Source organism: Lethenteron reissneri, unplaced genomic scaffold (genome assembly GCF_015708825.2).
Source record: "Lethenteron reissneri isolate LAM-NWPU_2019-01 unplaced genomic scaffold, ASM1570882v1 scaffold_122, whole genome shotgun sequence".
In the NCBI taxonomy this organism is placed as follows: Eukaryota; Metazoa; Chordata; class Hyperoartia; order Petromyzontiformes; family Petromyzontidae; genus Lethenteron; species Lethenteron reissneri.
In genome coordinates this window covers 168-144346 of record NW_026890915.1, presented here as the reverse complement: position 1 = coordinate 144346, position 144179 = coordinate 168, and the positions used below count along the sequence as shown (strand labels likewise).

At 46.7% G+C, this 144179-nt stretch overlaps 4 protein-coding genes and 1 pseudogene across 6 annotated transcripts; all 5 read right to left on the bottom strand.

Moving 5' to 3' along the window:
- Positions 1-4427: 4427 nt before the first annotated feature.
- On the bottom strand, positions 4428-24242 carry LOC133361746 (E3 ubiquitin/ISG15 ligase TRIM25-like). Its single transcript, XM_061580743.1, has 6 exons — positions 23666-24242; positions 21606-21701; positions 17764-17997; positions 17441-17463; positions 11789-11892; positions 4428-5353 (listed from the first exon to the last, which is right to left on the bottom strand). The coding sequence occupies exons 1-6, from the start codon at positions 24221-24223 to the stop codon at positions 4794-4796; spliced, it is 1575 nt and encodes a 524-aa protein (XP_061436727.1). The 5' UTR covers positions 24224-24242; the 3' UTR covers positions 4428-4793.
- A 21490-nt stretch (positions 24243-45732) lies between these two features.
- Positions 45733-72987, bottom strand: LOC133361756 (zinc finger protein ZFP2-like). Its single transcript, XM_061580753.1, has 4 exons — positions 72970-72987; positions 72122-72206; positions 60710-61570; positions 45733-47354 (listed from the first exon to the last, which is right to left on the bottom strand). The coding sequence occupies exons 3-4, from the start codon at positions 61540-61542 to the stop codon at positions 46223-46225; spliced, it is 1965 nt and encodes a 654-aa protein (XP_061436737.1). The 5' UTR covers positions 61543-61570; positions 72122-72206; positions 72970-72987; the 3' UTR covers positions 45733-46222.
- Positions 72988-75171: 2184 nt separating this feature from the next.
- Positions 75172-96955, bottom strand: LOC133361755 (zinc finger protein 180-like). 3 transcript variants are annotated; one of them, XM_061580751.1, is made up of 2 exons: positions 87449-88902; positions 75172-75299 (listed from the first exon to the last, which is right to left on the bottom strand). In XM_061580751.1, exon 1 carries the CDS (start codon positions 88823-88825, stop codon positions 87476-87478), a length of 1350 nt encoding a protein of 449 aa, XP_061436735.1. In that variant the 5' UTR covers positions 88826-88902; the 3' UTR covers positions 75172-75299; positions 87449-87475. The 3 variants fall into 3 exon arrangements, with proteins under 3 accessions (XP_061436735.1, XP_061436733.1, XP_061436734.1); XM_061580749.1 differs by lacking the exon at positions 75172-75299 and adding an exon at positions 96938-96955 and having other exon boundaries at positions 86887-88853; XM_061580750.1 differs by lacking the exon at positions 75172-75299 and adding an exon at positions 96117-96195 and having other exon boundaries at positions 86887-88853.
- A 1936-nt stretch (positions 96956-98891) lies between these two features.
- Positions 98892-127211, bottom strand: LOC133361749 (zinc finger protein 585A-like; annotated as a pseudogene).
- Positions 125247-130972, bottom strand: LOC133361748 (zinc finger protein 664-like). Its single transcript, XM_061580748.1, has 2 exons — positions 129700-130972; positions 125247-125354 (listed from the first exon to the last, which is right to left on the bottom strand). The coding sequence occupies exons 1-2, from the start codon at positions 130915-130917 to the stop codon at positions 125247-125249; spliced, it is 1326 nt and encodes a 441-aa protein (XP_061436732.1). The 5' UTR covers positions 130918-130972.
- Positions 130973-144179: the final 13207 nt, after the last annotated feature.

The following is a 144179-nucleotide window of genomic DNA, read 5'->3' as shown; positions in this document are numbered from 1 at the left end:
TGCATTGTCTTTGAATTTGATTGGTCCACACCAGAGACAGCTTTCTTTTGAGCCCCCTCTCAAACGGTGTTAGACCAGAGGATGCCAAAAAGGAATACTTGACCACAAGTTTTGTGGTTAATGCAGACATGATTCCTTGTAAAAGGTTGTTTTGTTGCCAGAAAAAGGGGAAAACCCCTATTCTCATATTTTGGTACTGGCAAAGGAGGTCCCATGACGTGCATTGACAATCGAGTTAACCTATACGGTGTGAGTGGAATAGTGGCCACGGGAGGTAATGACAGGGGAGTCAGCCTGCAGTGTGAGTGGACTAGTGGCCACGGGAGGGAGTGACAGGGGAATCAGCCTGCAGTGTGAGTGGACTAGTGGCCACGGGAGGTAATGACAGAGAAGTCAGCCTGCAGTGTGAGTGGACTAGTGGCCACGGGAGGTAGTGACAGGGGAGTCAGCCTGCAGTGTGAGTGGACTAGTGGCCACGGGAGGTAGTGACAGGGGAGTCAGCCTGCAGTGTGAGTGGACTGGTGGCCACTGGAGGTAATGACAGGGGAGTCAGCCTGCAGTGTGAGTGGACTGGTGGCCACGGGAGGTAGTGACAGGGGAGTCAGCCTGCAGTGTGAGTGGACTAGTGGCCACGGGAGGTGATGACAGGAGAGTTAGCCTGCAGTACGTGTGGACTAGTGGCCACGGGAGGTAATGACAGAGAAGTCAGCCTGCAGTGTGAGTGGACTAGTGGCCACGGGAGGGAGTGACAGGGGAGTCAGCCTGCAGTGTGAGTGGACTAGTGGCCACGGGAGGTAATGACAGAGAAGTCAGCCTGCAGTGTGAGTGGACTAGTGGCCATGGGAGGTAGTGACAGGGGAGTCAGCCTGCAGTGTGAGTGGACTAGTGGCCACGGGAGGTAGTGACAGGGGAGTCAGCCTGCAGTGTGAGTGGACTGGTGGCCACTGGAGGTAATGACAGGGGAGTCAGCCTGCAGTGTGAGTGGACTGGTGGCCACGGGAGGTAGTGACAGGGGAGTCAGCTTGCAGTGCGAGTGGACTAGTGGCCACGGGAGGTAATGACAGGGGAGTCAGCCTGCAGTACGAGTGGACTAGTGGCCACGCGAGGTAATGACAGCGGAGTCAGCCTGCAGTGGGAGTGGACTAGTGGCCACGGGAGGTAATGACAGGGGAGTCAGCCTGCAGTGTGAATGGACTGGTGGCTACGAGAGGTAATGACAGGGGAGTCAGCCTGCAGTACGAGTGGACTAGTGTCCACGGGAGGTAGTGACAAGGGAGTCAGCCTGCAGTACGAGTGGACTAGTGGCCACGGGAGGTAATGACAGGGGAGTCAGCCTGCAGTGCGAGTGGACTAGTGGCCACGGGAGGTAATGACAGGGGAGTCAGCCTGCAGTACGAGTGGACTAGTGGCCACGGGAGGTAGTGACAGGGGAGTCAGCCTGCAGTACGAGTGGACTAGTGGCCACGGGAGGTAATGACAGGGGAGTCAGCCTGCAGTGGGAGTGGACTAGTGGCCACGGGAGGAAATGACAGGGGAGTCAGCCTGCAGTGGGAGTGGACTAGTGGCCACGGGAGGTAATGACAGGGGAGTCAGCCTGCAGTGGGAGTGGACTGGTGGCCACGGGAGGTAGTGACAGGGGAGTCAGCCTGCAGTGCGAGTGGACTAGTGGCCACGGGAGGTAATGACAGGGGAGTCAGCCTGCAGTACGAGTGGACTAGTGGCCACGGGAGGTAATGACAGGGGAGTCAGCCTGCAGTGGGAGTGGACTAGTGGCCACGGGAGGTAATGACAGGGGAGTCAGCCTGCAGTGTGAATGGACTGGTGGCTACGGGAGGTAATGACAGGGAAGTCAGCCTGCAGTACGAGTGGACTAGTGGCCACGGGAGGTAGTGACAAGGGAGTCAGCCTGCAGTACGAGTGGACTAGTGGCCACGGGAGGTAATGACAGGGGAGTCAGCCTGCAGTGCGAGTGGACTAGTGGCCACGGGATGTAATGACAGGGGAGTCAGCCTGCAGTACGATTGGACTAGTGGCCACGGGAGGTAGTGACAGGGGAGTCAGCCTGCAGTACGAGTGGACTAGTGGCCACGGGAGGTAATGACAGGGGAGTCAGCCTGCAGTGGGAGTGGACTAGTGGCCACGGGAGGTAATGACAGGGGAGTCAGCCTGCAGTACGAGTGGACTAGTGGCCACGGGAGGTAATGACAGGGGAGTCAGCCTGCAGTGGGAGTGGACTAGTGGCCACGGGAGGTAATGACAGGGGAGTCAGCCTGCAGTGGGAGTGGACTGGTGGCCACGGGAGGTAATGACAGGGAAGTCAGCCTGCAGTAAAAGTGGGCTAGTGTCCACGGGAGGTAATGACAGGGGAGTCAGTCTGCAGTGTGAGTGGACGAGTGGCCAGGGGAGGTAACGACATGGAGTCAGCCTGCAGTGGGAATGGACTGGTGGCCACGGGAGATAATGACAGGGGAGTCAGCTGTGAGTGTGAAGGGACTGGTGGCCATGGGAGGTAATGAGAGGGGAGTCAGCCTGCAGTACGAGTGGACTAGTGGCCACGGGAGGTAGTGACAAGGGAGTCAGCCTGCAGTACGAGTGGACTAGTGGCCACGTGAGGTAATGACAGGGGAGTCAGCCTGCAGTGCGAGTGGACTAGTGGCCACGGGAGGTAATGACAGGGGAGTCAGCCTGCGGTGCGAGTGGACTGGTGGCCACGAGAGGTAATGACAGGTGAGTCAGCCTGCAGTGCGAGTGGACCAGTGGCCACGGGAGATAATGACAGGGGAATCAGACTGCAGTGCGAGTGGACTAGTGGTGACCACGGGAGGTAATGACAGGGGAGTCAGCCTGCAGTGTGAGTGGACTAGTGGCCACGGGAGGTAATGACAGAGGAGTCAGCCTGCAGTGCGATTGGACTGGTGGCCACGGGAGGTAATGACAGGGGAGTCGGCCTGCAGTGTGAATGGACTGGTGGCCACGGGAGGTAGTGACAGGGGGAGTCAGCCTGCAGTACGAGTGGACTAGTGTCCATGGGAGGTAATGACAGGGTAGTCAGCCTACGGTATGAGTGGACTAGTGGCCACGGGAGGTGATGACAGGAGAGTCAGCCTGCAGTGGGAGTGGACTAGTGGCCACGGGAGGTAGTGACAGAGGAGTCAGCCTGCAGTGGGAATGGACTGGTGGCCACGGGAGGTAATGACAGGGGAGTCAGCCTGCAGTGTGAATGGACTAGTGGCCACGGGAGGTAATGGCAGGGGAGTCAGCCTGCAGTGTGAGTGGACTGGTGGCCACGGGAGGTAATGACAGGGGAGTCAGCCTACAGTGTGAGTGGACTAGTGGCCACGGGAGTTAATGACAGGGGAGTCAGCCTGCAGTGCTAGTGAACTAGTGGCCACGGGAGGTAATGACAGGGGAGTCAGCCTGCAGTGGGAGTGGACTAGTGGCCAGGGGAGGTAATGACAGGAAAGTCAGCCTGCAGTGGGAGTGGACTGGTGGCCACGGGAGGTAATGACAGGGGAGTCAGCCTGCAGTGTGAGTGGACTAGTGGCCAGGGGAAGTAATGACAGGGGAGTCAGCCTGGAGTGTGAGTGGACTAGTGGCCACGAGAGGTAATGGCAGGGGAGTCAGCCTGCAGTGGGAGTGGACTAGTGGCCACGGGAGGTAATGACAGGGGAGTCAGCCTGCAGTGTGAATGGACTGGTGGCCACGAGAGGTAATGGCAGGGGGAGTCAGCCTGCAGTGTGAGTGGACTGGTGGCCACGGGAGGTAATGACAGGGGAGTCAGCCTGCAGTGGGAGTGGACTAGTGGCCACGGGAGGAAATGACAGGGGAGTCAGCCTGCAGTACGAGTGGACTAGTGGCCACGGGAGGTAATGACAGCGGAGTCAGCCTGCAATAGGAGTGGACTAGTGGCTAATGTAAGCATGATTCTTTGCAAAAGGTGTCAGTTTTGTTGCCAGAAAAAAGGGGAAAACCCCTATTAGTATATTTTGGTACTGGCAAAGGAGGTCCCATGATGATCCATTGTTGTTGTTTGTGTTCTATATTTTTATTGTAGAATCGACGATACAAGCGTTACAATGCCACTGTCGTACGCGTACATTTATCTATTTTTAAAATTAACATTATTGTTGTTGTATAAACACATCCCAGTTCACCATCGCCAATCACTGCACCCCTAGACTACAGCCACACTCCTCTGACAAGGTGAATATATCCATCTTTTTGGTTCTTTCGGTAAAGTCACGTAGAAAGGAAATAATAAAACAATAAAAATTCAACATAATAAAATAATTCTCACGACGTTTCGGCCACAACGCAAGGAGCCGTCCTCAGGTGGAGAACAAGTCTGTCGAGAAGACAGCGTCTGAATGAAGACAGTGTCATTCAGACTCTATCTTATCGACAGACCTGTTCTCCACCTGAGGACGGCTGCTTGCGTTGTGGCCGAAACGTCGTGAGAATTATTTTATTATGTTTTATTTTTATTATTTCCCTTCTACGTGATGACTTTACCGAAAGAACCAAGAAGATGAATCCCTATAGTCACGAAAGCTTTACATCGAAAAATTGAATATATCCACTTTGGCTTCACACACAGAGCAGTACTTATTGTATCACCCCCTTAGAAATGTTGCGAGGATTGTTTACGCTTAGCCCCCCGTTGTGATGGAGAGCCACGCAGCCCCTCGCCACCGACGGCCACCAGCCAGTCACTGGCGTGGCAACTGCGCGTGACGGCGATGATGGTGGCGAGCGCCGTGCGTCATGGCGTCTGCCCTCGACGCTGTTCACGTTCACCGCTCTGAGCACTCACCACTCAGATCCACAATCGTCACTGAGTCACCAACTTTACCCCACCCAACCAAAAGCCCAGCATGTAGAGGCCGAGCGAAGCTTTGGTGAAACGAGTGCAACGGCGCCATGGAGTCGGCGCTGTAAAACGACAGCAGCCCCGCGTCCCAGTCCAGATGGACCCCGACTCTCCGCTGAGGCTCCGGCACGGACAGTGACGTCTCTACCCCGCCATGATGCACTGAGAAGCTGTCGCCAAGTTTCTGTAGACACCAGGAGACGTCGCTCACTCCCAGGCAGCACTCAGCAACACTCCCTCTCCGTGGGATCGTCCCGTACGCGACTCCAACCCGACACAACTCCGCGCTCCCCACGTCCACCTCCCAGTAGTGCTGACCCGACGAGAAGCTCTCAGAGCACAGGGCTTGTCCCCACACGTCAAAGCGGTGTGGGTGATGGGGGCGACCCTGGGAGACACCGCTCAGCATCACCGTCCTGAGATCCGAGGAAATCTGGAGGCGGTTGTGGGCTGAGTTTGTGTCCAGAGTCGGTGAGCGTCCATCTGTGGTGAGGACAGCGATGATGCTCGCATAGCAGTCACGGTGACACGTGCACAGTAGCGTGTACACACGCACGCACACGCTGGTGTTGTGTTGTCTAATTCTAGATTTGAAGCTTTCGTGACTGCAAGGATTCATACTCTTAGTTTTTTCGGTAAAGTCACGTAGGTAAAAAATGAAATAAAAATTAATAAAAATAAAATAATAAAAATCACGTCGTTTCGGAGGCAACACAAGTTTCCTTCATCAGGTGGGACCGTCACAGCCAGATTTGCTGCATCAAGTGATGCAGAAAATCTGGCTTTGACGGTCCCACCTGATGACGGAGAGTTGTGTTGTCTGTTGTGTTGTTGTGGTCATGGGATACATTAGCACTTGTATCACAAATGCATACAGTACTGGTTTTCGTTAGTATTATTGTACACATGCTAACATTCATCAGTATCTTTGGACACATACTAACATTCGTTAGTATCTTTGGACACATACTAATATTCGTTAGTATTTGTGTACACATGCTAATATTCGTGAGTATTTGTGTACACATTCGTTAATATTTGTGTATATATGCTAATATTCGTTAGTATTAGTGTAGGCATGCATGTATTCTTAAGTATTTGTGTACACCTACTAATATTCTTTAGTATCTGTCTACACTTACTAATATTCGTTAGTATCCGTCTACACATACTAATATTCATTAGTGTTTGTGTACACTTACTAATATTCGTTAGTATCTGTCTACACATACTAATATTCGTTAGTATCTGTCTACACATACTAATATTCGTTAGTATATGTCTACACATACTAATATTCGTTAGTATATGTCTACACATACTAATATTCGTTAGTATCTGTCTACACATACTAATATTCATTAGTGTTTGTGTACACTTACTAATATTCGTTAGTATATGTCTACACATACTAATATTCAATAGTGTTTGTGTACACATACTAATATTCGTTAGTATCTGTCTACACATACTAATATTCGTTAGTATCTGTCTACACATACTAATATTCGTTAATATATGTCTACACATACTAATATTCGTTAGTATATGTCTACACATACTAATATTCGTTAGTATATGTGTACACATACTAATATTCGTTAGTATATGTGTACACATACTAATATTCGTTAGTATATGTCTACACATACTAATATTCATTAGTATCTGTCTACACATAATAATTTTCGTTAGTATATGTCTACACATACTAATATTCGTTAGTATATGTGTACACATACTAATATTCATTAGTATCTGTCTACACTTACTAATATTCGTTAGTATCTGTCTACACTTACTAATATTCGTTAGTATCTGTCTACCCATACTAATATTCGTTAGTATCTGTCTACACATACTAATATTCGTTAGTATATGTGTACACATACTAATATTCGTTAGTATCTGTCTACACATACTAATATTCGTTAGTATCTGTCTACACTTACTAATATTCGTTAGTATCTGTCTACACTTACTAATATTCGTTAGTATCTGTCTACCCATACTAATATTCGTTAGTATCTGTCTACACATACTAATATTCGTTAGTATATGTGTACACATACTAATATTCGTTAGTATCTGTCTACACATACTAATATTCGTTAGTATCTGTCTACACATACTAATATTCGTTAGTATATGTCTACACATACTAATATTCGTTAGTATCTGTCTACCCATACTAATATTCGTTAGTATCTGTCTACACATACTAATATTCGTTAGTATCTGTCTACACATACTAATATTCGTTAGTATCTGTCTACACTTACTAATATTCGTTAGTATATGTGTACACATACTAATATTTTAGTGTTTGTGTACACCTAATATTCGTTAGTATATGTCTACACATACTAATATTCATTAGTATTTGTGTAGACTTACTAATATTCGTTAGTATATGTCTACACATACTAATATTCATTAGTGTTTGTGTACACACACTAATACTCATTCGTGAATAATAATTCATTAAATTTCGATTTAAAGCTTTCGTGACTGCAGGGATTCATCTTCTTGGTTATTTCGGTAAAGTCACGTAGAAGGGAAATAATAAAATAATAAAAATAAAACATAAAATACAATTCTCACGACGTTTCGGCCACAACGCAAGCAGCCGTCCTCAGGTGAAGAACAGGTCTGTCGGAAAGACAGCGTCTGAATGAAACGCCACCAGGCTTGGCAGCGTATATTTGTCAAGGCGCCCTTCCTCCTCTAACCCAGCTTAAATATATGCTGCCAAGCTTGGTGGTGTTCATTCAGACGCTGTCCTTCCGACAGACCTGTTCTTCACCTGAGGACGGCTGCTTGCGTTGTGGCCGAAACGTCGTGAGAATTAATTTATTATGTTTTATTTTTATTATTTTATTATTTCCCTTCTACGTGACTTTACCGAAAGAACCAAGAAGAACAATTCATTACTATACTCTTTGGTTCTTTCGGTAAAATCACGTAGGCAAAAATAAAAAAAAATCACGACGTTTCGATCGCAACACAAGCAATCGTCCTCAGGTGAAAAAAAATAACACGGCAGTAGAACTGCTGAACCAGGGAAAAATATAGCGGGAGAGATGCTGCAACAAGAGGTTATGTAGGTTTGAGGTGTGTGCAACCCAATGGTAAGTAGGCAGGGCTCGAGATGAAAAGGAGTCCCGTCACCGCACGCACGCACAGCGGCTGCGTTAATGGGAGACATTAGTAATGGGAGACATGATACAGCAAATGTGGCTGTGACGGTCCCACCTGATGACGGAGACTTGTGTTGCCTCCGAAACGTCGTGATTTTATTATTTTATTTTTATTAATTTTCATTTCAATTTTTTTACCTACGTGACTTTACCGCAAAAAACTAAGAGTATTGACATTAGTACGTCAATGTAAGCGAGTTTAATGGGAAGATGGCGTCTCTGCGTCAGAGGACCGGGCACAGCGCCACCTCGTGGGCAACACAAGCGGCGGCGTTGGCTGCTGCACGGTGAGGCCATCGTGTCAACGCAAGAGAACCACCGTTGTAGATTTGAAGCTTTCGTGACTGCAAGGATTCATACTCTTAGTTCTTTCGGTAAAGTCACCGTGTAGGTAAAAAATGAAATTAAAATTAAGAAAAAAATATTATTTAATTAAAAATAATAAAAGTATTATTTTATTTGTATTAATTTTAATTTAATTTTATTTTATTTTTATTAATTTTTATTTTACTTTTTTACCTACGTGACTTTACCGAAAGAACTAAGAGTATGAGAACCACCGTAACGGTGGCCGTGCCAGTGAGACATACCGTACAACAGAGGTCGCAACCGGGTACCCGATACCCGTACCCTACCCGATACCTGGCTACCCGTACCCGGCCGGGTACAGGTACGGGTAGCCGTTTGCGACCCTGGTGCGGCCGGGTACGGGTACGGGTAGGCCGTGAGTCACTGGTGAGTCACCGTATGTCACTCATTTCGGGTAGGGAACGGCTACCCGTACCCGGCCCGGTACGGGTACGGGTACCCATTTGCGATCCTGGTGCGGCCGGGTACGGGTACGGGTAAGGAATCAAAACCCGTTTGCGACCTCTGCCGTACAGACTATTAAACAGCGAGAGCCACCGTTGCTACATCGAGGCAAAGGACCAAGGAGTACGGATTCCTGCGGTCACGAAAGCCTCAAATAAAAATGTATATACTAATGCATGAATAAAAAGTCATTTATACTTATTGCACTACACTAACATGACCATGGGTGTGTGTACAGTGGCAGTGAACAGTGGTGATGATGCCAGCACCACCATATTGACGCCACTCTCACAACGTCTCTCGACAAACACGACGCCTGTACCACAGCCACCGCAGCCTCGCACACTCTCACATCCACGCACAGACATTGTGTGTCACAGCCTCGCACACTCTCACATCCACACACAGACATTGTGTGTCACAGCCTCGCACACTCTCACACTCACACACACACATTGTGTGTCACAGCCTCGCACACTCTCACACCCACACACATTGTGTGTCACAGTCTCGCACACTCTCACACACACACACATTGTGTGTCACAGTCTCGCACACTCTCACACACACACACATTGTGTGTCACAGTCTCGCACACTCTCACACACACACACATTGTGTGTCACAGTCTCGCACACTCTCACATCCACACACACACACATTGTGTGTCACAGTCTCGCACACTCTCACACTCACACACACACATTGTGTGTCACAGTCTCGCACACTCTCACACCCACACACACACATTGTGTGTCACAGTCTCGCACACTCTCACATCCACACACACACATTGTGTGTCACAGTCTCGCACACTCTCACATCCACACACACACATTGTGTGTCACAGTCTCGCACACTCTCACATCCACACACACACATTGTGTGTCACAGTCTCGCACACTCTCACATCCACACACACATTGTGTGTCACAGTCTCGCACACTCTCACATCCACTCACACACATTGTGTGTCACAGTCTCGCACAGTCTCACATCCACACACACACACATTGTGTGTCACAGTCTCGCACACTCTCACATCCACACACACACATTGTGTGTCACAGTCTCACACACTCTCACACCCACACACACACACATTGTGTGTCACAGTCTCACACTCTCACACCCACACACACACACATTGTGTGTCACAGTCTCACACACTCTCACACCCACACACACACACATTGTGTGTCACAGTCTCACACTCTCACACCCACACACACACACATTGTGTGTCACAGTCTCACACTCTCACACCCACACACACACAGACATTGTGTGTCACAGTCTCGCACACTCTCACATCCACACACACACATTGTGTGTCACAGTCTCGCACACTCTCACATCCACACACACACATTGTGTGTCACTCCGCTGCTGGATGAGCGCATCCCCGCGCCGTGCGCGTCCTGGGGGGGGTTATTTGACCATACTTCACCGCTTTCGTCGGTGCGCGTTGGTGGGGATCGTGAACATAGAAGCGTAGAGGTGCAGTACAACAATGGTTCACGCTGCACTGCCCTCTGCTGGCGTGATGTATATACATTTGGCACTAGGGAGACAAAGGTGGCCGGGCGTGGTGCTGGCCACCCACCCCCTCGTGTGCCGTGCGGCCTTCATAGGTGCTCGCTAACAGCACGTGCCCCAGTAGCCAGCAGTAGGGTTTAGTAGAATATTGAAGCTCTTCTTGGTTCTTTCGGTAAAGTCACGTAGAATGGAAATAATAAAATAATAAAAATAAAACATAATAAAATAATTCTCACGACGTTTCGGCCACAACGCAAGCAGCCGTCCTCAGGTGAAGAACAGGTCTGTCGAGAAGCTTAAATATACGCTCCAAGCCTGGTGGTGTTTCATTCAGACGCTGTCTTCTCGACAGACCTGTTCTTCACCTGAGGACGGCTGCTTGCGTTGTGGCCGAAACGTCGTGAGAATTATTTGATTATGTTTTATTTTTATTATTTTATTGTTTCCCTTCTACGTGATGACTTTACCGAAAGAACCAAGAAGATGAATCCCTGCAGTCACGAAAGTTTTAAATCGAAATATTGAAGCTGTTAAACTAATTTCGTTTCACCAGGTCGAGCCCACTGATCCATGTCGCTCTCTTTCAGAGTCTGTGTCTCCCTCTCTCTCTCTGGTTCCTCGCGTTTTTACATCCGCAAAAATCAATTTGCATTAAGAGACTAGGCTCTAAGGAAAGCTGTCTCGGGTGTGCACCAATCAACTTCAAGGACAGTGCATACATTATCAGAGTTGTGTTTTTTGTTTGCATTACGACTGCAGGTATTGTGGTCTATGCAAACATGACTCCTTGTAAAAAAAAGGTGTCAGTTTTGTTGCCAGATAGAAGGGTAAAAAACCAATTATCATATTTTTTCTTCTGGCAAATGAGGTACCAATGGTGTAAATGCTTACCCCGAGCTCTCATACTCTGATGGTGCATTGTCTTTGAGTTGTGCGCCTTTTGGCGTCATCTGGTCCAACACCATGTGAGACTAGGCTCTAAGGAAAGCTGTCTCTGGTGTGGACCAATCAATTTCAAGGACAGTGCACATACATTATCAGAGTTATGTTTTTGTTTGCATTATGACTGCAGGTATTGTGGTCTATGCAAACATGACTCCTTGTAAAAAAAGGTGTCAGTTTTGTTGCCAGATAAAAGGGTAAAAAAACAATTATCAGGATTTGGTTGCTGTTATAAATATCCACGTGATAGTCCACGTCGTTGATCGATCATTTGTGATAATCGGGTCGCTTGTTAAAAACAGCGACATGGTTCAGTGGGTTCCTCAGCTGATAAAATTAACTGAAAAGTTGATGAAGATGGGGAGCACAGAAGTGCAGTGCAACACAGCAAAACGCGCGGGTGCAAGACTGAGGAACAACTCACAGACGAGAGGCAGGAGTCTGCACATGGCACTTTCAAGGGAGCGGATCGTGGTGACGTCCAGTGAAGTGGGAGGTGGGGGTGCAGATCCCTTTGGGATGTCTCTTCTAGGACAACCAGCAACAGCATCACACACAGCCTCGTTCAACCACAGCAGCAGAACAAATGAGATCCATCGCACATGCCGTGTCTCATACACAGCCTGCGTCTCACATATAGGACATCTCTCACAGACAACCCGTGTGTCTAACACACACACACAGCCCGTGTGTCTAACACACACACAGCTCATGTGTCTACCACACACACAGCTCATGTGTCTAACACACACACACAGCCTGTGTCTAAAACACACACACACACAGCTCATGTGTCTACCACACACACAGCTCATGTGTCTAACACACACACACAGCCTGTGTCTAAAACACACACACACACAGCTCATGTGTCTACCACACACACAGCTCATGTGTCTAACACACACACACACAGCCTGTGTCTAACACACACACACACACAGCCTGTGTCTAACACACACACACACACAGCCTGTGTCTAACACACACACAGTCTGTGTCTAACACACACACACACAGCTCATGTGTCTACCATACACACAGCCTGTGTCTAACACACACACACACACACAGTCTGTGTCTAACACACACACACAGCTCATGTGTCTAACACACACACACACAGCCTGCGTCTAACACACACACAGCCTGTGTCTAACACACACACACACAGCCTGTGTCTAACACACACACACAGCCTGTGTCTAACACACACACACAGCCTGTGTCTAACACAAACACACACAGTCTGTGTCTAACACACACACACACAGCCTGTGTCTAACACACACACACAGCCTGTGTCTAACACACACACACACAGCCTGTGTCTAACACACACACACACAGTCTGTGTCTAACACACACACACACAGTCTGTGTCTAACACACAAACACACAGCCTGTGTCTAACACACACACACACAGCCTGTGTCTAACACACACACACACACAGTCTGTGTCTAACACACAAACACACAGCTCGTGTCTAACACACACACACACAGCCTGTGTCTAACACACACACACACACGGCATGTGTCTAACACACACACACACGGCCTGTGTCTAACACACACACACACAGCCTGTGTCTAACACACACACACAGCCTGTGTCTAACACACACACACACAGCCTGTGTCTAACACACACACACACACAGCCTGTGTCTAACACACACACACAGCTCGTGTCTAACACACACACACACAGCCTGTGTCTAACACACACACAGCTCGTGTGTCTAACATACACACACAGCCCGTGTGTCTAACACACACACAGCTCATGTGTCTAACACACACACACACCGCCTGTGTCTAACACACACACACACAGCCTGTGTCTAGCACACACACACAGCCTGTGTCTAACACACACACACACAGCCTGTGTCTAACACACACACACACAGCCTGTGTCTAACACACACACACACAGCCTGTGTCTAACACACACACACAGCCTGTGTCTAACACACACACACACGGCCTGTGTCTAACACACACACACACAGCCTGTGTCTACACACACACACACACAGCCTGTGTCTAACACACACTGACACAGCCTGTGTCTAACACACACACACAGCTCGTGTTTCTAACACAGACACACAGCTCATGTGTCTAACACACACACACAGCCTGTGTCTAACACACACACACAGCTCATGTGTCTAACACACACACACAGCCTGTGTCTAACACACACACACACAGCCTGTGTCTAGCACACACACACAGCCTGTGTCTAACACACACACACAGCCTGTGTCTAACACACACACACACAGCCTGTGTCTAACACACACACAGCCTGTGTCTAACACACACACACAGTCTGTGTCTAACACACACACACAGCCTGTGTCTAACACACACACACACAGCCTGTGTCTAACACACACACACACAGCCTGTGTCTAACACACACACACACAGCCTGTGTCTAACACACACACACACAGCTCCTGTGTCTAACACACACACACACACAGCTCATGTGTCTAACACACACACACACACACAGCCTGTGTCTAACACACACACACAGCTCATGTGTCTAACACACACACACAGCCTGTGTCTAACACACACACACACACAGCTCATGTGTCTAACACACACACACAGTCTGTGTCTAACACACACACACAGCTCATGTGTCTAACATACACACACAGCCTGTGTCTAACACACATACACAGCCTCTGTCTAACACACACACAGCCCGTGTCTAACACACACACACAGACTGTGTCTAACACACACACACACAGCCTGTGTCTAACACACACACACACACAGCATGTGTCTAACACACACAGCCTGTGTCTAACACACACACAGCTCATGTGTCTAACACACACACACACACAGCCTGTGTCTAACACACACACAGCTCGTGTGTCTAACATACACACACAGCTCGTGTGTCTAACACACACACAGCTCATGTGTCTGACACACACACACACAGCCTGTGTCTAACACACACACACAGCTCATGTGTCTAACACACACACAGCTAATGTGTCTAACACACACAGCCTGTATCTAACACACACACAGCCTGTGTCTAACACACACACACAGCCTGTGTCTAACACACACACGCACAGCTCATGTGTCTAACACACACACACACACCCTGTGTCTAACACACACACACACAGCCTGTGTCTAACACACACACACACAGCCTGTGTCTAACACACACACACACAGCTCCTGTGTCTAACACACACACACACAGCTCATGTGTCTAACACACACACACACACAGCCTGTGTCTAACACACACACACAGCATGTGTCTAACACACACACACAGCCTGTGTCTAACACACACACACACAGCCTGTGTCTAACACACACACAGCTCGTGTGTCTAACACACACACACACAGCTCATGTGTCTAACACACACACACACATCCTGTGTCTAACACACACACACACAGCCTGTGTCTAACACACACACACAGCCTGTGTCTAACACACACACACACAGCCTGTGTCTAACACACACACACGGCCTGTGTCTAACACACACACACACAGCCTGTGTCTAACACACACACACAGCCTGTGTCTAACACACACACACACAGCCTGTGTCTAAAACACACACACACACAGCCTGTGTCTAACACACACACACACAGCTCCTGTGTCTAACACACACACACACAGATCATGTGTCTAACACACACACACACACACAGCCTGTGTCTAACACACACACACAGCTCATGTGTCTAACACACACACACAGCCTGTGTCTAACACACACACACACACAGCTCATATGTCTAACACACACACACAGTCTGTGTCTAACACACACACACAGCTCATGTGTCTAACACACACACACAGCCTGTGTCTAACACACATACACAGCCTCTGTCTAACACACACACAGCCCGTGTCTAACACACACACACAGCCTGTGTCTAACACACACACACACAGCCTGTGTCTAACACACACACACACAGCATGTGTCTAACACACACAGCCTGTGTCTAACACACACACAGCTCATGTGTCTAACACACACACACACACAGCCTGTGTCTAACACACACACAGCTCGTGTGTCTAACATACACACAGCTCGTGTGTCTAACATACACACACAGCTCGTGTGTCTAACACACACACAGCTCATGTGTCTAACACACACACACACAGCCTGTGTCTAACACACACACACACAGCCTGTGTCTAACACACACACAGCCTGTGTCTAACACACACAGCCTGTATCTAACACACACACAGCCTGTGTCTAACACACACACACACACAGCCTGTGTCTAACACACACACACACAGCTCATGTGTCTAACACACACACACACAGCCTGTGTCTAACACACACACACACAGCCTGTGTCTAACACACACACACACAGCCTGTGTCTAACACACACACACAGCTCCTGTGTCTAACACACACACACACACAGCTCATGTGTCTAACATACACACACACACATCCCCATGTGTCTAACACACACACAGCTCATGTGTCTAACACACACAGCCTGTATCTAACACACACACACACAGCCTGTGTCTAACACACACACACAGCCTGTGTCTAACACACACACACACAGCCTGTGTCTAACACACACACACACAGCCTGTGTCTAACACAGACACACACAGCTCCTGTGTCTAACACACACACACACAGCTCATGTGTCTAACACACACACACACAGCCTGTGTCTAACACACACACAGCTCATGTGTCTAACACACACACACAGCCTGTGTCTAACACACACACACAGCCTGTGTCTAACACACACACACAGCTCATGTGTCTAACACACACACACAGCCTGTGTCTAACACGCATACACAGCCTCTGTCTAACACACACAGCCCGTGTCTAACACACACACACAGCCTGTGTCTAACACACACACACAGCCTGTGTCTAACACACACACACAGCATGTGTCTAACACACACAGCCTGTGTCTAACACACACACAGCTCATGTGTCTAACACACACACACACACAGCCTGTGTCTAACACACACACACAGCTTATGTGTCTAACATACACACACACAGCTCATGTGTCTAACACACACACACACAGCCTGTGTCTAACACACACACACACAGCCTGTGTCTAATACACACACAGCTCATGTGTCTAACACACACACACACAGCCTGTGTCTAACACACACACAGCTCATGTGTCTAACACACACACACAACCGTGTGTCTAACACACACACATACAGCCTCTGTCTAACACACACACATCCCCATGTGTCTAACACACACACACACACAGCCTGTGTCTAACACACACACAGTCTGTGTCTAACACACACACACACAGCTCATGTGTCTAACACACACACAGCCTGTGTCTAACACACACACACACAGCTCATGTGTCTAACACACACACACACACAGCCTGTGTCTAACACACACACAGTCTGTGTCTAACACCACACACACACAGCTCATGTGTCTAACACACACACAGCCTGTGTCTAACACACACACACAGCTCATGTGTCTAACACACACACACACAGCCTGTGTCTAACACACACACACAGCTCATGTGTCTAACACACACACACACAGCCTGTGTCCTAACACACACACACAGCTCATGTGTCTAACACACACCACAGCCTGTGTCTAACACACACACACGCAGCCTGTGTCTAACACACACAGCCTGTGTCTAATACACACACAGCTCATGTGTCTAACACACACACACAGCCTGTGTCTAACACACACACACAGCTCATGTGTCTAACACACACACAGCTCATGTGTCTAACACACACACACAGCCTGTGTCTAACACACACACACACAGCCTGTGTCTAACACGCACACACACAGCTCATGTGTCTAACACACTCACACAGCCTGTGTCTAACACACACACACACAGCCTGTGTCTAACACACACACACAGCCTGTGTCTAACACACACACACAGCCTCTGTCTAACACACACAGCCCCGTGCTGAGTGTTCAGCCGTGACACGTTAAGGCTCTGTACCTGCGCGTCTCCTCCAGGTGCCCCTGTGGAATAGAGAGAGAGAAACAGAGAGATCATGAATGACGTCTCTACCTTTCGATTTAAAGCTTTCGTGACTGCAGGAATTCATCTTCTTGGTTCTTTCGGTAAAGTCACGTAAACGTCGTGAGAATTATTTTATTATGTTTTATTTATATTATTTTATTACTTCCCTTCTACGTGATGACTTTACCGAAAGAACCAAGAAGATGACGTCTCTACCCTTGCACCACGTGTCCCCCTGCCACTGCCCGCTCCGTTGATCTTGACACACAAAACGGCGTCTCCACAGAGCCTCTCCCCACCTGCAGGAAGGCGAGCGAGTCCCTCTCGTGTCGCAGGGCGCTCAGGCGGGCGGCCGCCGCTTGGAGCTCCCCGATCTCTCGCTTGTGATGAGCGATGTCCTCGTCTATCCGGGACAGTAGCTCGCGCTCCTTCACGGCCACGCGGCGTAGAGCCTCCCTCTCGTCCTCGTCCAGAGCCCTCCTGAGGCGGGCGAACTTGCGCACGATGCGACCCCTGATCACGGCCAACGATTCCTGCGGGGGCCACGGTTGGCTCCCTGAGCCGTGAGCCACTCGGTGTGTGTGTGCGAGCGGGTGGCTAAGAGATGTTGACTCCCTCGCCTGGTATACAGCAGGTCAGGGTTCGATCCTGACCCCCGACGCCTGCTCCATCTATGGGGTTCTTGCGTTTGCTCTGTGGTTGTGTGGATATTTCTCTGCGTCCCCTCGTTTTTTTAAATCCTTTATATTAAGTTCGCTTGCGTGCTTGCTTGCTTGCTTACGACCGTGCAAATCTTTCGGTCGTTTTTTTAACCCACTTCCCGTGATCCAATCGAGCTGACATTTTGCACACAGACTCGTTGTGCGTGACAATTAATGTTCGTGAAATTTTTTTTCCAAAATTTTACACTTTTTAGGGAAAACAAATTAAATATTTAATTACCAATTGTTTAATACTGCAGACAATCATCTGACCCATAGGTGGCAGCCATCTCAAGCCAGAGGACGAGAGGACTCTAGCCGCCATGCATATAAAGGATTTAGAGTGAAAATCTTTGTTTTTACGGGTTAATTTTTTTCACTCTATATTGATCAATTTCAACATTACATAATCAACGTTGTTTAGGGTTTAGATCGCGTGATTTATAAATGTGTCGTAACCCTCCACCACCCGACACGGCCAATCAGTAAAAAAGTGTCACGTTGACAAAAGACAACTAGTTCACTACTTTAGCCCCATACCGGTGTGTTGAAGCATGAAACCACAACATTTACTATTTATAAGACCGGGAGCCAGAGCAGAGCCTCGCCATTCTGGCGAATTGCCCGATGATGCTGGATGCAATTACCAGCGAAACGTCGTACTACTCAAACATTGTAACTGTTGTGGTTTCACGCTTCAACACACCGGTATGGGGCTAAAGCAGTGAACTACAGTATTTGTCTTTTGTCAACGTGACACTTTTTTACTGATTGGCCGTGTCGGGTGGTGGAGGGTTACGACACATTTATAAATAACGCGATCTAAACCCAAAAAACGTTGATTATGAATAATATTGGTCGCGAAAGCCTTACACGTGTTCAACATTACAATCATACATTTTGTTGAGCTATCATTATGTAATAGCCGGGTCGCATCTGATAAAATAACTACATCGCTCAATGGAACCGTTCCTGGTCAAATAAAACATAGTTTAGATTTGAAGTTTTCGTGACTGGGTGTCTATGTGTCTCTCTCGGGGTCTCTGTATCTTATGAGTCTCTATGGGTTTCTTGGTATCTCGATGTCGCAAACGGGTACCCGTACCTGGACCAGATGACGCGAAAAGGCGCACAACTCAAAGACAATTCACCATCAGAGTATGAGAGCTCGGGTAAAGCATTTACACCATTGAAAAAAAGGTGTCAGTTTTGTTGCCAGATAAAAGGGTAAAAAACCAATTATCATATTTTTTACTGGCAAATGAGGTTCCATACTCTGATGGTGCAATGTCTTTGAGTTGTGCGCCTTTTGGCGTCATCTGGTCCAACACCAATGGAGACTAGGCTCTAAGGAAAGCTGTCTCGGGTGTGGACCAATCAACTTCAAGGATAGTGCATATCATTATCATCATCAGAGTTGTTTCTTTTTGTTTGCATTTTAACTGCTTGTGTTGTGGTTATTGCAAACATGATGCCTTGTATAAAGGTGTCAGTTTTGTACCAGTTGAAAGGGTAAAAATCTACTACTATATTTTGCCACTGGTAAAGGAGATGTCTCATAGTGTAACAAGTATAACCCGTAAAAACAAAGTTTTTCACTATAAATCCTTTATATGCGTGGCGGCTAGAGTCCTCTCGTCCTCTGGCTTGAGATGGCTGCCACCTATGGGTCAGATGATTGTCTGCCAGTATTAAGCAATTGGTAATTAAATATTTAATTTGTTTTCCCTAAACAGTGTACAATTTTGGAAAAAAAATTCACGAAAATTAATTGTCACGCACAACGAGTCTGTGTGGAAAATGTCAGCTCGATTGGATCACGAGAAGTGGGTTAAAAAACGATGGAAAGATTTGCACGGTCGTAAGCAAGCAAGCAAGCACGCAAGCACGCAAGCAAGCAAGCAAGCGAACTTAATATAAAGGATTTAAAAATAGTTGTAGTTTAAATCATCTCCGGTGACGCGATGATGCGGTGTTCGTGCCTCTGCGTCCGTGCCGGTGCGCGACCTCCCGTTCAGCGCAACAGCTGCACCACAGATCCACCCCGACAATCCGTGGCACTCTATACATTTGTTTTACAGGTAGGAACAATGTACCACACTGCCCACCAGGGATTATTTGTCTGTCTGACTGTCTGTCGTGCATAAATAAATATATAATATAAACAGCTCTTTGATTGGTGGAGACCTACTGCCGGGTACGGAGAGGGGAGGGGCCTAAGGGAGGAGGGTCATTGATTGGTGGAGACCTACTTCCGGGTAAGGAGAGGGGAGGGGCATAAGTGAAGGGGGGAGTCAGGAGAGGGGCCTAAGGGAGGGGGGCCAGGGGAGGAGCCTAAGGATATGGGGGGGGTGGTCAGGGGAGGGGCCTAAGGGGGGAGGGGCCTAAGTGAAGGGGGGTCAGGGGAGGGGCCTAAGGGGGGAGGGGCCTAAGGGAGGGGGGGTAAGGGGAGGGGCCTAAGGGAGGGGGGGGGTCGGGGGAGGGGCCTAAGGAAGGAGGAGGGGCCGATAGTGAAGGGGGCTGGCTGCCTGACTACCTCAAGTCACGTGATCTTGTTATACAGCTAGAGGAACAACAGGTTCCACACTTGCCCACCAGGGATTATTTGTCTGTCTGTGGTGCACGAATGCGCTGTCCAACCAAGCTCCTACCTGCCCACTCCGAGGGAACGTGTTTGTTTTGCTACAGGAGTGGAAGACGCAATGCCAAGTGAGCCGACCTCGTGGCAGACTCGCCAATGCGGTTATCGTAAACGTGCAATCCCCCTTGTAGTGAATGTTGAGTTCCAAAGTTAATGATATAGTTAAGAGGCATCAAAGTTTCGATTTAAAGCTTTCGTGACTGCAGGGATTCATCTTCTTGGTTCTTTCGGTAAAGTCACGTAGAAGGAAAGTAATAAAATAATAAAAATAAAACATAATAAAATACAATTCTCACGACGTTTCGGCCACAACGCAAGCAGCCGTCCTCAGGACAATTATTTTATTATGTTTTATTTTTATTATTTCATTACTTCCCTTCTACGTGACTTTACCAAAAGAACCAAGAATAGGCATCAAATGATAATTGTTTTTTACCCTTCTATCTGGCAACAAAACTGACACCTTTTTTACAAGGAGTCATGTTTGCATAGACCACAATACCTGCAGTCGTAATGCAAACAAAAAACACAACTCTGATAATGTATGCACTGTCCTTGAAGTTGATTGGTCCACACCCGAGACAGCTTTCCTTAGAGCCTAGTCTCACATGGTGTTGGACCAGATGACGCCAAAAGGCGCACAACTCAAAGACAATGCACCATCAGAGTATGAGAGGCATCAAAGTTATGAAGCTGCAGCTGCTTGCGCAAAAGTTTGCTTGAATAACATTTTGACCTTCGCGACTTCCGTGCCGGGTGGAGGTCACGGGGGCCAAAGAGCGAGACCCGGACACGGTACCTGCGCTCCCTTGCGAGTGGCCTCCATCCGCTTCACGGACTCCTCCGCCATCGTCCTCTTCTCCTCCACCGCTCGCGTCTCCTCCCCGACGCGCGTCTGCAGTGAGAGACGAGACGTCACCAGGGGGAGACTCCAGCCCCCTGAGACACACCTCACACCGCCATTCCCTCCACAACGACCCCTCCACATTTCCCATAAATATGCTAAATTCCTCTTGATATGCAAATTATTTTGTCAAGGCGCTCTTCCTCCTTCTAACCCAGCAGCTTAAATATACGCTGCCAAGCCTGGTGGTGTTTCATTCAGACGCTGTCTTTCCGACAGACCTGTTCTTCTGAACACCACCAAGCTTGGCAGCGTATATTTAAGTATTTATTTAAGTATATACGCTGCCAAGCTTGGTGGTGTTTCATTCAGACGCTGTCTTTCCGACAGACCTGGTCTTCTGAACACCACCAAGCTTGGCAGCGTATATTTAAGTATTTATTTAAGTATATACGCTGCCAAGCTTGGTGGTGTTTCATTCAGACGCTGTCTTTCCGACAGACCTGGTCTTCTGAACACCACCAAGCTTGGCAGCGTATATTTAAGTATTTATTTAAGTATATACGCTGCCAAGCTTGGTGGTGTTTCATTCAGACGCTGTCTTTCCGACAGACCTGGTCTTCATCTGAGGACGGCTGTTTGCGTTGTGGCCGAAACGTCGTGAGAATTGTATTTTATTATGTTTAATTTTTATTATTTTATTATTTCCCTTCTACGTGATGACTTTACCGAAAGAACCAAGAAGAGAGATCTCTTCTTGATTCTTTCGGTATGTAAATGCTTTTGTCAAGGCGCTCTTCCTCCTCCAACCCAGCTTAAATATACGCTGCCAAGCCTGGGGTGTATCATTCAGACGCTGTCTTCCCGACAGCCCTGTTCTTCACCTGAGGACGGCTGCTTGCGTTGTGGCCGAAACGTCGTGAGAATTATCTTATTATGTTTTATTTTTATTATTTTATTATTTCCCTTCTACGTGATGACTTTACCGAAAGAACCAAGAAGATGGACCCCTCCACAGTGAAGGCCCTCATCGCCATTCTGCCTCTGTGCGGCGACTGAAGCGGTGGGCACGGGGAGGGGGCAAGCTGATGCCTCGTTGTAGCAGCAGCCAGTGGGAGCCGTGCTGGCTTGGTGTCCCTACCGTCTCGGACACACGGGCCCACGTGACCACAGCTGTGTCTAATACTAATATCATGGGACCTCCTTTGCCAGTACCAAAATATACTAATAGGGGGTTTCCCCTTTTTTCTGGCAACAAAACTGACACCTTTTGCAAGGAATCATGTTTACATTAACCACAATACTCTGATCATTTATGCATTGTCTTTGAAACTGATTGGTCCACACCAGAGACGGCTTTCTTTGGAGCCTAGTCTCATATGGTGTTCGACCAGATGACCACAGCTGTCTCGTTTAGAAGATACATCTACGAGAATTGTTTCTCGGCTGGCTGTGATATCAGTCTCAAATATCTGCCCACTTAATTACTTTATACAGCAATTGTCTATCTATCTATATAAAAGTAAAAAATTGTGGGTTTGTGTGTGGGTTCGTGTGTGGTCGCGCGCTTGGCACTCCAACGGTGGGGTTAACATACTCTGTTTTTTTCGGTAAAGTCACGTAGGTAAAAAAATTAAATGAAAACAACTAAATTAAATCACGACGTTTCGGAGGCAAAACAAGCTTCCGTCTTCAGGTGGAACCGTTACAGCCAAAGTTTGGCTGTAACGGTTCCACCTGAAGACGGAATGTTTAACGTAAAAAAAAATAGCCAGGCACCACATCGTAAGCCCTGCGGTCAGCAAGCGCTATTCCTTTTTCGGGTACTTCCTGCTAGTGTTTAATGAAACCCTAGGATTCAATATATTTTGAGGCCCTTTCCTGAAATGCAAAGGCAGAGTGAGATTCAAAATGGAGAGCATGAACACACGATAGTTTTTTGTTGTCATCAGATGTGCAGCTGAGTGAGAGAATTGGTGAGATCGTGTTACGGTTTCTCGCTCTGAGGGCCTCACCTTCCGTGTCTCGTGCTCGTCCTGCAGCGTCAGCACCTCGTGCCCCGTGTGTTCACCTGCGATAGTGCAAGCTGAGCAGAGCAGGCCGCTGTCTACTGTGCAGTAGAACTCCAGCTCCCTGCTGTGATTAGGGCATCTTCTCTTGTCCAAAATCGCATTGGGCTCCACCACGGCGTGGCCTCTCAACCTGGGATTCTCCAAGTGAGGCTTCAAGTGCGTCGCACAGAAGGACATCTCGCATTTCAGGCAGGTCTTCACTGCAGGAGTGTGGCCATCACTGCAGTTGTCACACACGACGGCCGTGGCCATCCCGTCTCCAACTCTGAGCTGCTCGGCCAGGTTGGCGAGGGCCACGTTCCTCCTCAGCTGGGGTCGCACAGGGAAGATCGCTCGGCACTGCGGGCAGCTGAAGCTACTCGCCGTCTCCCAGGCGGCCTCCAGGCACCGCAGGCAGAACGAGTGTCCGCAGCTCAGCGTGGAGGGGCAGACGAACGTGCCCAGGCAGATGGAGCAGCGCAGTTCACTGTCCACACTCTCACTGGGAGTTGCGCTCGCCATGACTCAAGGGCTCTGCTGGGATCGCTCGCTACGTGGCTCAGAGAGACGCTGGACCAGGAGCTCTCTCTCTCTTATATCGACGGCGAAGAAGGAAGTAAAAGACTGTAAATATTTTCATTGTCGTCACTGACATCACGAGACACAATGCCCGGAATGTGAACCCGTGCCCTCGGTGCACAAACATCAGCCTCAAGGTGAACTAGGCAAAACAATTAAAATTCATAAAAGTTAAATAAAAATTTAATTAAAATTCATAAAAGTAACAGCACGATAACTTGATACAGCTATCGTGTTGTGACAGTTCCACATGAAGACGGAAGCTTGTGTTGCCTCCGAAACGTCGTGATTTTTATTTTATTTTTATTTTACTTTTATACATTTTAATTTTTTTACCTACATGGTGACTTTACCGAAAAAACCTAAGAATATGAATCCTTGCAGTCACGAAAGCTTAAAATCTAGAGTGAACTAGGCTAATTATAGATGTGAAGCTTTCGTGACTGCAAGGATTCATACTCTTCGATTTTTCGGTAAAGTCACGTAGCAAATCTGGCTGTGACGGTCCCACCTCATGACGGAGACTTGTGTTGCCTCCGAAACGTCGTGATTTTTATTATTTTAAAAAATTTAATTAAAATTCATAAAAGTAACAGCACGATAACTTGATACAGCTATCGTGCTGTGACAGTTCCACCTGAAGACGGAAGCTTGTGTTGCCTCCGAAACGTCGTGATTTTTATTTTATTTTTATTTTACTTTTATACATTTTAATTTTTTTACCTACGTGACTTTACCGAAAAAACTAAGAGTATGAACTAGGCTACTCTACACACCCTGACATGAACAAAATGCATCAAAGTAATCTAATATTTTAACAAATATATTCTTTTTATAAAATGAGTGTTAATATAAATCGGTGAGGCTCAGCTGCGGTGGCTCGTTCATGAGATGAGTATCGAGAGATAAACTCGTCCTTGCAGAGCTCAGCGCACCAGTTGGTGTCTATGCTAAGACAGGGCAATCGATTGGGTGCCACCGACCGTGGCTATGAGATGTTATCTCTCTCGACTTACGGCTGCTTTGCATTTAAAATGTTCGTCTTTCTCTCCCCTTGGGTCGTGGGAATTTGTATCTGGGTCCTCCAGTTTACCCTCCACATTTAGAATCAACATCGCGCATTTAGAGTATTTGGCTGCAATCAATTTCCACACGAGCCATTTTATTGCGCTCTCATTTGCAATGGGCTGGTTGCTTCTGACAAAGAGCCACATAGCACAGTGAGCCTTTACCTGGTAACATTCTAAAGAGTTTGTGTCGTTGTAGATATCTCATGTAATTCCATCTCAGTGTAGTTAACCCAACGTGACAAGTTGCTTGAATGTCATTGTGGCATCTGATAAATAATGTCAGTAGCCTTCCGTGACCCATCCTGGAATCTTGAGCCTCTTGCCAGCAGTTTGAATCAATCAGCAACTCCACCTCCCTCCACCACCCACTGATGGCGATGTCACCGTCTCTCATTCTCACCTTGTCCGATCCCAGCCGGACCCCACTGCTTATTTCACGTTAAATTTCGATTTAAAGCTTCTTTCGTGACTGCAGGGATTCATCTTCTTGGTTCTTTCGGTAAAGTCACGTAGAAGGGAAGTAATAAAATAATAAAAATAAAACACATTGTTGTTTCATATTCGCATGTACGGCTGTTGTCTACGCGAGCCTCCATGCAATGCACAGGCATCTTTGGCAGCTAAACCAAGCCTGATGGCTGCTACTCAATGTTTTTCAGAAGAACCAGAAAGTTAACTTCCCCGAGTAGAGCACATTAAGCTAAACAGTTATTTTTCAAGGGGGTTTCGGCCGGCAGACATCATCAACGCATTCCACAATTACATACATACAAAGATCCCCCGTATATAACAGACTGTTGGGAGCTGTTGGCGAGCACCTATTAAGGCCGGTACGCCAAACGAGGGGGTGCGTGGCCAGCACCACGCCCGGCCGCCTTTGTCTCTCTATTGGCAATGCTTTTACGCACCACACCTGGTAACCATTTGAGGCTGAGTCGACCTAGGGAAGGCCCAGGACCAGTTCAGATAATCGTCACTGGTGTTGGCCGTGAGCGGGAATCGAACCCGTGTCACCGGGTTCATAGCGCAGCGCGCTAACCGCTACACTACCGCTCCCCACACCACAATTACACACCCAGTCACACACACACTCACTCGCCCAAGCACTCACCCACGAATGCACCCACTCACTTTATCCACCCCACCACTCACCGACTCTCGCACACACTTCAGAATCAGAAGAATCAGAAGTTTACTTCCCTGACGAGAGCCCACTGCGCTACGAGCCGGCCGGCAGATGTGGCCAAGTTGTGTCGTCGGTGGCTTGGCCCTCCCCGACTCTCTGCCCACCACGAGAGACCCGGGCAACCAAAATAACAAGAAGATGCATTTTTTTCTTTATCGAATTCGATAAAAAACTCAACATTTAAAGAGTTGCCACAATGAATTTAAATATGAGAGGTGTGTATATATTCTTGTTTTTATTTTAATATTTTTTATTTTTATTATTATTTCCCTTCTACGTGACTTTACCGAAAGAACCAAGAAGATGAATCCATGCAGTCACGAAAGCTTTACATAGAAAAGTAGGATAAAGTTCGATTGGCCCACGTTTTGGATCATCGAGGTGGCCGTGTGGCAGTGCTTGCCACTTCGTTTCTGCGGTTCCACGACTGCGGGTGCAGTCACCGCCACTGCTCTGTCTACTGCACAGTAGACGTTCACCATCCTCGGACGAGTGTCACTTTACAAATTCCAAAAATGACACCGCGAATTTATACTATTTTTTATTTACTAAGTAAGGTCTGCAGACAAATTCCATCTCAGATGCCACGATGACATTAAAGCAAGTTGGTGCATTGGGGGAATTACCCGGACCTGAGATATCTACAACGACATAAACTCTTTTGAATGTTACCAGGTAAGGCTCACTGTGCTATGTGGCTCTTTTCAGAAGCAACCTGGTTACCACCATGGCGAGATGTTATCTCAATTGTGCAGCTGCAATCATCGCCTGCTGCTGTCAGACTCCTGCACCAGTTTAAGCTTGCAGATTAGACTCATTCTGGTCTCTACAGTTCTCGACAGGTTCAACTTTGAATGCCTATTCATGTACCCAACTATTGGCGATCAGAAATAAATCAAGGGGGTTACCGAGGCAGAGTTGATGAGGGGGGTTCTAACAATATATTAGGCAGGTGACAGGTGAGGTTGCCTGAATAGTTCCAGATATTGTGGGTATTAGAGGCTACGAGAGTCGCCACCAACCTAGACTGACGTAGACACCCACACGTGCAGAGACCCATAGAACAGAACGAGTCTCCAAGATCCACTCAGAGGAACCCGTAGACTTGTAGAGACCCTTTAAACTGGTACAAACTGACACCTTTATACAAGGCATCATGTTTGCAATAACCGCAACACAAGCAGTCAAAATATATCATTATCATCATCAGAGTTGTTTCTTTTTGTTTGTATTTTGACTGCTTGTGTTGCGGTTATTGCAAACATGATGCCTTGTATAAAGGTGTCAGTTTGTACCAGTTTAAAGGGTAAAAACCTATTACTATATTTTGCCACTGGTAAAGGAGGTCTCAGTGTAAATACTTACCCCGAGCTCTCAATACTCTGATAGTGCGCTGTCTTTGAGTTGTCCGCCTTTTGGCGTCATCTGGTCCAACACCAATGGAGACTAGGCTCTAAGGAAAGCTGTCTCGGGTGAGGACCAATCAACTTCAAGGACAGTGCATATCATTACCATCATCAGAGTTGTTTATTTTTGTTTGCATTTTGACTGCTTGTGTTGCGGTCATTGCAAACATGATGCCTTGTATAAAGGTGTCAGTTTGTACCAGTTTAAAGGGTAAAAACCTACCACTATATTTTGCCACTGGTAAAGGAGGTCTCATAGTGATTGTAGAGACCCATTAACGAACACTGCAATGGAGCAGCAGCGCATGCTGGGAGCAATGAGTTATTGGAGTGGAATGAACAGGCTCAGGGCAAGGGTGGTTGGCTTCACTCGGACAGTTCGCTGTGTTGCTCAGAGAGACGCTTGACCATGACCTTTCTCTTATAGCGACGGTAAAGAAGGAAGTGAAAATACTTTTAAAAAATGCATTGTCGTTATTGACATTATGAGACACTGCCTGGAATGTGAACCTGCATCATATGTGCACAAACACAATGCACACGGCTACTGTACACACATGTTGGGATTTTACTTTAATTAACATAATATATCAAAGGAACCTACACTTTAAAAAAACGACGTGAAAAGAAAAAAAACACTTAAAGAAATGCGTTTTTTTTATCCTTTATATTAAGTTCACTTGCTTGCTTGCTTGCGTGCTTGCTCGATTGGATCACGGGAAGTGGGTTAAAAAACGACCGAAAGATTTGCACGGTCGTAAGCAAGCAAGCAAGTGAACTTAATATAAAGGATTTTTTAAAAATTAAAATTAATAAAAGTAAAATAAAATAAAAAAAATCACGACGTTTCGGAGGCAACACAAGCTTCCGTCTTCAAATCTACAATGTTTAAGAGTACTCGGCGACAATACATTTCCACGTGATAAGCCACTTCATTGTGCTACAATTTATGCCAGGTTGCTTCTGAAAAAGAACTACATAGCTGAGTGGGTTTTACCTGGTCAAATAAAAGTAGTTGGTGTAGTTGTAGATATCTCATGATGTTCTGTAACTCCATCTCAGTGTAATTACCCCCAACCTGACGGGTTACTTAAATGTCATTGTGGCATCCGATATGGAATTTGCCTCTAGACTCCTGTGACCCATCCTGGAATTTCGATTTAAAGCTTTCGTGACTGCAGGGAATCATCTTCTTGGTTCTTTCGGTAAAGTCATCACGTAGAAGGGAAATAATAAAATAATAAAATAAAACATTATAAAATACAATTCTCACGACGTTTTGGCCACAACGCAAGCAGCCGTCCTCAGGTGAAGAACAGGTCTGTCGGAAAGACAGCGTCTGAATGAGCCTTTTCCTTGCAGCGTGAATCTCTCACCAACTCTACCTGCCTCCGTCACCCACTGCTGGGGATGTCACCGTCTCTCAACTTTACCGAGACTGGCGATCCCCGTGCCACTCAATCACAGCACCCCCCACCCACTGCTTATTTCACCTGCGTTGTTGTTTCACATTCATACGCACGCGCGGTTATTGAACGCGCATGACGTCACCACGCCGCTCGGTGACGTCACCACGCCGCTCGGCGACGTCACAACGCCGCTCGGCGACGTCACCACGCCGCTCGGCGACGTCACCACGCCGCTCGGCGACGTCACCACGCCGCTCGGCGACGTCACCACGCCGCTTGGTGACGTCACCATTGCTATCTATTTCCCCCACTCACATTAACCCATTTGTGCTGTCGTTGTCACGCCATTAATGAGTGAATGGAGCAGGGGCGGTTTCTTCATTAGGGCGATTGGGCGACGCACCACCAATCTCAGCCGTCACTGTGCCTCTGGATATAGTCCAATCAGCGTCATGTCACGTTCTGTGGAGTACCGCCTCGTTTTGGGCGATTTCACTCTGGCTGAGAATCGCCCAGAGTGTTCAGAATCAGAATCAGAAACGGTTTTAATCGCCATGTAAGTTTGCACAAACAAGGAATTCACTATGGCGGGACGGTGCATACATTGAACAAGTAGGAATCTTAACTTATATAAAAGTTATACACTCTAACTATACTAACGTTACAAAGTATAAGTAATACCAAAGGGCTAAAATCTTTAAAATTATGAATAAGTAGACCTTATAAAATGCGAATGTAAAATGTTAATTAGCCGTATTAAACAATCTTAAAATACAAAAATACAAATAAGATTACACGTAAGTATGGAAAGGTGTAATTATGTAGATAAAATGTTATAGTAAGTGTAACAGTCATTTTAAGTGTAAAAGTCATTTTAAGCCCTTGGCCTTGTTGAGGAGGCCAACAGCAGATGGGAAAAAACTGTTTTTATGACGTGAGGTTTTGGTCTTGATGGACCCGCAGCCTTCTGCCGGAGGGGAGTAGCTGGAACAGAGAGTATCCAGGGTACGAGGAATCGTCCGCAATCTTCCTCGCTCGCTTCAGGGTCCTCAAAGTGTGCAGGTCCTCAAGGGTTGGTAGATTACAGCCAATCACCTTCTCAGCAGTGCGGATGATACGCTGCAGTCTGCTCTTGTCCTTGGCAGTTGCAGCAGCGTACCAGACGGTGATGGAGGAGGTGAGGATGGACTGATTGATAGCTGTATAGAAGCACACCATCATTGTCTTTGGCAGATTAAATTTCTTCAGCTGCCGTAGGAAGTACATTCTCTGTTGAGCTCTCTTGATAAGGGAGCTGATGTTCAGTTCCCACTTGAGGTCCTGGGAAAGAATAGTGCCCAGGAAGCGGAAGGACTCAACATTGGTGACTGGGGAGTCGCACAGGGTGATGGGGGTGAGTGGGGCTGTATTCTTCCTAAAGTCCACAACCATCTCCACGGTCTTAAGAGCATTAAGCTCCAGGTTGTTTTGGCTACACCAGGTCACCAGGTTGTCAGCTTCCCTCCTATAGTCAGACTCATCCCCATCAGAGATGAGCCCAATGAGGGTGGTGTCGTCCGCAAACTTCAAGAGTTTGACGGACGGGTGACTGGAGGTGCAGCTGTTGGTGTACAGGGTGAACAGCAGAGGGGAAAGGACGCAGCCCTGAGGAGATCCGGTGCTGATTGACCTGGCGGCAGAAACTTGTGATCCCAGTTTGACACACTGCTTCCTGTCAGACAGGAAGTCTGTGATCCATCTGCAGGTGGAGTCTGGCACGTTCAGCAGGGAGAGCTTGTCCTGAAGCAGGCTAGGAATGATGGTGTTAAAAGCCGAGCTAAAGTCCACAAACAGGATCCTGGCGTAGGATGCTGTGGAGTCCAGATGCTGTAGGGTGAAGTGGAGGGCCATGTTAACTGCGTCATCCACAGACCTGTTGGCTCTGTAGGCAAACTGAAGGGGGTCCAGTAGAGGGTCTGTGATGGCTTTGAGGTGTGCCAGGACCAGGCGCTCAAAATACTTTATTACCACGGAGGTAAGGGCGATGGGTCTGTAATCATTTAATCCTGTTGGCCTTGGCTTTTTGGGCACTGGAATGATGATGGAGGACTTGAGACAGGCTGGTACATGACATGTCTCCATGGAGGTGGTAAAGATGTTGGTGAACACTGGAGACAGCTGGTCCGCGCAGTGCCTGAGGGTGGCTGGAGAGACAGAGTCCAGCCCAGCTGCTTTGTGTGGGTTCTGCCTCTTGAAAAGTTTTTTAACTTCTCCCTCCTGAATGGAGATAGTTGTCCCTGTAGTGTGGGGTGGGATAGGGGCCTCTTGGGTGGGAAGGGGTAGTTCAGGACAGTCCAATTGTCTTTCAAATCTGCAGTAGAACTCGTTCAGGTCGTTGGCTAGGCGGGAGTCGTTAGTGGTGTGGGGGGCTCTGGGCTTGTAGTTGGTGATCTGCCTGAGCCCTCTCCAGACAGAAGCAGAGTCGTTAGCAGAGAACTGGTGTTTTAGTCTCTCTGAGTACAGTCGTTTAGCCTCTCTCACCGACTTGCTAAACCTGTTCTTCAACTCCTTGAATCTGTCTCTATCCCCACTTCTAAACGCTTCCTCCTTCTCCAACCTCAACCTTCTGAGCTTTGCTGAGAACCAGGGCTTGTTGTTGTTGAAGTTCACCCTGGTGCGTGTTGGAATGCAGCAGTCCTCACAGAAGCTGATGTACGACGTCACAGCCTCTGTGAGTTCATCCAGACTATTGGTAGCAGTCGTGAACATATCCCAGTCAGTACAGTCCAAGCACGCCCGCAATTCCTCTATAGCCTCACTTGTCCACTGTTTAAATGTCCTCACAGCAGGTTTACAGAGCTTTAGTTTCTGCCTGTATGCAGGAATTAGGTGGACCATGACATGGTCAGAGTGTCCCAGTGCTGCTCTGGGGACGGCGTGGTAGGCTCTACTGACTGTAGTGTAACAGTGATCCAGAGTGTTCCCTTCTCTGGTAGGGCATTTAATGAATTGTCTGTATTTGGGGAGTTCGTGGCTGAGATTACCTTTGTTAAAGTCGCCAAGTACAATAACCAGCGAATCTGGATTTGCTCGCTCCACACTTAGAATCTGGTCAGCGAGCATGCGTTGGGCCTCTTTAACCTGAGGTCCCGGCGGCAAATATACTCCGACCAAAATGAACGACGCGAACTCGCGAGGCGAGTAGAATGGTTTACAGTTTATAAAAAATGATTCAAAGAACGGAGAACAATGTTGCAGAATCACTGTGACATCTACACACCAGCCACTATTAATGTAAAAACATATACCACCGCCTTTCGTCTTGTCGGAGAGTGCTATGTCCCGATCCGATCTTACGAGTTGGAAGCCTGCCAGTTGTAACGCAGTGTCTGGGATCAAATCACACAGCCATGTCTCTGTGAAGCATAAAATAGAAGATAAAATAAAGTCTCTGTTTTTCACCATCAGTAGCTGAAGTTCGTCCATTTTGTTACATAGTGAACGTACATTGGAGAGGAAAAAGCTCGGAAGCACTGTTCGGATTCCCATAGACTTACATTCAAAGATGTTTTTTTTCGAACGGCGGGCGCTCCAATGCATTCTCTACGGCTTCCGGGAGGGCTCGCACTAACGTGCTGACGTCATCACACGTCAGCACGTTTCAGTCAACAATATAATTTGTGGCCACCTAGTGGAATCTTTAATAAAAGAAACTGAGTGGATTGTAATAATAGTGAGTATAGAAACAAACAAGATGTATTGTAAGAGTCACTTTATTTTTCATTAATATTAAAGAAGTGAAGTTGCCTTTACATGCTTAAGCTGTTAATTTATCCATTGCATGGGTGGACCTTATCCTTATCAATCATCCAGACATTTGCCCCCCCCCCCCCTGAGAGATTTTGCAGGAGCCGCCACTGGAATAGAGTCTTGGGTCTCTTCGTCGAGCAGTGCGGCCGCTCTGTGCTAGATAACGACCCACGGAAGTGGACTTCACAGAGGCACCTCTGAGACACCTTCAACAAAGTGGAGACCTCTGGTCGACCGGCACAGTAGACGCAGAGTTTTGCCATCCACTCTCCATGTGAGAAGAATGTTCGTTGCACAAAAGCCAACTGGTGTTGGGTTTTTTAAAAATCCTTTATATTAAGTTCGCTTGCGTGCTTAGGACCGTGCAAATCTTTTGATCGTGTTTTAACCCACTTCCCGTGATCCAATCGAACTGACATTTTCCACACAGACTCCTTGTGCGTGACAATTAATGTTCGTGAAAACATTTTTTCCAAAATTTTACACTTTTTAGAACAAAAAATGTATATTTAATTACCAATTGCTTAATGCTGCAATGCAAACATCTGACCCATAGGTGGCAGCCATCTCAAGCCAGAGAACGAGAGGACTCTAGCCGCCACGCATATAAAGGATTTATAGTGAAAAACTTTGTTTTTACGGGTTATACTTGTTTTTACTTCAATGAAATGGAATTTAGTCAAGTTAAGTGCCGACATTCAATGTGACGGGTATTTTTGTGCAGTCATTGGTGACTGTGCTGTAGATTTAGCTTCAGATTTACAAACTATTGTTATATTAGAGTATGAAATGGCATCGCGAACACTAAACTCACACAGATGGTAAATATTATTTAACAAAAAAAATAGTTTAATCACGTAAATAAGTATTAAAGTATCTTCTTGGTTCTTTCGGTAAAGTCACGTAGAAGGGAAGTAATAAAATAATAAAAATAAAACATAATAAAATAAAATAATTCTCACGACGTTTCGGCTACAACGCAAACAGCCGTCTTCAGGTGAAGAATGAGACAAGTACTCACGAGTGCATTCTACTGCTCCTACAAGGCGACGGTGGGAGACGAGGCTGGAGGAGCTGACCACTGCCTCCCGGTCCCGGCTCTCAGCGATGCCCTCAGTCAACATTTCTGTGGTGAGGATTCTTTTACTGGTAGGAACCTCCTGGTTACACCAGCCCACAGGGGATTATTGTGTCCGTCCGTCCGTCGTGCGTCCAAAAATGGGAGGGGTGGGGCTGGGTGGAGAGGGGAGGGTGGGGAGGGGCTAGGTGGGCAGGGTGGGGCTGGGTGGAGCGGGGAGGGTGGGGCTGGGTGGGGAGGGGAGGGTGGGGCTGGGTGGGGAGGGGAGGGAGGGGCTGGGTGGGGAGGGGAGGGAGGGGCTGGGTGGGGAGGGGAGGGAGGAGGTGGGTGGGGAGGGGAGGGTGGGGAGGGGCTGGGTGGGGAGGGGCTGGGTGGGAAGGGTGGGAAGGGACTGGGTGGGGAGAGTGGGGCTGGGTGGGGCTGGGTGGGAGGGGTGGGGCTGGATGGGGAGAGGCTGGGTGGGGGTGGAAGGGGTGGGGCTGGGTGGGGAGGGGCTGGGTGGGGAGGGGCTGGTCACCCCGTGGTGCCCTTATAAAACTCAACGTTTCACCTACTCACGCCGGCTTGTGCCCGCCCTCGCAGTCGGCCATATTTGCGGAATACACCACGCCGCCGTTGACCCTGGCCATTGACCGAGCAACCCAACGTTCCTACCAGCCCCATCCGCAGGACAATGTGTTAGGTGGAGCCTGAGAATCGATCATGGTCTTGTGACTACTCACCTGGCTAAACGCACCCTGATAACATTAAGAGAAAAACATATAAATGATCGATTAAAAAATGGGGTTTGATGTAACAAGGTAATTGTACATTTCTGTGTTTAATTTGCTTTTTTATTTACCTTTAAAAAAATCTTGGCCATGTCTCGCACCCTCAGGGGATGCGCGCACCGGAGGTTAAGAACCACTGTAATAACGGGTCGTAGTGACTGCTTTTCTATAATTCTAGATTTGAAGCTTTCGTGACTGCAAGGACTCATATTCTTAGGTTTTTTCGGTAAAGTCACGTAGGTAAAAAAATTAAAATTAATAAAAGTCAAATAAAATAAAAATCACGACGTTTCGATTGCAACACAAGCAATCATCATCAGGTATAAATGAAATAGCAACAAAAAATTCCAACCAGAAAAACTATAGACAGACATATAAGCAGACAGACATCACCAAGATACACAGAGAGAGAGAGTAACACAGGTACAGAGAGGGAGATCGTCTCTGTTGAGTGGCCTTAAATAGGCAGAGGGGGCGGGGGCAGAGAGATGGAGGGGGTTAGATAAAAAATTTACATGTCAATGAATGCGGAAAACGCGTATTTTACTTTTATAAATTTTAATTTTTTTACCTACGTGACTTTACCGAAAAAACCTAAGAATATGCTTTTCTATATTGTTACTTTTATTCTTCAGAGTCTGGTGCCGTCTGCGTCGCGATGATATCACTGGTCAACAAAAAAAACCTTTTTTTCTGGCCTGGACTTTTGCAGCTGTTCTAGACTAATTTCAGGGTGCTAATTCCAAATCTGATCTCAGATTTGCTCTATCACATCTCATTTTTATGCTATCGGCATACCCCATTTTCATTGATTTTACCTGAAATTAACTCTGTCACTTATGATTGCAAGTTGTTGCGAGTCAGTGACTGCTTTAGTGTTAAAATATGGTGCTGTATTTTTAGGATAGTGTGTTTATAATATAATTTTATGTAGATATCCACATTTATTTGATATTTTTCTTCTGCAGTTTTTATTGAAAATGCAATGTTTGATATCTCAAAAGCCTGATGTGATAGAAAAAAAACTGATGCCAGATTTGGAATCAGCACCCCAAACTTACCTTAAAACCGTTTGAATACCTTAAGCCAGAAAAAGTGTGTTGACCAGTGTATTTGACGCCTTAGCTCTTAATGAGGCGGCCAATAGGAGATGAGTAGGCCGTGAACGGCACGAGGTCAGAATCGTGAGAGCCTCTCCATGGGAGCTCGGTTTCCGCAGACAAAGACTCCCCACTTTGACCGAGAAACTCCGGCAGCCTGAGCAGTCGGACGTCATCTACCGTGGGGCTAGACCGCTGATAATGAAGTGACATTCCGGGAGGCCAATGAAGGGATGAGAGTGGCTAACAGTGCCCATGATCTTTTTGGTGATTTCGGTGAAGTCACGTAGAAGGGAAGTAATAAAATAATAATAAGTATAACCCGTAAAAACAAAGTTTGTCACTATAAATCCTTTATATGCGTGGCGGCTCGAGTCCTCTCGTCCTCTGGCTTGAGATGGCTGCCACCTATGGGTCAGATGATTGCATTACACCATTAAGCAATTGGTAATTAAATATAATATTTTTGTCCTAAAAAGTGTAAAATTTTGGAAAAAAAATTTCACGAACATTAATTGTCACGCACAACGAGTCTGTGTGGAAAATGTCAGCTCGATTGGATCACGGGAAGTGGGTTAAAAAACGACCGAAAGATTTGCACGGTCCTAAGCAAGCAAGCGAACTTAATATAAAGGATTTAAAAATAAAACATAATATAATAATTCTCACGACGTTTCGGCCACAACGCAAGCAGCCGTCCTCAGGTCATTCTTCACCTGAGGACGGCTGCTTGCGTTGTGGCCGAAACGTCGTGAGAATTATTTTATTATGTTTTATTTTTATTATTTTATTACTTCCCTTCTACGTGACGACTTTACCGAAAGAACCAAGAAGATGAATCCCTGCAGTCACGAAAGCTTTACATCGAAATTTAAGTGTCCATGGTGAAGATATGTCAAGGCGAATCTGGTGATGTGATTTAAATATCTGGCCACGTGAAACATTATTGATGAGTTGATCATTAAATGGGCCTCGACCCTACTTCACCAATCCGGATAGTATTTTTATGCTCATATTGTATTCATCTTCTTGGTTCTTTCAGTAAAGTCACGTAGAAGGGAAGTAATAAAATAATAAAAATAAAACATAATAAAATAATTCTCACGACGTTTCGGCCACAATGCAAACAGCCGTCCTCAGGTGAAAACCAGGTCTGTCGAGGCGACAGCGTCTGAATGAAACAGCACCATGCTTGGAGCTTATATTTAAGCTGGGTTGGAAGGGGGGGGAAAGGGCGCCTTATTATGTTTTATTTTATTACTTCCCTTCTACGTGACTTTACCGAAAGAACCAAGAAGACGAATCCCTGCAGTCACGAAAGCTTTAAATCGAAACATCGTATTCATCGCGAGAAATCAATTTTCGTTCATTTTAACGTTCAAGTGGTCACATCCGCTCGCTATCCAAGTGCATTGTCTTCGGTTTGGCTGCGCGTTGAAGAACACACTACTGACATCTTAAGGAGTCACAGTAGAAGTAACTTTTGTATTTCGTATTGAACGCCTGTAAATGGCCACTTTAGCACCTGGAGAATGCTTGAGAGACGTGACGGTCAACACGCAGCCCAACCCAGACAGCCACACGTGGAGTATTTGATGGGGCTTAGTGCACCTCATTCACACAGACGATAACAACAAGTATAACCCGTAAAAACAAAGTTTTTCACTATAAATCCTTTATATGCGTGGCGGCTAGAGTCCTCTCGTCCTCTGGCTTCAGACGGCTGCCACCTATGGGTCAGATGATTGCATGGCACCATTAAGCAATTGGTAATTAAATATAATATTTTTGTCCTAAAAAGTGTAAAATTTTGGAAAAAAAATTTCACGAACATTAATTGTCACGCACAACGAGTCTGTGTGCAAAATGTCAGCTCGATTGGATCACGGGAAGTGGGTTAAAAAACGACCGAAAGATTTGCACGGTCGTAAGCAAGCAAGCACGCAAGCAAGCGAACTTAATATAAAAGATTTTAAAAAACATCTGGAAATTCATGGACATCTGAAAAATGTCAGGCAGACTTCAAGGAATATCAACAAAGATGCATGGTTACTATGCATGCTGAACTTACTATATCTGTGTTTTCAGGCAGTCTAGATTACTTTTGAGACGATAGACCGTACCCTTATTTTGTCCCCAAAAAGCCTGAAACATGTCACGTGAATAGTTTGCTTTTGTTTAAAGTGCACAATGGAATGATAACTCGTACTTCAACTATTCGCATTGTCGCTGTTCAAGAGATGAGGCGCTCATGTTTGGAATGCTGCTGAGCGTTGAGCCAGTCTTTGCCCAATCATTCCACTTCTAGTCTACTGCGTGAAAAATGACTGTTACACTTACTATAACATTTTATCTACATAATTACACCTTTCCATACTTACAACGTGTAATCTTATTTGTATTTTAGTATTTTAAGATTGTTTAATACGGCTAATTAACATTTTACATTTCGCATCTTATAAGGTCTACTTATTCATAATTTTATAGATTTTAGACCTTAAGTATTACTTAAACTTTGTGACGTTAGTATAGTTAGAGTGTATACCTTTTATATAAGTTTTTAAGATTCCTACTTGTTAAATGTATGCACCGTCCAGCCATAGTGAATTCCTTGTCTGTGCAAACTTACATGGCGATTAAAACCGTTTCTGATTTAAAAATAAAATAAAAATCACGACGTTTCGGAGGCAACACAAGTCTCCGTCATCAGGTGGGACCGTCACAGCCGAATTAGCTGCATCAAGTGAAGCAATGATTCAAGATGTAATCCCTTATAAGCAAGTTGAAGAGAGGTGGAGAGGGGGGGGTTGGAGAGCTTATCAGACTGTGGTAGCCAATGAATGGAAACGTATCGGGGGGGAGGAGGAGCGGTGATCAAAGACTGCACGCAGTGCTCAACACAATGAGTGGAAACGTGTCGGGACGGAGGGTGAGCGGCGATCAAAGACTGACCCACCTGATGACGAAGACTTGTGTTGCCTCCGAAACGTCGTGATTTTTATTTTTATTTTATTTTTATTTTGATGTTTTACTTACGTGACTTAACCGAAAAAACCTAAGAATATGAATCTTTGCAGTCACGAAAGCTTCAAATCTATAATTAATTTCGTTTCTGATTTCTGGGGTTAGTCTCAACGCAAAACAAACTTCTTATTTAACTTGTATATTTAGATGTTTCATTTAGTGGCGCTGCGTTGGCAGTTATCCAGAAGCAAAGATAACAAACTCGCAACACATTCGTCAACTATTGCCAGATAATAGAAAACGCGTAACTGGTGATGTTTCAGGCAATGGCGCTTCTTGACAGCATATACATGATGGGTATGATAAAAATGGCAATTGCTATAAACGTCGCGTATTTTGTGTATAGACGCATTTCTTTATATGGCAGTGTTATTGATGTGTTGAGATGTTTTAAAAAACGATAAAGATTTTAATTCGTAAAGCACCGCGCATTGGCAGTAGAACACGCGCACAGACTGAAGAGGCTTCACCACCATCTTGTGGAAGCCTTTTGAGAGGGGGGGGTGGAGGTTGCTGGATCACGAATATTTGTGAAACTCAAAAATAGCGGAGGGTGCAAAGTAGCCAGATGTCGTGATTTTTATTTTATTTTACTTTTATTAATTTTGATTTTTTTTTTTACCTACGTGACTTTACCGAAAAACCTAAGAATATGAATCCTTGCAGTCACGAAAGCTTCAAATCTAGAATTAGTCAGATGTTGTACATGAAGCGGGTTCATTAAACCTTTTGTGTGGCCCTCTATGTGCCTTGCTTCTGTCAATCAGTTATTTTTCGGTTGTTACAGTCAAGGTAAAAACGTATTTGATCCCCTGCTGATTTTGTACAAAATGCCTCCTGAGATGTGTGCAAACCTGGTGGCAAACTACAAGAAACGTCTGACCTCTGTGATTGCCAACAAGGGTTTTGCCACCAAGTACTAAGTCATGTTTTGCAGAGGGGTCAAATACTTATTTCCCTCATTAAAATGCAAATCAATTTATAACATTTTTGACATGGGTTTTTCTGGATTTTGTTGTTGTTATTCTGTCTTTCACTGTTCAAATAAACCTACCATAAAAACTATAGACTGATCATTTCTTTGTCAGTGGGCAAACGTACAAAATCAGCAGGGGATCAAATACTGTTTTCCCTCACTGTAGGTTGGACACCGTTGTAAATTGAAGACGGAAGAGCACAACAATCCAATGTTTTACTGCAATTTGTACCTCTGTCTAAAGATCCCACGTCTACCACCAACCCGTACTGGCTGGCGTGAAGTATTGGCAAACCCCCAGGATCCGCACGGCCTGTGGATATTATAAATTATTCTGAATTACTGCGTGCGTTGTAATGGGTGGCTCGTAGATTAATAGCTCCGTCCATAGCAGAAATATCCAACTTTACCCATCTCTCTCAACAACTTACCCCTTTTTACTCCACCAGCGAAAGCCTTCATTGTTTATCATTCATACACTTACTCTTTGGTTCTTTCGGTTAAGTCACGTAGGTGTAATGAGTGGTCTCCGACACGGTAAGTAACTGTGAGTTTACACCATTGGAACCAATCAACTTCAAGGACAGTGCACATTATCAGAGTTGTGTTTTTCGTTTGCATTATGACTGCAGGTATTGTGGTCAATGCAAACATGTCTCCTTGTAAAAAGGTGTCAGTTTTGTTGCCAGATAGAAGGGTGAAAAAAACAATTATAACTGTGAGTTCATTCAATAAAAGCTCGGTACAGCCACGTGTCTCCGTCTCTTCCTCTTTGCGGCTGTCCACTCGTGTGGCTACGCTGCCCCGTGCCACGTGGCGCCCACCCGCTCTCCAACGCACTGCTGGCTGACGGTGCACTAGGGAGCGGCTGATGGTGCTGGAAGACAAGCCGCCACGTGGTGGATGGAGATGGCGGGGCAGCAGTGGCATGGCTCCTCTTCAATTCTTCAGCACCAACCCTTTGCGTTGCTCGGGGTCCCGCTTATATCCCCCTATCCGGGACTAAGCCCTGCCTTTGGCCACACCCCTCCTGGAATCTTCCCGAACATTCCAGAGGCTTCCCTGGTGGAACCGCCTCTCACCTTTCACCTAGATGTAAACCCCACTATGGATAAGCATGGACTGTAGAATTAATATATATGCCCCCTGATAATCCAGGCAATGGTGCTCTCATTACATCACCCCCCTTGTGTAAAAAAATTTAGCCGTCCTGGCTAAGGAAGGGCAACACAACAGAGCGCCATCAGCCCCGTGGCCCAAACAAAACTGGAAAGAGAAATATAACGGAATGTTGGACCCCCCCCCCCCAACACAACACACCACAGCGGACAGAACACGCAACCCGAATCCAAGAACGGCTTTAAAAAATCGCGACTATTTAGAGCGTGTCCGCATAGCCGGTCCATCCGCCAATGGCGAAACAGGAACATCGGCTGGTGGAGGTAGTGGCCCAACAATGGGTGGTCCGGCCGGATCCCCCGCAGATGGGCACGGGGAATTGGCGATGTCCTCTGGACCCGCCGTCACCTTCAGGGGCGCTGTGGATGGCAAAGGAACAGGCTGCGGAAGATCACCCCTAACAGAGGTGACAGGTCTGTTGGCCACGTCAGGCACCGGGATTCCGGGATTTGGAGATGACGATGGCGGCACAGGAGCAACAAACGGTTTCAACCGCGATGGGTGGACAAACCAGCGCTGGCGACCGTGACGAACACGAACACACTGAGGCCGCAAAACCTCCACAATCGTCACAGGGCCCTGCCATGGCTTGTGAAGTTTAGCAGAGGTGCCCATAGGCACCTGTGGGCAATGAAGCCACGCTTCATCTCCAACCTACCATGGCATGTCCATTTCGACCGCCGTGCGCAACGCTCATTCCGAGCTTGAGTCTTGGAGGCATTCACCCTGGCAGCCTCATGCGCCTCCAAGACCCGCCGAAGGGATTGTTGAATGTAATTGGGAAGAGTCGATTTAAGAGGTCCAACTGGGGAGCCCAATTGGACATCCACCAGCGGCGTGCTTTCCCTTCCATACACAAGGAAAAATGGGGAATATCCCGTAGAAGCGTGAGGCGCCATCCAGTAGGCACAGAGGACGCTGGGTATCTGGATATCCCAGTCGGCCTGTCGCTCATCGACTGTCTGGCACAACATAGCGGACAAGGTACGATTTAACCGCTCCACCATACCATCAGTCTGAGGGTGGTAGGGGGACGTAAAAATCTTCCTGGTCCCCAAAGCAGCACACACCTCCCACAACAGTTTAGATGAAAAATTTCTACCCTGATCGGTGAGCAACTTTTCTGGCGCCCCCTTATCCATGATATAGCCGTTCACAAAGGCATCAACAATGGATACAGCAGATTGATAGGGCCAGGGCCACGCCACAGGCCAACGGGAGAAATATTGAACCCCGACGAGGAGATATTTATTGCCACAAGGCGTGACAGGGAACGGTCCTAACACATCCAACGCGACCAATTCATTGACACGCGTGACGGAAATTGATTGCAAGGGTGGAACATAACGCTGCCAGGGTGACTTGTGTTGTGCACACTCGGTGCACGACCGAAGCGCCCTAGTGACATCGGATGTCATGCCTGGCAAATAATAATAAGCAAAGATTTCTGAACGCCGAGATGGAAAAGTTGTTCACAATGCAAGGTGCGGATCAGCCCCCGCGGATTGTATGGTCAGAATATCCATTCATCCTGAGGGCTTGGTGTACGTGCTCCCGCTCACTTGTTAGGTGGTGCTGGTCGGAGATGCAACGGGCCCTATGGTGTAGTGTTTTGATGAGGGAATTCTTCTGGGCTGGATGGTGGTGGGAGTCAGGCTTTAGATAGGTGTAACGGGTTCCGGAGACACTTGTAGAGGTAACTTCTTTATTATAATACAACACTCCAACAGTACTCCAACAGTCCAACTCACTACACTCCAACAGTCCTGATACTCTGTTACAGCCTAGGTACACAGCCTAGGTACACAGCCTAGATCAGGGGTCCTCAAACTACGGCCCGCAGGCCACATGCGGCCCGCCGAGGACATTTATCCGGCCCATGGTCACTAATTGGGCTGCAGCTTGTGAGCACTAATTAGGCTGCGCTGGTGAGCACTAATTGGGCTGCGGTGGTGGGCACTGATTGGGCTGCGGTGGCGAGCACTGATTTGGCTGCGCTGGTGAGCACTGATTGAGCTGCGACGGTGGGCACTCATTGGGCTGCGCTGGTGAATGGTTCAATGGGCTAATTGACTGGACTTGCCCCCCAGGCCTAAGGCTGCCAGCCCTCCCCTGGCTGTGTTTGACTGGCTCTCCCTCCCTCAGCTCCCTCACTTGCCCCTCGGCTCCACTCCCAGGGTCTTCAGATGGCTGGTCGTAGGTCTTGGGTCTTGAGTTACAACTGGGCCCTGATCGTCCAGGGAGCTCTCCTTTTATGCCTGGTCCAACGAGGGGTGGAGCCGTGTGCGCCACCAGACATTCCACAGAGCACACACAGCCCCCCCCCCCCCCCCCCCCCCCCCGTTGGCGGCGCCAAGAGGCTTAAGCGTCTGGACCCGCCTGAGAACCCAACGCCTGGTGCCAAGAGGCTTAAGCGCCTGGCCCACCCAGGTCCCAGAGCCCCCAGCAGCCCCTCCCTTCTTATGTCACTACACATGTAAGCAATGTGGGATATCGATGTACACAGATATGAACAAGAGCAGCAGACGAGACGTATTTCATACTCATTGGTTCTTTCGGTAAAGTCACGTAGGTAGAAAAAATAAAATAAATCGCGACGTTTCGATCACAACATGCGGTCGTCCTCAGGCGAAAACATCTAGACATTTTCGCGGCAGAAGTCACGTGAGCTACGGCACGTGACATATATAAGGTGCCCCCCCCCCCCCCCCCACTGTGACTTGCCCCGCTCAGCTGAGCATTGTTTTAATGCGGTGGGCTCACGCGAAATTGATTTCTGTAAGACAAAGGTACTTTGAAACCCACTGGCTATACTCTTATATAAGTACACAACTTCATCTACCTATGACGAATGCTGCACTTTCCGTCGTTTTCATGCAGGGGGCGCTGCAAACATACGCACCCCCTGTATGAACGACGGAGGCGCCGGGACAGACGTTCGATCATGTTGGAATCGATCTACGGACGGCGGTCTTCTCGCACAGCCAACTCTGTGCCGCCTTATTTCGATCCCGCAATCCCGAAAAGGTTAAACTCCGCATGGAACCAAATCCCCGGCAAGGCCATCTACTTAACGACGAAAGGAAATTTACATGAAATGTCGTTTTCAATTAAGTCTACCAGATGTAAAATGATATAAGCTTTTAATGAAGAAATACAATTATCTAATTCAAAACATAATACAATTCAACATTGTTTCATTTTCAAACTTTAAAACGGACCATCACAGGAGCTTGCGTGGATGCGGCGTTCGTGCGCAGCTTTTTTTCATGACTTTCCTGGCCCAAGGCCGTAAATGGTTCTGAGGGGCTTGCTTCAACCCATGGTTGTGAACATTCAGACGTTAATCAGCAAGGATAATTTCTAGTCCTAGTTCGACAAAATCTACGTCAACACGTAATACAAAATTATAATTCGTGTTGTAGAGAATGTACCTCCTATTCGTGTAACTTTTGAGTGGTATGCCTTGTAACTGATGAATGATCCAAATGCGCTCCCTATTTCAAAGACAATGAGTTGCTCCAAAGGGAGATGCTTCCTGAAAACACAAAAGTACCCTTTGACCTGTATCACAAAAACAACGGGTCTCACCAGAGTGATCTGTCCAGGTTACTTCCAAAACACACACTTTGTCCTAACATCACTTAATCAATGTTTAACCCTTATAGACAAAATGTTACATGTACACACACAATCATACAAGTATTAATTCTAAATTATTGAGTCATTTTAACAAAATTTAATTACTGCACCTAATTATGCTGCATCAGGTTACATCGTATTAACAATAAGTTATTTAAAAAAATACGCATCGTCTGCTTAAGTGTATGTACATCTTCTTGGTTCTTTCGGTAAAGTCACGTAGAAGGGAAAATAATAAAAATAAAACATAATAAAATAATTCTCACAAAGTTTCGGCTACAACGCAAGCAGCCGTCCTCAGGTGAAGAATGAAACACCACCAAGCTTGGAGCGAATATTTAAGCTGGGTTGGCGGGGGAAGAAGAGCGCCTTGACAAAATAATTTGCATATCAAGAGGAATTTAGCTAATTTATGGGAAATGCGTAGGAGGTGGGCGGGGGGTTTCAAAGTCATTATGCCCGTGCATTATGCAGGATTAGCAGCATCAAAGGGAGGGGACAGGGGGTAGAATTAACAAAGGGAAGGAATGTTAAATTCCTCTTGATATGCAAATTCATTTGTCAAGGCGCTCTTCTTCCCCCTCCAACCCAGCTTAAATATACGCTCCAAGCTTGGTGGTGTTTCATTCTTCACCTGAGGACGGCTGCTTGCATTGTAGCCGAAACGTCGTGAGAATTATCTTATTATGTTGTATCTTTATTATTTTATTATTTCCCTTCTACGTGACTTTACCGAAAGAACCAAGAAGATGAATCCCTGCAGTCACGAAAGCTTTAAATCGAAGTGAATGTACAACATAGTAGTGTAATTCAAAACGAGTAGGCCATTGCATTCTGACGTCTGGGTCAAAATTGATCAAATTCTAAAACATTACCGACAAACTCCACAACTAAGATGCCACATCAACCACCGCCCCCTACTGACAGGCTCTTGTCCACATGCAGGCCGGTGCAGGGCCACCTCCTTGTGCCACACAGGGGTAGCTGCTACTTGGGGATGCTCTTCGAGTGTTTGAGACAAGATACGATACAAAACTCCAAGTTGCTGAGGCAATTAAGCAAGCACCATGTAAATGCAATTATGATTACATATCGAATGCTTGGGAGCTTATTTGCTCTCACTCCTGGTTAGAGATCTACGCAACCCACAGGTCCACAAAGACTGGCCGCTCTTGCCCTGCAGGTTGAACCTAGGAATTGAGCGTTCAACTTCACATTCTTGTCATTAAAGGCCTGTGACAAAGGTGCGTCTATTGGAGCGACATAATCTCAAGCTACACATCTACCGGGTCTCCATTTGACTTTGTATTGTTTCAGAGGAAGTCCACCCACACCTCAACTTCCACAAACTGCTGGGAGTTGCCTCGCTCTGCCTCACAGTCAGAATTCTCCTCCTGCTTCACGTTGCCTCTATCGATGTGAAGGTCTGATTTTGGAGTTGAATCTTCATCTTCACATTTTACCTTCACTTCTTCGCTCTTGACCATCACTTCTTCACATTTCACCTTCACCTCTTCATATTTCACCTTGATACCTTTAAAAGTGTCTAAGCTGGGATTTTCTTCCGGTTCTTGTTTAATGAGGGATGGGCTCATTGCGGCACTTTGACTTTCACAAGCCGATTTCAGACTCCACTCCTTCTGGATCTTCTGATGCTTGTGTGTTCTCTGGTGTGCATGAAGATTTGATGAAAGTGCAAATGTCTTCCCGCAAGGAGTGCACCTGAAGGGTTTCTCTCCCGTGTGTGTTCTTTGGTGTGCTACAAGAGGAGATGAAAGTGCAAACGCCCTCCCACAAACACTGCACTTGAAGGGTTTCTCTCCTGTGTGTGTTCTCTGGTGGTCTACAAGAGTAGATGAGCGTGCAAACCCCTTCCCACACACACTGCACTTGAAGGGTTTCTTTGCCGTGTGTATTATCTGGTGTTGTGCAAGAGTAGATGACTGTGCAAACGCCTTCCCACACACACTGCACTTGAGAGGTTTCTCTCCTGTGTGTGTTCTCTGGTGTTCTACAAGAGTAGTTGACTGTGCAAACGCCTTCCCACACACACTGCATTTGAAGGGTGTCTCTCCTGTGTGCGTTCTCTGGTGTGCTACAAGAGAAAATGAATGTGCAAATGCCTTCCCACACACACTGCACTTGAAGGGTTTCTCTCCCGTGTGTGTTCTCTGGTGTATTGCAAGAGTAGATGACTGTGCAAACGCCTTCCCACACACACTGCACTTGAAGGGTTTCTCTCCCGTGTGTGTTCTCTGGTGTATTACAAGACAAGATGAACGTGCAAATGCCTTCCCACACACACTGCATTTGAAGGGTTTCTCTCCCGTGTGTATTCTCTGGTGTATTACAAGACAAGATGAACGTGCAAATGCCTTCCCACACACACTGCACTTGAAGGGTTTCTCTCCTGTGCGAGTTCTCTGGTGCCGTGTCAAATTTCCAGTACGATCCATGCTGTAAGCACCGAGCCGCGCAGAGTGCCTTTGCTCCATTAGACTAATTCTGCAGAGGAAGTGACAGCTGCAGACAGAAAAAATATCAACACCATCTACACGTCAGTATCGATACACAGAGGAATGCATATTTACACAGACAAACGTCTATACCTATTCATATATTCATGATATAGTGAAAAAGTGTCCCAAATTCATCACACAGGCTGTTATGGCACACAATGCCTAGAAGCCCTCGTATCTTCAAAATGAATGTTAACCCAATACCCCGAGCACACAAAACAGCTGTCTGGCTACAAAAGTAATATTTATGAAAGCTAAATTCAGCTGACAAAGCAAAGGCTGTTGAAAATAATATTTTTTGTTTTGATTTAAAGCTTTCGTGACTGCAGGGATTCATATTCTTGGTTCTTTCGGTAAAGTCACGTAGAAGGGAAACAATAAAATAATAAAAAATATAAAACAATAAAATTCTCACGATGTTTCAACTGCAACACAAGCAATCTTTATCAGGTGTGGAAAAAAACACACCTGATGATGATTGCTTGTTTTGAAGTCGAAACGTCGCGCTTGCGGGGAATTTGGCTCTCGGACGGTGGCCTTCACGTAGAAAAAAATTTACCGAGCGACACGCCCTAAGCCCCGCGGTGGAAATAGGCTATTCCGTTTTCCCATCCGTAAACGTTAAAGTAGTTTCATTAACACATTTGTGCCGTTTCTATTATTCATTATTTACTTATTGCACGACATCGACCGTACCAACTGACGCCAATTGCGTGGGGGGGCGGACCCTACCAAGTGCTGCGCATTCGCTCCAGCTCACGGGGGACATTTCCTTTTACGCGTTTTACAGGCAATACATACACACATAACGCTGCGGATATTTATTCACAGTGTCATGTCCTCTTGCCCCCCCCCCCCCAACACGATGCGTCCAGTTTATACTGCAGACTCCGTAGATCATATTTCAGTGCTTGCATACCATTATTCTTGCACGCCCGGGGGATGCTGGGGGGAGGGGTAGTGGCCCAGCCCCTAGCCTGGCAATGTGCCAACTCTGCTGCCTCGCCAATGTAGGCCAGGACGGGGGCTACGCATGGCACAAGGCCTCAACATGGCTATGGTAAGTACAAAGTCCATTGCTTCTTACGCTAACAACTCAAGTCCATTGTTTACTATTGTTAAACACATTAGTTGACAAACATTACTATAATAATGTTTGTGTGCAGATAAGAACTCACGTTGATTGCTTATTATTATTTAAACAATACGTTGCCAGATATTGTGTGCAGATAACAACTCAGGTTCATTGTTTACCATTATGAAACAAGTTGACATGTTACAATAATTATGTTTGTGTACACAAAACTCTTTTTGGATTTTTAGGTTGCTCATTTTTCCCTTTTTTGCTGTCTTTTATGACGCTGCCACGGTTCACTGCCAGTCTGTGATTTGATTATTTCTTCAATAAATTTATATTGTTTCCATCGCTCACGTCACGCTATTTCCTCATACGTAGTACTGCCATACTGATAGCTGTGCCATCATCGGGGATTGCTGTGCCCGTCGATGTGTGTGTCTTTGAGTCCATATGTGTGTGCGTGTAGAGCCATGCGTCTTTAACCCCATGTGTGTGTCTGTCATTTTATAACGGACAACGCCCCATGTGTGTGTATGTCAAAGTGGTTATGTGTGTGTGTCAGTCCAAGTATGCGTGTCAGTCCATTTGTGTGCGTATCAGTCGCTGTGTGTGTGTGTAAGTCCATGTGTGTGCGTCTTAGTCCATATGTGTGTGTGTAAGTACATGTGTGTTTACGTCAATGTGTGTGTGAGTCCACGTATTGTTGTGTGAGTCGGTGTGTGTGTGAGTCGCTGTATGTGTGTACATCCATATATGTGTGTGTATCTTAAGTGCATGTCTATGTGTGTGTGAGTCCATATGTGTGTGTCTGTAAGTCGATGTGTTTGTGAGTCGATATGTGTGTGTCTCAGTCCATGTGCGTGTTAGTCAGTGTAACTCCATTTCTTTGCGTGTCTGTAGGTCCATGTGTGCATCTTAGTCCATGCGTGTGCTTTATTGACCTGCTCAAGGCCTATGATACCATCAGTAGGCCTGGCCTCTGGGTTGCTCTTTGTGCTTTCCGAGTCCCTGACCCACTAATCACCATCCTTAAGGACCTTCATGATGGCGAGCCGCCCCGCGTCTAAATACGTGGCCGTCAGTCAGAGCCATTCCCTTTCCACCTTGGGGTGCAACAGGGATGTCCTCTGGCTCCCACATTATTTTACATATATTTGGACCACGTAGTTCGTCAAGCCTTCAATGCCTGTACCTGAAGAATTCTCATCTGCTACAGAAACAATGGGAGGCTGATCGATGCCCGGGTGCGGTCAAGGGATGGCACTCTATTGTTCAACCGCGTTCTGTATGCCGATGATCTGCTAATTGCAACTCACTCGGAGGAGGAGTTCGAGGTGCTGCTGCTGAACCTGGAGCTTGCCACCAAGAGGTGGGGGCCTTACCATCAGCCCCACCAAAACTAAGCACCTGCCTGGCTATTTTGTACCATTGGACACTCCACCCCCACAACTCCTAATTGGTGATGGGGCAGTTGTGGAGACAGTGGACAATTTCCCATACCTTGCCAGTGTGCTAATGACCGGCTCCGGTTTAACAGCAAAGGTCTCACTCCGAATCAGTCGAGCTGCATTATCTTTTCATTGGCTGCGTAACACTGTGTGGAAGCTACCTGGTCTATCACTCCGTACGAAGGTCAGGTCTTCTCGGCCACGGTCATTCCTTCCCTTCTCGATGCTTGCGAAACTTGGACCCCCTAATGGAACATCTTCGCCGATTATAAACATTTAGGATGGCCTGCCTACGATCCATCCTGGGTTTAACCAGGCTGCATTGTGTGAGGAGCTCACAAATCCTTGAAAGATGTGGACAAAGTCCCATCGGTGACCTCCAGCAGGCAAGGCTGCGTTGCCCGAGTCATGTAGCCCGCATGGCCAGCCACCGCATGCCTAAACAGCTTTTGTTCGACCGGATCGAGGGGGCTAAACGGGCGCGGCACGGGCTGGAGAAGACATGGAGTGATCTGGTACAGGATGACTTGGAGCTGAGTCCACTTGCGGATGACTGGTACCAACGGTGTCAAGAGCGGCCTCTGGAGCAGGCTCCTGAAGGACGCTACTGGGCAGTTGGAATTAGTCACCCTCCAACAACAATGGAAGGCGGAGGAGTGACGCTCACAACAACGAGCGGAGCGCCGGGTGGCTAAAGCACAGAAAGTTGCCACAGTAGGGGCCACAGGTGGTGCATCAGCCAGTCGTCTCAGTCAGTCGATCTGTGCCATCTGGGTTTGCCCCCTGACCTCCTGCCAGCGGGCGTTCGACACTTCATGTGGCCTCAAGGTGCATATAGCCTGGCACAAGCATTGTCGTGACGTCACCGCCACTTAGTGGTGAATGGCAGTTTTTGTTCAGTCTATGTATGTATGTGTGAGTCGATTTGTGCGTGTAACTCTGTGTGTGTGAGTCGATTTGCGTGTGTAACTACATGTGTCTGCCTTTTTCGCCCGGGCAACGCCGGGTACTAACCGCTAGTACAATGATAATACTATGTAACACAATTTTTGTTCCTGCGTACAAAGTGTTATTTTTTTTATTGCTTATGCCTAAAAAGTATAGAAAATCGCTATTATTCCCCACAAACTTTGCTTTGGTGACCAGGACTTTATGTGAACGAAAAGACACAAATGTATCATTGAAAATAGGTAAATTTCAAAATATCACTGTCCTAGTCACAAAAGCAAAGTTTGTGGGGAATAATAGCATTTCCTGTACTTTTGAGGTATATGCAATTAGGAAATAACACTACCCAGGAAGAAAAATGTTTATTGTTACACAGTGTAATAACTACGCCACCGCTCCCCACATAAATAAACTCTTACAGATGTAGTGACATTGCGGGATGTCACTGTGTAGTGCCGGCTCTAGAGAGGCACGGCGTGCGGTGTAACGACATCGCGGATACCATTATGGTGAGTGTAGTACTAGCCCTAAAGGGGCTCGGTGAGCGCTGATTGATATCGCCGAATGGCACCACGCTTGGCGTGTAGTGCCGGCCCTACAGGATAGGGTGTGGGAGTGCCGGCCGTAGGATAGAGGTTACGAAAGGCCATGGCACTCTGGTTGACCCGAGAGGGCACGTGACAAGCTAAGTCCACAAAGGGGCCCAAAGTGGGGGCTAGGGGTGGTCACGTGGTCGGGGTCCAGATCCTGCTTGAGGATTCTGAAAGGTGGTCGTGGCCAAGGGCGGAGCCAGCCACACCGCAAAAAATATAAGCCGGGTCCCCCAGAGGAACCGGCGTTGATGTTCAACCTGAAGAAACGTTCGTCTACGTTCCACCAAGTCTACAACATGTGGAACTGGACCCGAGCTGTGGTCCCGGTCCGTAGTAGCTCGTTACGTTGTAATTAGTGCAGTTAGCCTGGTGGTCACCACCACAGGTTGTTATTCTGTTAAGGGGCAGTTACCCCGTGTGTTGGTGTTAAATAAATGTGTTGCCTCCAAGTGTACATCTGCGACTCAGTTGAACTCACTACACATACATTTCACATGAATGCCATGTAAGTGTGGATCACTTGTCAGCAGGTCATTGGAATGATCCAGGTGTCAAGGGATGAATGACTGAGATGTTTGACAGATGCACCAGCTGTGCTTCACACTGTCTTGCTGCATTTTAGGCACCCGGCGTTCCACCCATTCATGTGAGCGTTGCTCCTCCGATCTCACTGTTGTTGCAGAGCAAATACCTACAACTGCCCTGCAGCATATATCACGGGCCTCCTCCACAGAGGCTGATCATGACACTCCTGGTACCAGTCATCAGCAGGTGTGATCAACTTCACATCATCCAATCTCTTCTGAAGCCAATGCCATGCCTGTTTAGCTCGTAACACCTGGACTAACAGAAGATGCTTGAGCATGCTGTCTGTTAATGCGGGATTCATGACCCAACCAATGCAGCTTGGCCTCCCAAATAAACTCGCTGATTATGTTCTGTACTGATATTTTAGGGCTCTGTAAGGTTATAATACAATCTTGTTTGGTTCAATAGAGGGGATCATAGGCTGGCCAGTCTTAATTATAAGCCAGAACAGACGGTCCTTTAAATAAGTTAATATTTTGCATCTACAGAGAAAGGAGTAATATCTGTGGCCAGGAAGCCTCACAGCTTTGTTTGTTCGTTTATTTCTAAATCCTCTTGTCTTGGTGAGGGTTGTAGCGGCAGCAGATTTAGTAGGGCAGTCCAGACTTCCCTTTCCCTGGCGACAGACTCTGGATCTTCCTGGGGAATTCCCAGGCGTTCCCAAATCAGCCAAGCGACATATTCCCACCAGCAAGTCCAGGCCCGGGCCCCGGGGACTTCCCTCAGTGGGACGTGCCCGATAGAGTTCCAGGGGCAGTCTATTGGGGGGCCTCGTTACAGATATTGTATATTGATATCACTCGTGGAATGAGGCCTGGTGGCTCGGTGACCCACGTAACCCATTTGGACCCAGCCTGGAATGGCTGCGTGGCACCGTCCTGTGCGCCCACCATCCACAGTACGAAGAGTGAGAGGCGGGTGCGATGCCAGTATGGCAGGGAGAGGGATGGTCTCAGACAGACTAGACCTTGGTGATGGACACTCACAGCTTTGTATGGCGCAAAAGTCCAGGCAGCTTCCACACAGTGTTACACAGTTTAATGAAAGAATGCTGCTAGACAAATTTAAAGTGAGACTTTGGCTGCCAAACCAGAGCTGGTCGTGAATACATTAACCAGGTATGGGAGCTCCTCCATTACTTGCAGAACTGCCTGATAACTCATGGAGAGTTGAGCAGGTACAGTGTTGTATGACATGAAATTCCCAGGCAGGTGATTTATTTTGGTGGAACATACGCAAGGCCACCTTTCATGATGGAATTATCCGGGCACAGAACGAGATTATCTAACCCGATCTCATTGAGTAGCCATTTCCAGATCATCAGCAGATATAACATGGTTGACCAGGGAACGATCCCTTAACTATAACCAGGCATCGATGCGCGTATCATTTTAACTGTAACGAATGCAATTATTTATATGGCTATTGTGAGCTTCTCAAATTACATAATTAATGAAGATGCTATGTAATGCAATGCATGGGGGCAGAGTGAATTTCTGTCACAAGCCAAATTGAACAGCAAATGGCTCCAACTCCTGGTCACGCAGCTTTAGACGGGCTTGCCCAAAATCATAAAAATCGTCAATGAATGTGAGCAGAGGCAGAGACATAAAAAACAAAGAACAACCCAAAGCCCCAAGCCTCGATATGGTACGATAGACCTTAATTACATAAAAAAGCAGAGACATTACTCTTAATGTTTGATTACTGAGACCTGAGCTAAGCCGGGTAACTTAGTTATTGCTGGATAAATACTATACTTCCGATGAAGTTTGTGTGTGAGTGGGGAGCAGTAGTGCAACGGTTAGCGTGCTGTGCTATGAACCCAGCGAGCCGATTTATATTCCCACAGAGCCAAGCCACAACATTTGGCTGTCGTCTGATGAAGCTGGTTGGAATTACTGTCAAAACGTTGTACTTAGATTGTAAATGTTGTGGCTTGGCTCTCCAACACACCGATGAGATGTACTAGTACACTACACTACACACTAGTGCTGTACTAGTGACGCATTGGGCACGTTTTGTTTACCTGACAAACCTCTTACTAAATGGCTGTGTCGGGTGGTGGCGGGGTTAACGGCACATTGATTTATTTACGCGATCAATCCCAAACAAACCTGTATTATGGCTGTATATTTGGAGTTTGCGTGTCCCTCTCTCTCCGTGGTCGCGTGGATTCTCCTCTGGATCCTGCGGTTTTCCCTGCACATTTAGAGTCAACATCACCACGCGTTTAGAGTATTTGACCGATAAACATTTCCACAAGTTGATAAGCCCACTGTGTTGTGGGCAGGTCGCTTCTGAAAAAGAGCGGTGTAGCTCAAGTGGGCTATGCCTGGTAAAATAAAAAAAAACGTAGAAATATTTAAAGTAAAAACAAAGTTTCAAAGTAGTGAGCCAGGTGAAGACAAATTAAACTTAAGAAGAGAAAGCAAATGCAATCAGGCGAGGGCAGGAGGCAAGGCCCCGCATGGCTAGGCCCCGCGTTGTAATGTTTCAACCTGGACATCGATTCCATACTCGGTGCTACTCAATTGATATCCCTACGAGGGAGAAGGAGCGAGGCTCTACCTGGGTTAATAACAACAACCACAACAACAACCACCACGATGTAAACTTCTCACCACGGATCTCAGTGAGCGAGCGTGCGCGAAGCAGAAGCTACCTGGTAACTCGTGACGTCATGTGGCAGCAGGAGGTGACATGACGTCACTTGCGGGGTTCACACAATCCCCTCCCCCAACGAGCAGCAGGGCAACTGAATACAGTATATTATAGTAATAGGTTTTTTTACCCTTTTAAACTGGTACAAAACTGACACCTTTATACAAGGCATCATGTTTGCAATAACCACAACACAAGTAGTCAAAAATGCAAACAAAAAAAGCAACTCTGATAATGATAATATGCAGTCCTTGAAGTTGATTGGTCCACACCCGAGACGGCTTTCCCTGATACTGCACTGTTTGAGTAGTACGCCTTCTGGTGTCATCTGGTTCTATGGCTCCCTCTCTTGAACAGAGACCCATTGGGTGCGTGAGCTCAACAATAACGTGAACATTGTGTGTGGACACTGTTTGTTGGCGCAGTCGGGGGCACAGGTGGTGCATTGGCCAGTCATCTAAGTCAGTCGACCCATGACACCTGGATGTGCCCCGTGCACATAGTCTGGCACAAGCGCCGTGGTGACGTCACCGCCACTTAGTGGCGAATGGCGGTTGTTGTTACTGTGTGTATACACTGTGCGTGTACAGACTGTTTGTATACTGTGTGGGTAAAATGTGTGTACGCTGTGTATATGGTGTGTGTAGACCTTGTGGGAACACTGCGTGTGTACAGTGTGTGGGTTGTCTGGATCAGTCGGGCGGCATTATCTTTTCATCGGCTGCGCTATGCTGTGTGGAAGCTACCTGGTCTGTCGCTCCGCATGAAGCTTCGGTTCTTCTCGGCCAGTTTTGCCCTCCCTTCTGTAGGCATGTGAAACGTGGACCCCTCTAAATGGAACATCTGCGCCAGTTAGAAACATTCAGGCTGTCATGCCTATGAAGTACCGGTGAGAACGCTTGACGCCGAGGTTGAGGCACACGTATGTTTATTCACAATATGACAGTGGGCATATACACACTCGAGGGGGTATCGGCCCCCTCACCCGTATAACTCGCAATACACCCCTAGCTAACTCTGTCCTAGCCCCGAATCCTCCACTAATGGGCTAGGGGAGGCTAACTGGCCCGACACTGGTAAGTCGGGCCCGGTACCCGGAGTTCCAGACCAGCTCTTACAAGAGCACCGGCTCTGGCTTTCGGGACCACGCCGCTGGCTCAATCCTGTCCGGCCCTGAAAAGGACATCGAACCAGGGGAGTCCAGGGCTCTATCTAAGACGTCTTCAATCTTCTTCCCTTAGCTTAAACATAACTGCCGAGCCCTTTGAAACATCCCCTTTTATACCCAACCCCTCCCTGAGGGGTGGGGCCCCGGGGGATCATAACGTTCGAACCAGCCCCCCCCAGGGTGTCTGGCTCGGACGTCGTAGAGGGCACCTCCTCGTGCACTTACGTAGCCCCGCCCACTGTTTGTTTTCCATAGGCTGCCATGCATAACGGGCCCTCTCTTTAACACCCCTACATCCCCCCCCCCCCCCCCCCCCCCGCATAGCTTGCAGCCGTCCCGGCTGCCAACATACAAAAATGACAATAAAAGTGCATTTACACCTTGACCGCGCGTGTGCCTCACTATTTTTCTACAATAACAAGAACAGCAACAAGAACACAACAAAAGAGAAAACAACCCGACGCACCCCCCCTTGAATAAATACGAATTCCGTAAAAAAAAAAACCTATATACAATTTGCAGGGAACCCACCATACACACAACACCAGGTGAACCCAACGTATGTACATTTCAATGGGCAGGGAACACACCACCCACACAACACACAATGAACACAACGTATGTACATTTCAATGGGCAGGGAACACACCACCCACACAACACACGATGAACACAACCTATGTACACATCTTCCGGCCTCATAACAGTCTGCGCATTTTTGCGCGCGTCCTTGCAGCGGGCCCCTCACACGGGGTAACCCCGGGTGGCGGACCGTCAGGTGGCAATTGTCCGTCCCGGAGTGAGACCTCATCCGATGCCGCGCGACCGTCGGTATCCCCAGGAGGGGTGGTCGGGCGTGAGCCCGTCAGTCCTGATGCACCTGGAGGTGGCACGGCCGGCAAGGCATTAGGTGAGAACGACGGAGACGGACCCAGTGAGTCGGTCGACCCCCCACACGTTTGGCCACGCATGTGTGAAGTGGGTTTGTGTACTGCAACGAAGGGTTTTAACCTAGAGGGGTGCACGAACCATCGCCGCTTCCCCCATTTAATGCGCACGCACTGTGGTCGCAAAACTTCGACCACCTCCACAGGGCCCCGCCACGGCCGCGCCAGCTTAGGGGAGGTAGCCAGGGGCACTTGGGGACAGTGCAACCATGCCTTGTCCCCCGGCTTCCACTGTATTACGTGCGCCCGACCCAGCCTGAGGCGCTCATTCGCCTTTTGACGGAGGTCCGAGTTTAGCATAGCAGCATCCCGCGCCTCTGTTAATTTGGCCAGATTAAATTTGAGGTGGTCAGCCAATTTAGTTTTCCCTTGCGGGTCGGGGATCTGCAGCTGGGCGCGAACAGGCGGGTCGGGTTCGCGACCGTACATGAGGTAAAAGGGGGAAAATCCCGTAGCTGCATGGGGTGCCATCCGGTATGCCGCCAAGACCCCTTGAATATGCAGGTCCCAGTCAGTCTGCGAGTCCGAGACCTGCTGTGACATCATTGACGTAATGGTGCGATGCAGGCGCTCGACCATTCCGTCAGTTTGCGGGTGATACGGGAAGGTACGAATTTTCTTCGTGCCTAAGAGGTCACAGACTTGTTTGAGTAATTTACCGGAAAAATTTCTGCCCTGGTCGGTCAGCAGCCGCTCCGGAGCACCTTTGTCCAGGACGTATCCCTGAACAAAGGCCTCCACGATGGCTGCTGCCGACTGGTTGGCAAGGGGCCAGGCCATAGGCCAGCGCGTAAAATACTCGACACCTGTCAACAAATACCTATTGCCCCTGGGGGTGGCGGGAAATGGACCCAAAATGTCCAGCGCGACAAGCTCATTTATTCTGGATACTTTGATCGATTGCAAGGGCGGGTTAGACTCCCGCGCCGGCGGTTTCCGTTGCGCACACCGAGGGCATGATCCCAATAGATCCCCAACATCCCTCGTCATACCAGGCCAAAAAAAATCAAGTTGTAGCAGTGCAAGAGTCTTTTGGGTCCCCAGGTGTAATAGGCGCTCATGCGCGGCCCACACCACCTTGCCTCGCAACTCAGAAGGGACCACCAGCCGATGTCGCTGGGATTTGCCGTCCCAATGCATCAGCAGACCTTGCACCATTTCCCATGCATCCGAATCCCCCGTCACCCGACCAGCACCCCCGACGCGACGACGCCACCCGAGGAGGGAGGTATCCTCCATTTGGAGGCGCCCCCATTCAGTGACGGGCAACCCCAACAGGGAATCTCTTCCCTGTTGTTCGATCGAATTAGTAACCAATGGTTCGTCGTCGTCGGTGGCTGCCAAGATCGGAACCGATGCGTCCCCTGAAGGCCTGCAACGTCCCGACCCCAGGAGGCATGCACATTCGGAGGTGGTTGGCATGCGCGACAGAGCGTCCGCATTCGTATGGCGAACGCCCTTACGGTAGGTGGTTTCAAAATCAAAGTCCTGGAGAACCTCCAACCATCGAGACAACTGTCCCGATGGTTGTTGAACTCGCAGGGCATACTGTAGTGCCGCATGATCTGTGCGGACGGTGAAATGCCGACCGTACAGATATGGGCGATACTGTTGGATGAAATAGACAATTGCCAACAGTTCCCTACGGGTGACACAATATCTTTGCTCCGCAGGAGACAACACCCGACTACCGTACGCGACCACCCGTTCCACGCCATCAACCACCTGGGAAAGCACACCCCCAATACCCGTGTTGCTCGCATCGGTGTCGAGCAAAAAGGGCTTAGAAAAATCTGGGTAAATCAAGGGAGGGGCTTTTACCAGGGCGTCCCGAAGGGAGCAGAAAGCAGCCTCCTCCTCTTGACCCCAGTGGAACCGAACCCCTTTAGATGTTAAAGCGTGCAGGGGTTTTGCAATTGTCGCAAAATCAGCGACGAACCGTCGGTAATACGACGCGAACCCAATGAAACTCCTGACCTCTCCCACCGAGGTGGGAGTCGGCCAGGAGCTGACACACTGCGTTTTGGCGGGATCGGTAGCAATACCTGAGCGTCCCACGATGTGCCCCAAATAACGCACCGAATCGCGCAACAAATGGCATTTTTGGGGCTTGAATTTCAAATTAGCAGCCCGCATCTTTAGGAAAACCGCCCGCAACCTCTGGAGATGTTCGTTAAAAGTTTTACTAAAGACGATAACGTCATCCAAATAAATGAGGCACGACTCCCATTGCAATCCAGCCAAAACCAATTCCTTCAAACGCTGGAAAGTTGCCGGCGCTGAGTGTAAGCCCATCGGCAACCGGTTGAATTGGAACAGGCCGTGCGGTGTACGGAAAGCAGTTTTAGGCTTTGAATCATCGTCCAGAGGAAGCTGCCAGAATCCCAAAAGTAAATCCAGTGTGGAAAAGAATCGCGCTCCCGCCAAGGCGTCCAGCGATTCATCCATCCGAGGGAGCGGGTATGCGTCGGCAACCGAAATTTTGTTAAGACGCCGGAAATCAACGCAAAACCGCAACGAACCGTCCTGCTTTTTAACCAGGACGATCGGCGCTCCCCAAGGGCTGGTGGAAGGAGAAATGATGTCGGCGGCCAACATGTCATCAACAGCCGATTTGACATGGTCCTTTTTGGCGGGACTCAACCGAAACGGATTTTGGCGAATTGGCGCGCTGTCACCCGTGTCAATATGGTGACGCAGCAGGTGAGTACAACCCAAATCGTATTTATTCCGACTAAAAACGTCGGAAAATTCCCGCAGTAGTGTTTTAAGTTGTTGACGCTCTGAATCTGACAGGTCCGTCGATCCCGCACAAAGCGCCTCGAGCCACCCTTCATCGCTGTCCGAATGCGGTCGCGGCGCAGGGACAACGCTGACGTGATTTGCGACGGGTTCCTCACATGGCACCGGCGTTGCGTGAGCAAGCACGGTCCCCTGTGGGACCACCACCGTCTGCGAGCCCACATTGAGGACCGCGATGAAGGGTTCACCGTCCCCTCTTACTATGGTCTGGGCCGGAAGTAAATGAGGTCCACTAACCCCGGCCCTAGACGGCCCCAGCAGAACCCCTTGGGCCCCAACACCCTTAGCGAAGGGCCGCCGAAGTTTCAAGGGAATCAACATTTGCGCCCACTCTTCGAGTGTTTGTGATGAGATATGAAACTGAGTTGCTGAGGCAATTAAGCAAGCACCATATCAATGCAAATATAAATATAACAGTGGAATACTTGGAAGTTTATTGGCTCTTGCTCCTGATTATTCATCTACCCAACCCACAGGTAAACAAATACTCGCCGCTCTTACTCTGCAGGTTGAACCCAGGAATTTAGTGTTCAAATTCACGTTCTTTTCATTAAAGGCCTGTGACAAAGGTGCATCTATTGGAGCTTCATTGTCTCAAGCCTACCCATCTACCGGGTCTCCATTTGACTTTGTATTGTCTAAGAAGTCCACCCACACCTCCACTTCCACAAACTGCTGGGAGTTGCCAAGCTCTGCCTCGCAGTCAGAATTCTCCTCCTGCTTCACGTTGCCTCCATCGATGTGAAGGTACGATTTTGGAGTTGAATCTTCATCTTCACAGTTTACCGTCACTTTTTCTCTCTTCACCATCACTTTCTCACATTTCACCTTCACTTCTTCACTCTTCATCATTTCTTCACATTTCACCTTCGCCTCTTCACATTTCACCTTGATACCTTTAAAAGTGTCCAAGCTGGGATTCACTTCTGGTTTCATGAGGGATGGGCTCATTGCAGCACTTTGACTTTCACAAGCCGATTTCAGACTCAATTTCTTAGGGATCTTCTGATGATTGTGTGTCCTCTCGTGTCTTTTAAGAATTGATGACTGTGCAAACGCCTTCCCACACAAAGTGCAACTGAAGGGTTTCTCTCCCGTGTGTGTTCTCTGGTGTCTATGAAGACCTGAAGACTGTGCAAATGCCTTGTCACACAGAGTGCACTTGAAGGGTTTCTCTCCCGTGTGTGTTCTCTGGTGTAATTTAAGATGTTGTAAATGTGTAAACGCCTTCCCACACACAGTGCACTTGAAGGTTTTCTCTCCCGTGTGTGTTCTCTGGTGTAATTTAAGATGTTGTGAATGTGCAAACGCCTTCCCACACACAGTGCACTTGAAGGGTTTCTCTCCTGTGTGAGTTCTCTGATGAAATCCAAGAGCAGATGAATGTGAAAACGCCTTCCCGCACAGACTGCACTTGAAGGGTTTTTCTCCTGTGTGTGTTCTCCGGTGTTGTTTAAGAGTAGATGAATCTGAAAATGCCTTCCCACACACACTGCACTTGAAGGGTTTCTCTCCTGTGTGTGTTCTCTGGTGTATTTTAAGATGTTGTGAACGTGCAAACGCCTTCCCACACAGAGTGCAACTGAAGGGTTTCTCTCCCGTGTGTGTTCTCTGATGTAATACAAGAACAGATGACCGTGAAAACGCCTTCGCGCACAGACTGCACTTGAAGGGTTTTTCTCCTGTGTGTGTTCTCTGGTGGTTCCTTAAAACTGATGGATATGAAAATGCCTTGTCACACACAGTGCACTTGAAGGGTTTCTCTCCTGTGTGAGTTCTCTGGTGCTGTGTTAAATGTCCAACACGATCCGTGCTGTATGCACGCTGGTCGCGTTGTTGCCTTTTTGTACCGAGCTGCGCTGAGTGCCTTTGCTCCATCAAACCAATTTTGCAGAGGAAGCGTCAGCTGCAGAGAGAAAAAAGAGAATATCCACACCATCTACGTCAGTATTGAGGCACAAAGGAATGCATATATACAGTCACACATGACTTGCATGTCTATACTCATTCACATATTCATGATAATATGAAAAAGATTCCCAAATTCATCACACGGGCACACAATTAGAGGGCAAATGGTCAACCTGGAAGCCCTAGTATCTTCAAAATGAATGTTAACCTAAAACTCCAAGCACACAATTTCAGTTTTCTGGCTACAAAAAGAATATTTATGAAAGAAAAATGCAGCTAACATAGAAAAGGGTGTTGAAAATAATACTATTTTTATTATGCAGAAATGCATAAATTAATGTTCAATCGCTAACTTAGAGGCATGAAGCCAGGCTCAGATTTCCTTGAATGCTGGGATGAACAGATCTAACTTCAGCTGCATATGTGCAGTGTTAATTTCCTGTTTCCATTCTCCTAAAAATTTCCAGAGGAAAAAAAGTATATACTATTGTTTTGATTTAACCTCCGTGTTCAATCGAGTTAATATACTTTACTGCAAATACAAACTTGACACTGTAACACACACTGGCATGGAAAAAAGGTGGTGGTGTGTTCAGAACCATGCCTGGCCACCTTCATATGCTCATTATTAATGCTTCCCCACAATAAGTTAAGTTTTCATGAATCAATCACGTTTGTTGTCGGAGATAATCAAACTTTAATTGTGATAACACTATGTAACACAATTTTTGTTCCTGGGTACTAAGTGTTATTTTTTTTATTGCTTATGCCTAAGAGTCTAAAAATTGGCTATTATTCCCCACAAATTTTGCTTTTGTGACCAGAATTGTACGTGAACGAAAATAACAAATTCACCTGTTTTTTCATTGAAAAGAGGTACATTTCTAAATATCACTGTCCTGGTCACAAAAGCAAAGTTTGTGGGGAATAGCCATTTTTTGTACTTAAGAGGCAAAAGCAATTAGGAAATAACACATACAGGAACAAGACATTTTTTTTTGTTACACAGTGGAAAAACTGGGCCACCGCTCCCCACATAGATAAACTCTTACATACACATATATTTCACATGAATGCCATGTAAGTGTGGATCACTTGTCAGCAGGTCATGGGAATGATCCAGGTGTCAAGGGTTGACTGAAATGATTAACAGACGCACCAGCTGTGCTTCCTGCTGTCTTGCTGCATTTGAGGCACCCAGCGTTCCACCCATTCATGTGATCGTTGCTACTCCAACCTCATTGTTGTTGCAGAGCAAATACCTCCAACTCCCCTGCAGCATACGTCATGGGCCTCTTCGAGAGGCCGATCTTGACAGCAGGTCTGATCAACTCCACATCCTCCAATCTCTTCTCTAGCAAATGCCATGCCCGTTTAGCCCGTAACATCTGGACTAACAGAAGATGATTGTGCATGCTGTCTGTTTATGCGGAATTCATGACCCAACCAATGCAGCCTCCCCTGCCAAAGTCTCAGATTATATTCTGTACTGATATTTTAGGGCTCTGTAAGGTTATAATACAATCTTGTTTGGTTCAACAGAGGGGATCATAGGCTGGCCAGTCTTAATTATAAGCCAGAACAGACGGTCCTTTAAATAAGTTAATATTTTGCATCTACAGAGAAAGGAGTAATATCTGTGGCCAGGAAGCCTCACAGCTTTGTTTGTTCGTTTATTTCTAAATCCTCTTGTCTTGGTGAGGGTTGTAGCGGCAGCAGATTTAGTAGGGCAGTCCAGACTTCCCTTTCCCTGGCGACAGACTCTGGATCTTCCTGGGGAATTCCCAGGCATTCCCAAATCAGCCAAGCGACATATTCCCACCAGCAAGTCCAGGCCCGGGCCCCGGGGACTTCCCTCAGTGGGACGTGCCCGATAGAGTTCCAGGGGCAGTCTATTGGGGGGCCTCGTTACAGATATTGTATATTGATATCACTCGTGGAATGAGGCCTGGTGGCTCGGTGACCCACGTAACCCATTTGGACCCAGCCTGGAATGGCTGCGTGGCACCATCCTGTGCGCCCACCATCCACAGTACGAAGAGTGAGAGGCGGGTGCGATGCCAGTATGGCAGGGAGAGGGATGGTCTCAGACAGACTAGACCTTGGTGATGGACACTCACAGCTTTGTATGGCGCAAAAGTCCAGGCAGCTTCCACACAGTGTTACACAGTCTAATGAAAGAATGCTGCTAGACAAATTTAAAGTGAGACTTTGGCTGCCAAACCAGAGCTGGTCGTGAACACATTAACCAGGTATGGGAGCTCCTCCATTACTTGCAGAACTGCCTGATTACTCATGGAGAGTTTAGCAGGTACAGTGTTGTATGAAATCAAATTCCCAGGCAGGTGATTTATTTTTGTGGAAGATACGAAAGGCCCCATTTCATGATGGAATTATCCAAGCACAGAACAAGATTCTCTAACCCCATTTCATTGAGTAGCCATGACCAGATCATCAGCAGATATAACATGGTTGACCAGGGAACGATCCCTTAACTATAAGCAGGCATCGATGCGCGTACCATTTTAACCGTAACAAATGCAATTTATTTCTATGGCCATTGAGAGCTTCTCAAACGACAATTATTGAAGATGCTCTGTAATGTAATGAATGGGGCCAGAGTGAATTTCTGTCACAAGCCAAGTTGAACAGGAAATGGCTCCGATTCCTGGTCACGCAGCTTTAGACGGGCTTTCCCAAAATCATAAAAATCATCAAAGAATGTGAGCAGAGGCAGACATAAAAAACAAAGAACCCAAAGCCCCAATACTCTATATGGTACTATTTGCCTTAATTACATCAATAAAGCAGAGATCTAGTTTCTGCTGAAAATCCGTAATCCTGAGCCCCTTGAATATCAGAGACTACGATCTGGGAAAGTGCCTCGCAAAGCCAAAAGTGCAATATTCAAAAATTAAGCTTTAAGTAAATAATGGCCTGAGGTAAAAGGAAAATAAATAATAAATTACGCAATTGAAATAAACATTGAGAAACCATATACAAAAACATTTGCAAGACAAAATATGGGAAAAATCTACATAAAGCAAACTTTGTGCATGTGAAGTGTTCTTGAGGACGCGTGGACAACGGAGTAAGGCACACGTATTTATTTACACAATGGCTTTACAATACTGGAGGGATGTATCGGCCCCCTCACCCGTACAACTGGGAATTCTCCCCTAGCTAGCCTTCCTAGCCGAGTCCTCCGCTAACGGGCTAGGGGAGGCTGTCTGGCCCGACACTGGTTAGTCGGGCTACGGTACCCGGAATCCCAGAGGTCTGACTCTGGTTCCGGAACCACGCCACTGGCTCCAGCCTGCACTGCCCTTACAAGGGCGGCGTCCCAGGGGGAGTCCAGGGCCTATCTGGCCGGTCTTCTCTCTTCCCTTAACTATTCCAAGACTGAGCCCCGAGCTCTCTGGCTCAACCCTTTTTATACCCCCCTAGAGGATCGAAACCCCCCTCACGCCGTCCAGTACGGACGTCGTTGCGGGCACCACCCCGTGTGCTCACGGAGTCCCCGCCCACTGTGTTTGTTTTCCGTTAGCCCCTATGTAACAGCCCTACACAACAGACCCTCTGTAACAGCCCTACATCACCCCCCCCTGTACAGCTCGCAGCCGTCCCGGCTGCAACAACTTCCAATAAAGGTTATTTAACCCCTGGACCCCCGCGTGTGCCTTAAAAAAACGTTTTTAACGCTAACAAGAAAAAAACAACAGCAACAACGACAACAACAACAACAAAACCCTCAACCCCGAAAGGGAACAATCCGACGCACCCCCCCTGAATAAATACGGATACCGTAAGAACAAGCTATATACAATTTGCAGCGAAGCCACCATACACTCAACAGCAGGTGAGCACCACGTATGTGAATTCAACGGGCAGGGAACACACCCCCCCTCACACAACACACAATGAACACAACATATATACACATCTTGGGGTTTCACAACAGTCTGCGCATTTTCGCGCGTGTCCTTGCGGCGGGCCCCTCACACGGGGGAACCCCGGGTGGCGGACCGTCAGGTGGTAATCGTCCGTCCCGGAGCGAGGCCTCCTCTGATGCCTCGTGACTGTTGGTATCCCCAGAAGGGGTGGTCGGGCGTGAGCCCGTCAGTCTCGATGCACCTGGAGGTGGCACGGCCGGCAAGGCATTAGGTGAGCGCGGTGGAGACGGACCTAGTGAGTCGGTCGACCCCCCACACGTCTGGCCACGCATGTGTGAAGTGGGTTTGTGTGCCGCGACGAAAGGTTTCAACCGAGAGGGGTGCACGAACCATCGCCGCTTCCCCCAACGAATGCGCACGCACTGTGGTCGCAAGACCTCGACCACTTCCACAGGGCCCCGCCACGGCCGCGCCAGCTTAGGGGAGGTAGCCAGGGGTACTTGGGGACAGTGCAACCATGCCCTGTCCCCCGGTTTCCACTGTATGACATGCGCCCGACCCAACCTGAGGCGCTCGTTCGCCTTTTGACGGAGGTCCGAGTTCAACCTCGCAGCATCCCGCGCCTCTGTTAATTTAGCCAGATTAAATTTGACGTGGTCAGCCAATTTAGTTTTTCCTTGCGGGTCTGGGATCTGCAGCTGGGCGCGAACAGGCGGGTCGGGTTCGCGACCGTACATAAGGTAAAAGGGGGAAAACCCCGTAGCTGCATGGGGTGCCATCCGGTATGCCGCCAAGACCCCCTGAATATGCAGGTCCCAATCAGTCTGAGAATCTGAGACCTGCTGTGCCATCATTGACGAAATGGTGCGATGCAGGCGCTCGACCATTCCGTCGGTCTGTGGGTGATACGGGGAGGTCCGAATTTTCTTTGTGCCTAAGAGGTCACAGACTTGTTTAAGTAATTTGCTGGAAAAATTTTTACCCTGGTCGGTCAGCAGCCGTTCCGGAGCACCTTTGTCCAGGACGTATCCCTGAACAAAGGCGTCCACGATGGCTGCTGCCGACTGGTTGGCAAGGGGCCAGGCCATGGGCCAGCGCGTAAAATACTCGACTCCTGTCAGCAAATACCTATTGCCCCTGGGGGTGGCGGGAAATGGGCCCAAGATGTCCAGTGCGACAAGCTCATTTATTCTGGACACCTTGATTGATTGTAAAGGCGGGTTAGACTCCCGCGCCGGCGGTTTCCGTTGCGCACACCGCGGGCATGAACTCAAAAGATCCCCCACATCCTTTGTCATACCAGGCCAAAAAAAATCTAGTTGTATCAGTGCAAGGGTCTTTAGAGTCCCCAGATGTAACAGGCGCTCATGCGCGGCCCACACCACTTTGCCTCGCAACTCCGAAGGGACGACCAGCCGATGTCGCTGTGATTTTGCGTCCCAATGCATGAGCAGACCCTGTACCATTTCCCATGCACCCGAATCACCTTTCACCCGGCCAGCACCCCCGACGCGACGACGCCACCCGAGGAGGGAGGTATCCTCCATTTGGAGGCGCCCCCACTCAGTGACGGGCAACCCCAACAGGGAATCCCTTCCCTGTTGTTCGATAGAATTATCCGGCAGTGGCTCGTCGTCGTCGGTGGCTGCCAGGATCGGAACCGATGCGTCCCCTGAAGGTCTGCAACGTCCCGACCCCAGGAGGCATGCACATTCCGAGGTGGTTGGCATGCGTGACAGAGCGTCCGCGTTGGTATGGCGAACGCCCTTACGGTAAGTGGTCTCAAAATCAAAATCCTGGAGAACCTCCAACCATCGAGACAACTGTCCCGATGGTTGTTGAACCCGCAGGGCATACTGTAGTGCCGCATGATCTGTGCGGACGGTGAAATGCCGACCGTACAGATATGGGCGATACTGTTGGATGAAAAAAACAATTGCCAACAGTTCTCTACGGGTAACACAATATCTCTGCTCCGCAGGAGACAACACCCGACTACCGTACGCGACCACCCGTTCAACGCCATCAACCACCTGGGAAAGCACACCCCCAATACCCGTGTTGCTCGCATCGGTGTCGAGCAAAAAGGGTTTCGAAAAATCAGGGTAGATCAAGGGAGGGGCTTTCACCAGGGCGTCCCGAAGGGAGCGGAACGCAGCCTCCTCCTCTTGACCCCAGTGGAAACGAACCCCTTTAGATGTTAAAGCGTGCAGGGGTTTAGCAATTGTTGCAAAATCAGCAACAAACCGTCGATAATACGACGCGAACCCAATGAAACTCCTGACCTCTCCCACCGAGGTGGGAGTCGGCCAGGAGCTGACACACTGCGTTTTGGCGGGATCGGTAGCAATACCTGAGCGTCCCACGATGTGCCCCAAATAACGCACCGAATCACGCAACAAATGGCATTTTTGGGGCTTGAATTTCAAATTAGCAGCCCGCATCTTTTGGAAAACTGCCCGCAACCTCTGGAGATGCTCATCAAAAGTTTTACCAAAGACGATAACGTCATCCAAATAAATGAGGCACGACTCCCATTGCAGTCCAGCCAAAACCAATTCCATTAAACGCTGGAAAGTTGCCGGCGCTGAGTGTAAGCCCATCGGCAACCTGTTGAATTGAAACAAGCCGTGCGGTGTACGAAAAGCAGTTTTAGGCTTTGACTCATCATCCAGAGGAAGCTGCCAGAATCCCGAAAGTAAATCTAGTGTGGAAAAGAATCGCGCTCCCGCCAAGGCGTCAAGCGATTCATCCATCCGAGGGAGCGGGTATGCGTCGGCAACCGAAATTTTATTAAGACGCCGGAAGTCAACGCAAAACCGCAACGAGCCGTCCTGCTTTTTAACCAGGACGATCGGCGCTCCCCAAGGGCTGGTGGAAGGAGAAATGATGTCCGCGGCCAACATGTCATCAACAGCCGATTTGACATGGTCCTTTTCGGCGGGACTCAACCGAAACGGATTTTGGCGAATTGGCGCGCTGTCACCCGTGTCAATATGGTGACGCAGCAAGTGAGTGCAACCCAAATCATACTTATTTCGACTAAAAACGTCGGAAAATTCTCGCAGTAATGTTTTAAGTTGTTGACGCTCTGAATCGGACAGGTCCGTCGATCCCGCACAAAGCGCCTCGAGCCACCCTTCATCGCTGTCCGAACGCGGTCGCGACGCAGGGACAGTGTTGACGGAATTTACGGCGGGTTCCTCACACGGCACCGGCGTTGCGTGAGCAAGCACGGTCCCCTGTGGGAGCACCACCGTCCGCGAGCCCACATTTAGGACCGCGATGAAGGGTTCACCATCCCCTCTCACTATGGTCTGGGCCGGTAGTAAGTCAGGTCCACTAACCCCGGCCCTAGACGGTCCCAACAGTACCCCTTGTGCCCCAGCACCCTTAACGAGGGGCCGCCGAAGTTTCAAGGGTACCAACATTTGCGTTCCCGGAGGAACGCGTACCGTTCTCTCCACGAACGCCGGCACCGTCGCGAACGCCGTCCGAGTCGCAACCGGTGATGGCAGAAACGCCATGCGTCTGCCCGATGGAAGCTCTATGCACCCCTGGTCGATCAAAATTACAATCGGCATTTTGGCCAGGAAGTCCGTCCCCAGCAGGCACGGAACCGCCAGCGAGGAAGAAACAAAAATCGGCCCAGACAATTTTATTTCCCCGATACAAATTTGGGCACGAATTTGTCCGATGATGCCAAGTGAGCCCCCGTTAGCCGCATAGAATGGTATGTTAACTGGCATCAAGGGACGACTCCGGACAGGGAGAATATTATAAATTAATTCCGAAATAATAGTCGCCGATGCTCCCGTATCGACCAGGATGCGCACTTCCACCCCGTCGATATATCCTACAACGGCCGACGACCCCGACGATGCGGCAACCACACGATCGGCCAGCACGGACCACTGGCCGGGTTCGATATGGGTACCCGGAGTGGTGCGTGATGGTGCGATGGTGCGTGATACCGGCCCCCCTCTCGTCGCCGTGTTTGAGTGCGTGACGGGTGTGTGTGTGGGCCAAACGTGTGGGGTGCCGCGACTCGCCGGTTTTTGATGGTGGAGCTTGGGATGAGGCCCGTCGTCCCGGTGAGGTGTCGTCCCGCGCTGACGAGGAGAGCGGCACCCCGAGGCGACGTGGCCCCGGACGCCGCAGTTAAAACACCGCGGGAGCGACGTCGGAGGTGACGAATGGTCGGAACGGCCCGACCCGTCCTGGCCCGGCCGCGCACTCGTCGCCTGTTGCCGTCGGTGGTCGACGGCGTAGAGTTCCTCCGTCGGAAGGGTGGCTGCAGCCACCGCACGCCCCGCCGATGCCCTGCTGGCTTTCCGCCGAAGCGACAGGAGGTTTGCGTGGAGGAGCCGCGCCGCCTGGAGCGATGTCATTTCCGCGTCCTCCTGTGCGACGACAGCGATGTCAAGATCGTCAGCCAGGAGGAGTATCTTCTCCGTTACCATAGCGTCGACGCCGTCGTCATCCATACGGGGGAAGGCCGACTTGGCCATCGCCAGGAGGCTCGTTCGGTACGCCAGAGGCGACTCCTTTTCTCCCCGCTTGCGGTCGTAGAACTCCTGTCTGCATTCCGCCGATGGTCCGTAGACCCCTCCCAGCAGCTGCAGCGCCATCGGTAATGTAGAGCGCCTTTCCTTCGGTGCCGATGTTAGGGCGGCAAGCGCGTCGCCGTCCAGGAGCGCCGGCAGGGCGCTGAGAGCTTCTTCGTCTGTCCATTTAGCCATTTCTTGGTGGGCGAGGAAGCGTCTTCGGAAGCCGCTCCAGTCGCCCTCTGCGCCCACGAATTCTTTAAGCGGGGGCAGCCTTTGATGTAGCGCAGCAGTTGCCGTGGAGCCCCGTGGGCTGCTGTCTCCCCGACCCGGCTGCGTCTCGGCGCGAACGGCCGATGGCATCGCCTGTCGCAGCTTTGATGACGCGCCCTCCTCCGTCGTTGATGCGGCAGCCCCAGCGCGGCCGATGTCGGACCCCAGGTTGAGGTTGGCCACGCCCCTAGCGGTCGCCGCGTCGATGGCGGGAAATTCAAAATTTGAATCTTCAGAAATGGCGGGAAGGCGCTCCGGACGCCGGTTCTCCTCGCCCCGCGGTGGACCACCAGCCCCCAGCCGTGTGATGTTCTCCAGCGTAGCGGCAGCGGCGTAGAGCAGTTCCGCCAGCCTCTCGTGAGCCAGCCTCAGGTGGTCTGTCCGCTGCTCCTCTTCATGGCGACGCTCCTGTAAGAACGCGTCCGGCCCCGGCTGCACGTCGTCTTGTTGGGCCATCTCGGGCTCGACAATTCCGGCGGCGTCTTCCGTGTGCTGTTCCCTGGCTCGAGCTGTTTGGCGCGTGTCCATGTTCTTGGTTCTTCTGACGCCAGATGAAGTGTTCTTGAGGACGCGTAGACAACGGAGTAAGGCACACGTATTTATTTACACAATGGCTTTACAATACTGGAGGGATGTATCGGCCCCCTCACCCGTACAACTGGGAATTCTCCCCTAGCTAGCCTTCCTAGCCGAGTCCTCCGCTAACGGGCTAGGGGAGGCTGTCTGGCCCGACACTGGTTAGTCGGGCTACGGTACCCGGAATCCCAGAGGTCTGACTCTGGTTCCGGAACCACGCCACTGGCTCCAGCCTGCACTGCCCTTACAAGGGCGGCGTCCCAGGGGGAGTCCAGGGCCTATCTGGCCGGTCTTCTCTCTTCCCTTAACTATTCCAAGACTGAGCCCCGAGCTCTCTGGCTCAACCCTTTTTATACCCCCCTAGAGGATCGAAACCCCCCTCACGCCGTCCAGTACGGACGTCGTTGCGGGCACCACCCCGTGTGCTCACGGAGTCCCCGCCCACTGTGTTTGTTTTCCGTTAGCCCCTATGTAACAGCCCTACACAACAGACCCTCTGTAACAGCCCTACACATGTGAACGTTTTTTTGTGAACCAAATTGTGCCATCACCACCAGATGGCAAAACATCAAATATTGTCTATCCTGAAGCTCTCCAAGGGCAACGTATTTAAAAGTTGTCCTCATTATTATGAAACAAATAAGCCCTGCTATTGTATAACACAACCACAAAACCGTGACAATATACACACATCTACAGACTTCATTGGCAGAATTCAATTGTAATGAAAGCCAGCATGGCAAGACATTACTCTTAATGTTTGATTACCGAGACCTGAGCTAAGCCGGGAAACTTAAGTCATTACTGGATACTATACTTCCGATAAAGTTTGTGCGTGAGTGGGGAGCGGTAGTGCAACGGTTAGCGTGCTGCGCTATTAACCCAACGAGCCGATTTCTATTTCCACAGAGCCAAGCCACAACATTTGGCTGTCGTCTGATGAAGATGGTTGGAATTAGTGTCAAAACGTTGTACTCAGATTGTAAATGTTGTGGCTTGGCTCTCCAACACACCGATGAGATGTACTAGTACACTACACTATACACTACTATACACTACATTATACACAACTATACACTACACTAAACTATACACTACTATACACTATACTATACACTACACTACACACTAGTGCTGTACTAGTGACGCATTGGCCACGTTCTGTTTACCTGACAAACCTCTTACTAATTGGCTGTGTCGGGTGGTGGCGGGGTTAACGGCACATTGATTTATTTACGCGATCTCACACAAACAAACCTGTGTTATGGCTGTATATTTGGAGTTTGCGTGTCCCTCTCTCTCCGTGGTCGCGTGGATTTTCCTCCGGATCCTGCGGTTTTCCCTGCACATTTAGAGTCAACATCACCACGCGTTTAGAGTATTTGACCGAAAAACATTTCCACACGTTAAATTTCGATTTAAAGCTTTCGTGACTGCAGGGATTCATCTTCTTGGTTCTTTCGGTAAAGTCACGTAGAAGGGAAGTAATAAACTAATCAAAATAAAACATAATAAAATAATTCTCACGACGTTTCGGCCACAACGCAAGCAGCCGTCCTCAGGTGAAAACCAGGTGTCGACAGACCTGGTTTTCACCTGAGGACGGCTGCTTGCGTTGTGGCCGAAACGTCGTGAGAATTATTTTATTATGTTTTATTTGTATTATTGTATTACTTCCCTTCTACGTGACTTTACCGAAAGAACCAAGACGATTTCCACAAGTTGATAAGCCCCCATGTGTTGTGGGCAGGTCACTTCTGAAAAAGAGCGGTGTAGCTCAAGTGGCCTATGCCTGGTAAAATAAAAAAAAAACGTAGAAATATTTAAAGTAAAACAAAGTTTCAAAGTAGTGAGCCAGGTGAAGACAAATTAAACTTAAGCTGAGAATTAAAGCAAATGCAATCAGGCGAGGGCAGGAGGCAAGGCCCGCATGGCTAGGCCCTGCGTTGTAATGTTCCAACCTGGACATCGATTCCATACTCGCTGCTACTCAATTGATATCCCTACGAGGGAGAAGGAGCGAGGCTCTACCTGGGTTCACAACAACAACCACAACAACAATCACCACAACAACAACAACGACCACCACGATGTAAACTTCTCACCTCGGATCTCAGTGAGCGAGCGTGCGCGGAGCAGCAGCTACCTGGTAGCTCATGACGTCATGTGGCAGCAGGAAGTGACATGACGTCACTTGCGGGGTTCACACAATCCTCTTCCCCAACGAGCAGCAGGGTAACTGAATAAAGTATGTTAATGAGAGGGGCCCATGTCAGGTGATGGTTCTTGGCTGCTGACCCCGTCCCAAATAAGCACTTTACTGGAACGGAAATCGGCAGACGTGACGTCACGCTCAAAATCCCGGTGGGGGGTAAATACCTCGGTGACATGACGTCACTAATGGAGGACACCTCCCCCTCGCATATCATACCGAGTTAATGAGGGGTGACGTCAGAGAGCGAGATCAGGGTTAGAGTTCAAGTTTATTTAGATTCCATTTCTGTGGCTCCCTCTCTTGAACAGAAACCCATTGGGTGCGTGAGCTCAACAACAACGTGAACATTGTGTGTGGACACTGTTTGTTGGCGCAGTCGGAAACACAGGTGGTGCATTGGCCAGTCATTTAAGTCAGTCGACCCATGACACCTGGATCTGCCCCGTGCACATAGCCTGGCACAAGCGCCGTGGTGACGTCACCGCCACTTAGTGGCGAATGGCGGTTGTTACTGTGTATACACTGTGCGTGTACAGACTGTTTGTATACTGTGGGCAAACTGTGTGTACGCTGTGTACATGGTGTGTGTAGATCTTGTGGGTATACTGCGTGTAGTGTGGGTGGTCCGAATCAGTCGGGCGGCATTATCTTTACATCGGCTGCGCTATGCTGTGTGGAAGCTGCCTGGTCTGTCGCTCCACATGAAGCTTCGGTTCTTCTCGGCCAGTCATGCCCTCCCTAATGTAGGCATGTGAAACGTGGACCCCTCTAAATGGAACATCTGCGCCAGTTAGACACATTCAGGCTGTCATGCCTACACTCAGATTGAGGGAAGCCAAGTAGAAGCACATTCTCTATTTATTGCAGAGGTTCAAGGTTCAAATCCGACAGGTACGTCTGGCTACTCAAGGAACATTTAACAAAATATGCACCGTCTGCTTAACAGTGGATGTAAAACATACGATTGTGTCATTCAAAACGCATAGGTCATTGCATGTTGGTGTCATGGTCAATATTTGGGCAATTTCAAACATTATCCAGAAATTACATAATGAAGATTACACATCAATCATCACCCCCTACTGACAGACTCATGCCCACATGCAGGTGACAGCAGAGTCACCTTATGACAGAGGCAGCTGCCACTTGAAGGTGCTCTTCGAGTGTTTGTGATGAGATATGAAACTGAGTTGCTGAGGCAATTAAACACCATATCAATGCAAATATAAATATAACAGTGGAATACTTAGAAGCTTATTGGCTCTTGCTCCTGATTCTTCATCTACCCAACCCACAGGTCAACAAATACTCGCCGCTCTTACTCTGCAGTTTGAACCCAGGAATTCAGTGTTCAATTTCACGTTCTTTTCATTAAAGGCCTGTGACAAAGGTGCATCTATTGGAGCTTCATTGTCTCAATCTTAAAACATCTACCGGGTCTCCATTTGACTTTGTATTGTCTAAGAAGTCCACCCACACCTCCACTTCCACAAACTGCTGGGAGTTGCCTAGCTCTGCCTCGCAGTCAGAATTCTCCTCCTGCTTCACGTTGTCTCCATCGATGTGAAGGTACGATTTTGGAGTTGAATCTTCATCTTCACAGTTTACCGTCACTTTTTCGCTCTTCACCATCACTTCACATTTCACCTTCACTTCTTCGCTCTTCATCACTTCTTCACATTTCACCTTCGCCTCTTCACATTTCACCTTGATACCTTTAAAAGTGTCCAAGCTGGGATTCACTTCTGGTTTCATGAGGGATGGGCTCATTGCAGCACTTTGACTTTCACAAGCCGATTTCAGACTCCATTTCTTTGGGATCTTCTGATGATTGTGTGTCCTCTGGTGTCTTTTAAGATTTGATGAATGTGCAAACGCCTTCCCACACAGAGTGCAACTGAAGGGTTTCTCTCCCGTGTGTGTTCTCTGGTGTGATACAAGACCAGATGACTGTGAAAACGCCTTCCCGCACAGACTGCACTTGAAGGGTTTTTCTCCTGTGTGTGTTCTCTGGTGTCTATGAAGACCTAATGACCGTGCAAATGCCTTGTCACACAGAGTGCACCTGAAGAGTTTATCTTCTGTGTGAGTTCTCTGGTGCTGTGTCAAATGGCCAGGACGATCCGTGCTGTATGCACACTGGTCGCATTGGTGCCTTTTTGTACCGAGCTGCGATGAGCGCCTTTGCTCCATCAGACAATTCTGCAGAGGAAGCGTCAGCTGCAGACAGAAAAAAGAGAATATCCACACCATCTACGTAAGTATCGAGGCACAGAGGAATACATATATACACAGTTACACATGACTTACACGTCTATACTTATTCATATGTTCATGAAATAGTGAAAATATTCCAAAATTCATCACAGGGGCTGTTATGACAAACAATGAGAGGGCAAATGGTCATAAATATGCCTGGAAGCCCTAGTATCTTCAAAATGAATGTTAACCCAAAACTCCAAGCACACAATTTCGGTTGTCTGCTTAGAAAATGAATATTTCTAAAAGCTAAATTCAGCTAACAAAGCAAAGTGTGTTGAAAATAATACTATTTGTATTATGCATAAATGCATAAATTAATGTTCAATCACAACTTAAAGGTGTGAAGCCAGGCTCAGATTTCCTTGAATGCTGGGATGACCAGATCTAACTTCAGCTGCATATGTGCTGTGTTAACGTCCCTTTTCCATTCCTATGAAAAGTTCCAGAGGAAAACTAAAATAAACTATTATTTTGATTTAACCTCCGCGTTCAAAAAAGTTACTACACTTTACTGCAAATACAAACTTTACACTGTCACACACTGGCATGGTAAAAAGATGGTGGTGTGTCCAGAACCATGCCTGGCCACCTTCATCTGCTCAGTATTAATGCTTTTCTCACTTCACCAATTAATTAATTGAGGATCAATCAACATAGCCCAGACCCACAATAAGTTACGTTTTAACTTATCAATTACGTTTGTTGTCAGAGATAATCTATCTCTAATTATTGATTTCATAATCTTCCTATATATAAAAGTCTCCATGCGCTCGCGCTTGTGGGGGATTTCGCTCTCGGACGGTGGGGTTTAAGACCGAAATAATTTGCCAGGCGGCACGCCCTAAGCCCCGTGGTGGGAATAGGCTATTCCGTTTTCACATTTGTAAACTTTAAAGTAGTTTAATTAACACATTTGTGCCGTTTCATTATTCATTATTTACTTATTGCACGACATCGACCATACCAAGTGACGCCAATTGCGTGGAGGGGGCGGACCCTGCCAAGTGATGCGCGTTCGCTCCAGCTCACGGGGGACATTTTCTTTCACGCGTTTTACAGCCAACACATACACACATCACGCTGCGGATATTTCTTCACAGTGTCATGTCCTCTTCGCCCCCCCCCCCAACACGAGGCGTCCAGTTTATACTACAGACTCCGTAGATAATACTATTTTACTGCTTAAATAGCATTATTCTTGCACGGGCAGGGGATGCTGGGGAGAGGGGGTAGCGGCCCAGCCCCTAGCCTGGCAACGTGCCAACTCCGCTGCCTCGCCAATGTAGGCCAGGACGGGGGCTGCGCATGGCACAAGGCCTCAACACGCCTATGGTAAGTACAAATTTCCTTGCTTTTTACACTAATAACTCAAGTCGATTGTTTACTATTGTTAAACACATTAGTTGACAAACTTCTTCTTCCTAGCGTTGTTCCCGCTGTGGCACAGGGTCCGCTTTTCGGCATTGTCTTCTCCATTTGGCTCGGTCCAGGGCATCTTCAGGGGATGCGTTGACCGTCTAGTTGACAAACATTACTATAATAATGTTTGTGTGCAGATAAGAACTCACGTTGATTGCTTAGTATTATCAAACAAATACGTTGGGAGATATTACAATAATAATGTTTGTGTGCACAAAACTCTTTATTTTTAGGTTGCTAAATTTTCTCTTTTTTTGCTGAACTTTTATGACGCTGCGACGGTCTGCCAGTCTGTGATGTGGCCATGTACGTCCATGTGTATGTGTGTGTCAGTCCATATGTGTGTGTTAGTCCACATATGTGTGTAAGTCTATACATGTGTGTGTCACTCGATGTGTGTGTGTAAGTCAATGCATTTGTGTGAGTCCATATGTGTGTGTTCATCCATGTCTGTGTATCTCAAGTAGATGTCTGTGTGTCACATGTGTATGTGTGTAGGGCTGTGTGTGTCAGTCTATCTATGTGTGTCTAAGTCCATGTGTGTGTGTCTTAGTCCATATGTGTGTGAGTACATGTGTGTTTACGTCAATGTGTGAGTCAACGTATGTCTGTGTGTGAGTCGCTGTATGTGTGTACGTAGATATGTGTGTGTAACTCCATGTGTGTATATCTCAAGTGGATGTCTATGTGTGACAGTCTGTATGTGTGTGTACGGCAATGTGTGTGTCACTATGTATGTGTGTGAGTCGCTGTATGTGTGTACGTCCATGTGTGTGTAACTCCATGTGTGTGTATCTCAAGTGGATGTCTATGTGTGTGTGAGTCCATATGTGTGTGTGTGTCTGAGTCCATGTGCGTGTGTGTTAGTTGCTGTAAGCAGTGTAAGTCCATTTCTTTGCGTGTCTGTAGGTCCATGTGTGCGTCTTAGTCCATGTGTGTGCTTTATTGACCTGCTCAAGGCCTATGATACCATCAGTAGGCCTGGCCTATGGGATGTTCTTCGTACTTTCCGAGTCCCTCACCCACTGCTCACCATCCTTAAGGACCTTCATGATGGTGAGCGGCCACGCATCAAACTACGTGGCCGTGAGTCAGAGACATTCCCTGTACACCTTGGGGTGCAACAGCGATATCCTCTGGCTCCCACGTTATTTACATATATTTGGACCACGTCGTTCATGAAGCCTTCAATGGCTGTACCGCTAGAATTTTCATCTGGTACAGATACAATGGGAGGCTGATCGATGCCCGGGTGCGGTCAAGGGATGGCACTCTATTGTTCAACCACGTTATGTATGCCGATGATCTGCTAATTGCAACTCACTCGGAGGAGGAGTTCGAGGTGCTGCTGCTGAACCTGGAGCTTGCCACCAAGAGGTGGGGCCTTACCATCAGCCCCACTAAAACTAAGCACCTGCCTGGGTATTTTCTACCATCGGACGCTCCACCCCCACAACTTCCATTTGGTGATGGGCCAGTTGTGGAGACAGTGGAGAGTTTCCCATACCTTGCCAGTGTGCTAATGACCAGCTCTGGTTTAACAGCAGAGGTCTCACTCCGAATCAGTCGAGCCACATTATCTTGTCATTGGTTGCGTGACACTGTGTGGAAGCTACCTGGTCTATCACTCCGCACGAAGCTTCAGGTTTTCTCGGCCACGGTCATTCCCTCCCTTCTCTATGCTTGCGCCCCCCTAATGGAACATCTTCGCCGGTTACAAACATTTAGGATGGCCTGCCTACGATCCATCCTGGATTTAGCTAGGCTGCATTGTGTGAGGAACTCACAAATCCTTGAAAGATGTGGACAAAGTCCCATCAGTGAGCTCCTCCGCCAGGTAAGGCTGCGTTGCCTGAGTCATGTAGCCCGCATGGCCAGACACCACATGCCTAAACATCTTTTGTTCGGCCGGATCGAGGGGGCTAAACGGGCCGGCACGGGCTAGAGAAGACATGGAGTGATGTGGTACAGGAGGACGTGGAGCTGAGTCGACTTGCCGATGACTGGTACCAGCCGTGTCAAGATCGGCCTCTGTGGAGGAGCCTCCTGAAGGACGCTACTGGGCAGTTGGAGGCAGTCGCCTTCCAACAACAACGGAGGGCAGAGGAGCGACGCTCACAACAACGAGCGGAGCGCCGGGTGGCTAAAGCACAGCAAGTTGCCACAGTAGGGGGCACAGGTGGTGCATCAGCCAGTCGTATCAGTCAGTCGACCTGTGCCATCTGGGTCTGCCCCGTGACCTCCTGCCAGCGGGCGTTCGACACTTTACGTGGCCTCAAGGTGCACATAGCCTGGCACAAGCATTGCAAGCGTTGTGGTGATGTCACCGCCACTTACTGGCGAATGGCGGTTGTTGTTGTTCAGTCTATGTATGTATGTGTGAGTCGATATGTGCGTGTAACTCTATGTGTATGTGTCAGTCGATTTGTGTGTGTAACTACATGTGTGTGTGTCTGCCTTTTTGGCCCGGGCAACGCTGGGTACTCACCGCTCGTGTCAATATAAATGTACGTGTCTGTATTCATTACGGTATTCATTACAATACAAATGAATGTGTATTTATTCTAATTGTAAGGTTTATTAACTACGTTAATTTAGTGTTAATGAGTTTGAATGTGCTTTGACTAAAGCACTCAGCTTTTGTATTGTTTTTTTGTTAATTTGTGTACATTTATGCACTTTAAAATATAAATGTACGTGTCTATATTTATTGTAATACAAATACAAGGATATTTATTCAAATGTTGGGTTTATTTTATTTGTTTATTGAGTTAAAAATGACACCGGTCACACTTTTTCTGGCATAAGGTATTCTAACGGTTTTAAGGTTATTTTGGGGTGCTGATTCCAAATCTGGCATCAGTTTTCAGGTTTTTAAGATATCAAATATTGCATTTTCAATAAAAACAGCAAATGTATGCTCATATACGAATAGCTAAACAGACATCCATACAAGAATAAGATAACATACAATAATAATGAAACAAACATTTAATGAGCCGTAGCACAAAGTTGCGAGAGTGACTGCATATCAATGTGGGTGAATGCATATTACCATGTAAGAATTGAATTGTGAAGATAAGAAAAATATGTACAAAAAGGTCATTCACAATAGTGATGTTACATCTGCATAAACAACCTCTTCTTTGATGATCTCCGATGTACAGCTTGTGGAATGTCTCTCATCAAGGACCAGCAGTAATATGCCATCATGTTTGAGTCCCATCGGCCTTGGTAACGTTCTTCCAAAACTTTAATGTCTTGATGAAAGCATTCACCTTGCTCTTCGCTCACGTGACCCATATTCTCTGGAAACTGGGCCAAGTGACTATGTAAGTAGTGAACCTTGATGCTCATTCTACATCCAAGTGCTTGTAAACTCAAGAGCAGCTCCTCCACAATCTCGCGATAGTTGTCCGCTTTCCTGTTCTCAAGGAAATTCCGCACCACATCAGCTAATACATTCCAAGCTCTAGCCTCTGCCGCAGTCATTGTTATAACAAAGTGTGGATCCCTGATGAGTGTTCTTATTTGAGGGCCATCAAATATTCCTGCCTTTTCTTCTCGGCACTGAGACTTGAAAAGGTTGAACATATATAGATGAAGCAGTCTCCAGTGTGATCAAGAGCTTTGACGAATTGCTTCATTAACCCAAGTTTTATGTGCAGTGGGGGAAATACATTTTTTTTCCTATCAACCAGAGCCTCATTCTTGATGTTCTTGTCACCAGGCGTCAAACTCATTCTTGGTGGCCAGTTCTTTTTAACCCAGTGTTCTAATGTAGCCCTACTGTCTCAGTAGCACAGGAAACAAGGGTATTTAGTGTGACCTCCTTGCTGACCCAGCAGAAAATTAACCATTTTCAAATCAACACAAATTAGCCATCCATGAACATGGTATTCCAATCTATCCAGAACAATCTTGATGTTGGCATACTCTTCATTCATTTTTACAGAGTGTCCTATTGGGATTGAACCATATATATTTCTGTTGTGAAGTAACACACATTTAAAACTCCTTTTACTACTGTCAATAAAAGTCTCAATTCACTTGAATCATATGCGGGCAGTCCCATATTGAGAAGAAGCTCTTCAACATCATTACAATAAACAAGTTGACCATCTGAATGGAAGTACTGCTTCTCTGTTACGATAAAAGGGGACAGTAGTGCCAGGTCTGAGTAGTCCTTTCTCTTGCAGCCTGGAAGCCAACAATTCAGCAGACTGCTTTGGCAAATACAAATCTTACAAGATCATTCAATTCAGGCTGACTAAACAGATACATTTGATCACAATCTGCATCAGATGGCGTATATTCGATCTGAGCATCATCATCATCATCTGTAGAAGCAGGTAAACTGAGGGATTCAACATCAATCTCTGGTAGCTCAGTAAATACAGGCACAGGTATTTCCTCAGTGCTCAACTGGTCGTCTGGCAGATGGGATATCTGGGTATTGTAAGTGTTGTTTGTTTTTCTTAATGAAACCTTTTACATTCACAAGGCAGAAGTAGCAGTTATCCAAATGGTTTGTAGGTTCTCTCCAAACCATTGACACACCAAACTTCAGCTTAGCATTCTCTCCTTTAGACCATGATCGCAAAGTTTCAACACAGGTTTTACACACTTTGTGAGGAGCCTAATTTTTATCTTGGTCTCCAAGTCGTACTTTAAAGTAGGCAAGATAAACCTTCTTGACAAAGGTATTGATGTTGTGCCTTTGATCCTGAAAAGTGAAGCTGCCACAGATGTAGCAGAAGATATATGGGCCATTACTGCATTTCCTTCTTTCGGATGTTGTAGCCATTGTTAGATCACGCCCTGCAGAAGAAAAATATTAAATAAATGAGGATATCTACATAAAATGGTATTATAAACACACTATCCTAAAAATACAGCACCATATTTTTACACTAACTCGCAACAACTTGAAATCATAAGTGACAGAGCTAATTCCGGGTAAAATCTATGAAAATGGGGTATGCCGATAGCATAAAAATGAGATGTGATAGAGCAAATCTGAGATCAGATTTGGAATCAGCACCCTGAAATTAGTCTAAAACAGCTAGTTCACCAGCGCATTGTCTAAAGCCCTAGGCTACAAGCTTTTCGTATTGTGTATTTATTATCCTTTACGGTTTATGAATGAATATGAGAAAGCCACTGGGGCAGATTGAAAACTATTTTCTCTAGAACAGTTTGTTTGCGTGCTTAGTTTGTTGTCCTTCCCCCGCACCTCCGATTATCGCGGTCAGCTGTGTACGGTGCGAAAGAAGTTCAACGTAGAGTTGTGAGCTGCTTACACGAGGCGGCCTGGTGACACCCAGGACGGGTCGTAGGCAGGACTCCCAGGACGTAACAAAAAGCGCAGATATTCAACTCAACACTCACAAACACCCACACACACAAATGGTGACAACCGCAATTTGCCGCTAAGTGGCGGTGACGTCACCACGACGCTTGTGCCAGGCTATGTGCACGACCCAGGTGCCACGGGTTGACTTGCACACAACCACACTCAGACGAAGACCCACATTTAGCCTTAACGTGCTGTTCCCGAGCAGTATAAATGGGGGCCGGCATGGCACAGGAGGAGGTGTGTGGGTAGAACCAGGCCCGGCCGCCTTTGTCACCCGAAGTCACAGGGAGCAGCACCCAGTGCCATGCGGACCGCCGTGGTCGTGGTGGTGAGGAGTGACGCGTCGCTCATGCTCGTGTGAAGTGCACGGAGAGTCTGTGGCGGAGTGCTTGAGCAGACCGAGAGAGCCAAGGCAGGACTACGACGCCATGGCAGAGGCTCTACAAATCAGGCACACAGGGCGGCAAAGAGGGAACTGCAGACCACGCTCCGCTCGCTGTCCTCCAAGCTCGAGGATATGAGCACATGCAACGACCTGATCGGCAAGCACGGAGCCGCCCTCCAGCGCTCGCTCAACGACCTGGAAAACCTTCAGCTGCCGCCCGAGTGCAGCGAGAAGCTCAAGGCCATAAATGAGCGCGCAAACCTCTTCTGCGTCACCTCCAATGCTGTGACCAATAGTGCACACGGGTGAGAAGCCGTGCATGTGTGGCGAGTGTGGCAAGACGTTTCTCGCGCTCGGCCTACAAGTATATATATTTTTCGCTCATGTGTTAAACTATGTGTATCCCTGATGTTTTAAAGATGGCAATTCTCCTGCTGTATATTCTACTGCTGTCCCTCCCGGCCATATCTAGTGCCACACTCAACTCTACAAACGGCTACCCTCGTTACTTCGCATCCATAGTTGTTGCTCAATTTGCCACTACACCTGCTAATTAAACAGCGTATAGACAAGTCTACACTCCATCATTGAATCATTTTCAACCTTATCTTTGTCCCATTACTTCACCAGCACTCCTTCCAAACTTCATTCTGCTCTTAAGAATATCACCACCTGCGAGCTGCTGATATTCATCCAAGGTTCGCCGCTCTTCATCCTTTCACAGAAAATACCTGTGCAAACTATTAATTCTACTTTTCTTATTTCTGGGTGGTATTGCGCTTCATCCTGGCCCAAATGTAAAGAAATCGTATAATTCTATAGATTTTTCTGGCAGAAAAGGTGTTGGTGTTCTACACGTCAACATCAGAGGGCTTGTGATTAAATTAAGTCAACTAAAATTAGAAGTGGCAAGCCTGGACCCGGACATTGTTTGCCTAACAGAAACATTTCTCACTCCTGCTGTAAATGACTTGCAGATTACGATTGACAACAATAACCTTTTTGAGCTTGACCGAGGATCTAAAGGAGGTGGAATTGCCATCTATACTATTGCATGTTCACCAGCTCACTCCTTGTTTAAAAAAATTGTATTGAAGGTCTTGTTCTCAGAATAACTCTCCCAAATAATCAACAGATATTGGTAGTGTGCTGCTATAGACCGCCTAGTGGGAAGGATGTTGAAGCTGCGTCTGCACTGAGAGAGCTTCTTGGGGGCCTCCCTAAAGGTGAAATCGTTTTAGGTGATCTAAATTGGAATTGGCTAAAATTGCCGGCCGTGGCCACAAATTTTGCAGATAGATTAACCTGTTTCAATGAATAAATGTCCCCACAAGACCCAACCTAAAAAATCAGGGAGTCATGTCTGCTTGACGTCCTATTGACAAATGCCCCTCACAATTGGTTGAGAAGCACTCCATGAGATACTTGAGCATTCAGGCATTTACTAATGATGTGCTTCACTTGGATATTGACAAGGTCTCTGAAATCCCTAACCTGACTACGGCTTGGGAGACCTTCAGGTACACGTTTCTCCAAATTCTTGACAAACATGCTCCGTTGGTTAGATTTAAAACTAAAGGCAAGCGCCCACCATGGTTTGATCCTTTGATTACTAAGCTCATGAAAACTAGGGACAAGGCTTGGGCACTTGCCCCAACATTCTGTCCAGGCTATACGGGGGATCTTTGTCTTTGTGTGTTCGGAGCAAGTTTGAGTGGCGTGTAGCCATGGGAGTTAAACGGGTGCGTGCCGCTACAGTCATTGACTATGGTTGGACAGACGCTGATAGACAAGACACACACAGCCATACAAGATAGGCGGACAGACACAGACAAGAGGAACACAGAGACGGAGAAAGATAGAGACGACAGAGACAGAGAGAGACACACAGAGGCGGGCAGAGATGTTGAATCGAACACACTTAACTCACTCCATGGAAAGAGTTTCCTCGATCTTTGCCCATCCCCGTTAGTCGTTCTAGTTTATATTTATTTCAGTGTGGCGTGTACATGTGTAACGGGTTCCGGAGACACTTGTAGAGGTAACTTCTTTATTATAATACAACACTCCAACAGTCTTGATACTCTGTTACAGCCTAGGTACACAGCCTAGGTACACAGCCTAGATACTCTACTCTGGCTACGCTCTGGAACTCGCCTCAGAAGGTCGTCGAGTCGGGAGTTCCAGACTCCCACCACTGTCTCTCACAGCATCCTAGGGTCTTCAGATGGCTGGTCGTGGGTCTTGGGTCTTGAGTTACAACTGGGCCCTGATCGTCCAGGGAGCTCTCCTTTTATGCCTGGTCCAACGAGGGGTGGGGCCGTGTGCGCCACCAGACATCCCACAGAGCACACACAGCCCCCCCCCCCCCCGTTGGCGGCGCCAAGAGGCTTAAGCGTCTGGACCCGCCTGAGAACCCAACGCCTGGTGCCAAGAGGCTTAAGCGCCAGGCCCACCCAGGTCCCAGAGCCCCCAGCAGCCCCTCCCTTCTTATGTCACTACACATGTAAGCAATGTGGGATATCGATGTACACAGATATGAACAAGATCAGCAGACGAGACGTCTTTCATACTCATTGGTTCTTTCCGTAAAGTCACGTAGGTAGAAAAAAGAAAATAAATCGCGACGTTTCGATCACAAGCGGTCGTCCTCAGGCGAAAACATCTAGACATTTTCGCGGCAGAAGTCACGTGAGCTACGGCACGTGACATATATAAGGTGCCCCCCCCCCCCCCACTGTGACTTGCCCCGCTCAGCTGAGCATTGTTTTAATGCGGTGGGCTCACGCGAAATTGATTTCTGTAAGACAAAGGTACTTTGAAACCCACTGGCTATACTCTTATATAAGCACACAACTTCATCTACCTATGACGAACGCTGCACTTTCCGTCGTTTTCATGCAGGGGGCGCTGCAAACATACGCACCCCCTGTATGAACGACGGAGGCGCAGGGACAGACGTTCGATCATGTTGGAATCGATCTACGGACGGCGGTCTTCTCGCACAGCCAGCTCTGTGCCGCCTTATTTCGATCCCGCAATCCCGAAAAGGTGAAACTCCGCATGGAACCAAATCCCCGGCAAGGCCATCTACTTAACGACGAAAGGAAATTTACACGAAATGTCGTTTTCAATTAAGTCTACCAGATGTAAAATTATATAAGCTTTTAATGAAGAAATACAATTATCTAATTCAAAACATAATACAATTCAACATTGTTTCATTTTCAAACTTTAAAACGGACCATCAGGAGCTTGCGTGGATACGTCGTTCGTGCGCAGTTTTTTTTCATGACTTTCCTGGCCCAAGGCCGTAAATGGTTCTGAGGGGCTTGCTTCAACCCATGGTTGTGAACATTCAGACGTTAATCAGCAAGGATAATTTCTAGTCCTAGTTCGACAAAATCTACGTCAACACGTAATACAAAATTATAATTCGTGTTGTAGAGAATGTACCTCCTATTCGTGTAACTTTTGAGTGGTATGCCTTGTAACTGATGAATGATCCGAATGCGCTCCCTATTTCAAAGACAATGAGTTGCTCCAAGGGGAGATGCTTCCTGAAAACACAAAAGTACCCTTTGACCTGTATCACAAAAATAACGGGTCTCACCAGAGTGATCTGTCCAGGTTACTTCCAAAACACACACTTTGTCCTAACATCACTTAATCAATGTTTAACCCTTATAGACAAAATGTTACATGTACACACACAATCATACAAGTATTAATTCTAAATTATTGAGTTATTTTAACAAAATTTAATTACTGCACCTAATTATGCTGCATCAGGTTACATCGTATTAACAATAAGTTATTTTTAAAAATACACACCGTCTGCTTAAGTGTATGTACATCTTCTTGGTTCTTTCGGTAAAGTCACGTAGAAGGGAAAATAATAAAAATAAAACATAATAAAATAGTTCTCACAAAGTTTCGGCTGCAACGCAAGCAGCCGTCCTCAGGTGAAGAATGAAACACCACCAAGCTTGGAGCGAATATTTAAGCTGGGTTGGCGGGGGAAGAAGAGCGCCTTGACAAAATAATTTGCATATCAAGAGGAATTTAGCATATTTATGGGAAATGCGTAGGAGGTGGGCGGGGGGTTTCAAAGTCATATTATGCCCGTGCATTATGCAGGATTAGCAGCATCAAAGGGAGGGGACAGGGGGTAGAATTAACAAAGGGAAGGAATGTTAAATTCCTCTTGATATGCAAATTAATTTGTCAAGGCGCTCTTCTTCCCCCTCCAACCCAGCTTAAATATACGCTCCAAGCTTGGTGGTGTTTCATTCTTCACCCGAGGACGGCTGCTTGCGTTGTAGCCGAAACGTCGTGAGAATTATTTTATTATGCTGTATTTTTATTATTTCCCTTCTACGTGACTTTACCGAAAGAACCAAGAAGATGAATCCCTGCAGTCACGAAAGCTTTAAATCGAAGTGAATGTACAACATAATAGTGTAATTCAAAACGAGTAGGCCATTGCATTCTGACGTCTGGGTCAAAATTGATCAAATTCTAAAACATTACCGACAAACTCCACAACTAAGATGCCACATCAACCACCGCCCCCTACTGACAGACTCTTGTCCACATGCAGGCCGGTGCAGGGCCACCTCCTTGTGCCACACAGGGGCAGCTGCTACTTGGGGATGCTCTTCGAGTGTTTGAGACAAGATACGATACAAAACTCCAAGTTGCTGAGGCAATTAAGCAAGCACCATGTAAATGCAATTATGATTACATATCGAATGCTTGGGAGCTTATTGGTTCTCACTCCTGGTTAGAGATCTACGCAACCCACAGGTCCACAAAGACTGGCCGCTCTTGCCCTGCAGGTTGAACCGAGGAATTGAGCGTTCAACTTCACATTCTTGTCATTAAAGGCCTGTGACAAAGGTGCGTCTATTGGAGCGACATAATCTCAAGCTACACATCTACCGGGTCTCCATTTGACTTTGTATTGTTTCAGAGGAAGTCCACCCACACCTCAACTTCCACAAACTGCTGGGAGTTGCCTCGCTCTGCCTCACAGTCAGAATTCTCCTCCTGCTTCACGTTGCCTCTATCGATGTGAAGGTCTGATTTTGGAGTGAAATCTTCATCTTCACATTTTACCTTCACTTCTTCGCTCTTGACCATCACTTCTTCACATTTCACCTTCACCTCTTCATATTTCACCTTGATACCTTTAAAAGTGTCTAAGCTGGGATTTTCTTCCGGTTCTTGTTTAATGAGGGATGGGCTCATTGCGGCACTTTGACTTTCACAAGCCGATTTCAGACTCCACTCCTTCTGGATCTTCTGATGCTTGTGTGTTCTCTGGTGTGCATGAAGATTTGATGAAAGTGCAAATGTCTTCCCGCAAGGAGTGCACCTGAAGGGGTTCTCTCCCGTGTGTGTTCTCTGGTGTGCTACAAGACGAGTTGAACGTGCAAACGCCTTCCCACACACACTGCACTTGAAGGGTTTCTCTCCCGTGTGTGTTCTCTGGTGTATTCCAAGAGTAGATGACTGTGCAAATGCCTTCCCACAAACACTGCATTTGAAGGGTTTCTCTCCCGTGTGTGTTCTTTGGTGTGCTACAAGAGGAGATGAAAGTGCAAACGCCCTCCCACAAACACTGCACTTGAAGGGTTTCTCTCCTGTGTGTGTTCTCTGGTGGTCTACAAGAGTAGATGAGCGTGCAAACCCCTTCCCACACACACTGCACTTGAAGGGTTTCTTTGCCGTGTGTATTATCTGGTGTTTTGCAAGAGTAGATGACTGTGCAAACGCCTTCCCACACACACTGCACTTGAAGGGTTTCTCTCCTGTGTGTGTTCTCTGGTGTTCTACAAGAGTAGTTGACTGTGCAAACGCCTTCCCACACACACTGCATTTGAAGGGTTTCTCTCCTGTGTGCGTTCTATGGTGTGCTACAAGAGAAAATGAATGTGCAAATGCCTTCCCACACACACTGCACTTGAAGGCTTTCTCTCCCGTGTGTGTTCTCTGGTGCATTGCAAGAGTAGATGACTGTGCAAACGCCTTCCCACACACACTGCACTTGAAGGGTTTCTCTCCCGTGTGTGTTCTCTGGTGTATTACAAGACAAGATGAACGTGCAAATGCCTTCCCACACACACTGCATTTGAAGGGTTTCTCTCCCGTGTGTGTTCTCTGGTGTGCTACAAGATGAGATGAAAGTGCAAACACCTTCTCACACACACTGCACTTGAAGGGTTTCTCTCCTGTACGAGTTCTCTGGTGCCGTGTCAAATTTCCAGTACGATCCATGCTGTAAGCACCGAGCCGCGCAGAGTGCCTTTGCTCCATTAGACTAATTCTGCAGAGGAAGTGACAGCTGCAGACAGAAAAAAAAATATCAACACCATCTACACGTCAGTATCGATACACAGAGGAATACATATTTACACAGATAAACGTCTATACCTATTCTTATATTCATGATATAGTGAAAAAGTGTCCCAAATTCATCACACGGGCTGTTATGGCACACAATGAGAAGGCAAATGGTCACAAACATGCCTAGAAGCCCTCATATCTTCAAAATGAATGTTAACCCAATACTCCGAGCACACAAAACGGCTGTCTGGCTACAAAAGTAATATTTATGAAAGCTAAATTCAGCTGATAAAGCAAAGGCTGTTGAAAATAATACTATTTGTTTTGATTTAAAGCTTTCGTGACTGCAGGGATTCATATTCTTGGTTCTTTCGGTAAAGTCACGTAGAAGGGAAACAATAAAATAATAAAAAATATAAAACAATAAAATTCTCACGATGTTTCAGCTGCAACACAAGTAATCTTCATCAGGTTTGGAAAAAAAACACCTGATGATGATTGCTTGTTTTGAAGTCGAAACGTCGTGCTTGCGGGGGATTTGGCTCTCGGACGGTGGCCTTCACGTAGAAAAAAATTTGCCGAGCGACACGCCCTAAGCCCCTTGGTGGGAATAGGCTATTCCATTTTCCCATCCGTAAACATTAAAGTAGTTTAATTAACACATTTGTGCCGTTTCTATTATTCATTATTTACTTATTGCACGACATCGACCGTACCAACTGACGCCAATTGCGTGGGGGGGCGGACCCTACCAAGTGCTGCGCGTTCGCTCCAGCTCACGGGGGACATTTCCTTTTACACGTTTTACAGGCAATACATACACACATAACGCTGCGGATATTTATTCAGTGTCATGTCCTCTTGCCCCCCCCAACACAATGCGTCCAGTTTATACTGCAGACTCCGTAAATCATATTTCAGTGCTTGCATACCATTATTCTTGCACGCCCGGGGGATGCTGGGGGGAGGGGTAGTGGCCCAGCCCCTAGCCTGGCAATGTGCGAACTCTGCTGCCTCGCCAATGTAGGCCAGGACGGGGGCTACGCATGGCACAATGCCTCAACATGGCTATGGTAAGTACAAAGTCCATTGCTTCTTACGCTAACAACTCAAGTCCATTGTTTACTATTGTTAAACACATTAGTTGACAAACATTACTATAATAATGTTTGTGTGCAGATAAGAACTCACGTTGATTGCTTATTATTATTTAAACAATACGTTGCCAGATATTGTGTGCAGATAACAACTCAGGTTCATTGTTTACCATTATGAAACAAGTTGACATGTTACAATAATTATGTTTGTGTACACAAAACTCTTTTTGGATTTTTAGGTTGCTCATTTTTCCCTTGTATGCTGTCTTTTATGACGCTGCCACGGTTCACTGTCAGTCTGTGATTTGATTATTTCTTCAATAAATTTATATTGTTTCCATCGCTCACGTCACGCTATTTCCTCATACGTAGTACTGCCATACTGATTGCTGTGCCCGTCGATGTGTGTGTCTTTGAGTCCATATGTGTGTGCGTGTAGAGCCATGCGTCTTTAACCCCATGTGTGTGTCTGTCATTTTATAACGGACAACGCCCCATGTGTGTGTATGTCAAAGTGGTTATGTGTGTGTGTCAGTCCAAGTATGCGTGTCAGTCCATTTGTGTGCGTATCAGTCGCTGTGTGTGTGTGTAAGTCCATGTGTGTGCGTCTTAGTCCATATGTGTGTGTGTAAGTACATGTGTGTTTACGTCAATGTGTGTGTGAGTCCACGTATTGTTGTGTGAGTCGGTGTGTGAGTCGCTGTATGTGTGTACATCCATATATGTGTGTGTATCTTAAGTGCATGTCTATGTGTGTGTGAGTCCATATGTGTGTGTCTGTAAGTCGATGTGTTTGTGTGAGTCGATATGTGTGTGTCTCAGTCCATGTGCGTGTTAGTCAGTGTAACTCCATTTCTTTGCGTGTCTGTAGGTCCATGTGTGCATCTTAGTCCATGCATGTGCTTTATTGACCTGCTCAAGGCCTATGATACCATCAGTAGGCCTGGCCTCTGGGTTGCTCTTTGTGCTTTCCGAGTCCCTGACCCACTAATCACCATCCTTAAGGACCTTCATGATGGCGAGCCGCCCGCGTCTAAATACGTGGCCGTCAGTCAGAGCCATTCCCTTTCCACCTTGGGGTGCAACAGGGATGTCCTCTGGCTCCCACATTATTTTACATATATTTGGACCACGTAGTTCGTCAAGCCTTCAATGCCTGTACCGGAAGAATTCCCATCTGCTACAGAAACAATGGGAGGCTGATCGATGCCCGGGTGCGGTCAAGGGATGGCACTCTATTGTTCAACCGCGTTCTGTATGCCGATGATCTGCTAATTGCAACTCACTCGGAGGAGGAGTTCGAGGTGCTGCTGCTGAACCTGGAGCTTGCCACCAAGAGGTGGAGGCCTTACCATCAGCCTCACCAAAACTAAGCACCTGCCTGGCTATTTTGTACCATTGGACACTCCACCCCCACAACTCCTAATTGGTGATGGGCTAGTTGTGGAGACAGTGGACAATTTCCCATACCTTGCCAGTGTGCTAATGACCGGCTCCGGTTTAACAGCAAAGGTCTCACTCCGAATCAGTCGAGCTGCATTATCTTTTCATTGGCTGCGTAACACTGTGTGGAAGCTACCTGGTCTATCACTCCGTACGAAGCTTCAGGTCTTCTCGGCCACGGTCATTCCTTCCCTTCTCGATGCTTGCGAAACTTGGACCCCCTAATGGAACATCTTCGCCGATTATAAACATTTAGGATGGCCTGCCTACGATCCATCCTGGGTTTAACCAGGCTGCATTGTGTGAGGAGCTCACAAATCCTTGAAAGATGTGGACAAAGTCCCATCGGTGACCTCCAGCAGGCAAGGCTGCGTTGCCCGAGTCATGTAGCCCGCATGGCCAGCCACCGCATGCCTAAACAGCTTTTGTTCGACCGGATCGAGGGGGCTAAACGGGCGCGGCACGGGCTGGAGAAGACATGGAGTGATCTGGTACAGGATGACTTGGAGCTGAGTCCACTTGCGGATGACTGGTACCAACGGTGTCAAGAGCGGCCTCTGGAGCAGGCTCCTGAAGGACGCTACTGGGCAGTTGGAATCAGTCACCCTCCAACAACAACGGAGGGCGGAGGAGTGACGCTCACAACAACGAGCGGAGCGCCGGGTGGCTAAAGCACAGAAAGTTGCCACAGTAGGGGCCACAGGTGGTGCATCAGCCAGTCGTCTCAGTCAGTCGATCTGTGCCATCTGGGTTTGCCCCCTGACCTCCTGCCAGCGGGCGTTCGACACTTCATGTGGCCTCAAGGTGCATATAGCCTGGCACAAGCATTGTCGTGACGTCACCGCCACTTAGTGATGAATGGCGGTTTTTGTTCAGTCTATGTATGTATGTGTGAGTCGATTTGTGCGTGTAACTCTGTGTGTGTGAGTCGATTTGCGTGTGTAACTACATGTGTCTGCCTTTTTCGCCCGGGCAATGCCGGGTACTAACCGCTAGTACAATGATAATACTATGTAACACAATTTTTGTTCCTGCGTACAAAGTGTTATTTTTTTTTATTGCTTATGCCTAAAAAGTATAGAAAATCGCTATTATTCCCCACAAACTTTGCTTTGGTGACCAGGACTTTATGTGAACGAAAAGACACAAATTTATCATTGAAAATAGGTAAATTTCAAAATATCACTGTCCTAGTCACAAAAGCAAAGTTTGTGGGGAATAATAGCATTTCCTGTACTTTTGAGGTATATGCAATTAGGAAATAACACTACCCAGGAAGAAAAATGTTTTATTGTTACACAGTGTAATAACTACGCCACCGCTCCCCACATAAATAAACTCTTACAGATGTAGTGACATTGCGGGATGTCACTGTGTAGTGCCGGCTCTAGAGAGGCACGGCGTGCGGTGTAACGACATCGCGGATACCATTATGGTGAGTGTAGTACTAGCCCTAAAGGGGCTCGGTGAGCGCTGATTGATATCACCGAATGGCACCACGCTTGGCGTGTAGTGCCGGCCCTACAGGATAGGGTGTGGGAGTGCCGGCCGTAGGAATGAGGTTACGAAAGGCCATGGCACTCTGGTTGACCCGAGAGGGCACGTGACAAGCTAAGTCCACAAAGGGGCCCAAAGTGGGGGCTAGGGGTGGTCACGTGGTCGGGGTCCAGATCCTGCTTGAGGATTCTGAAAGGTGGTCGTGGCCAAGGGCGGAGCTAGCCACACCGCAAAAAATATAAGCCGGGTCCCCCAGAGGAACCGGCGTTGTTGTTCAACCTGAAGAAACGTTCGTCTACGTTCCACCAAGTCTACAACATGTGGAACTGGACCCGAGCTGTGGTCCCGGTCCGTAGTAGCTCGTTACGTTGTAATTAGTGCAGTTAGCCTGGTGGTCACCACCACAGGTTGTTATTCTGTTAAGGGGCAGTTACCCCGTGTGTTGGTGTTAAATAAATGTGTTGCCTCCAAGTGTACATCTACGACTCAGTTGAACTCACTACACATACATTTCACATGAATGCCATGTAAGTGTGGATCACTTGTTAGCAGGTCATTGGAATGATCCAGGTGTCAAGGGATGAATGACTGAGATGTTTGACAGATGCACCAGCTGTGCTTCACACTGTCTTGCTGCATTTTAGGCACCCGGCGTTCCACCCATTCATGTGAGCGTTGCTCCTCCGATCTCACTGTTGTTGCAGAGCAAATATCTTCAACTGACCCGCAGCATATATCTCGGGCCTCCTCCACAGAGGCTGATCATGACACTCCTGGTACCAGTCATCAGCAGGTGTGATCAACTTCACATCATCCAATCTCTTCTAAAGCCAATGCCATGCCTGTTTAGCTCGTAACACCTGGACTAACAGAAGATGCTTGAGCATGCTGTCTGTTAATGCGGGATTCATGACCCAACCAATGCAGCTTGGCCTCCCAAATAAACTCGCTGATTATGTTCTGTACTGGTATTTTAGGGATCTGTAAGGTTCTAATACAATCTTGTTTGGTTCAATAGAGGGGATCATAGGCTGGCAAGTCTTAATTATAAGCCAGAACAGACAGTCCTTTAAGTAAGTTAATATTTTGCATCCACAGAGAAAGGAGTAATATCTGTGGCCAAGAAGACTCACAGCTTTGTTTGTTCGTTTATTTCTAAATCCTCTCGTCTTGGTGAGGGTTGTAGCGGCAGAACATTTAGTAGGGCAGTCCAGACTTCCCTTTCCCTGGCGACAGACTCTGGATCTTCCTGGGGAATTCCCAGGCATTCCCAAATCAGCCAAGCGACATATCCCCACCAGCATGTACTTGCCTGGGCCCCGGGGACTTCCCTCAGTGGGACGTGCCCGATAGAGTTCCAGGGGCAGTCTATTGGGGGGCCTCGTTACAGATATTGTATATTGATATCACTCGTGGAATGAGGCCTGGTGGCTCGGTGACCCACGTAACCCATTTGGACCCAGCCTGGAATGGCTGCGTGGCACCGTCCTGTGCGCCCACCATCCACAGTACGACGAGTGAGAGGCGGGTGCGATGCCAGTATGGCAGGGAGAGGGATGGTCTCAGACAGACTAGACCTTGGTGATGGACACTCACAGCTTTGTATGGCGCAAAAGTCCAGGCAGCTTCCACACAGTGTTACACAGTCTAATGAAAGAATGCTGCTCGACTAATTTAAAGTGAGACTTTGGCTGCCAAACCAGAGCTGGTCGTGAACACATTAACCAGGCATGGGAACTCCTCCACCACTTGTAGAACTGCCTGATTACTCATGGAGAGTTGAGCAGGTACAGTGTTGTATGACATGAAATTCCCAGGCAGGTGATTTATTTTGGTGAAACATACGCAAGGCCACCTTTCATGATGGAATTATCCAGGCACAGAACAAGATTATCGAACCCCATCTCATTAAGTAGCCATTTCCAGATCATCAGCAGATATAACATGGTTGACCAAGGAACGATCCCTTAACTATAAGCAGGCATCGATGCGCGTATCATTTTAACCGTAACCAATGCTATTTATTTCTATGGCCATTGAGAGCTTCTCAAACGACATAATTATTGAAGATGCTCTGTAATGTAATGAATGGGGCCAGAGTGAATTTTTGTCACAAGCCAAGTTGAACAGGAAATGACTCCGACTCCTGGTCACGCAGCTTTAGACGGGCTTTCCCAAAATCATAAAAATCATCAAAGAATGTGAGTAGAGGCAGAGACGTAAAAAACAAAGAACCCAAAGCCCCAAGCCTCTATATGGTACTACATGCCTTAATTACATCAATAAAGCAGAGATATAGTTTCTGCTGAAAATCGGCACTCCTCAGCCCCTGGAATATAGAGGTTACGATCTGGGAAAGTGCCTCACAAAGCCAAAAGTGCGATATTCAATACTTAAGCCTTACCTAAATAATGGCATGAGGTAAAAGGAAAATTAAAAAACTAAACAATTATAATGAACATTGAGAAACCATACACAAGACAAAATATGGGAAAAATCTATATAAATAAAGCAAACTTTGTGCATATGAACGTTTTTTTGGGAACCAAATTGTGCCAACACCACCCGATGGCAAAAATCCAACATTGTCTATCCTGAAGCTCTCCAAGGGCAACGTATTTAAAAGCTGTCCTCATGAAACAAACAAGCCCCGCTATTGTATAACACAACCACAAAACCGTGACAATATACACATTTACAGCTTTCTTTGGCAGAATTAAATTATTCTAATAAAGCCAGCATGGCAAGACATTACTTTTAATGTTTGATTACCGAGACCTGAGCTAAGCCGGGAAACTTAGTTATTACTGGATACTATACTTCCGATAAAGTTTGTGCGTGAGTGGGGAGCGGTAGTGCAACGGTTAGCGTGCTGCGCTATTAACCCAACGAGCCGATTTCTATTCCCAGAGCCAAGCCACAACATTTGGCTGTCGTCTGATGAAGATGGTTGGAATTAGTGTCAAAACGCTGTACTCAGATTGTAAATGTTGTGGCTTGGCTCTTCAACACACCGATGAGATGTACTAGTACACTACACTATACACTACTATACACTACACACTACTATACACTACAGTATTATACACTACACACTAGTGCTGTACTAGTGACGCATTGGCCACGTTCTGTTTACGTGACAAACCCCTTATTAATTGGATGTATCGGGTGGTAGCGGGGTGAACGACACATTTATTTATTTACACGATCTCACACAAACAAACCTGTATTATGGCTGTATATTTGGCGTTTGCGTGTCCCTCTCTCTCCGTGGTCGCGTGGATTTTCCGACGGATCCTGCGGTTTTCCCTGCACATTTAGAGTCAACATCACCACGCGTTTAGAGTATTTGACCGATAAACATTTCCACACGTTAAATTTCGATGTAAGCTTTCGTGACTGCAGGGGTTCATCTTCTTGGTTCTTTCGGTAAAGTCACGTAGAAGGGAAGTAATAAAATAATCAAAATAAAACAAAATAATTCTCACGAAGGTTTCGGCCACAACGCAAGCACCCGTCCCTCAGGTGAAAACCAGGTCTGTCGACACCTGGTTTTCACCTGAGGACGGCTGCTTGCGTTGTGGCCGAAACGTCGTGAGAATTATTTTATTATGTTTTATTTTGATTATTTTATTACTTCCCTTCTACGTGACTTTACCGAAAGAACCAAGACGATTTCCACACGTTGATAAGCCCACTGTGTTGTGGGCAGGTCGCTTCTGAAAACGAGCGGTGTAGCTCAAGTGGCCTATGCCTGGTAAAATAAAAAAACGTAGAAATATTGAAAGTAAAAACAAAGTTTCAAAGTAGTGAGCCAGGTGAAGACAAATTAAACTTAAGCAGAGAATTAAAGCAAATGCAATCAGGCGAGGGCAGGAGGCAAGGCCCCGCATGGCTAGGCCCCGCGTTGTAATGTTCCAACCTGGACATCGATTCCATACTCGCTGCTACTCAATTGATATCCCTACGAGGGAGAAGGAGCGAGGCTCTACCTGGGCTTACAACAACAACCACCACAACAACCACCACGATGTAAACTTCTCACCTCGGATCTCAGTGAGCGAGCGTGCGCGGAGCAGCAGCTACCTGGTTACTCGTGACGTCATGCGGCAACAGCAGGTGACATGACGTCACTTGCGGGGTTCACACAATCCTCTTCCCCAACGAGCAGCAGGGTAACTGAATATATTATGTTAATGAGGGGCCCATGTCAGGTGATGGTTCTTGGCTGCTGACCCCGTCCAAAATAAGCACTTTACTGAAACGGAAATCGGCAGACGTGACGTCACGCTCAAAATCCCGGTGGGGGGTAAATACCTCGGTGACATGACGTCACTAATGGAGGACACCTCCCCCTCGCATATCATGCCGAGTTAATGAGGGGTGACGTCAGAGAGCGAGATCAGGGTTAGAGTTCAAGTTTATTTAGATTCCATTTCTGTGGCTCCCTCTCTTGAACAGAAACCCATTGGGTGCGTGAGCTCAACAACAACGTGAACATTGTGTGTGGACACTGTTTGTTGGCGCAGTCGGGGGCACAGGTGGTGCATTGGCCAGTCATTTAAGTCAGTCGACCCATGACACCTGGATCTGCCCCGTGCACATAGCCTGGCACAAGCGCCGTGGTGACGTCACCGCCACTTAGTGGCGAATGGCGGTTGTTACTGTGTGTATACACGGTGTGTGTACAGACTGTTTGTATACTGTGTGGGCAAACTGTGTGTACGCTGTGTACATGGTGTGTGTAGATCTTGTGGGTATACTGCGTGTAGTGTGGGTGGTCCGAATCAGTCGGGTGGCATTATATTTACATCGGCTGCGCTATGCTGTGTAGAAGCTGCCTGGTCTGTCGCTCCACATGAAGCTTCGGTTCTTCTCGGCCAGTCATGCCCTCCCTAATGTAGGCATGTGAAACGTGGACCCCTCTAAATGGAACATCTGCGCCAGTTAGACACATTCAGGCTGTCATGCCTACACTCAGATTGAGGGAAGCCAAGTAGAAGCACATTCTCTATTTATTGCAGAGGTTCAAGGTTCAAATCCGACAGGCACGTCTGGCTACTCAAGGAACATTTAACAAAATATGCACCGTCTGCTTAAGATTGTGTCATTCAAAACGCATAGGTCATTGCATGTTGGTGTCATGGACAATATTTGGGCAATTTCAAACATTATCCAGAAATTACATAATGAAGATTACACATCATCACCCCCTACTGACAGACTCATGCCCACATGCAGGTGACAGCAGAGTCACCTTATGACAGAGGCAGCTGCCACTTGAAGGTACTCTTCGAGTGTTTGTGATGAGATATAAAACTGAGTTGCTGAGGCAATTAAACACCATATCAATGCTAATATAAATATAACAGTGGAATACTTAGAAGCTTATTGGCTCTTGATCCTGATACTTCATCTACCCAACCCACAGGTCAACAAATACTCGCCGCTCTTACTCTGCAGGTTGAACCCAGGAATTCAGTGTTCAATTTCACGTTCTTTTCATTAAAGGCCTGTGACAAAGGTGAATCTATTGGAGCTTCATTGTCTCAAGCCTACCCATCTACCGGGTCTCCATTTGACTTTGTATTGTCTAAGAAGTCCACCCACACCTCCACTTCCACAAACTGCTGGGAGTTGCCTAGCTCTGCCTCGCAGTCAGAATTCTCCTCCTGCTTCACGTTGTCTCCATCGATGTGAAGGTACGATTTTGGAGTTGAATCTTCATCTTCACAGTTTACCGTCACTTTTTCGCTCTTCACCATCACTTCACATTTCACCTTCACTTCTTCGCTCTTCATCACTTCTTCACATTTCACCTTCGCCTCTTCACATTTCACCTTGATACCTTTAAAAGTGTCCAAGCTGGGATTCACTTCTGGTTTCATGAGGGATGGGCTCATTGCAGCACTTTGACTTTCACAAGCCGATTTCAGACTCCATTTCTTGGGGATCTTCTGATGCTTGTGTGTCCTCTGGTGTCTTTTAAGAATTGATGACTATGCAAACGCCTTCCCACACAGAGTGCAACTGAAGGGTTTCTCTCCCGTGTGTGTTCTCTGGTGTCTATGAAGACCTGATGACTGTGCAAATGCCTTGTCACACACAGTGCACTTGAAGGGTTTCTCTCCCGTGTGTGTTCTCTGGTGTAATTGAAGATGTTGTGAATGTGCAAACGCCTTCCCACACACAGTGCACTTGAAGGGTTTCTCTCCAGTGTGTGTTCTCTGGTGTAATTTAAGATATGGTGAATGTGCAAACGCCTTCCCACACAAAGTGCAACTGAAGGGTTTCTCTCTCGTGTGACTTCTCTGATGTAATACAAGAGCAGATGACTGTGAAAACGCCTTGTCGCACAGACTACACTTGAAGGGTTTTTCTCCTGTGTGTGTTATCCGGTGTTTTTTAAGAGGAGATTTATCTGAAAATGCCTTCCCACACACACTGCACTTGAAGGGTTTATCTCCCGTGTGTGTTCTCTGGTGCGATACAAGACCAGATGACTGTGAAAACGCCTTCCCGCACAGACTGCACCTGAAGAGTTTCTCTCCCGTGTGTGTTCTCTGGTGGATCCTAAGAACTGATGAATGTGAAAATGCCTTGTCACACACAGTGCACTTGAAGGGTTTCTCTCCTGTGTGTGTTCTCTGGTGTATTTTAAGATTTTGTGAACGTGCAAACGCCTTCCCACACAGAGTGCAACTGAAGGGTTTCTCTCCCGTGTGTGTTCTCTGATGTAATACAAGAGCAGATGACTGTGAAAACGCCTTCGCGCACAGACTGCACTTGAAGGGTTTTTCTCCTGTGTGTGTTCTCCGGTGTTTTTTAAGAGCAGATGAATATGAAAATGCCTTCCCACACACACTGCACTTGAAGGGTTTTTCTTCCGTGTGTGTTCTCTGGTGGTTCCTTAGAACTGATGGATATGAAAATGCCTTGTCACACACAGTGCACTTGAAGGGTTTCTCTCCTGTGTGAGTTCTCTGGTGCTGTGTTAAATGTCCAACACGATCCATGCTGTATGCACGCTGGTCGCGTTGTTGCCTTTTTGTACCGAGCTGCGCTGAGTGCCTTTGTTCCATCAAACCAATTCTGCAGAGGAAGCGTCAGCTGCAGACAGAAAAAAGAGAATATCCACACTATCTACGTCAGTATTGAGGCACAAAGGAATGCATATATACAGTCACACATGACTTGCATGTCTATACTCATTCATATATTCATGATAATATGAAAAAGATTCCCAAATTCATCACACGGGCACACAATCAGAGGGCCAATGGTCAACCTGGAAGCCCTAGTATCTTCAAAATGAATGTTAACCTAAAACTCCAAGCACACAATTTCAGTTTTCTGGCTACAAAAAGAATATTTATGAAAGAAAAATGCAGCTAACATAGAAAAGGGTGTTGAAAATAATACTATTTTTATTATGCAGAAATGCATAAATTAATGTTCAATCGCTAACTTAGAGGCATGAAGCCAGGCTCAGATTTCCTTGAATGCTGGGATGAACAGATCTAACTTCAGCTGCATATGTGCTGTGTTAACTTCCCGTTTCCATTATTATGAAAAGCCCAAAAGGAAAACTAAAATAAACTATTGTTTTGATTTAACCAACGTGTTCAAAAGAGTTAATATACTTTACTGCAAATACAAACTTGACACTGTAACACACACTGGCATGGAAAAAAGGTGGTGGTGTGTTCAGAACCATGCCTGGCCACCTTCATATGCTCATTATTAATGCTTCCCCACAATAAGTTAAGTTTTCATGAATCAATCACGTTTGTTGTCAGAGATAATCAAACTTTAATTGTGATAACACTATGTAACACAATTTTTGTTCCTGGGTACTAAGTGTTATTTTTTTTATTGCTTATGCCTAAGAGTCTAGAAATTGGCTATTATTCTCCACAAATTTTGCTTTTGTGACCAGAATTGTACGTGAACGAAAATAACAAATTCACCTGTTTTTTCATTGAAAAGAGGTATATTTCTAAATATCACTGTCCTGGTCACAAAAGCAAAGTTTGTGGGGAATAGCCATTTTTTGTACTTAAGAGGCAAAAGCAATTAGGAAATAACACATACAGGAACAAGACATTTTTTTTTGTTACACAGTGGAAAAACTGCGCCACCACTCCCCACATAGATAAACTCTTACATACACATATATTTCACATGAATGCCATGTAAGTGTGGATCACTTGTCAGCATGTCATGAGAATGATCCAGGTGTCAAGGGATGACTGACTGAGATGATTAACAGACGCACCAGCTGTGCTTCCTGCTGTCTTGCTGCATTTGAGGCATCCAGCGTTCCACCCATTCATGTGATCGTTGCTACTCCAACCTCATTGTTGTTGCAGAGCAAATACCTCCAACTCCCCTGCAGCATACGTCATGGGCCTTTTCGAGAGGCCGATCTTGACAGCAGGTCTGATCAACTCCACATCCTCCAATCTCTTCTCTAGCCAATGCCATGCCCGTTTAGCCCGTAACATCTGGACTAACAGAAGATGATTGTGCATGCTGTCTGTTTATGCGGAATTCATGACCCAACCAATGCAGCCTCCCCTGCCAAAGTCTCAGATTATATTCTGTACTGATATTTTAGGGCTCTGTAAGGTTATAATACAATCTTGTTTGGTTCAATAGAGGGGATCATAGGCTGGCCAGTCTTAATTATAAGCCAGAACAGACGGTCCTTTAAATAAGTTAATATTTTGCATCTACAGAGAAAGGAGTAATATCTGTGGCCAAGAAGACTCGCAGCTTTGTTTGTTCGTTTATTTCTAAATCCTCTTGTCTTGGTGAGGGTTGTAGCGGCAGCAGATTTAGTAGGGCAGTCCAGACTTCCCTTTCCCTGGCGACAGACTCTGGATCTTCCTGGGGAATTCCCAGGCATTCCCAAATCAGCCAAGCGACATATTCCCACCAGCAAGTCCAGGCCCGGGCCCCGGGGACTTCCATCAGTGGGACGTGCCCGATAGAGTTCCAGGGGCAGTCTATTGGGGGGCCTCGTTACAGATATTGTATATTGATATCACTCGTGGAATGAGGCCTGATGGCTCGGTGACCCACGTAACCCATTTGGACCCAGCCTGGAATGGCTGCGTGGCACCGTCCTGTGCGCCCACCATCCACAGTACGAAGAGTGAGAGGCGGGTGCGACGCCAGTATGGCAGGGAGAGGGATGGTCTCAGACAGACTAGACCTTGGTGATGGACACTCACAGCTTTGTATGGCGCAAAAGTCCAGGCAGCTTCCACACAGTGTTACACAGTCTAATGAAAGAATGCTGCTAGACAAATTTAAAGTGAGACTTTGGCTGCCAAACCAGAGCTGGTCGTGAACACATTAACCAGGTATGGGAGCTCCTCCATTACTTGCAGAACTGCCTGATTACTCATGGAGAGTTGAGCAGGTACAGTGTTGTATGACATGAAATTCCCAGGCAGGTGATTTATTTTGGTGGAACATACGCAAGGCCACCTTTCATGATGGAATTATCCGGGCACAGAACGAGATTATCTAACCCGATCTCATTGAGTAGCCATTTCCAGATCATCAGCAGATATAACATGGTTGACCAGGGAACGATCCCTTAACTATAACCAGGCATCGATGCGCGTATCATTTTAACTGTAACGAATGCAATTATTTATATGGCTATTGTGAGCTTCTCAAATTACATAATTAATAAAGATGCTATGTAATGCAATGCATGGGGGCAGAGTGAATTTCTGTCACAAGCCAAATTGAACAGCAAATGGCTCCAACTCCTGGTCACGCAGCTTTAGACGGGCTTGCCCAAAATCATAAAAATCGTCAATGAATGTGAGCAGAGCCAGAGACATAAAAAACAAAGAACAACCCAAAACCCCAAGCCTCGATATGGTACGATAGACCTTAATTACATAAAAAAGCAGAGGCATTACTCTTAATGTTTGATTACTGAGACCTGAGCTAAGCCGGGTAACTTAGTTATTGCTGGATAAATACTATACTTCCGATGAAGTTTGTGTGTGAGTGGGGAGCAGTAGTGCAACGGTTAGCGTGCTGCGCTATGAACCCAGCGAGCCGATTTCTATTCCCAGAGCCAAGCCACAACATTTGGCTGTCGTTTGATGAAGCTGGTTGGAATTACTGTCAAAACGTTGTACTTAGATTGTAAATGTTGTGGCTTGGCTCTCCAACACACCGATGAGATGTACTAGTACACTACACTACACACTAGTGCTGTACTAGTGACGCATTGGGCACGTTCTGTTTACCTGACAAACCTCTTACTAAATGGCTGTGTCGGGTGGTGGCGGGGTTAACGGCACATTGATTTATTTACGCGATCAATCCCAAACAAACCTGGATTATGGCTGTATATTTGGAGTTTGCGTGTCCCTCTCTCTCCGTGGTCGCGTGGATTCTCCTCCGGATCCTGCGGTTTTCCCTGCACATTTAGAGTCAACATCACCACGCGTTTAGAGTATTTGACCGATAAACATTTCCACACGTTGATAAGCCCACTGCTTTGTGGGCAGGTCGCTTCTGAAAACGAGCGGTGTAGCTCAAGTGGGCTATGCCTGGTAAAATAAAAAAAAACGTTGAAATATTTAAAGTAAAACAAAGTTTCAAAGTAGTGAGCCAGGTGAAGACAAATTAAACTTAAGCAGAGAATTAAAGTAAATGCAATCAGGCGAGGGCAGAAGGCAAGGCCCCGCATGGCTAGGCCCCGCGTTGTAATGTTCCAACCTGGACATCGATTCCATACTCGCTGCTCCTCAATTGATATCCCTACGAGGGAGAAGGAGCGAGGCTCTACCTGGGTTCACAACAATCACCACAACAACAACAACCACCACGATGTAAACTTCTCACCTCGGATCGCAGTGAGCGAGCGTGCGCGGAGCAGCAGCTACCTGGTAACTCGTGACGTCATGTGGCAGCAGGAGGTGACATGACGTCACTAGCGAGGTTCACACAATCCCCTCCCCCAACGAGCAGCAGGGTAACTGCATATATTATGTTAATGAGAGGGGCCCATATCAGGTGATGGTGCTTGGCTGCTGACCCCGTCCCATAAAAGCATTTTACTGGAACGGAAATCGGTAGACGTGACGTCACGCCCAAAATCCCGGTGGAGGGGGATTTGGGGGGTATATACCTTGGTGGCATGACGTCACTAGTGGGGGCCACCTCCCCCTCGCGCATCACGCCGAGTTAATGAGTGGTGACGTCAGAGCGAGATCAGGGTTAGAGTTCGAGTTTATTTAGATTCCATTTCTATGGCTCCCTCTCTTGAACAGAGACCCATTGGGTGCGTGAGCTCAACAACAACGTGAACATTATTGTGTGCGTGAACATTGTGTGTGTACACTGTTTGTTGGCGCAGTCGGGGGCATAGGTGATGCATTGGCCAGTCATTTAATTCAGTCGACCCATGACACCTGGATCTGCCCCGTGCATATAGCCTGGCACAAGCGCCGTGGTGACGTCACCGCCACTTAGTGGCGAATGGCGGTTGTTACGATCTAGGCTAGAGGAACCGAGCTGCCTAGGAGACTCGCCTCCGATTCCTGAAGTGCTGTGGGACCGCATCAAAACTGTTGTTCTGCAAACATCTGAAGATACCCTCGGATTCTCCACGAAGAAAAACAGAGATTGGTTCGATGAGAACAACTTAGAAGTCCAGGAGCTGCTGTCAAAGAAGAGATCAGCACACCAGGCCCACCTGGCCCGACCATCCTGCCCGCACAAAAAAGCAGCCTTCCGCCTGGAATGCAGCATCATCCAGCGCAAGCTTCGAGAGATTCAGAACGAGTGGTGGACCAACCTCGCAGTAAAAACTCAGGTTTGCGCTGATACTGGCGACTACAGGGGATTCTACGAAGCCCTAAAAGCGGTATATGGCCCCTCGTACCAAATCCTGAGCCCCCTGCGGAGTGCAGACGGGAAAAAACTGCTCACTGAAAAGGACTCAATCCTGAACCGCTGGTCTGAGCACTTCTACACGCTCTTCAATGCTAGCCGCTCAGTCCAAGAACCAGCGATTGACCGCATCCCACAACAACCAGTGAAAACCGAACTGGATGTGGCACCAACATTACAAGAGACTGAGGAAGCCATTAAACAGCTGAAGAGTGGTAAAGCTGCAGGAGTCGATGGCATCCCTCCTGAAGTATGGAAGAACGGAGGCCCAGCACTGCACACCAAACTCCATGAATTCTTCGTCTGCTGCTGGGAGCAGGGTAAACTCCCTCAAGATCTCAAAGATGCAGTCATCATCACCCTGTACAAGAACAAAGGGGAGAAATCAGACTGTTCCAATTATCGTGGCATAACACTTCTGTCCGTCGCCGGCAAAATCCTCGCAAGAGTACTGCTGAATAGACTGGTACCCGCAATAGCTGAAGATCACCTCCCAGAGACCCAGTGTGGCTTTAGAGCCAACCGGGGAACCACAGACATGGTGTTTGTCCTGAGGCAGATTCAGGAAAAGTGCCGGGAGCAAAACAAAGCACTGTACTTCACCTTTGTGGACCTGACAAAAGCGTTTGACACCGTGAGCAGGCAGGGACTTTGGAAAATCCTGGACAAGCTAGGCTGCCCACCGAAGTTCCTCACCATGATCGTCCAGCTTCATGAAGATCAGCTTGGACAAGTCAGAAATAGCAACAATCTCTCGCAGCCCTTCCCTATTGCAAACGGCGTGAAACAGGGCTGTGTTCTTGCTCCCACGCTGTTCACCATTTTGTTCAGCATGATGCTCCAGCAGGTCACAGAGGACCTCGACGACGCTGATGGCGTATACATCCGTTTTCGTCTCGACGGGAGCGTGTTCAACCTGAGGCGTTTGCAGGCCCACACAAAGACCATGGAGCAACTGATCAGGGAGCTGCTTTTTGCTGACGATGCCGCCCTCCTTGCTCATACAGAGGCAGCTATGCAGCGAATTACGTCCTGTTTCGCGAAAACAGCTCAGATCTTCGGCCTTGAAGTCAGCCTGAGGAAGACTGAAGTTCTTCATCAGTCCGCACCCCATGAGGAGCACCATCCACCAAGCATCTTCATTGAACAAACAGAACTGAAAGCTGTCCACCAGTTCAGCTACTTGGGGTGCGTCATCTCGTCTGACGCCAAGATCGACAACGAAGTCGACAACAGGCTGGCCAAGGCAAACAGTGCATTTGGCAGACTATACAAACGTGTCTGGAACAACAGAAACCTTAAAAGAGCCACAAAGGTCAACGTCTACAAAGCTGTTGTGCTGACCACTCTCCTGTATGGCGCTGAGTCCTGGGTCACGTACCGTCGTCACCTGAGTCTCCTCGAGCGTTTCCATCAGCGCTGCCTCCGCACAATCTTCAATATTCACTGGAGTGACTTCGTCGCCAACACTGAAGTCCTCAAGTCAGCGAAGGTCATCAGCATTGAGGCCATGGTCCTCAAGACACAGCTTCGTTGGGCCGGGCATATCGCCAGGATGGAGAACCACCGCTTGCCTAAGATCGTGATGTATGGGGAACTGTCCTCTGGCCATCGCGACATAGGGGCACCACGAAAGCGATACAAAGACTCCCTGAAGAAGTCCCTCACTGCTTGCTGCATCGATCACCGTCAGTGGGCAACACAAGCAGCTGATCGCAACTCCTGGCGGCACACAGTCCACCAGGCCACCTCCTTCTTCGAAGATACCCGCAGGGCCCGTATGGAGGACAAAAGGAGGAGGAAGAACCATGATCCCTCAGCACCCATCCCAGATGAGACCTATACTTGCAGCTGTTGTGGCAGGACCTGCTTGTCCCGCATAGGCCTCTTCAGCCACCAGCGTGCCTGCAGAAGACGTGGATGTCCTTCCTAGATCTTCGTTCGCGAAGCCAAGCCATGATGATGATGACTATGTGTTTACACTGTGCGTGTACAGACTGTTTGTATACTGTGTGGGTAAACTGTGTGTACGCTGTGTACATGGTGTGTGTAGACCTTGTGGGTACACTGCGTGTGTACAGTGTGTGGGTGGTCCGAATCAGTCGGGCGGCATTATCTTTACATCGGCTGCGCTATGCTGTGTGGAAGCTGCCTGGTCTGTCGCTCCACATGAAGCTTCGGTTCTTCTCGGCCAGTTTTGCCCTCCCTTCTGTTGGCATGTGAAACGTGGACCCCTCTAAATGGAACATCTGCGCCAGTTAGAAACATTCAGGCTGTCATGCCTACACTCAGATTGAGGGAAGCCAAGTAGAAGCACATTCTCTATTTATTGCAGAGGTTCAAGGTTCAAATCCGACAGGCACGTCTGGCTACTCAAGGAACATTTAACAAAATATGCACCGTCTGCTTAACAGTGGATGTAAAACATACGATTGTGTCATTCAGAACGCATAGGTCATTGCATGTTGGTGTCATGGCCAATATTTGGGCAATTTCAAACATGATCCAGAAATTACATAATGAAGATTACACATCAATCATCACCCCCTACTGACAGACTCATGCTCACATGCAGGTGACAGCAGTGTCACCTTATGACACTGAGGCAGCTGCCACTTGAAGGTGCTCTTCGAGTGTTTGTGATGAGATATGAAACTGAGTTGCTGACGCAATTAAGCAAGCACCATATCAATGCAAATATAAATATAACAGTGGAATACTTGGAAGCTTCTTGGCTCTTGCTCCTGATTATTCATCTACCCAACCCACAGGTCAACAAATACTCGCCGCTCTTACTCTGCAGGTTGAACCCAGGAATTCAGTGTTCAATTTCACGTTCTTTTCATTAAAGGCCTGTGACAAAGGTGCATCTATTGGAGATTCATTGTCTCAAGCCTACCCATCTACCGGGTCTCCATTTGACTTTGTATTGTCTAAGAAGTCCACCCACACCTCCACTTCCACAAACTGCTGGGAGTTGCCTAGCTCTGCCTCGAAGTCAGAATTCTCCTCCTGCTTCACGTTGCCTCCATCGATGTGAAGGTACGATTTTCGAGTTGAATCTTCATCTTCACAGTTTACCGTCACTTTTTCGCTTTTCACCATCACTTTCTCACATTTCACCTTTACTTCTTCGCTCTTCATCATTTCTTCACATTTCACCTTCGCCTCTTCACATTTCACCTTGATACCTTTAAAAGTGTCCAAGCTGGGATTCACTTCTGGTTTCATGAGGGATGGGCTCACTGCAGCACTTTGACTTTCACAAGCCAATTTCAGACTCCATTTCTTGGGGATCTTCTGATGCTTGTGTGTCCTCTGGTGTCTTTTAAGAATTGATGACCGTGCAAACGCCTTCCCACACAGAGTGCAACTGAAGGGTTTCTCTCCCGTGTGTGTTCTCTGGTGTAATTGAAGATATTGTGAATGTGCAAACGCCTTACCACACACAGTGCACTTGAAGGGTTTCTCTCCCGTGTGTGTTCTCTGGTGTAATTTAAGATATGGTGATTGTGCAAACGCCTTCCCACACAGAGTGCAACTGAAGGGTTTCTCTCCCGTGTGTGTTCTCTGGTGTGCTTGAAGATGTGATGATTGTGCAAACGCCTTCCCACACAAAGTGCAACTGAAGGGTTTCTCTCCCGTGTGAGTTCTCTGGTGTATTTTAAGATGTTGTGAATGTGCAAACGCCTTCTCACACAGATTGCAACTGAAGGGTTTTTATCCTGTGTGTATTATCCAGTGTTTTTTAAGAGTAGATTTACGTGAAAATGCCTTCCCACACACACTGCACTTGAAGGGTTTATCTCCCGTGTGTGTTCTCTGGTGTGATACAAGACCAGATGACTGTGAAAACGCCTTCCCGCACAGACTGCACTTGAAGGGTTTCTCTCCTGCGTGAGTTCTCTGGTGCTGTATCAGATGTTTAACATGATCCGTGCTGTATGCACACTGGTTGCATTGTTGCCTTTTTGCACCGAGCTGTGCTGAGTGCCTTTGCTCCATCAGACCAATTCTGCAGAGGAAGTGCCAGAGGAAGCATCAGCTGCAGACAGAAAAAAATTAATATCCAGACCATCTACGTCAGTATAGAGGCACAAAAGAATGCATATATACACAGTCACACATGACTTGCACGTCTATACTCATTCATATATTCATGATAAGAGTGAAAAAGATTCCCAAATTCATCACATGGGCACACAATGAGAGGGCAAATGGTCAGCCTGGAAGCCCTAGTATCTTAAAAATGACTGTTAACCTAAAACTCCAAGCACACAATTTCAGTTGTCTGGCTACAAAAGGAATATTTATGAAAGCAAAATGCAGCTAACGTCATAAAGGGTGTTGAAAATAATACTATTTGTATTATGCATAAATTAATGTTCAATCACAACTTAAAGGTGTGAAGCCAGGCTCAGATTTCCTTGAATGCTGGGATGATCAGATCTAATTTCAGCTGCATATGTGCTGTGTTAATTTCCTGTTTCCATTCTCGTAAAAAGTTCCAAAGGAAAACTAAAATAAACTATTGTTTAGATTTAACCTCTGTGTTCAATCGAGTTAATATACTTTACAGCAAATACAAACTTGACACTGTAACACACAATGGCATGGTAAAAAGGTGGTGTGTTCAGAACCATGCCTGGCCACCTTCATATGCTCCGTAATAATGCTTCCCCACAATAAGTGAAGTTTTCACCAATCAATCACGTTTGTTGTCAGCGATAATCAAACTTTAATTGTGATAACACTTATGTAACACAATTTTTGTTCCTGGGTACTAATTGTTATTTTTTTATTGCTTATGCCAAAATGTCTAGAAAATGGCTTATTCCCCACAAACATTGCTTTTGTGACCAGAATTATACAAGAACTAAAAAAACTAATTCACCTATTTTCTCATTGAAAAGAGATACATTTCTAAATATCACTGTCCTGGTCACAAAAGCAAAGTTTGTGGGGAATAATATCCATTTTTTGTACTTTAGAGGCAAAAGCAATTAGGAAATAACACATACCACCCAGGAACAAATGTTTTTTTTGTTACACAGTATAAAAACTGCGCCACCGCTCCCCACATAAACTCTTACATACACATATTTCACATGAATGCCATGTAAGTGTGGATCACTTGTCAGCAGGTCATGGGAATGATCCAGGTGTCAAGGGTTGACTGAAATGATTAACAGATGCACCAGCTGTGCATCCTGCTGTCTTGCTGCATTTGAGGCACCCAGCATTCCACCCATTCATGTGAGCATTGCTACTCCAACCTCATTGTTGTTGCAGAGCAAATACCTCCAACTGCCCTGCAGCATACGTCACGGGCCTCTTCGAGAGGCTGATCTTGACAGCAGGTCTGATCAACTCCACATCCTCCAATCTCTTCTCTAGCCAATGCCATGCCCGTTTAGCCCGTAACATCTGGACTAACAGAAGATGATTGTGCATGCTGTCTGTTTATGCGGAATTCATGACCCAACCAATGCAGCCTCGCCTGCCAAAGTTTCAGATGATATTTTGTACTGATATTTTAGGGCTCTGTAAGGTTATAATACAATCTTGTTTGGTTCAATAAAGGGGATCATAGGGAGGCCAGCCTTAATAAAAAGCCAGAACATACAGTCCTTAAAATAAGTTCATATTGTGCATCCACAGAGAAAGGAGTAATATCTGTGGCCAAGAAGACTGACAGCTTTATTCGTTCATTTATTTCTAAATCCTCTTGTCTTGGTGAGGTTTGTGGTGGCAGCACATTCAGTAGGGCAGTCCAGACCTCCCTTTCCCTGGCGACAGACGAGCTCTTCCTGGGGAATTCCCAAGCGTTCCCAAAGCCAGCCAAGCGACGTATTCCCACCAGAATGTCCTGGGCCAGGCCCCTGGGACGTCCCCCAGTGGGACGTGCCTGGTAGAGTTCCAGGGACAGTCTATTAGGGGGCATCCTTACAGATATTATATATTGATATCACTCATGGAACGATGCCTGGTGGCTAGGTGACCCACGTAACCCATTTGGGCTCAACCTGGAAAGGCTGCGTGGCACCGTCCTGTGCACCCACCATCCACAGGACGAAGGGTGAGAGGCGGGTGCGATGCCAACATGACAGGGAGAGGGGATGGTCTCAGACAGACTAGACCTGGGCGATGGACACTCACAGCTTTGTATGGAGCAAAAGTCCAGGCAGCTTTCACAGTGTTACACAGTCTAATGAAAGAATGCTGCTAGACAAATTTAAAGTGAGACTTTGGTTGTCAAACCAGAGCTGGTCGTGAACACATTAGCCATGCATGGGAGCTCCTCCACCACTTGCAGAACTGCCTGATTACTCATGGAGAGTTGAGCAGGTACAGTCTTGTATAAAATCAAATTCCCAGGCAGGTGATTTATTTTTGTGGAACATACGAAAGGCCCCATTTCATGATGGAATTATCCAAGCACAGAACAAGATTCTCTAACCCCATTTCATTGAGTAGCCATGACCAGATCATCAGCAGATATAACATGGTTGACCAGGGAACGATCCCTTAACTATAAGCAGGCATCGATGCGCGTACCATTTTAACCGTAACAAATGCAATTTATTTCTATGGCCATTGAGAGCTTCTCAAACGACAATTATTGAAGATGCTCTGTAATGTAATGAATGGGGCCAGCGTGAATTTCTGTCACAAGCCAAGTTGAACAGGAAATGGCTCCGATTCCTGGTCACGCAGCTTTAGACGGGCTTTCCCAAAATCATAAAAATCATCAAAGAATGTGAGCAGAGGCAGACATAAAAAACAAAGAACCCAAAGCCCCAATACTCTATATGGTACTATTTGCCTTAATTACATCAATAAAGCAGAGATCTAGTTTCTGCTGAAAATCCGTAATCCTCAGCCCCTTGAATATCAGAGACTACGATCTGGGAAAGTGCCTCGCAAAGCCAAAAGTGCAATATTCAAAAATTAAGCTTTAAGTAAATAATGGCCTGAGGTAAAAAGAAAATAAATAATAAATTACGCAATTGAAATAAACATTGAGAAACCATATACAAAAACATTTGCAAGACAAAATATGTGAAAAATCTACATAAAGCAAACTTTGTGCATGTGAACGTTTTTTTGTGAACCAAATTGTGCCATCACCACCAGATGGCAAAACATCAAATATTGTCTATCCTGAAGCTCTCCAAGGGCAACGTATTTAAAAGTTGTCCTCATTATTATGAAACAAATAAGCCCTGCTATTGTATAACACAACCACAAAACCGTGACAATATACACACATCTACAGACTTCATTGGCAGAATTCAATTGTAATGAAAGCCAGCATGGCAAGACATTACTCTTAATGTTTGATTACCGAGACCTGAGCTAAGCCGGGAAACTTAAGTTATTACTGGATACTATACTTCCGATAAAGTTTGTGCGTGAGTGGGGAGCGGTAGTGCAACGGTTAACGTGCTGCGCTATTAACCCAACGAGCCGATTTCTATTTCCACAGAGCCAAGCCACAACATTTGGCTGTCGTCTGATGAAGATGGTTGGAATTAGTGTCAAAACGTTGTACTCAGATTGTAAATGTTGTGGCTTGGCTCTCCAACACACCGATGAGATGTACTAGTACACTACACTATACACTACTATACACTCATCATCATCATGGCTTGGCTTCGCGAACGAAGATCTAGGAAGGACATCCACGTCTTCTGCAGGCACGCTGGTGGCTGAAGAGGCCTATTAACTACATTATACACAACTATACACTACACTAAACTATACACTACACTATACACTACTATACACTATACTATACACTACACTACACACTAGTGCTGTACTAGTGACGCATTGGCCACGTTCTGTTTACCTGACAAACCTCTTACTAATTGGCTGTGTCGGGTGATGGCGGGGCTAACGGCACATTGATTTATTTACGCGATCTCACACAAACAAACCTGTATTATGGCTGTATATTTGGAGTTTGCGTGTCCCTCTCTCTCCGTGGTCGCGTGGATTCTCCTCTGGATCCTGCGGTTTTCCCTGCACATTTAGAGTCAACATCACCACGCGTTTAGAGTATTTGACCGATAAACATTTCCACACGTTAAATTTCGATTTAAAGCTTCCGTGACTGCAGGGATTCATCTTCTTGGTTCTTTCGGTAAAGTCACGTAGAAGGGAAGTAATAAACTAATCAAAATAAAACATAATAAAATAATTCTCACGACGTTTCGGCCACAACGCAAGCACCCGTCCCTCAGATGAAATTCCAGGTCTGTCGACAGACCTGGGTTTTCACCTGAGGACGGCTGCTTGCGTTGTGGCTGAAACGTCGTGAGAATTATTTTATTATGTTTTATTTTTATTATTGTATTACTTCCCTTCTACGTGACTTTACCGAAAGAACCAAGACGATTTCCACAAGTTGATAAGCCCCCATGTGTTGTGGGCAGGTCACTTCTGAAAAAGAGCGGTGTAGCTCAAGTGGGCTATGCCTGGTAAAATAAAAAAAAACGTAGAAATATTTCAGGTAAAACAAAGTTTCAAAGTAGTGAGCCAGGTGAAGACAAATTAAACTTAAGCAGAGAATTAAAGCAAATGCAACCAGGCGAGGGCAGGAGGCAAGTCCCCGCATGGCTAGGCCGCGCGTTGTAATGTTCCAACCTGGACATCGATTCCATACTCGCTGCTACTCAATTGATATCCCTACGACAGGAAGAAGGAGCGAGACTCTACCTGGGTTCACAACAACAATCACCACAACAACAACAACGACCACCACGATGTAAACTTCTCACCTCGGATCTCAGTGAGCGAGCGTGCGCGGAGCAGCAGCTACCTGGTAACTCGTGACGTCATGCGGCAGCAGCAGGTGACATGACGTCACTTGCGGGGTTCACACAATCCTCTTCCCCAACGAGCAGCAGGGTAACTGAATATATTATGTTAATGAGAGGGGCCCATGTCAGGTGATGGTTCTTGGCTGCTGACCCCGTCCCAAATAAGCACTTTACTGGAACGGAAATCGGCAGACGTGACGTCACGCTCAAAATCCCGGTGGGGGGTCAATACCTCGGTGACATGACGTCACTAATGGAGGACACCTCCCCCTCGCATATCATGCCGAGTTAATGAGGGGTGACGTCAGAGAGCGAGATCAGGGTTAGAGTTCAAGTTTATTTAGATTCCATTTCTGTGGCTCCCTCTCTTGAACAGAGACCCATTGGGTGCGTGAGCTCAACAACAACGTGAACATTGTGTGTGGACACTGTTTGTTGGCGCAGTCGGGGGCACAGGTGGTGCATTGGCCAGTCATTTAAGTCAGTCGACCCATGACACCTGGATCTGCCCCATGCACATAGCCTGGCACAAGCGCCGTGGTGACGTCACCGCCACTTAGTGGCGAATGGCGGTTGTTACTGTGTGTATACACGGTGCGTGTACAGACTGTTTGTATACTGTGTGGGCAAACTGTGTGTACGCTGTGTACATGGTGTGTGTAGATCTTGTGGGTATACTGCGTGTAGTGTGGGTGGTCCGAATCAGTCGGGCGGCATTATCTTTACATCGGCTGCGCTATGCTGTGGAAGCTGCCTGGTCTGTCGCTCCACATGAAGCTTCGGTTCTTCTCGGCCAGTCATGCCCTCCCTAATGTAGGCATGTGAAACGTGGACCCCTCTAAATGGAACATCTGCGCCAGTTAGACACATTCAGGCTGTCATGCCTACACTCAGATTGAGGGAAGCCAAGTACAAGCACATTCTCTATTTATTGCAGAGGTTCAAGGTTCAAATCCGACAGGCATGTCTGGCTACTCAAGGAACATTTAACAAAATATGCACCGTCTGCTTAACAGTGGATGTAAAACATACGATTGTGTCATTCAAAACGCATAGGTCATTGCATGTTGGTGTCATCGTCAATATTTGGGCAATTTCAAACATTATCCAGAAATTACATAATGAAGATTACACATCAATCATCACCCCCTACTGACAGACTCATGCCCACATGCAGGTGACAGCAGAGTCACCTTATGACAGAGGCAGCTGCCACTTGAAGGTGCTCTTCGAGTGTTTGTGATGAGATATGAAACTGAGTTGCTGAGGCAATTAAACACCATATCAATGCAAATATAAATATAACAGTGGAATACTTAGAAGCTTATTGGCTCTTGCTCCTGATTCTTCATCTACCCAACCCACAGGTCAACAAATACTCGCCGCTCTTACTCTGCAGGTTGAACCCAGGAATTCAGTGTTCAATTTCACGTTCTTTTCATTAAAGGCCTGTGACAAAGGTGCATCTATTGGAGCTTCATTGTCTCAAGCCTACCCATCTACCGGGTCTCCATTTGACTTTGTATTGTCTAAGAAGTCCACCCACACCTCCACTTCCACAAACTGCTGGGAGTTGCCTAGCTCTGCCTCGCAGTCAGAATTCTCCTCCTGCTTCACGTTGTCTCCATCGATGTGAAGGTACGATTTTGGAGTTGAATCTTCATCTTCACAGTTTACCGTCACTTTTTCGCTCTTCACCATCACTTCACATTTCACCTTCACTTCTTCGCTCTTCATCACTTCTTCACATTTCACATTCGCCTCTTCACATTTCACCTTGATACCTTTAAAAGTGTCCAAGATGGGATTCACTTCTGGTTTCATGAGGGATGGGCTCATTGCAGCACTTTGACTTTCACAAGCCGATTTCAGACTCCATTTCTTGGGGATCTTCTGATGCTTGTGTGTCCTCTGGTGTCTTTTAAGAATTGATGACTGTGCAAACGCCTTCCCACACAGAGTGCAACTGAAGGGTTTCTCTCCCGTGTGTGTTCTCTGGTGTCTATGAAGACCTGATGACTGTGCAAATGCTTTGTCACACACAGTGCACTTGAAGGGTTTCTCTCCCGTGTGTGTTCTCTGGTGTAATTGAAGATGTTGTGAATGTGCAAACGCCTTCCCACACACAGTGCACTTGAAGGGTTTCTCTCCAGTGTGTGTTCTCTGGTGTAATTTAAGATATGGTGATTGTGCAAACGCCTTCCCACACAGAGTGCAACTGAAGGGTTTCTCTCCTGTGTGTGTTCTCTGGTGTATTTTAAGATGTTGTGAATGTGCAAACGCCTTCCCACACAAAGTGCAACTGAAGGGTTTCTCTCTCATGTGAGTTCTCTGATGTAATACAAGAGCAGATGACTGTGAAAACGCCTTCTCGCACAGACTACACTTGAAGGGTTTTTCTCCTGTGTGTGTTATCCGGTGTTTTTTAAGAGGAGATTTATCTGAAAATGCCTTCCCACACACACTGCACTTGAAGGGTTTATCTCCCGTGTGTGTTCTCTGGTGCGATACAAGACCAGATGACTGTGAAAACGCCTTCGCGCACAGACTGCACTTGAAGGGTTTTTCTCCTGTGTGTGTTCTCCGGTGTTTTTTAAGAGCAGATGAATATGAAAATGCCTTCCCACACACACTGCACTTGAAGGGTTTTTCTTCCGTGTGTGTTCTCTGGTGGTTCCTTAGAACTGATGGATATGAAAATGCCTTGTCACACACAGTGCACTTGAAGGGTTTCTCTCCTGTGTGAGTTCTCTGGTGCTGTGTTAAATGTCCAACACGATCCATGCTGTATGCACGCTGGTCGCGTTGTTGCCTTTTTGTACCGAGCTGCGCTGAGTGCCTTTGTTCCATCAAACCAATTCTGCAGAGGAAGCGTCAGCTGCAGACAGAAAAAAGAGAATATCCACACTATCTACGTCAGTATTGAGGCACAAAGGAATGCATATATACAGTCACACATGACTTGCATGTCTATACTCATTCATATATTCATGATAATATGAAAAAGATTCCCAAATTCATCACACGGGCACACAATTAGAGGGCCAATGGTCAACCTGGAAGCCCTAGTATCTTCAAAATGAATGTTAACCTAAAACTCCAAGCACACAATTTCAGTTTTCTGGCTACAAAAAGAATATTTATAAAAGAAAAATGCAGCTAACATAGAAAAGGGTGTTGAAAATAATACTATTTTTATTATGCAGAAATGCATAAATTAATGTTCAATCGCTAACTTAGAGGCATGAAGCCAGGCTCAGATTTCCTTGAATGCTGGGATGAACAGATCTAACTTCAGCTGCATATGTGCAGTGTTAATTTCCTGTTTCCATTCTCCTAAAAATTTCCAGAGGAAAAAAAGTATATACTATTGTTTTGATTTAACCTCCGTGTTCAATCGAGTTAATATACTTTACTGCAAATACAAACTTGACACTGTAACACACACTGGCATGGAAAAAAGGTGGTGGTGTGTTCAGAACCATGCCTGGCCACCTTCATATGCTCATTATTAATGCTTCCCCACAATAAGTTAAGTTTTCATGAATCAATCACGTTTGTTGTCAGAGATAATCAAACTTTAATTGTGATAACACTATGTAACACAATTTTTGTTCCTGGGTACTAAGTGTTATTTTTTTTGATTGCTTATGCCTAAGAGTCTAGAAATTGGCTATTATTCCCCACAAATTTTGCTTTTGTGACCAGAATTGTACGTGAACGAAAATAACAAATTCACCTGTTTTTTCATTGAAAAGAGGTACATTTCTAAATATCACTGTCCTGGTCACAAAAGCAAAGTTTGTGGGGAATAGCCATTTTTTGTACTTAAGAGGCAAAAGCAATTAGGAAATAACACATACAGGAACAAGACATTTTTTTTGGTTACACAGTGGAAAAACTGCGCCACCGCTCCCCACATAGATAAACTCTTATATACACATATATTTCACATGAATGCCATGTAAGTGTGGATCACTTGTCAGCATGTCATGAGAATGATCCAGGTGTCAAGGGATGACTGACTGAGATGATTAACAGACGCACCAGCTGTGCTTCCTGCTGTCTTGCTGCATTTGAGGCACCCAGCGTTCCACCCATTCATGTGATCGTTGCTACTCCAACCTCATTGTTGTTGCAGAGCAAATACCTCCAACTCCCCTGCAGCATACGTCATGGGCCTCTTCGAGAGGCCGATCTTGACAGCAGGTCTGATCAACTCCACATCCTCCAATCTCTTCTCTAGCCAATGCCATGCCCGTTTAGCCCGTAACATCTGGACTAACAGAAGATGATTGTGCATGCTGTCTGTTTATGCGGAATTCATGACCCAACCAATGCAGCCTCCCCTGCCAAAGTCTCAGATTATATTCTGTACTGATATTTTAGGGCTCTGTAAGGTTATAATACAATCTTGTTTGGTTCAATAGAGGGGATCATAGGCTGGCCAGTCTTAATTATAAGCCAGAACAGACGGTCCTTTAAATAAGTTAATATTTTGCATCTACAGAGAAAGGAGTAATATCTGTGGCCAAGAAGACTCGCAGCTTTGTTTGTTCGTTTATTTCTAAATCCTCTTGTCTTGGTGAGGGTTGTAGCGGCAGCAGATTTAGTAGGGCAGTCCAGACTTCCCTTTCCCTGGCGACAGACTCTGGATCTTCCTGGGGAATTCCCATGCATTCCCAAATCAGCCAAGCGACATATTCCCACCAGCAAGTCCAGGCCCGGGCCCCGGGGACTTCCCTCAGTGGGACGTGCCCGATAGAGTTCCAGGGGCAGTCTATTGGGGGGCCTCGTTACAGATAGTGTATATTGATATCACGTGTGGAATGAGGCCTGGTGGCTCGGTGACCCACGTAACCCATTTGGACCCAGCCTGGAATGGCTGCGTGGCACCGTCCTGTGCGCCCACCATCCACAGTACGAAGAGTGAGAGGCGGGTGCGATGCCAGTATGGCAGGGAGAGGGATGGTCTCAGACAGACTAGACCTTGGTGATGGACACTCACAGCTTTGTATGGCGCAAAAGTCCAGGCAGCTTCCACACAGTGTTACACAGTCTAATGAAAGAATGCTGCTAGACAAATTTAAAGTGAGACTTTGGCTGCCAAACCAGAGCTGGTCGTGAACACATTAACCAGGTATGGGAGCTCCTCCATTACTTGCAGAACTGCCTGATAACTCATGGAGAGTTGAGCAGGTACAGTGTTGTATGACATGAAATTCCCAGGCAGGTGATTTATTTTGGTGGAACATACGCAAGGCCACCTTTCATGATGGAATTATCCGGGCACAGAACGAGATTATCTAACCCGATCTCATTGAGTAGCCATTTCCAGATCATCAGCAGATATAACATGGTTGACCAGGGAACGATCCCTTAACTATAACCAGGCATCGATGCGCGTATCATTTTAACTGTAACGAATGCAATTATTTATATGGCTATTGTGAGCTTCTCAAATTACATAATTAATGAAGATGCTATGTAATGCAATGCATGGGGGCAGAGTGAATTTCTGTCACAAGCCAAATTGAACAGCAAATGGCTCCAACTCCTAGTCACGCAGCTTTAGACGGGCTTGCCCAAAATCATAAAAATCGTCAATGAATGTGAGCAGAGGCAGAGACATAAAAAACAAAGAACAACCCAAAGCCCCAAGCCTCGATATGGTACGATAGACCTTAATTACATAAAAAAGCAGAGACATTACTCTTAATGTTTGATTACTGAGACCTGAGCTAAGCCGGGTAACTTTGTTATTGCTGGATAAATACTATACTTCCGATGAAGTTTGTGTGTGAGTGGGGAGCAGTAGTGCAACGGTTAGCGTGCTGTGCTATGAACCCAGCGAGCCGATTTATATTCCCACAGAGCCAAGCCACAACATTTGGCTGTCGTCTGATGAAGCTGGTTGGAATTACTGTCAAAACGTTGTACTTAGATTGTAAATGTTGTGGCTTGGCTCTCCAACACACCGATGAGATGTACTAGTACACTACACTACACACTAGTGCTGTACTAGTGACGCATTGGGCACGTTTTGTTTACCTGACAAACCTCTTACTAAATGGCTGTGTCGGGTGGTGGCGGGGTTAACGGCACATTGATTTATTTACGCGATCAATCCCAAACAAACCTGTATTATGGCTGTATATTTGGAGTTTGCGTGTCCCTCTCTCTCCGTGGTCGCGTGGATTCTCCTCCGGATCCTGCGGTTTTCCCTGCACATTTAGAGTCAACATCACCACGCGTTTAGAGTATTTGACCGATAAACATTTCCACAAGTTGATAAGCCCACTGTGTTGTGGGCAGGTCGCTTCTGAAAAAGAGCGGTGTAGCTCAAGTGGGCTATGCCTGGTAAAATAAAAAAAAACGTAGAAATATTTAAAGTAAAAACAAAGTTTCAAAGTAGTGAGCCAGGTGAAGACAAATTAAACTTAAGAAGAGAAAGCAAATGCAATCAGGCGAGGGCAGGAGGCAAGGCCCCGCATGGCTAGGCCCCGCGTTGTAATGTTTCAACCTGGACATCGATTCCATACTCGGTGCTACTCAATTGATATCCCTACGAGGGAGAAGGAGCGAGGCTCTACCTGGGTTAACAACAACAACCACCACAACAACAACAACCACCACGATGTAAACTTCTCACCTCGGATCTCAGTGAGCGAGCGTGCGCGAAGCGACCTGATAACTCGTGACGTCATGTGGCAGCAGGAGGTGACATGACGTCACTTGCGGGGTTCACACAATCCTCTTCCCCAACGAGCAGCAGGGTAACTGAATACAGTATATTATAGTAATAGGTTTTTACCCTTTTAAACTGGTACAAAACTGACACCTTTATACAAGGCATCATGTTTGCAATAACCACAACACAAGTAGTCAAAAATGCAAACAAAAAAAGCAACTCTGATAATGATAATATGCACTGTCCTTGAAGTTGATTGGTCCACACCCGAGACGGCTTTCCCTGATACTGCACTGTGTTTGAGTAGTACGCCTTCTGGTGTCATCTGGTTCTATGGCTCCCTCTCTTGAACAGAGACCCATTGGGTGCGTGAGCTCAACAATAATGTGAACATTGTGTGTGGACACTGTTTGTTGTCGCAGTCGGGGGCACAGGTGGTGCATTGGCCAGTCATCTCAGTCAGTCGACCCATGACACCTGGATGTGCCCCGTGCACATAGCCTGGCACAAGCGCCGTGGTGACGTCACCGCCACTTAGTGGCGAATGGCGGTTGTTACTGTGTGTATACACTGTGCGTGTACAGACTGTATACTGTGTGGGTAAATTGTGTCTACGCTGTGTACATGGTGTGTAGACCTTGTGGGTACACTGCGTGTGTACAGTGGGTGGTCCGAATCAGTCGGGCGGCATTATCTTTACATCGGCTGCGCTATGCTGTGTGGAAGCTACTTGGTCTGTTGCTCCGCATGAAGCTTCGGTTCTTCTCGGCCAGTTTTGCCCTCCCTTCTGTAGGCATGTGAAACGTGGACCCCTCTAAATGGAACATCTGCGCCGGTTAGAAACATTCAGGCTGTCATGCCTACACTCAGATTGAGGGAAGCCAAGTAGAAGCACATTCTCTATTTATTGCAGAGGTTCAAGGTTCAAATCCGACAGGCACGTCTGGCTACTCCAGTAACATTTAACAAAATATGCACCGTCTGCTTAACAGTGGATGTAAAACATACGATTGTCATTCAAAACGCATAGGTCATTGCATGTTGGTGTCATGGTCAATATTTGGGCAATTTCAAACATGATCCAGAAATTACATAATGAAGATTACACATCAATCATCACCCCCTACCAGAGGTGGGACAAAGTCATTGTTATGCAAGTCCAAGTCGAGTCTGAAGTCATCAAATTCATGACTCGAGTCTGACTCGAGTCCAAGTCACATGACTCGAGTCCACACCTCAGAGGTGGGACAAAGTCATTGTTATGCAAGTCCAAGTCGAGTCTGAAGTCATCAAAATTCATGACTCGAGTCTGACTCGAGTCCAAGACACATGACTCGAGTCCACACCTCTGCCCCCTACTGACAGACTCATGCCCACATGCAGGTGACAGCAGTGTCACCTTATGACAGAGGCAGCTGCCACTTGAAGGTGCTCTTCGAACGTTTGTGATGAGATATGAAACTGAGTTGCTGAGGCAATTAAGCAAGCACCATATCAATGCAAATATAAATATAACAGTGGAATACTTGGAAGCTTATTGGCTCTTGTTCCTGATTATTCATCTACCCAACCCACAGGTCAACAAATACTCGCCGCTCTTACTCTGCAGGTTGAACACAGGAATTCAGTGTTCAAATTCACCTTCTTTTCATTAAAGGCCTGTGACAAAGGTGCATCTATTGGAGCTTCATTGTCTCAAGCCTACCCATCTACCGGGCCTCCATTTGACTTTGTATTGTCTAAGAAGTCCACCCACACCTCCACTTCCACAAACTGCTGGGAGTTGCCAAGCTCTGCCTCGCAGTCAGAATTCTCCTCCTGCTTCACGTTGCCTCCATCGATGTGAAGGTACGATTTTGGAGTTGAATCTTCATCTTCACAGTTTACCGTCACGTTTTCGCTTTTCACCATCACTTTCTCACATTTCACCTTCACTTCTTCGCTCTTCATCATTTCTTCACATTTCACCTTCGCCTCTTCGCATTTCACCTTGATACCTTTAAAAGTGTCCAAGCTGGGATTCACTTCTGGTTTCATGAGGGATGGGCTCATTGCAGCACTTTGACTTTCACAAGCCGATTTCAGACTCAATTTCTTGGGGATCTTCTGATGATTGTGTGTCCTCTCGTGTCTTTTAAGAATTGATGACTGTGCAAACGCCTTCCTGCACAGACTGCACTTGAAGGGTTTTTCTCCTGTGTGTGTTCTCCGGTGTTGTTTAAGAGCAGATGAATCTGAAAATGCCTTCCCACACACACTGCACTTGAAGGGTTTATCTCCCGTGTGTGTTCTCCGGTGGTTCCTTAGAACTGATGGATATGAAAATGCCTTCTCACACAGAGTGCAACTGAAGGGTTTCTTTCCCGTGTGTGTTCTCTGGTGTCTATGAAGACCTGATGACTGTGCAAATGCCTTGTCACACACAGCGCACTTGAAGGGTTTCTCTCCAGTGTGTGTTCTCTGGTGTAATTTAAGATATGGTGATTGTGCAAACGCCTTACCACACAGAGTGCAACTGAAGGGTTTCTCTCCCGTGTGTGTTCTCTGGTGTATTTTAAAATGTTGTGAATGTGCAAACGCCTTCCCACACAAAGTGCAACTGAAGGGTTTCTCTCTCGTGTGAGTTCTCTGATGTAATACAAGAGCAGATGACTGTGAAAACGCCTTCCCGCACAGACTGCACTTGAAGGGTTTTTCTCCTGTGTGTGTTATCCGGTGTTTTTTAAGAGCAGATTTATCTGAAAATGCCTTCCCACACACAGTGCACTTGAAGGGTTTCTCTCCTGTGTGTGTTCTCTGGTGTATTTTAAGATGTTGTGAACGTGCAAACGCCTTCCCACACAGAGTGCAACTGAAGGGTTTCTCTCCCGTGTGTGTTCTCTGATGTAATACAAGAACAGATGACCGTGAAAACGCCTTCGCGCACAGACTGCACTTGAAGGGTTTTTCTCCTGTGTGTGTTCTCTGGTGGTTCCTTAAAACTGATGGATATGAAAATGCCTTGTCACACACAGTGCACTTGAAGGGTTTCTCTCCTGTGTGAGTTCTCTGGTGCTGTGTTAAATGTCCAACACGATCCGTGCTGTATGCACGCTGGTCGCGTTGTTGCCTTTTTGTACCGAGCTGCGCTGAGTGCCTTTGCTCCATCAAACCAATTTTGCAGAGGAAGCGTCAGCTGCAGAGAGAAAAAAGAGAATATCCACACCATTTACGTCAGTATTGAGGCACAAAGGAATGCATATATACAGTCACATATGACTTGCATGTCTATACTCATTCACATATTCATGATAATATGAAAAAGATTCCCAAATTCATCACACGGGCACACAATTAGAGGGCAAATGGTCAACCTGGAAGCCCTAGTATCTTCAAAATGAATGTTAACCTAAAACTCCAAGCACACAATTTCGGTTGTCTGGCTACAAAAGGAATATTTATGAAAGAAAAATGCAGCTAACATAGCAAAGGGTGTTGAAAATAATACTATTTTTTTTATGCAGAAATGCATAAATTAATGTTCAATCGCTAACTTAGAGGCATGAAGCCAGGCTCAGATTTCCTTGAATGCTGGGATGAACAGATCTAACTTCAGCTGCATATGTGCAGTGTTAATTTCCTGTTTCCATTCTCCTAAAAATTTTCAGAAGAAAAAAAGTATATACTATTGTTTTGATTTAACCTCCGTGTTCAATCGAGTTAATATACTTTACTGCAAATACAAACTTGACACTGTAACACACACTGGCATGGAAAAAAGGTGGTGGTGTGTTCAGAACCATGCCTGGCCACCTTCATATGCTCAGTATTAATGCTTCCCCACAATAAGTTAAGTTTTCACGAATCAATCACGTTTGTTGTCGGAGATAATCAAACTTTAATTGTGATAACACTATGTAACACAATTTTTGTTCCTGGGTACTAAGTGTTATTTTTTTATTGCTTATGCCTAAGAGTCTAGAAATTGGCTATTATTCCCCACAAATTTTGCTTTTGTGACCAGAATTGTACGTGAACGAAAATAACAAATTCACCAGTTTTTTCATTGAAAAGAGGTAAATTTCTAAATATCACTGTCCTGGTCACAAAAGCAAAGTTTGTGGGGAATAGCCATTTTTTGTACTTAAGAGGCAAAAGCAATTAGGAAATAACACATACTACCCAGGAACAAGACATTGTTTTTGTTACACAGTGGAAAAACTGCGCCACCGCTCCCCACATAGATAAACTCTTACATACACATATATTTCACATGAATGCCATGTAAGTGTGGATCACTTGTCAGCATGTCATGGGAATGATCCAGGTGTCAAGGGATGACTGACTGAGATGATTAACAGACGCACCAGCTGTTTTTCCTGCTGTCTTGCTGCATTTGAGGCACCCAGCGTTCCACCCATTCATGTGATCGTTGCTACTCCAACCTCATTGTTGTTGCAGAGCAAATACCTCCAACTCCCCTGCAGCATATGTCACGGGCCTCTTCGAGAGGCCGATCTTGACAGCAGGTCTGATCAACTCCACATCCTCCAATCTCTTCTCTAGCCAATGCCATGCCCGTTTAGCCCGTAACATCTGGACTAACAGAAGATGATTGTGCATGCTGTCTGTTTATGCGGAATTCATGCCCCAACCAATGCAGCCTCCCCTGCCAAAGTCTCAGATTATATTCTGTACTGATATTTTAGGGCTCTGTAAGGTTATAATACAATCTTGTTTGGTTCAATAGAGGGGATCATAGACTGGCCAGTCTTAATTATAAGCCAGAACAGACGGTCCTTTAAATAAGTTAATATTTTGCATCTACAGAGAAAGGAGTAATATCTGTGGCCAAGAAGACTCGCAGCTTTGTTCGTTTATTTCTAAATCCTCTTGTCTTGGTGAGGGTTGTAGCGGCAGCACATTCAGTAGGGCAGTCCAGACCTCCCTTTCCCTTGCGACAGCCTCTGGATCTTCCTGGGGAATTCCCAGGCGTTCCCAAGCCAGCCAAGCGACATTCCCACCAGCATGTCCTGGCCCGGGCCCCGGGGACTTCCCTCAGTGGGACGTGCCGGATACAGTTCCAGGGGCAGTCTATTGGGGGGCCTCGTTACAGATATTGTATATTGATATCAGTCGTGGAATGAGGCCTGGTGGCTCGGTGACCCACGTAACCCATTTGGACCCAGCCTGGAATGGCTACGTGGCACCGTCCTGTGCGCCCACCATCCACAGTACGAAGAGTGAGAGGCGGGTGCGTTGCCAGTATGGCAGGGAGAGGGATGGTCTCAGCCAGACTAGACCTTGGTGATGGACACTCACAGCTTTGTATAGCGCAAAAGTCCAGGCAGCTTCCACACAGTGTTACACAGTCTAATGAAAGAATGCTGCTAGACAAATTTAAAGTGAGACTTTGGCTGCCAAACCAGAGCTGGTCGTGAACACATTAACCAGGCATGGGAGCTCCTCCACCACATGTAGAACTGCCTGATTACTCTTTGGTTCTTTCGGTTAAGTCACGTCTAAAGATAAAATAATAATAAAATAATACAAATAAAACATAATAAAATTATTCTCACGACGTTTCGGCCACAACGCAAGCAGCCGTCCTCAGGTGAAAACCAGGTCCGTCGAGGCGACAGTCTGAATGAAACAGCACACGAGCTTGGAGCATATATATAATCTATATAAATAAAGCAAACTTTGTGCATATGAACGTTTTTTTGGGAACCAAATTGTGCCAACAACACCAGATGGCAAAAATCTAACATTGTCCATCCTCAGTTTAACACGTAGGCTTTCGCGACCAATGTTATTCATAATCAACGTTTTTGGGTTTAGATCGCGTTTATTTATAAATGTGTCGTAACCCTCCACCACCCGACACGGCCAATCAGTAAAAAAGTGTCACGTTGACAAAGACAAATAGTTCACTGCTTTAGCCCACCGGTGTGTTGAAGCCACAACATTTACAATTTGAGTACGACGTTTCGCTGGTAATTGCAACCAGCATCATCGGGCAATTGCCCGATGATGCTGGTTGCAATTAAAGCAGTGAACTATTTGTCTTTGTCAACGTGACACTTTTTTACTGATTGGCCGTGTCGGGTGGTGGAGGGTTACGACACATTTATAAATAAACGCGATCTAAACCCAAAAACGTTGATTATGAATTGTCCATCCTGAAGCTCTCCAAGGGCAACGTATTTAAAAGCTGTCCTCATGAAACAAACAAGCCCCGCTATTGTATAACACAACCACAAAACCGTGACAATGTACACATTTACAGCTTTCTTTGGCAGAATTAAATTATTCTAATAAAGCCAGCATGGCAAGACATTACTTTTAATGTTTGATTACCGAGACCTGAGCTAAGCCGGGAAACTTAGTTATTACTGGATACTATACTTCCGATAAAGTTTGTGCGTGAGTGGGGAGCGGTAGTGCAACGGTTAGCGTGCTGCGCTATTAACCCAACGAGCCGATTTCTATTCCCACAGAGCCAAGCCACAACATGTGGCTGTCGTCTGATGAAGCTGGTTGGAAATAGTTTCAAAACGTTGTACTCAGATTGTAAATGTTGTGGCTTGGCTCTTCAACACACCGATGTGCTGTACTAGTACACTACACTATACACTACACACTACTATACACTACAGTATTATACACTACACACTAGTGCTGTACTAGTGACGCATTGGCCACGTTCTGTTTACGTGACAAACCCCTTATTAATTGGATGTATCGGGTGGTAGCGGGGTGAACGACACATTTATTTATTTACACGATCTCACACAAACAAACCTGTGTTATGGCTGTATATTTGGAGTTTGCGTGTCCCTCTCTCTCCGTAGTCGCGTGGATTTTCCTCCGAATCCTGCGGTTTTCCCTGCACATTTAGAGTCAACATCACCACGCGTTTAGAGTATTTGACCGATAAACATTTCCACACCTAAAAATTCGATTTAAAGCTTTCATGACTGCAGGGATTCATCTTCTTGGTTCTTTCGGTAAAGTCACGTAGAAGGGAAGTAATAAAATAATCAAAATAAAACAAAATAATTCTCACGAAGGTTTCGGCCACAACGCAAACACCCGTCCCTCAGGTGAAAACCAGGTCTGTCGACACCTGGTTTTCACCTGAGGACGGCTGCTTGCGTTGTGGCCGAAACGTCGTGAGAATTATTTTATTATGTTTTATTTTGATTATTTTATTACTTCCCTTCTACGTGACTTTACCGAAAGAACCAAGACGATTTCCACACGTTGATAAGCCCACTGTGTTGTGGGCAGGTCGCTTCTGAAAACGAGCGGTGTAGCTCAAGTGGCCTATGCCTGGTAAAATAAAAAAACGTAGAAATATTGAAAGTAAAAACAAAGTTTCAAAGTAGTGAGCCAGGTGAAGACAAATTAAACTTAAGCAGAGAATTAAAGCAAATGCAATCAGGCGAGGGCAGGAGGCAAGGCCCCGCATGGCTAGGCCCCGCGTTGTAATGTTCCAACCTGGACATCGATTCCATACTCGCTGCTACTCAATTGATATCCCTACGAGGGAGAAGGAGCGAGGCTCTACCTGGGTTCACAACAACAACTACAACAACAATCACCACAACAACAACCACCACGATGTAAACTTCTCACCTCGGATCTCAGTGAGCGAGCGTGCGCGGAGCAGCAGCTACCTGGTTACTCGTGACGTCATGCGGCAGCAGCAGGTGACATGACGTCACTTGCGGGGTTCACACAATCCTCTTCCCCAACGAGCAGCAGGGTAACTGAATATATTATGTTAATGAGAGGGGCCCATGTCAGGTGATGGTTCTTGGCTGCTGACCCCGTCCCAAATAAGCACTTTACTGGAACGGAAATCGGCAGACGTGACGTCACGCTCAAAATCCCGGTGGGGGGTAAATACCTCGGTGACATGACGTCACTAATGGAGGACACCTCCCCCTCGCATATCATGCCGAGTTAATGAGGGGTGACGTCAGAGAGCGAGATCAGGGTTAGAGTTCAAGTTTATTTAGATTCCATTTCTGTGGCTCCCTCTCTTGAACAGAGACCCATTGGGTGCGTGAGCTCAACAACAACGTGAACATTGTGTGTGGACACTGTTTGTTGGCGCAGTCGGGGGCACAGGTGGTGCATTGGCCAGTCATTTAAGTCAGTCGACCCATGACACCTGGATCTGCCCCATGCACATAGCCTGGCACAAGCGCCGTGGTGACGTCACCGCCACTTAGTGGCGAATGGCGGTTGTTACTGTGTGTATACACGGTGCGTGTACAGACTGTTTGTATACTGTGTGGGCAAACTGTGTGTACGCTGTGTACATGGTGTGTGTAGATCTTGTGGGTATACTGCGTGTAGTGTGGGTGGTCCGAATCAGTCGGGTGGCATTATATTTACATCGGCTGCGCTATGCTGTGTAGAAGCTGCCTGGTCTGTCGCTCCACATGAAGCTTCGGTTCTTCTCGGCCAGTCATGCCCTCCCTAATGTAGGCATGTGAAACGTGGACCCCTCTAAATGGAACATCTGCGCCAGTTAGACACATTCAGGCTGTCATGCCTACACTCAGATTGAGGGAAGCCAAGTAGAAGCACATTCTCTATTTATTGCAGAGGTTCAAGGTTCAAATCCGACAGGCACGTCTGGCTACTCAAGGAACATTTAACAAAATATGCACCGTCTGCTTAAGATTGTGTCATTCAAAACGCATAGGTCATTGCATGTTGGTGTCATGGACAATATTTGGGCAATTTCAAACATTATCCAGAAATTACATAATGAAGATTACACATCATCACCCCCTACTGACAGACTCATGCCCACATGCAGGTGACAGCAGAGTCACCTTATGACAGAGGCAGCTGCCACTTGAAGGTGCTCTTCGAGTGTTTGTGATGAGATATAAAACTGAGTTGCTGAGGCAATTAAACACCATATCAATGCTAATATAAATATAACAGTGGAATACTTAGAAGCTTATTGGCTCTTGCTCCTGATACTTCATCTACCCAACCCACAGGTCAACAAATACTCGCCGCTCTTACTCTGCAGGTTGAACCCAGGAATTCAGTGTTCAATTTCACGTTCTTTTCATTAAAGGCCTGTGACAAAGGTGCATCTATTGGAGCTTCATTGTCTCAAGCCTACCCATCTACCGGGTCTCCATTTGACTTTGTATTGTCTAAGAAGTCCACCCACACCTCCACTTCCACAAACTGCTGGGAGTTGCCTAGCTCTGCCTCGCAGTCAGAATTCTCCTCCTGCTTCACGTTGTCTCCATCGATGTGAAGGTACGATTTTGGAGTTGAATCTTCATCTTCACAGTTTACCGTCACTTTTTCGCTCTTCACCATCACTTCACATTTCACCTTCACATCTTCGCTCTTCATCACTTCTTCACATTTCACCTTCGCCTCTTCACATTTCACCTTGATACCTTTAAAAGTGTCCAAGCTGGGATTCACTTCTGGTTTCATGAGGGATGGGCTCATTGCAGCACTTTGACTTTCACAAGCCGATTTCAGACTCCATTTCTTGGGGATCTTCTGATGCTTGTGTGTCCTCTGGTGTCTTTTAAGAATTGATGACTGTGCAAACGCCTTCCCACACAGAGTGCAACTGAAGGGTTTCTCTCCCGTGTGTGTTCTCTGGTGTGCTTGAAGATGTGATGATTGTGCAAATGCCTTGTCACACACAGTGCACTTGAAGGGTTTCTCTCCCGTGTGTGTTCTCTGGTGTAATTGAAGATGTTGTGAATGTGCAAACGCCTTCCCACACACAGTGCACTTGAAGGGTTTCTCTCCAGTGTGTGTTCTCTGGTGTAATTTAAGATATGGTGATTGTGCAAACGCCTTCCCACACAGAGTGCAACTGAAGGGTTTCTCTCCTGTGTGTGTTCTCTGGTGTATTTTAAGATGTTGTGAATGTGCAAACGCCTTCCCACACAAAGTGCAACTGAAGGGTTTCTCTCTCATGTGAGTTCTCTGATGTAATACAAGAGCAGATGACTGTGAAAACGCCTTCTCGCACAGACTACACTTGAAGGGTTTTTCTCCTGTGTGTGTTATCCGGTGTTTTTTAAGAGGAGATTTATCTGAAAATGCCTTCCCACACACACTGCACTTGAAGGGTTTATCTCCCGTGTGTGTTCTCTGGTGCGATACAAGACCAGATGACTGTGAAAACGCCTTCCCGCACAGACTGCACCTGAAGAGTTTCTCTCCCGTGTGTGTTCTCTGGTGGATCCTAAGAACTGATGAATGTGAAAATGCCTTGTCACACACAGTGCACTTGAAGGGTTTCTCTCCTGTGTGTGTTCTCTGGTGTATTTTAAGATTTTGTGAACGTGCAAACGCCTTCCCACACAGAGTGCAACTGAAGGGTTTCTCTCCCGTGTGTGTTCTCTGGTGGTTCCTTAAAACTGATGGATATGAAAATGCCTTGTCACACACAGTGCACTTGAAGGGTTTCTCTCCTGTGTGAGTTCTCTGGTGCTGTGTTAAATGTCCAACACGATCCGTGCTGTATGCACGCTGGTCGCGTTGTTGCCTTTTTGTACCGAGCTGCGCTGAGTGCCTTTGCTCCATCAAACCAATTTTGCAGAGGAAGCGTCAGCTGCAGAGAGAAAAAAGAGAATATCCACACCATTTACGTCAGTATTGAGGCACAAAGGAATGCATATATACAGTCACACATGACTTGCATGTCTATACTCATTCACATATTCATGATAATATGAAAAAGATTCCCAAATTCATCACACGGGCACACAATTAGAGGGCAAATGGTCAACCTGGAAGCCCTAGTATCTTCAAAATGAATGTTAACCTAAAACTCCAAGCACACAATTTCGGTAGTCTGGCTACAAAAGGAATATTTATAAAAGAAAAATGCAGCTAACATAGCAAAGGGTGTTGAAAATAATACTATTTTTTTTATGCAGAATGCATAAATTAATGTTCAATCGCTAACTTAGAGGCATGAAGCCAGGCTCAGATTTCCTTGAATGCTGGGATGAACAGATCTAACTTCAGCTGCATATGTGCAGTGTTAATTTCCTGTTTCCATTCTCCTAAAAAATTTTCAGAAGAAAAAAAGTATATACTATTGTTTTGATTTAACCTCCGTGTTCAATCGAGTTAATATACTTTACTGCAAATACAAACTTGACACTGTAACACACACTGGCATGGAAAAAAGGTGGTGGTGTGTTCAGAACCATGCCTGGCCACCTTCATATGCTCAGTATTAATGCTTCCCCATAATAAGTTAAGTTTTCACGAATCAATCACGTTTGTTGTCGGAGATAATCAAACTTTAATTGTGATAACACTATGTAACACAATTTTTGTTCCTGGGTACTAAGTGTTATTTTTTTATTGCTTATGCCTAAGAGTCTAGAAATTGGCTATTATTCCCCACAAATTTTGCTTTTGTGACCAGAATTGTACGTGAACGAAAATAACAAATTCACCAGTTTTTTCATTGAAAAGAGGTAAATTTCTAAATATCACTGTCCTGGTCACAAAAGCAAAGTTTGTGGGGAATAGCCATTTTTTGTACTTAAGAGGCAAAAGCAATTAGGAAATAACACATACTACCCAGGAACAAGACATTGTTTTTGTTACACAGTGGAAAAACTGCGCCACCGCTCCCCACATAGATAAACTCTTACATACACATATATTTCACATGAATGCCATGTAAGTGTGGATCACTTGTCAGCATGTCATGGGAATGATCCAGGTGTCAAGGGATGACTGACTGAGATGATTAACAGACGCACCAGCTGTTTTTCCTGCTGTCTTGCTGCATTTGAGGCACCCAGCGTTCCACCCATTCATGTGATCGTTGCTACTCCAACCTCATTGTTGTTGCAGAGCAAATACCTCCAACTCCCCTGCAGCATATGTCACGGGCCTCTTCGAGAGGCCGATCTTGACAGCAGGTCTGATCAACTCCACATCCTCCAATCTCTTCTCTAGCCAATGCCATGCCCGTTTAGCCCGTAACATCTGGACTAACAGAAGATGATTGTGCATGCTGTCTGTTTATGCGGAATTCATGCCCCAACCAATGCAGCCTCCCCTGCCAAAGTCTCAGATTATATTCTGTACTGATATTTTAGGGCTCTGTAAGGTTATAATACAATCTTGTTTGGTTCAATAGAGGGGATCATAGACTGGCCAGTCTTAATTATAAGCCAGAACAGACGGTCCTTTAAATAAGTTAATATTTTGCATCTACAGAGAAAGGAGTAATATCTGTGGCCAATAAGACTCGCAGCTTTGTTCGTTTATTTCTAAATCCTCTTGTCTTGGTGAGGGTTGTAGCGGCAGCACATTCAGTAGGGTAGTCCAGACCTCCCTTTCCCTTGCGACAGCCTCTGGATCTTCCTGGGGAATTCCCAGGCGTTCCCAAGCCAGCCAAGCGACATTCCCACCAGCATGTCCTGGCCCGGGCCCCGGGGACTTCCCTCAGTGGGACGTGCCGGATACAGTTCCAGGGGCAGTCTATTGGGGGGCCTCGTTACAGATATTGTATATTGATATCAGTCGTGGAATGAGGCCTGGTGGCTCGGTGACCCACGTAACCCATTTGGACCCAGCCTGGAATGGCTACGTGGCACCGTCCTGTGCGCCCACCATCCACAGTACGAAGAGTGAGAGGCGGGTGCGTTGCCAGTATGGCAGGGAGAGGGATGGTCTCAGACAGACTAGACCTTGGTGATGGACACTCACAGCTTTGTATAGCGCAAAAGTCCAGGCAGCTTCCACACAGTGTTACACAGTCTAATGAAAGAATGCTGCTAGACAAATTTAAAGTGAGACTTTGGCTGCCAAACCAGAGCTGGTCGTGAACACATTAACCAGGCATGGGAGCTCCTCCACCACATGTAGAACTGCCTGATTACTCTTTGGTTCTTTCGGTTAAGTCACGTCTAAAGATAAAATAATAATAAAATAATACAAATAAAACATAATAAAATTATTCTCACGACGTTTCGGCCACAACGCAAGCAGCCGTCCTCAGGTGAAAACCAGGTCCGTCGAGGCGACAGTCTGAATGAAACAGCACACGAGCTTTGAGCATATATATAATCTATATAAATAAAGCAAACTTTGTGCATATGAACGTTTTTTTGGGAACCAAATTGTGCCAACACCACCAGATGGCAAAAATCTAACATTGTCCATCCTCAGTTTAACACGTAGGCTTTCGCGACCAATGTTATTCATAATCAACGTTTTTGGGTTTAGATCGCGTTTATTTATAAATGTGTCGTAACCCTCCACCACCCGACACGGCCAATCAGTAAAAAAGTGTCACGTTGACAAAGACAAATAGTTCACTGCTTTAATTGCAACCAGCATCATCGGGCAATTGCCCGATGATGCTGGTTGCAATTACCAGCGAAACGTCGTACTAAATTGTAAATGTTGTGGCTTCAACACACCGGTGGGCTAAAGCAGTGAACTATTTGTCTTTGTCAACGTGACACTTTTTTACTGATTGGCCGTGTCGGGTGGTGGAGGGTTACGACACATTTATAAATAAACGCGATCTAAACCCAAAAACGTTGATTATGAATTGTCCATCCTGAAGCTTTCCAAGGGCAACGTATTTAAAAGCTGTCCTCATGAAACAAACAAGCCCCGCTATTGTATAACACAACCACAAAACCGTGACAATATACACATTTACAGCTTTCTTTGGCAGAATTAAATTATTCTAATAAAGCCAGCATGGCAAGACATTACTTTTAATGTTTGATTACCGACACCTGAGCTAAGCCGGGAAACTTAGTTATTACTGGATACTATACTTCCGATAAAGTTTGTGCGTGAGTGGGGAGCGGTAGTGCAACGGTTAGCGTGCTGCGCTATTAACCCAACGAGCCGATTTCTATTCCCACAGAGCCAAGCCACAACATGTGGCTGTCGTCTGATGAAGCTGGTTGGAAATAGTTTCAAAACGTTGTACTCAGATTGTAAATGTTGTGGCTTGGCTCTTCAACACACCGATGTGCTGTACTAGTACACTACACTATACACTACACACTACTATACACTACAGTATTATACACTACACACTAGTGCTGTACTAGTGACGCATTGGCCACGTTCTGTTTACGTGACAAACCCCTTATTAATTGGATGTATCGGGTGGTAGCGGGGTGAACGACACATTTATTTATTTACACGATCTCACACAAACAAACCTGTATTATGGCTGTATATTTGGCATTTGCGTGTCCCTCTCTCTCCGTGGTCGCGTGGATTTTCCTCCGAATCCTGCGGTTTTCACTGCACATTTAGAGTCAACATCACCACGCGTTTAGAGTATTTGACCGATAAACATTTCCACACGTTAAATTTCGATTTAAGCTTTCGTGACTGCAGGGGTTCATCTTCTTGGTTCTTTCGGTAAAGTCACGTAGAAGGGAAGTAATAAAATAATCAAAATAAAACATAATAAAATCATTCTCACGACGTTTCGACCACAACGCAAGCAGCCGTCCCTCAGATGAAAACCAGGTCTGTCGACACCTGGTTTTCACCTGAGGACGGCTGCTTGCGTTGTGGCCGAAACGTCGTGAGAATTATTTTATTATGTTTTAATTCTATTATTTTATTACTTCCCTTCTACGTGACTTTACCGAAAGAACCAAGACGATTTCCACACGTTGATAAGCCCACTGTGTTGTGGGCAGGTCGCGTCTGAAAACGAGCGGTGTAGCTCAAGTGGGCTATGCCTGGTAAAATAAAAAAAAACGTAGAAATATTTAAAGTAAAACAAAGTTTCAAAGTAGTGAGCCAGGTGAAGACAAATTAAACTTAAGCAGAGAATTAAAGCAAATGCAATCAGGCGAGGGCAGGAGGCAAGTCCCTGCATGGCTAGGCCCCGCGTTGTAATGTTCCAACCTGGACATCGATTCCATACTCGCTGCTACTCAATTGATATCCCTACGAGGGAGAAGGAGCTAGGCTCTACCTGGGTTCACAACAACAACAACAACCACCACAACAACAACAACGATGTAAACTTCTCACCTCCGATCTCAGTGAGCGATCGTGCGCGGAGCAGCAGCTACCTGGCAACTCGTGACGTCATGCGGCAGCAGGAGGTGACATGACGTCACTTGCGGGATTCACACAATCCCCTCCTCCAACGAGCAGCAGGGTAACTGAATAAATTATGTTAATGAGAGGGGCCCATGTCAGGTGATGGTGCTTGACTGCCGTCCCCGTCCCAAATAAGCATTTTACTGGAACGGAAATCGGTAGACGTGACGTCACGCTCAAAATCCCGGTGGGGGGGTAATTACCTCAGTGACATGACGTCACTAGTGGGGGACACCTCACCCTCGCATATCACGCCGAGTTAATGAGGGGTGACGTCAGAGAGCGAGATCAGGGTTAGAGTTCAATTTTATTTAGATTCCATTTCTGTGGCTCCCTCTCTTGAACAGAGACCCATTGGGTGCGTGAGCTCAACAATAACGTGAACATTGTGTGTGGACACTGTTTGTTGGCACAGTCGGGGGCACAGGTGGTGCATTGGCCAGTCATCTATATCAGTCGACCCATGACACCTGGATGTGCCCCGTGCACATAGCCTGGCACAAGCGCCGTGGTGACGTCACCGCCACTTAGTGGCGAATGGCGGTTGTTGTTACTGTGTGTATACACTGTGGGTGTACAGACTGTATACTGTGTGGGTAAACTGTGTGTACGCTGTGTATATGGTGTGTGTAGACCTTGTGGGAACACTGCGTGTGTACAGTGTGTGGGTGGTCCGAATCAGTCGGGCGGCATTATCTTTTCATCGGCTGCGCTATGCTGTGTGGAAGCTACCTGGTCTGTCGCTCCGCATGAAGCTTCGGTTCTTCTCGGCCAGTTTTGCCCTCCCTTCTGTAGGCATGTGAAACGTGGACCCCTCTAAATGGAACATCAGATTGAGGGAATCCAAGTGGTCGCACATTCTCTATTTATTGCAGAGGTTCAAGATTCAAATCCGACAGGCACGTCTGATGGCTACTCCAGTAACATTAAACAAAATATGCACCGTCTGCTTAACAGTGGATATAAAACATACGATTGTGTCATTCAAAACGCATAGGTCATTGCATGTTGGTGTCTTGGTCAATATTTGGGCAATTTCAAACATGATCCAGAAATTACATAATGAAGATTACACATCAATCATCACCCCCTACTGACAGACTCATGCTCACATGCAGGTGACAGCAGTGTCACCTTATGACACTGAGGCAGCTGCCACTTGAAGGTGCTCTTCGAGTGTTTGTGATGAGATATGAAACTGAGTTGCTGAGGCAATTAAGCAAGCACCATATCAATGAAAATATAAATATAACAGTGGAATACTTGGAAGCTTCTTGGCTCTTGCTCCTGATTATTCATCTACCCAACCCACAGGTCAACAAATACTCGCCGCTCTTACTCTGCAGGTTGAACCCAAGAATTCAGTGTTCAAATTCACGTTCTTTTCATTAAAGGCCTGTGACAAAGGTGCATCTATTGGAGCTTCATTGTCTCAAGCCAACCCATCTACCGGGTCTCCATTTGACTTTGTATTGTCTAAGAAGTCCACCCACACCTCCACTTCCACAAACTGCTGGGAGTTGCCTAGCTCTGCCTCGCAGTCAGAATTCTCCTCCTGCTTCACGTTGCCTCCATCGATGTGAAGGTACGATTTTGGAGTTGAATCTTCATCTTCACAGTTTACCGTCACTTTTTCGCTCTTCACCATCACTTTCTCACATTTCACCTTCACTTCTTCGCTCTTCATCATTTCTTCACATTTCACCTTCGCCTTTTCACATTTCACCTTGATACCTTTAAAAGTGTCCAAGCTGGGATTCACTTCTGGTTTCATGAGGGATGGGCTCATTGCAGCACTTTGACTTTCACAAGCCGATTTCAGACTCCATTTCTTGGGGATCTTCTGATGATTGTGTGTCCTCTGGTGTCTTTTAAAATTTGATGAGCCTGCAAACGCCTTCCCGCACAAAGTGCACCTGAAGGGTTTCTCCCCCGTGTGTATTCTCTGATGTATTTGAAGACCTGATGACCATGCAAATGCCTTGTCACACAGAGTGCACCTGAAGAGTTTATCTTCTGTGTGAGTTCTCTGGTACTGTGTCAAATGGCCAGGACGATCCGTGCTGTATGCACGCTGGTCGCGTTGTTGCCTTTTTGTACCGAGCTGCGCTGAGTGCCTTTGCTCCATCAGACAATTCTGCAGAGGAAGCGTCAGCTGCAGACAGAAATAAGTATAACCCGTAAAAACAAAGTTTTTCACTCTAAATCCTTTATATGCGTGGCGGCTAGAGTCCTCTCGTCATCTGGCTTGAGATGGCTGCCACCTATGGGTCAGATGATTGTCTGCAGTATTAAACAATTGGTAATTAAATATTTAATTAGTTTTCCCTAAACAGTGTAACATTTTTGAAAAAAATTTTCACGAACATTAATTGTCTCGCACAACGAGTCTGTGTGCAAAATGTCAGCTCGATTGGATCACGGGAAGTGGGTTAAAAAACGACCGAAATGTTTGCACGGTCATAAGCAAGCAAGCAAGCACGCAAGCAAGCGAACTTAATATAAAGGATTTAAAAAAAAAATTTCACGAACATTAATTGTCTCGCACAACGAGTCTGTGTGCAAAATGTCAGCTCGATTGGATCACGGGAAGTGGGTTAAAAAACGACCGAAAGGTTTGCACGGTCATAAGCAAGCAAGCAAGCACGCAAGCAAGCGAACTTAATATAAAGGATTTAAAAAGAGAATATCCACACCATCTACGTAAGTATCGAGGCACAGAGGAATACATATATACACAGTTACACATGACTTACACGTCTATACTTATTCATATGTTCATGATATAGTGAAAATATTCCAAAATTCATCACAGGGGCTGTTATGACAAACAGTGAGAGGGCAAATGGTCATAAACATGCCTGGAAGCCCTAGTATCTTCAAAATGAATGTTAACCCAAAACTCCAAGGACACAATTTCGGTTGTCTGGTTAGAAAACGAATATTTATAAAAGCTAAATTCAGCTAACAAAGCAAAGCTTGTTGAAATAATACTATTTGTATTATGCATTTTCCCTTTTTTTGCTGCGCTTTTATGACACTGCGACGGTCTGCCAGTCTGTGATGTGGCCATGTACGTCCATGTGTATGTGTGTGTCAGTCCATATGTGTGTGTGTTAGTCCACATATGTGTGTAAGTCTATACATGTGTGTGTCACTCGATGTGTGTGTGTAAGTCAATGCGTTTGTGTGAGTCCATATGTGTGTGTTCATCCATGTCTGTGTATCTCAAGTAGATGTCTGTGTGTCACATGTGTATGTGTGTAGGGCTGTGTGTGTCAGTCTATCTATGTGTGTCTAAGTCCATGTGTGTGTATCTTAGTCCATATGTGTGTGAGTAAGTACATATGTGTGTTTACGTCAATGTGTGTGTGAGTCGCTGTATGTGTGTACGTCGATATGTGTGTGTAACTCCATGTGTGTATATCTCAAGTGGATGTCTATGTGTGTGTTAGTCCATATGTGTGTCTGAGTCCATGTGCGTGTGTGTTAGTTGCTGTATGCATGCCTCCATGTTAGTCAGTGTAAGTCCATTTCTTTGCGTGTCTGTAGGCCCATGTGTGCGTCTTAGTCCATGTGTGTGCTTTATTGACCTGCTCAAGGCCTATGATACCATCAGTAGGCCTGGCCTATGGGATGTTCTTCGTGCTTTCCGAGTCCCTCACCCACTGCTCACCATCCTTAAGGACCTTCATGATGGTGAGCGGCCACGCGTCAAACTACGTGGCCGTGAGTCAGAGACATTCCCTATACACCTTGGGGTGCAACAGGGATATCCTCTGGCTCCCACGTTATTTACATATATTTGGACCACGTCGATCGTGAAGCCTTCAGTGGCTGTACCGCTAAAATTTTCATCTGGTACAGATACAATGGGAAGCTGATCGATGCCCGGGTGCGGTCAAGGGATGGCTCCCTATTGCTCAACCACGTTATGTATAAATTTCGATTTAAAGCTTTCGTGACTGCAGGGATTCATCTTCTTGGTTCTTTCGGTAAAGTCACGTAGAAGGGAAGTAATAAAATAATAAAAATAAAACATAATAAAACAATTCTCACGACGTTTCGGCCACAACGCAAGCAGCCGTCCTCAGGTGAAAACCAGGTCCGTCGAGGCGACAGAGTCTGAATGAAACAGCACACGGGCTTGGAGCATATATATAAGCTGGGCGCATTGACAAAGGAATTTGCATATCAACAGGAATTTAGCATATTTATGGGAAATGCAGGAATGTAATTAGTACTGCATATGCATGTGCATTATGCAGGATTAACAGCATCAAAGGGAGCTGCAGTTACTGCTGCTGCAGCAGTTGCTGCTGCTGCTGCAGTTTCTGCTGCTGCTGCAGTTGCTGCTGCTGCTGCAGTTGCTGCTGCTGCTGCACTTGCTGCTGCTGCTGCACTTGCTGCTGCTGCTGCACTTGCTGCTGCTGCTGCACTTGCTGCTGCTGCTGCACTTGCTGCTGCTGCTGCACTTGCTGCTGCTGCTGCAGTTGCTGCCTTATCCATTTTAATATAACACTATGTATTATTCTACCCACCCTAATGTGTATCATACTGCTATATGTTTACTGTACAATTACGACACCATACATTACTCTGCACACTGCACCATGCCAGTGAGTGGAACGTGGTCTGAAAGTCACCGTTAACGTGAACACAATCAGTTAAGATCCGAAATGGTTTATTACGTCCTTCCAATGATTGCTAAGCCAGAATCCATCTTCTCGGTTGAAATTGTCTCTGTGTTTGTATATGTGGATCGCCTCATGAACGAATCTCTCATGATAGCCAGATGGCTTGCAGAGAACCTCTGTCTTGGAGAAGTCAATGTCATGTGAGCCCACTGAATTGTAACAGTGATCTGCCACGGCTGAGGTGTTTGTCCTACCGTGTTTCAGGTCTGCCTTATGTTCACGGATGCGGTCCGAGACATGTCGTTTGGTTTCTCCAATGTAACTGCTACCACAGAGGCAACTTAGTTTGTAGACGCCAGGGTACTGTATGTCTGGAACCACATCTTTTACAGACGGGACCAGATCACGGATTTTATGTACTGTGTTGAATCGGACCTGGATCTTGTGTTTAATCAGGATTTTGGAGATCTTTTTTGTGACCCCAGCAATGTAGGGTAAGGTGATGGTCTTGAAAGGCTCCTCAACAGGATCCTTCTTGATGGTTGGAGTGATGGCTTTGCGGATTGTGTAGTCGGAGTAACCATTAGCCTTAAGAGCTTGGCGTACGTGTTTGAGTTCACTGGAAATGTGTTCATGGTCGGAGATGCATTGGGCTCTATGATATAGAGTCTTGATGAGGGAATTCTTCTGGGATGGATGGTGGTGGGAATCCGGTTTTAGATAAGCATCCGTGTGGGTGGCTTTCCTGTAGACAGAGTGGCTCATTGAACCATCAGGTCTCCTTTTGATTAGGACATCCAAAAAGGGTAGCTTGCCATCATTTTCGACTTCCATGGTGAATCTGATGGCTGGGTGTATGGAATTGATGTGGTCGAGAAATTGGTCTAGAGCAGGCCGGCCATGTGGCCAGATGACAAAAGTGTCGTCTACGTACCTCTTCCATAAGGTCGGGCGTAGAGTGGCAGTCTGGATGGCGTCCGTCTCAAATTTCTCCATGAAGATGTTGGCTACAACATCTTCATGGTCCCGTCTGTAAAAGATGTGGTTCCAGACATACAGTACCCTGGCGTCTACAAACTAAGTTGCCTCTGTGGTAGCAGTTACATTGGAGAAACCAAACGACATGTCTCGGACCGCATCCGTGAACATAAGGCAGACCTGAAACACGGTAGGACAAACACCTCAGCCGTGGCAGATCACTGTTACAATTCAGTGGGCTCACATGACATTGACTTCTCCAAGACAGAGGTTCTCTGCAAGCCATCTGGCTATCATGAGAGATTCGTTCATGAGGCGATCCACATATACAAACACAGAGACAATTTCAACCGAGAAGATGGATTCTGGCTTAGCAATCATTGGAAGGACGTAATAAACCATTTCGGATCTTAACTGATTGTGTTCACGTTAACGGTGACTTTCAGACCACGTTCCACTCACTGGCATGGTGCAGTGTGCAGAGTAATGTATGGTGTCGTAATTGTACAGTAAACATATAGCAGTATGATACACATTAGGGTGGGTAGAATAATACATAGTGTTATATTAAAATGGATAAGGCAGCAACTGCAGCAGCAGCAGCAAGTGCAGCAGCAGCAGCAAGTGCAGCAGCAGCAGCAAGTGCAGCAGCAGCAGCAAGTGCAGCAGCAGCAGCAAGTGCAGCAGCAGCAGCAAGTGCAGCAGCAGCAGCAACTGCAGCAGCAGCAGAAACTGCAGCAGCAGCAGCAACTGCTGCAGCAGCAGTAACTGCAGCTCCCTTTGATGCTGTTAATCCTGCATAATGCACATGCATATGCAGTACTAATTACATTCCTGCATTTCCCATAAATATGCTAAATTCCTGTTGATATGCAAATTCCTTTGTCAATGCGCCCAGCTTATATATATGCTCCAAGCCCGTGTGCTGTTTCATTCAGACTCTGTCGCCTCGACGGACCTGGTTTTCACCTGAGGACGGCTGCTTGCGTTGTGGCCGAAACGTCGTGAGAATTGTTTTATTATGTTTTATTTTTATTATTTTATTACTTCCCTTCTACGTGACTTTACCGAAAGAACCAAGAACACGTTATGTATGCCGATGATCTGCTAATTGTTGCTCACTCGGAGGAGGAGTTCAAGGTGCTGTTGCTAAACCTGGAGCTTGCCACCAAGAGGTGGGGCCTTACCATCAGCCCCACCAAAACTAAGCACCTGCCTGGGTATTTTCTACCATCGGACGCTCCACCCCCACAACTTCCAATTGGTGATGGGCCAGTTGTGGAGACAGTGGAGAGTTTCCCATTCCTTTCCAGTGTGCTAATGACCGGCTCTGGTTTAACAGCAGAGGTCTCCGAATCAGTCGAGCCACATTATCTTTTTATTGGTTGCGTGACACTGTGTGGAAGCTACCTGGTCTATCACTCCGCACGAAGCTTCAGGTCTTCTCGGCCACGGTCATTCCCTCCCTTCTCTACGCTTGCGCCCCCCTAATGGAACATCTTCGCCGGTTGCAAACATTTAGGATGGCCTGCCTACGATCCATCCTGGATTTAGCCAGGCTGCATTGTGTGAGGAGCTCACAAATCCTTGAAAGATGTGGACAAAGTCCCATCAGTGAGCTCCTGCGCCAGGTAAGGCTGCGTTGCCCGGCACGGGCTAGAGAAGACATGGAGTGATGTGGTACAGGAGGACGTGGAGCTGAGTCGACTTGCCGATGACTGGTACCAGCCGTGTCAAGATCGGCCTCTGTGGACGAGCCTCCTGAAGGACGCTACTGGGCAGTTGGAGGCAGTCGCCCTCCAACAACAACGGAGGGCAGAGGAGCGACGCTCACAACAACGAGCGGAGCGCCGGGTGGCTAAAGCACAGCAAGTTGCCACAGTAGGGGGCACAGGTGGTGCATCAGCCAGTCGTCTCAGTCAGTCAACCTGTGCCATCTGGGTCTGCCCCGTGACCTCCTGCCAGCGGGCATTCGACACTTTACGTGGCCTCAAGGTGCACATAGCCTGGCACAAGCGTTGTGGTGATGTCACCGCCACTTACTGGCGAATGGCGGTTGTTGTTGTTCAGTCTATGTATGTATGTGTGAGTCGATATGTGCGTGTAACTCTATGTGTATGTGTCAGTCGATTTGTGTGTGTAACTACATGTGTGTGTGTCTGCCTTTTTGGCCCGGGCAACGCCGGGTACTCACCGCTAGTGTCAATATAAATGTACGTGTTTGTATTCATTACAATACAAGTGAATGTTTATTTATTCTAATTGTAAGGTTTATTAACTACGTTTATTTTGTGTTAATGAGTTTGAATGTGATTTAGGGCCTAGTCTGTTAGTGCTTTGACTAAAGCACTCAGCTTTTGTATTGTTTTTTTGGTAATTTGTGTACATTTATGCACTTTAAAATATAAATGTACGTGTCTATATTTATTGTAATACAAATACAAGGATATTTATTCAAATGTTGGGTTTATTTTATTTGTTTATTGAGTTAAAAATTACACCGGTCACACTTTTTCTGGAATAAGGTATTCTAACGGTTTTAAGGTTATTTTGGGGTGCTGATTCCAAATCTGGCATCAGTTTTCAAGTTTTTGAGATATCAAATATTGCATTTTCAATAAAAACAGCAAATGTATGCTCATATACGAATAGCTAAACAGACATCCATACAAGAATAAGATAAGATACAATAATAATGAAACAAACATTTAAAGAGCCGTAGCACAAAGTTGTGAGAGTGACTGCATATCAATGTGAGTGAATGCATATTACCATGTAAGAATTGAATTGTGAAGATAAGAAAAATATGTACAAAAAGGTCATTCACAATAGTGATGTTACATCTGCATAAACGACCTCTTCTTTGATGATCTCCGATGTACAGCTTGTGGAATGTCTCTCATCAAGGACCAGCAGTAATCTGCCATCATGTTCGAGTCCCATCGGCCTTGGTAACGTTCTTCCATAACTTTAATGTCTTGATGAAAGCATTCACCTTGCTCTTCGCTCACGTGACCCATGTTCTCTGGAAACTGGGCCAAGTGACTATGTAAGTAGTGAACCTTGATGCTCATTCTACATCCAAGTGCTTGTAAACTCAAGAGCAGC

Bases quoted from the DNA above. Each gene is read 5' to 3' on its own strand.
- LOC133361746 (XM_061580743.1), bottom strand. From the start codon at position 24,223: ATGGCGAGCGCAACTCCCAGTGAGAGTGTGGACAGTGAACTGCGCTGC. The intron at 21,702-23,665 runs GTGAGGCCCTCA...CTCTCACTGCAG, and splicing joins ACGAGCACGAGACACGGAAG to ACGCGCGTCGGGGAGGAGAC. The intron at 11,893-17,440 runs GTACAGAGCCTT...TGGTTGTCCTAG, and splicing joins CACCTGGAGGAGACGCGCAG to AAGAGACATCCCAAAGGGAT.
- LOC133361756 (XM_061580753.1), bottom strand. From the start codon at position 61,542: ATGGAGCAAAGGCACTCAGCGCAGCTCGGTACAAAAAGGCAACAACGC. The intron at 47,355-60,709 runs ATCAATTCTTAA...CATGGATCGTAC, and splicing joins GGGAAGGCGTTTGCACAGTC to TGGAAATTTGACACGGCACC.
- LOC133361755 (XM_061580749.1), bottom strand. From the start codon at position 88,825: ATGGAGCAAAGGCACTCTGCGCGGCTCGGTGCTTACAGCATGGATCGT.
- LOC133361748 (XM_061580748.1), bottom strand. From the start codon at position 130,917: ATGGAGCAAAGGCACTCAGCGCAGCTCGGTACAAAAAGGCAACAACGC. The intron at 125,355-129,699 runs GTGAAATGTGAA...GGCCCGGGCCAG, and splicing joins TGAAGAGCGAAGATGTGAAG to GACATGCTGGTGGGAATGTC.